Source organism: Grus americana, chromosome 7 (genome assembly GCF_028858705.1).
Source record: "Grus americana isolate bGruAme1 chromosome 7, bGruAme1.mat, whole genome shotgun sequence".
Classification (NCBI taxonomy): domain Eukaryota; kingdom Metazoa; phylum Chordata; class Aves; order Gruiformes; family Gruidae; genus Grus; species Grus americana.
In genome coordinates, this window is record NC_072858.1 from 34977700 (window position 1) to 35121878 (window position 144179).

General features: G+C 41.3%; 2 protein-coding genes across 6 annotated transcripts; both read left to right on the plus strand.

Moving 5' to 3' along the window:
- Window positions 1–693: 693 nt before the first annotated feature.
- REEP3 (receptor accessory protein 3) lies at window positions 694–42081 on the plus strand. The gene is made up of 8 exons (XM_054832477.1): window positions 694–799; window positions 20769–20841; window positions 25158–25234; window positions 25740–25860; window positions 27145–27258; window positions 34662–34809; window positions 37327–37478; window positions 38076–42081. The coding sequence occupies exons 1-8, from the start codon at window positions 768–770 to the stop codon at window positions 38130–38132; spliced, it is 774 nt and encodes a 257-aa protein (XP_054688452.1). The 5' UTR covers window positions 694–767; the 3' UTR covers window positions 38133–42081.
- Window positions 42082–44756: 2675 nt separating this feature from the next.
- LOC129208807 (solute carrier family 22 member 15-like) lies at window positions 44757–70035 on the plus strand. 5 transcript variants are annotated; one of them, XM_054832148.1, is made up of 13 exons: window positions 44757–44867; window positions 46845–46991; window positions 50767–50899; window positions 51552–51716; window positions 53327–53456; window positions 55152–55373; window positions 56414–56554; window positions 57054–57185; window positions 58457–58542; window positions 62690–62798; window positions 67078–67150; window positions 67646–67809; window positions 69111–70035. In XM_054832148.1, exons 1-13 carry the CDS (start codon window positions 44778–44780, stop codon window positions 69121–69123), a joined length of 1605 nt encoding a protein of 534 aa, XP_054688123.1. In that variant the 5' UTR covers window positions 44757–44777; the 3' UTR covers window positions 69124–70035. The 5 variants fall into 5 exon arrangements, with proteins under 5 accessions (XP_054688123.1, XP_054688124.1, XP_054688127.1 ...); XM_054832149.1 differs by lacking the exon at window positions 57054–57185; XM_054832152.1 differs by lacking the exon at window positions 55152–55373.
- The last annotated feature ends 74144 nt before the right edge of the window (window positions 70036–144179 follow it).

Sequence of the window (144179 nt, forward strand, 5' to 3'; positions counted from 1 at the left end):
GCCCGTGTGAGCCGGGGGAAGCGCCGTGCCCTTATCGGACCCCCCCAGCACGCACAGGTGGCTTGGCACCATGTCCCACAGCAAGCAAGCCACCGCCGGGTCAGCAAGGCGCGTTAGGTGACCTGGTTACGTGAAACAAATGTTTTGATAGGTCCTACCGCAAATAGGCACGTAGGGAACACAAGGAAAAGGCAAAGGCAAGGGGTGAGCGTCCCAGCCCGTCCTTCTCCCTGGAGTTGGTCACTGCGCTTCGAAGGGAAGAGATTAGAAGGGGAGGAAGCGTGCCTTATTGCATTCTTAATTAAATCTGTTCCTATCTCCGTGCACCGGCCCGACGGGTGCGGTGCAGAGACTGTCTCGACGCGTCAGTGTGAACTGGGCGGCCCTGCCGCAGCACGGCGGAGGACGGGGCAGCGCTGGGCCGGGCCGGGGGAACAGGAGGCAGCTGAGGGCAGGAGGCGCGGCCACCTCCTTACGGCGGGGCGGTGGCTGCAGCCCCCCCCCCCCAGCACACTGTCCCCGGGCCCGCCTGGCACAGAAGGGAGCCCCGAGGGAGCCCCGAGAGCGCCCGGCCGCGCCGCCGGGGTGAAGGACCGGGCCAGGTTCGCCTCTCCGCCCGCCGGGCACGGAGCCGCCTCCACACGCCCGCCGCCCCCCGCCCCAGCCGCGCCCGGCCCGCCAGGGCGCATGCGTGCAGCCGCCGAGCCAATGAGGGGGCGGGGCTGCGGCCATTCGGGCCTGTCTGGCTGAGGGGACGCGCCGCCGCGATGGTTTCCTGGATGATTTCGCGGGTCGTCGTGTGAGTGCTGGGCTGGGGGGAACAGGCAGAGCTGGCCCTCGGGGGCCGCGGAGCGGCTCGTCGCCCGCGGCGTGGGTGGTTCCGGGGCTTCCCTCGGCGGGGCTGGGCTGAGGGTAGTGGTGGGAGGGAGGCGCCCCCCCTCTCCTCCTTCCCCCTGTCCCTCTCAGCGGGTGCCCCGCGCGGCCGTTAAGCTGCCGTTGGGCCGCGTCCGGCCTCGCCGCTCCAGTACGGCACGGCACAGCCTGGCCTCGCCGCTCCCGGCCCAGGTGAGGCAGGGGCCGCGTCGTGCGGGTCCGGGCTGGGCTGCCGGGGCGGCGAGGGGGGCGGGTGTCTGGGCCAGAGCGCCGCCGTGCTTCATCATCCGACGGCTTAGAGGTGCCGTGTTAAAACAAGCCACTCCGCTTTTAGGAATTTAATCACCTCAAAGCGCTCCCCCCTTCCTCGAAAGGAGCGAGGTAGCGGAAGCTCCGGTTCTACCCGAGAGTGACACTTGCCTGGCAGCGGTTGAGCTGTCTGGTGCCTCAGAGGGTTGTTGTGCTCCCAGAAGCGCCCGCAAAACCAGCGCCGGGTTCCTGGTGAGCACAGGTGGGCTCTCCTGGTCGCACCGTGTGTCTCCTGCTGTAAGTGCGTGTTTCCCAGGGCTGTACAGCCAAGGAGCTCAGGCTTCCTGGTACCCGTCACGCATACATTGTGAGCATTGCTTGTAAATTGATCCAAATTAATCTATAAAATCTATTTGATAGCTGTTTTCCTTTTTAACTTGTGGCAGAGCTGAAAGGGCTAGGAGAACGCTTGGGAGTGTGAAATGGGGATCTGTGGTGAATATAGGTCATCAGCTGATGAAGAGAGAGACTGGCAGTGTTATTGCATACTGGTCTTTGTAAAATTGAGTTTTTGTCAACCAAAGGGGCGAACTTTCTCAGGTGAAAAGTATCGTCTTATGTGGTATCCAAGTTCTATTTGAGAAAGAGTAAACTCCAGTGCAACCTCTGGTCATTTCCTTAAGCATTTTACTGTCCCTTCATGAAACTGATGGGATATTTTGCTCATTTGAATAGTATTCCCTAATAAATATTAATATTTGAGCAACTGAGTCTTCCTCATGCTCCTTGCTGAGTATCTCTGTGTCTGTGGGGACCGCAGTGCTTATTGGGTTGCTCAAGCTGAGATTTGCTGTGTGTGGCTCTTTTGCCAGGCAAATGAAGTGAATCTGCTCACGAAGCAGTCCAACAAACATCTGAATTAGTGCAAAGTACGTAGCAGGAGTGTATGACACAAAGCAGGGTCTCATAGGATTTCCCTGTTTTATTGGTGACAAACATCCCCCTTAAGCTATCTGGTGTAATTTCATCTGAAAACTTTATTTGTTGTCAGGAAGCCTTCTCATACTGCCACGTACATTTTCCTGCTGCGATCTGGTCACCTAGATAAGTAGCAGTCCTTCTCCCTCTCCCTGCCGTCCCTGAGACTCGTCAGATAATTGAAACTTGTGAAGTAGGGCATCGTGTTCCAGGATTGGCAAAGGACGACATTGGTTTGGAAGAGAGAGGCTGTGGGAAGAGTTGCTGTTTGTGCCCTCTGTCAATGTGGTCTTCCCATGGGCAATGCACAGCGCTAGAGGGAAGAGGCATACACTTACTTTCTGTGCATCAAATATAGCTGCTGAACCTGTTTCTACTTTGTTGTGTAAAAGCACCAACCAGAGGATTTTTATTTTAACAACAGCTTAGACTGCATTGGTTGATATCAGCGATGCTGAGCACCTCAATTTCTAATGACCAGATTCTTGTGAAGTTAGCAATTCATTTCATGGAAAAAACAACTAAGGGTTGTATTTGCATTTTGAGGATTAAGTCCTCAATGGGCCTAACCAATAGCACAGGGAATGAAGAAAATAGCAACTATTATCCATAAATTCATTGCAAGAGGTAGTAAAGGACAATGTATTATGCAGTTCTATGTAGTTAGGTTTTCTGGTTGCAATTGGTCACTCGTTTGTGTGCCCTAATTTTTGCTAAAAAGGGAGACCTTAATATTATTTATAAATCTTTTCCACCTTCTTGTGTCCTTCTTCCCTAGCTATGGGACTTAACTAGTTTGCAAGTGTTCAGCTTCCCAGGAAGGGGAAAGTGTTCAATGAGAACTTGGACAGCTTCAAGACTATTGTTTAACTTTGCTTAATAAAGCAAAATTCACATGGAAAAAGAAGGTGGGAAGTAGCACAGAAGTCAATGTGGTGTGACATAAGAGGCCTTAATTTCAGTGATCTTGAGACTGTCCTCTGTGTCCTCTTTTCTCAGCGTACATTCTGCTATCTTTCTCTATTTGATCTGTTTTCCTTCCTGGTCTCTTTCCAGACATACCTGTTCCAGTGACTTTGTTTCTCTGAGTTGTGTGTCATGAGTTTGGAAGGCGTATGCTACCTTTTCCTTAAACCCTGTAAGAAAGATGGAAATATTTTTAACTACTATGTCGCTGCTAAGACCTGAGGTTCTCTTACTTAGGTAGTGTTTTAATTTTGGTGTGGTGACTTTCCGTTGTATATGAGAGCTATGGATATCCTGTGCTGTCTGTAGCAAGTCCAGAAAGCCCTGTTGTTGTGTTTGGGCAGCCATCAAGAATACCTGTTTTCTGGATTAGTGATTGGAAGGAGCAGCAGCTGTTTTGGCTGCAGCAGAATTGTCCTCTCCTGACTGACCTACTATTTCAGGGCCAAAAGAGCAGCAAAATGTTAATTTGTAGGTGTGTCACAGTGCCCTCTGCTGACTTGTGACGTGGATGATTTTGGATTTGTTTGGACATGCATGTCCCAAGCAAACTGACTTCTAATTCAGTTGAAGAGTCTGCAATTTGGGGTTAAAGCTTTAAGGAACTAGGGAATGGAGCTAGTGGAGAATTAGAATTCTTAATTGCATATGAATTGTCTTGAAGAGTCATGCACAGGAAACGGGGAGTGGTTCAAATTCAGCACTCCACATAATAATCTTTGGCAAAACTTTGTTTTAATGAAATCTTTTTCCTTTGCTCTAGCAATGCTATTATGCTTAGGCATTTAAACATGTGAACTACCTTGTACTAATTGCATGCCTTCTTTCAGTCAAGAAGCAGAAGTCTTGAAACACATAATTAGAACATCTTTTCATTTCAAAGTTTTGTGTCTGTGGGGTGCTGCTGTAGTAAGTATAGGTCATTATTAACTCAAAAATACACTGGCTATTGCAACAGTATCCAGAATGATTACTGCAGGTTTTTTTCCTTTTTTTCACTACCAAAACCAACAAGAAGGTAGTAATTTCTTTCAGAGTCTCAGAAAACTTCTCCAAGTGGCACACCTTGTCAAGTTCTCAGTCTTTAGTGGTGGGAATAGCTTTTTTAATTTGTGGCTGCCCATCTTGTTAACTTCTAATAGAGACTGTGCGTGACTTTTAGGCTGCTTTGATTGCTCGTTCTTCTCATTTGTAAGGTCTGAGCAATTGTGTACACATCAGTTGCTGAGACAGTGTATTTAATAGTAAACACACTGAGTACTTGTCAGTCACAGCCTGGTATGGATGAGATCAGACTATCCTCTTGTGCCAAGCAAAGATATGAAGCATCCTAAATACAAAGTAGATGGCCATTTTGTTCTTGCAATCTGTTAAAGCAGACTGTATGCTGTAATCTGTTAACTTTTTTTTCCCCTTCTCACTTAAAAATGAAAGTTCCCCCATCTGTGTTGCTTTCCAACACTCTCTCTACCCTCATGTTTAAGTATGTTTTGTTTCCAGTAAAGCTGGTTGGCAGTCATGACTGTTGGAAGGGAGAGTTGTAGCGATCCATAGGAGAATGTATTTCTCTTGGGTACTAGTACTTACTTTTCTGCCTGCTTGTACTTACAATGGCTACCTTCCCCATGCCCATTTTAGAGCCTTACAAGGAGCAAAAGATGTACAAGTAAAAGATGCAGCAAGCATTCCTTGGTTCTAATATTAGATTATAACTGTAACTACATTAAGCTGGACAAAGGCTGTTTGGGGCACACAGGAGGTGACCTGAAGGTAGGTAGTAGTCTTAGTCTCTTTCAGTTTTTGCTGCATTACAGATTGGAGCTGTTTCTTTCATGGTAGTTTCCAAGGCATTCTCTTACTCTACTTTTAATGCTTTTGTTGCTGCTGTTTGGCATTTCCAGGCATCTAGCTGCCCCTAGAATTACTAGACATCTGAGAACAGGTAGCTTAAGCCATAGCTTCTGTATTGATTGCGTTGTTGTCGGGAATATTTGGCTTAGTGTGGTGGTGATGTTTTATGTAACAGTGTATGCTTTGTTTATAAACCCTGATTGTGTCTTGCTCTTGGAATACAAATTTTTTAATTAAAAGCAGTAAGTACAAAAATATTTACCCTCCTCTTTGCTAATCAACATGCTGTCAAACATGTTATCTTGAAACAACTGTAATTCATCAGATGGAATTAAATAACAATACCACCACATGCTGTGTAGAAGGAATAGCTTTATACAGCCTAATCTTCAAGTCAGAAGGGCCATTTGTGGGAGAGTTTCTTCAAGGGTTTGTAGCCTGCTCTTTTCCCGGCAGTTCCAGCTGAAGTACAAAGGATGTTGAGTGCTGTTGGATGCTGAATGCCTTCCAGTATCCTTCCGGTTTAAAGGCCTATAAATCGCTGCTGCATCTGTGGGGAAAAAGGAGTTGCTGTCATAGTGTGAGTGACTGAGATGAAGAGATGTGCTGAAATGTCCGTCTCGCCACGGAACTGCAAAGAGTCAGTCACTGTGTATCAGTTATCCTTGGCACTTCATGCCATGCTTAACCAGATCTCACTGGCCTGTTGCTGGGAGGCGCCATCCTGCCCTTCACCCTCTCCTCGTTCTCCACTTTTCACAGGGTCCAAAAGTTGTGTGACCACGGGGTGAGTCTGGTTGCTTTGTCAGCCCAAATGAAAATCACCATGCTTGAAAGAGGTTAATCTTTCGTTAGTTGCAGCGAGCTGCACGAGCTCATGCTTCTGTTGTGTAGTTGCTAGGTGAGTGCCATGGTGAGAATGAAAAGTTGAAGGACAAAAACAGCGTTGTTTTTGGCATTAGCATATTACCAGACTGGTTAAAATGTACTCTGAAACAACATTCTTCGCTTGCGTGTTGCTGCTTATTCTTTCTTGTAGTGAAACTAGTTCCAGTAATAATGGTGCAGCTGTTCTAATCAAACCAGCTGTCAGATTTTTTTAAAAGATCTTCAATTTTATAGGTTGAAATCTGTAAGCATATGTAAGTTTAGGGATTAAGTGTATTGTCTGTGTGAAAGTTTAAAATAATTTACATAATTGAGCAATGAAATCATCAGAGCACTTCTCTCCAACAGTTCAGCTTCTCAGTTAGGCAATCCTAGTATGTACAGCAAAAAGTGTCTGCTGACTAGACTTGTAATACCTATTCTGTAAGTTCGTGCGATGCAAAATGACTAGCTCTGACAATTTGCTAGAAAGAAGTGTCCCCGCTGCCTACCTGGCACGCCTTTCCTTAAATCAAAGTTTGAAGTTTGCTATGCAGTCTAGCTGCTCTTTTCTCTCCCGTGTTTATGGGATTGTGTAGATGCAGAGCATGTGTGGTCAGTTTTCACAGCCTATATGGCAGGCGGGTGGACTAAAGCTTGCTCAAAACAGATGGAGCACAACTAGAGGCGTGCTGTGGAGGCTGACGTTCTTACTTAATGATCTTGGCATGTACGCTGTTACAAAACGTGCTGAAATCCACATCTGTCCTGTGCATTGTAGATAAAGGAATACCAAGAACTGCATGGTCTGGCACAAAAGGATGTTTCTAATTAAAACAAACAATCTTCGCTCTTGCGTGTTCCACAAATCAGTGTCTGCTTCGACCAAGCATATTTTAGGCTCTTGAGCATTTCTGCAACTTGATGGAATGGCTTGTCTTTCCTGGTTATTTTGTATGTATACCTGACTCCTGATATGCTCATATAAGGCTGAGCGAGAACCCAAGCCAAGTTCTGATTTAAAAAAAAAAAAAAAGTAAGTTGGTTTGGCTCAATATGTTCAATCCTTGATAAGAAATTATTCAAAAAATGTGTAAAAACATGTCTGGCAAAACCCCCTGGTTCTGCCACTTCATGTGTGAAGAGACTTTCTCTAAGCTTTTTGATTTTTTTTGTTCTGCTTTTGAAGTTTTGCAATTTCAAAATGTGTACTATTATGTGAAAGTATTAGGTTTTTAGAGAAGAAAATATTACAGCTGAAAACAATATGATTGTTGTTGTGAAACTTTCAAGTTTTAAAGACCTGCCAAACTAGATTATAACAGCTTACTACTGGACAAATGAGATGTATAGGAGTCTAGGTAGGAAAGATTATTGCAGGTTTTCTTGCTGACCGCTCTGACTTTAAGCATGACTGGCCTTGGTGGCACTGAGTAACCAATCTGATGAGATGCTTTCGGACACGGGGAATAAAACACCCCATAGTGCCTAACTCTGTATTGAGCCTTTTGTCAGCCATCACTGTTACTATCCAGTTCAGTTTATCACTGACAAAATAATAGGGCGTTACTTCTGTTTCTGTTCTGTTTTATAGCTAGTCTGCAAGCATTGACATGGAAGTAGGTTTAACTAGATGAATGTTTTCCCTGTGTTTATCATCTTTGAAATATTGATTTCATATCCTGAAGACAGTTGGAACTTGCATTTGATGTTGAAAACTAAGTGCAATTTCTTTCAAAAGCCTTTAACCCAGTATTCAAATGCAAGGGATTCACAAAGCAGAATTTTTCCTGAAGTGAGAAGTCTGACATAATGCTTTGCTTTCTTCTGCTAATAAAGCTGTTGGAACTTGCAGCGCTTGAAGGGGAAAATCAGAAAACAGTTCGTGCTTGTACCTTCCTACTACTGTCTGGTTTTGTTATTTCTTCCCCCCACCTCGTTTTGTAACTCGTTCATCAAAACCATGGAAAGAAGAGTGAGGAAAATGGTCACTAGCATAGAGATGGCTTGATTAGTTTAGTAACTTTTTTTATTTAACATTACAGTTTAAAGTAATAAGTTAATTCTTTGGCTTTGTGCTCTGACTATTCACTCTTGTCTGCTAATCTTTTTTTCCTAGACTAGGACTTTGTTCTAGAATGCATGGTTTCCCTTATGGCTAAAAGCATGTCTAGTGTTACTCAGTTGAAGTGTATTTACTATTAGACTGTTTCAGAAGCCGGAGAAGCAGCTGACCTAGTCACATTTTTCAGCAGCGAATGGCTTAAAGCTTACTTGGAAGACAATATATCCACGGAAACATAAAATACATGTTTTAAATGACTGCTTTGGCAGTCATTAGTTTGCCATACATGCAATACAAGCAGCGTTGGTTTTACTGTTCTACATATAGAACTTTGAGTGGTAGTTTTTCTTGAATAAAAGTTAATCTTGAATGCTTGAGACAAAACGGAATTTGCATTTGTATAAAGAGGATAATGTGAATAAAGCAAACTACCTTTCATTTGCATTTGGTAAATGACCTTTCTGAAAAGGCACACTTACATTCTCTCTGTATCTTCTGGTTTCTTAGCCTGTTTATACATTACCAATCAAGCACATTTGTGTTAATGTTAATTCTTCCCTCAAAAATGAACCTTTGGTCGATCATCATAGTGTGCGTTATCTGTTTTTAAGAACAAAGCCTACCCCTCAAACTGCTTCATTAATGCATGAGTCTCTAAAGAAAAACCAGTAAATTATTTGGGTTCAGAAGGGAGGAAATAAAGGTATCTTTTAGCATGGTATTTTTGACATGAAGTTTAAGTTACTAATACAACTACGTTAATAAGTTTTTGGTAGAGATTCTGCAAGCTGTCAATTCTTGACTTGGTGTCTAACAGCATATTCAGAGTTATCTAAGTACCAGTTATAACTGAGGAAACACGTATACTCTGGAATGACAAGTCCAGATGCTATCTCAACAGTATCTGCCAAATACAAATTTCATAGGAGAAGTCTCTTCCTGTGTACAATGGGGAAGTTGGGTTTTTGAATGCTCTAAAAGGCTTCAGAAATACTTTTCTGGGTCATAAGATAAACAGAATTTTTGGAAATCAGCGACCTTAAGGCAAAAATTGAGATCTAAATAACCTGATGATCAAAAGCAAAAATCCCAGCTGTCTGGGGAAGAGATAAGACAGGATAATTTTTACTTGAAGAGTTGGTGTTGTGTGGTTATACGTTTTTCTTTGCTCAAATTCTTGTCTTTGTAGCATTTTCTTGGGAGAAGCAGGACCTTGAGGCTGGTCTGTGACAACACCCTTAGGTTCTAGAATGTGTAATGATTAAGTAGGAACTTTCTGGGCCTTTAGATTACGAACTTCACTTTTCTCTCTAAAACCAGCCAGCCAGATTAATATTCCACATGTGCGGCCTGTAGCAGTGTTGGACACTTTTCATTTAAAAAAAATGCAACCCATATGATGAATGTATGGTTACATGCAATGTGGTTTGTCTTTCACTTACAAATGGCTCAAAAATAAAATGTGGTTTTGCTTGGAACAAGCAGAAGCAATTCTTAGTTGGGACCACTCCTATTTTAAATGTTAGTTTCCTATAGCCAAGTTATTTTGATGTTGATGGTGCTGCAAAAATGTTGAGAGAAGATATTCTCTTAGAGCAGCAAGCAATGGCTTGATTCTGAATTTTAACTTGTGAGATTCACCAAAGTCTCTGGCAGACCAAGGTAAGGTGAAAAAGCAAAGTTGATAAGGTAAGAATCCAAGTGGAAATCCATTTTTTGTTAACTATGTGGCAGTCCAAGGTATTAGAGGGAATGAGTCTAGACTGTAAGTGATGGCCGAGGCCAGGGTGGGGGAACTCCAGTGCAGTGGCTAGCTTTTAAAGCCACTTTCCAAAGTTGAAGAAAGCTTTAGATACCAAAAATGGTTGAGAATGAAGATGACTTTATAGTCTTCAGAGAACAAAAATAATATTAGAAGTACTAGATTACTGAACTTCCATAGTTAGTGTCGGATGTGTCAGGTAGCTTTTTCCTTATGCAGCTGCTGAGACAGAGAAAGTATGCTTGAACACTTTAATACAAAAAATTTCTCCCCATGTCATGCAGTTGAGACTTGGATGTCTATATTGTATAATTGTGCACAGGCTTCCCATCATGACTTCCATGCTTGATTGAAGGTAATGTAAGTTAGGGTAAGTATGTCCAAGTTAAGGCTAACAAAGAAAAAGCTGGCCTTGGATCCTTTCAGACAACCAAAAATTTATTTTTCCCATCACTGAAGGAGATCACTGCCACTTAAAATACTGAGTTATCTTGCTTTGGAATTTAGATACATTGAGTGATGCTATTTTAAACATTAAGTATAGTTGCTGTAATGAGAATGTATTTTGGGGGGGGGGGTTTGTTTGTTCTGGAGATGTGGTGTTCATGTATTTTTGACAGCATTTGTTTTAGTTTGTTTCTATCAACTGCAGAACTTTTGTCACTTAATTAGTATTGCTGTTCTTCAGCTATGCTATCTTAGTGCTTCTGTTCCAATTTTGTACTGGATAAAAGATCATCTTCATATGCAAATCTTACCTGGTCATTTTGCCAGGTTTGGGATCTTTGAGACCTGCAAGAGCTGAAGCTTTAGGACTGTTAAATGTGTTAAAAACGTGCAGGAGTTGGCAGTACTGAGATGATAGTATTTGCTTTATGTTAGCTTTGGCTCTCCAAACATCCATCTATCTTTGCTTGTTTCAAAATTTACTGTGGCACGGAGCAGACAAACCTTTGAAAAGAAGTTGCCGCTGCCTTTACATGAGTGAGTTGAAGTTATTGTAATGAACAATTTTTCAGTGTACCAGTTAGATTAAAATGGAACGTGTTTGCAAGGTCTCTTCTGGATTCTTCTGGAGTATCCTTGATACGAAGGGCATCATATTGTTGTACAGAAATTAAGACCTAATTAAAAAATTGTAGGAGCTTCTAAAATTATTTTGAAGGCACTAGACACAAAGCTAAGAGTAGTAAGTAGGTAAATAAGAGAACTGGTAATTTTTTACTTTGGTTTATCAAAGCCAAGAAACTAAGTATGAAATGCATATTTAACTTTCAACCTCATGACAAAATTGAACACCTCATTCTTGAATTTGTAATGTTCCTGTTAATCTTGTTCAGCATCTCATCTGCATCAAATTAGTGATGTCTTTTAGGAGCTCATCAGAAGTATTCTAAATTGAGAGGATTGCATTGCTCATGGAAACTGTGTAGGTTGTAGAACCTCTGAGAGTAGTAAGTGTAAAGAATTCTTTCAAAACACAAGGGAGCTCATAAATGTGTTTCTCTGTCAATCACCTTTATTATGTAAACTCTTTTAAAGCGTAATCACCTAAACCAGTTTATGCTATGTGACAGTTTCTTTGAACATCCATGTAGGTATCAGCTTTCATCTTTAAACTTAAAAAATAATTGTGGTCTTAATTGTGTTCTTGCTCACCTGCTCCATGGAGTAAGCTTATTCATGCATGTACTAATAAAAATAGAAAATAACTGCTGAAAACTATAGTTGATTTGATGTTTTTTAAAAAAAATGAAAAATAACAAATTAGTCAATTGGTCTCTTCTAACTGACATCTTTAATCCAGCTGTCAGTCCTTGGTGATCATTAAAAGAAAAGCACAGTTCAGTACAAGGATGTGTCTTTTTCTTTGAACAAAGTCATACCAGGTTCTCTTACGAGCTGTATGGGTAGATGCAGTCATTCCTAACTGGTGGCTAGTCCTCAGTGTTCGTTGTGCTCCTGCCTGATGACACAGGTGCCTGCTGTGAGGCTACTTTGCTTCCAGTGTTAAACAGTCATAGCAACAGGTGAAATCAGGAACTATTTAAGGTAGATTTGAAGAATGATAAGTTATATGAGATTTAAGTGAGTGTGAGCAGCTTTAGAAATTAATACTTCTCCAGCAGGGATGAAGCTCTTCTACTGAGGTGAGAGCTAGGTGAAAGATTTAAGTTCTCTAATAAGGGTTACTCTGTATTGAAGGCCTTCAGTATTTGCTCTTTATCATGTGGAGGTGTTACTGATGCATCGTTTCAGTTCCTCATTGTGGGTGCTTGGAAGTTATGAGCTCACCTGCTGACTGTTCTGCACACGTGGTGGAGCTTAGTAAGTGTAAACAGGAAATAGTACAGGGATAGTCAGGACGCTGTTACAGTAGTGGTCAAACATGTACATTAAAATAAAGCAATGAATCGGTAGGCATGCAGAGAAGTGACTAAGAGTTTTACAACAATTTTTATTCTTACTATGTTTTCTATCTTGCTTTCCAGTACTAGCTTTTTTGAATTTTCTGTACTACTGGGTTTGGGCCTTTTGACTGTATGTTTTGAAAAGGATTTGAGAGCTGGTGCAGTTTTCTTAGTGGTGTTGGTATCTCCAGGCTTATACCCTTCTGTTAAAATATGCCTAGGCTATGCAGCAGCACAAGAAAAGTTGGTGGGTCCTGGACACAAGTTTTGGACTCCGTCTCCAGACATAGGCATAGAATCTTCTAGTGAGATTGATATGCAATAGCTTCTCCCTAAGTACTTCTGCACTGTGTGATCTATACGTGTACAAGAGGCGAGGAGTTTCCCAGGGTTTATGTACCGGTAATGCCCTGTCACCTCTGAGAAGATAGCGACTGGGACAGCTGTGCAGGTTGTCCGTGTGGAAGACAGTCCCCAGGCTGACTCCTTAGAGAGAATAGCCTGGATTTTGCTTGGGGAGTTGCTCTTTAGCGGTACCTTGTTCCAGACTGCCACAGGCCCGGGAGAGAGGGCTGTTAGGACACACACACAGTAGGTTTGTGGCTGGGAGAGTGGGACTCAGACTTGTGTTAGGGCTGTATTGCTGGCTGAGTGAACTGGCCTAATAGGCTGCAAGCTGTATGTAGGCTGTGAGTTGGCAATTCAAGGTGAATTCTTGCTGAAGGAGGTAGCACATCTAATGTGTGTACAGGTATCAAGTTAATTGTTATTTAAGACTGCTCTCTGACCTTTATTGTCTTATGGAGGGTTTTGTAGTAGCAAGTAGAACGAGTAACAGGCAAGCTAGAAAATGCTATGAAAGTTTCCAGTGCTTTCAATGCTTTTTGAGCATGTGGAGAAAAAAAAATAGGAATTCTTAGGAGGATGCATTTATAGGTGAATTTTGCTTAAGGTAATGGCAGGAAAGGAAAATCGTCATTTTGGACTCAAAGAAATTTCTCTAGCTTTTTTGGTGTGTTCTTTTTAGACTTCTTTCAAGGTTCAGAGAGGGCTGTTTTTCAAGTTGAGAAAACTTGAAGAGTACCTGGCAACAGGTTCCCTATTTTGGGGTAAGTCAAGAAAGTAGTATTCCATAAACACAAATGGCAAGGATACACGTAATGAAGCCTGGAGCTCTGTATTGGAAGAAAGGCCTAATTGTCCCCTATCAGACTGCTTGCAGTTACTATACTTAGGACTTATTAAACAAACATTCCTGACATAGGAAAGTCCCACTTGCTAATGGGACTGGTAGGGAAGTCACTTTCCCCTTAAGACTTTAAGGTGATTTCTTGATTGCTTGAATTGTGTTACTTTTGGTTATGTTGTGCTTTGGAAGAATCTGGCAGGTGCTTTGGAGAATTCCATCTTCCTAAGCTGGAAGGTTAATAGCCGCCTCCTCTGCTCAAGAATGTACTTTAATCAGATCTGTTGGTTCTGGGTATATTCTTTAACTGTTAAGACTTTTTTCTATGGCTTTTGGGGATATTCTCTATATAAGACTGCTATGAAGATTTTGACAGATCTGTTTCTGATCGCATTCCTGCCTTTTGGTAACTGCGATCTGCTAGAGGAGTTGCTGAGTTTAAGGTTTGCTACTGTTAGCAGACGTGTTCTCTTAATAGGATTTATGTGACTTTCCCTGCTCCTTGCCCAAGGCTAGGGGTGAAGGAAAAAATAGGATACAATTTGGTGTGAGGTTCAGGAGCTTATCCTCATGCTCCTCTGTCCCTGTAGCAGCCCAGCATTTTGGTTAAAATGTAATTTAGACACATATTTGTAATTATTCAAATACATAGTCTTTTAATGTAGATTGTTATGGTTGGTGTTGTATATATGAATGTTATCCGGTAGCAAAATGGAACTAAATTCTGTCAGGTGCTGAAGAGACTGACTTTGTTTGGTGCAGTGCCTTTCAAAAATATTCAGGACAAAAATGCCAGGGTGAGCTTTTTTTTGTCTGGACATGTAAAAACCTAGGAGATAGCTGGCTTAGTCCAGAACTTACTACCCCACTGCAACCCTCAGGGGTGTTGGCAGGCATGACTGAGGGTCTTGTTTTTTCTGTTTAATTGCAGGTGTTTGGTTTTTTGTTTGTTTGTTTTTTCCCCTCAATAAGATTCTTAGAGATAGTCCTTATGCCTTATTTTGAGCTTGAGGGTACCACACAGATGCATAGCAGTTATAACTTAGTGCATACCTGATTAGACTTACTGCTTTATAGTGTCGTGTGTCCGTCCCCTCCCTCCCCCCCCCAAAAAAAATCCAAACTGCTTATCTTTTATGGGAGTGACTTACAAGTATGAGTAGCATACAGTCTAAGCAAAAATGCTTATGTTTTTCCAGTGTGTGCTGATTGAAACCTCAGTAGACACATTGTTAAGGAGTATGGCCATATCTTCCTTTTTAAAGCCAAGAACAGCCGAAGACTCAAGCATTGTTCTTCAGACTAGATTTCATTCTGCTATTTAGTTTCCATTAGCAAACTTCCCTTTCAAGAGAAATCTTGCTTACACTAAACCTGCTAACCATAACATGGAATAGTAATTATAGTTTGTATGGAAGCAAAGTAATACTAACAAATCAGACCTAGTTTCTGCATAGATACTGCACTACAGTTAAGGCTTTCATACCACACGCGGAGCTGGGAGACATCTGTGTTACTGTTGGTATTTCCGTGGTGTCTGACTAGCTCTTAGAAAAGCTTGTCTGTGTATATGACAGGAATGGAAGATGCTCCTATCATAACTTGCGGGTAAAGACTAGTATTGGGAAGGGGAACAGGGCATGGTTAGTGAAGTTAGGATGTATATCAAGTATTTATATTCACTTCCATGTTTTTGTGGAGATTGGGAGGATTCTTTTATTCTCTAACCTGCCAAATGCTGTCAAGTGATCCATCAGGATGTAGATGGGTATTTCCACTGTAGATGCACACTTTAACAAATGTCTGGCTCTGTATCAGTCTGTGCCAAGATAGTCAATCAGTGGGTGGACAAATCGGTGTCATCTCTGTTATCAAACTTGTTAAGGAAAGGGAGCTTAGCAAATGGCATTGTCTCCAAAGTATCTCATACTGAACGAGTTTCCTGAATGGCTTTGACTATCAGGGAACACTTGTGGCCCTTGTCTTTCTGCATTTCAGAGGAACAAAAGAATAAAGTGCCAACACTTTGTTTTGGGCAATTCTTTGGCAATGTGAACAGGCCCAAGTCTTAAATGCACTATTGGTTTAATGGCTTGATGTTTTAGGAGTCTGGATGAAAGTAGTCTTTTTGAGCGACTTGGTGGGTTTCATTTGTATTTTTTTTAAACATTACCTTTAGAGTTGTTTATCCAGGTTAAATATGCTCAGTGCCAGAGAAGTGTGTGTACAGGTGACTGGTTTTTTTTCTCCCCAGTTATCAGTTAAATGCAAACTCAGTTGCTGTGTTTCAGAAATGAATTTTTCAAATAGTTGTATCCTTTAAAGCTATTTAAACTGTAAGACTGTAGATTATGTGATAATACAGGCAGTAGGTTATGTTTGTTTTAACAGCTATATGGATACACAAATACATTATTCTATCTGGATTTCAAGGCTTTTTGATATTTTTTCTTTGTCTTTGGATCTTAATCTCCTAGTCTATTTGAGAAACATTTCTCTTTAAATGAGCAAAATGTCTGTAGAGGAAGGGGCCATACCGAAAACGGAATGCTACTTTAATTGCTGAGTACGGCTGAAAAATTGAAATAGGCATACAACTGGCAGTAAAAGTACATTGGATTATCCGTATATCTACTAGTAAAATAAAGAACATCACACTCAGCTGCAATCTGTTTCCATCTGTGGAAACTGGCTTTGGTTTTGTCCGCTACATTAGTGTAGTGTGGTGATATCCATTGTGAAATACAAGCTACACTTTTTAAAAATAACACTTAAGCTTTTAAGTTTGCAAAGCCTCAGAATAATTGGGAGCATCCTTGAAGTGTGTCATACAGTTACTGTAGAAGCATCAGAGGAGGGATGCGCTTACACGTAGGTGTTGCTAACAACTTTGAGACTTTTTGGGGGTATCGATGCAACAGGAAAACTATTAGAAAGTTCTCGGCTGTTGTAGCTATCTATGTCAGTGATACTCATGGTGCCTAGGCTCCCTGCTGCTCCTCTTCTATGTGTCTCTGTTCAGTCAGCTGCAGCAATCCCTCTTTTGCCTGTATACTAATCTATCATGTATAGATTGAGGGTAAAAGTGAATTTGCTGACCTTCAGCTACACTCACTGGTGACAAGTTGGCTTTTCTACTGTTAAATTGCCTGGTAGCTTTCACTATGATTAGATGCCTTTGCCTGCGTGAAGGAGGTAGTGATGCCAGAGTTGGCAGCAGCATCACACCGCACTTAAAATGTCAGCTCTGGCTGTAAGGAGATAAAAACTTCACAGTACTGGTTACTGTTACTACTAGCTAAATGTGCTGATGTTTTTCATTCTTGGTCCTATCTATCCACTTTTTGGGGACAAGTGGCAGTTTTTCTAACACTTCCATGTTAAAACAGTATTAAACACTAAAAAGTAATAATATATTGTGGTGTTAAATTTCTCAATCTTTGATTTTAAAAGTGAGTTCTGGAGGAATTCTTGAAAAGAAAAAAGTGAGTACTAAAATACAGATTTATCTTTTTTCCTGACTCTTAATTTGACCAGAATTGAGTAACAAAGATATGCTAGATGGGGAAAACTAGCTGTTTTTATTGTGTTTGTCTCATGCTAGTGTTCTTGTTTAACTTGCTGTCCTCTGAAACTTAGCTTTACGATTGTAAGCAATGCTCTCAAAAAAAAAAAATTCTGTTCTGTCCCAATTCTTGTTTCTACCAGATTTTAGAGGATGACACATTGAGGATAAATTGCTGTTTAAATTTAAAAATATGACTTTTTAAAAATAGAAGTGGAACTACTTGACAGTAAAGTGAGTGGAAAAGTATAGACCCAAAATCTGTTAAGTGAAATATTCGAACTGTTTCTCTTTCATATACTTCATAGCAAGAAACTTATCTGTGTGCACTATTAGTAGCTATTCAAATAACTTCAGACTATTTTTTGAGAATTTGGGAGAGGTGCATAGATGACCAGTAACTGCTGGCATATAATTATGGAGTCATCCGACAGTTGGTAGTAGTTACGATGTTCAGGAACCTCTTTTGTGTCTTTTCTTTCAACAAAGAAATTTCTGCCCTTTATAAAGCCTGTGTTATGTTACTAGGATTAACAAAGCTTTCCTTATCTCTGATACTTAATGGTTATAATTTCGTCCAGAAGAACAAGGAAAGGTGAGAGCCATTAGAGCTGATGGGTTACTGAACAGGATATTGACAGGGACAAAAATGAGAGGAAGAGCTGTTGTCTACAGAATTTCATTAAAAATGAAGGATGTTTGGTCTCATATTCCTTCTGTTCCCAGATCCCCTCTTATTTGGGTGAAGTGAGGTTTTTAACTTGTGTTGTCAGGCTTTTCTCCTAGTTGAGAATAAAACTGTTGAGGGTTTTTTGTTGCTTTTCTTGGCCTTAGGATGAAAGGTCTTTGGACAGTAGTAGAGCTGTATTTGGATAGGCTTCTACAGATTAGTATGCTGAACTGGAATTGACTCTTTCAAAAGGCATTTCAACATCTGAAATGTGTAGGTAAGCTCTGCTGCAGTGGAGTAGCAGCTTAGCCTATACATATTAAAGAGCTTCAGGATCCATCTTCTGTTAAGTCAAGTTTAGCATGAATTGTGAACTTCTGAGCATCCAGATCCAGGTTTTAAACTGCCGCTATTGTACACCATTTATGCTTTTTCATATCAATATTGTTTTAAGTGATCTGCAGTGCAGCATCCCTTCCCACTACAAAGGAATCTGATCTTGTGGAGACTTGCTTGGTGTCCTTTAGCTCCTCTGCTGCTATTGGCCATTAGCAATTCTAAGGCTCAATGTACACAAAGATTGAAAGCACGTGCTGGAAGATTTGTTCAGATCTAGTCTTGTGTTGTGGAAGTGAATGCATCCTAGAAAAGAGCTATATGTGATTAACTAGCTTTGACTCTAACTTATGATCAGCTAGTAATTCTTTTTGTTGTCCTTCGGTCAAAACCAATTCTTAGACCCTTCTTTGTTCTTTAAAGGTAAGAAAATAAATGCTTCAGTGTTTGAGGATTTTTCTTAAGTTGAGTTTAACATTTTAAATTTTTTAATTAAATTATTAAATTTTTAATTTTCAAATTAAATGATGAAGGAAATATCAGGAATATATATAACACATTCAGGAGAGGATGGGGATGTAGATGTGAGATTTATACATTTGACTGTGTCCGGCTTTGGGCTTCTTAGTGCAAGAAAGATGTTAATTTCTCTGAGAAAGTTCAGTGGAGGCCACTAAGATGTTGAGGAGAGTCTGAATGAACTGGGCTTGTTCAGCCAGAAAAGAGAAGGCTTTTGGGGGACTTATTAGCAATCTTGCATAACTATTTGGAGGTTATGAGAGCCAGACCCGTTCTCTTGCTGTGCTACTTGGCCAAGAGAGACAATGGTTATGAACTTCTGGTTCTGTCTGGATATAACTAAAACTTTGCGCTAGGAGGCTCATTAAGCACTGGAACAGGTTGCTCAGAGAGGAATGTGAAATATCTCTTTGGAAGTCTCCAAGACCTGACTGACTGAAGTATTAAATATCCTGGTCCAAATCTGATGTTGACCTTGGTTTGAGCAGGAGATTGGACTAGATGACTTCACAAGGCCCTTCAAAACATGAAGGGTTCTGCAATTATGCCTCCATAATTTTATCCTCCTCCTTCACTTGTGGCATTTATAGCTTAACATTAGTACCTCTGCCAATATCCCCCTGCCCCTGCAACAGGCTTTCTTCCATGGGTAACTCTGTGTTTGTCTTCCACTACGGATGGAGAAACCCTCTCTCTGTGCTATCTGTGGTGTTGAAGAAAGTAGTTCAACTTTGCTGCTAATAATTCCATATTTTTTTCCCCCACTTATTATAGCATGGTTTGGGTTGGAAGGTACTTTAAAGCCCATCTAGTTCCAACCCCCCTGCCATGGGCAGAGATACCCTCCACTAGACCAGGTTGCCCAAAGCCCCATCCAACCTGGCCTTGAACACTTCTAGGGAGGGGGCATCCACAACTGCTCTGGGCAACCTGTTCCAGAGCCTCACCACCCTCATAGTGAAGAGTTCCTTCCTAATATCTAATCTAAATCTACCCTCTTTCAACTTAGTCATTATCTCTTGTCCTATCACTATATGCCCTTGTGAACAGTCCCTTTCCAGATTTCTTGTAGACCCCCTTAAGTACTGGAAGGGTGCTCTTCAGGCTGACCAACCCCAACTCTCTCAGCCTGTCTTCATAGGAGAGGTACTCCAGCCCTCTGACCATCTTCATGGCCTCCTCTGGACTCAGTCCAACAGGTCTGTGTCTGTTTTGTACTGGGGACCCCGGAGCTGGATGCAGTACTCTAGATGGGGTCTCATGAAAGCAGAGTAGAGGGGGAGAATCACCTTCCTTGACCTGCTGGTCACGTTTCTCTTGACACAGCCCAGGATACAGTTGGCTTTCTGGGCTGCAAGTGCACATTGCCGGCTCATGTTGAGCTTCTCCTCAGGGCTGCTCTCAATCCATTCTCTGCCCAGCCTGTAGTTGTGCTTGGGATTGCCCCAACCCCTGTGCAGGACCTCACGCTTGGCCATGTTGAACTTCATAAGCTTTGCATGGGCCCACTGCTCAAGCCTGTCAAGATACCTCTGGATGGTATCCCTTCCCTCCAGCGCGTCGACAGCACCGCACAGTTTGGTGTTGTCGGCAAACTTGCTAAGGATGCACTTGATCCCACCACAGACTTTTATGTAATTGCTGCTCTAGGCCAGCTGGAACAAAGGGCAGGCAATTGCTTGACTTTGTAAAGTGTAACAAGCTGGTGAAATAAAAGTATGGTGCTCTTGCATTTGTCAAGGAGATGGCAACGACTGCTGTTCAATTTCTCATAAAGCACTGTTCTGCTAGTCTGTGGCCAAGACACTTACTAGAAAATGCTGTGTTATAACAAACTTGTGTTAGAGCAGATATTTTTTTTTCCTGATCCTGCTCTCAGCACGGACCCTGCTCTACACCTTACGTTTGATGAATTTTAGCAGAAATTGGCTGTCTGAGCACAACTGGATTAATTCCCACTTGCCTCTGTTTCCATGTGTTGCTGTTGCAGAGTTTTAGCAAAGGGAGCTGAAATTATGTAACTCAATCTTGTTGTCTTAAAAATGCTTTTGAAGAATCTTCTGGTAATCTGATAAAAGTAGATGATTCTGATTACCTACTGATAGTTGTTAGAGGCTTTTTAAGTGTTGATAGTACTGCCAATGCGGAAACAGTCTCTTGGTATGGACAGGCTGCAGGACTGGTTTTGCTTGTAGCTGAACTAGAAGAGCTACTAGTTCTACATATCTATTAGAGGCAGTCTTAGGAAACTGTTTGTTGTCTTCAGGGCATACAGCCTTTTCTGTTCATGTTGCTCTGTTTTTGTGTATTGCTAAACTTCTTCCAAGTAACCTATAACACTGATTTTTTTTTTCCCAAGCTAGAGAATGGCATTTTTTTTAAGTTGGCTGCATTACTCTAATGATGTGTTGTCACTGTTTTGTCTTATACAGTATAACAGATTCTGAAAGCTCTTTTTATTTTCCAATAGGCTGGTGTTTGGGATGCTGTATCCTGCATATTACTCGTACAAAGCTGTGAAGACAAAAAACGTGAAGGAATATGTAAGTCACGTTCCTTTTAATTGCTTAATTAAATGCCTCTGCTGATATACAACTGTGAAATTTTCATTATGCAGTGCAATAAATCATATGAAAGCTTAATTTGACTATATATTAGCACACCTGTGTGAATCTAGTGGTAATCCTGTGATTTTGTTTGGAGAGCTAAAGTTTAAGATTTCTCAGACTTTTCATAACTTTGCTGAAACATGTCCACACACTATGCTGGATACAAAATTTTTTTTTTAGGAGGATTTAAAAAAGTAAATCTTAAAGTGTTGGCCACACTTCAGTGAACTGCCCAAAATAATGCACTTTTGGGCTGGGGCTAGGAAAAAGGTTTCCTAATTCTGTGACACCTGTAGTATAAGCAATGACAAATTGATTCTCAGTGACCACTTGAACAGTAACAGCAGTTTAATTGTCATTGTATGGAGCTCAACTGGGGATTCAAAGTCTATCTGAGGAAAGGGTAGCTCTGGTTAATCTGTCGTTTCTCAAAGAACAGAAAACCTGTAACCAAGGAAGGAAAAGATTTGGTTAAGATGATGTGGAGGAAAGAAGCAGAACAGGCAGAAGAGTAAGATGGAGAAAAACACAGTTACTGTAGTTCAGAATTAATCTGTTAAATTATTTACTTTTCAGTATGAGCAATGATGATTACAACAAGAATGTTACCAAGTTGCAATCACAAGGAGCTTTGGTCACTGAGTTACTTCCCTGTTTTAAGAGGAAGTCTAACTTGATTTTGGCAACTAACCTATATTCTCTCCTGAACCTTGTTCTTAACTTGGCTGCCTGGCTTGGGATGGAGTCAGTGCCATCGGTTACTTTAACTCGGCAGCTGTAATTGTGACCTAATGCTGCTTGTCTGGATGTGTGATGTCTCTGCTTTGTACTTGGCTGTAGTAGTAGAATGCAGTAGCTATTGTTCTTCCCCTTGTATGTCTTACATTTAGCCTGATCACTCTCCATCAAGGCTCCAAAGTGGACATCATATTCATACTTCTAGTTTCTGTGTACAAGCTGATTGGAGCTATTCGTGCACGTAGAGCTAGAGCCTGCCAGAGCTAAGCTTCTGGAGGGGGGGGGGAATCATCCAAAGTAAGAGAAGAATTTCCTCTGTCTCATGCTTACTTTAGCCTGTCGGGAAGGTATATAATGCAAAGAATTTATAATCTGCTTTTCCTCCCAGCTCCCTCAAAAGGGATCCACAGGCGAAGTAGAAGATAGCAGTTTCAAACTCTAGTACAAGAAATCACTTTAAGAGGTTACCATTGCCTCTTGCAATATGTTTCATAGGAAAACAAAAGTAATGTTTGTAGAATGCTGAAATTTTAATTCATCGTAGTTGTCCAGTTAGCTATGACTTAGCTGTCTGTCTTAGGCATCCATTTTTAGAGATGCCTGTCATTTACATAAGACCTTTAGTAGAGCCTGGAACCATTTTTTTCCAACTGTGTATATAGTGTGAAAACACTGCTTTTTCGGTTACCTGTGGTCTTTAAGCAGTTCCTGAACTTCCAGTTGCATACAAAATGTTCATGGGGCTGAGATGAGAGATCCATCACAGTGACTTTTTCATGGGTGGCAAATAACATTGATTCATCAGCAAATTATCACTCCTTTGCTGGTTGGGTTGAGTGCCCAGATAGATCTTAGGGACGATCCATGGCTTTCATCTTCCCAAATGGGTCATTTTCTTTCACAGAGAGGGTGTAGGTTTAACTGCAGCCTTCCAAATGGCACAGCTCTGCTGCCAGTCACGCTATGGCCTGAGCACAGCTTCCTTTCCAGGGTTATGTGTGGCTCAGGAGCCATCTGTTTTTGTTTGCTGGATTGCAAGAGCTTTGTAACAGAGAAATTTTTTACTTAGCCACTGCTTCCACCAGTAAAAAATGAACAAACAGAAAGTGCAGACATCTTTTGACTTGCTGTGTAGGTCATGATGCAGCAAATTGTTCAAAGATTATTTCTGCAAAAAAAAGTGTTGCTGCTGGTTTTGGTGATTTAAAAGGCTTATGGACTTTAGTTCTAGAAATTAAGATCTATGCCTTTGAGGAGATTTATTTGTTCTTGTAATTACCCTGGTTTAATGGAGTCGACTGAGTTCTTTGAGGAGTTTTTTCACTGTGTTACACCAAAGTGCTTGTAAATGTGCATCTGAAATGTCTGAACGACCAGACCAGTCTTAAATCCTGGCTTCAGAATCCTGACTTGAAAGGATCTGTTTCAGCCAAAGCCAACAAAGATGAGCTAAACACTTGGATGGTAGAAAAAAGCTCAACAAAACAAATCTGTAATCACCCTTTTAACGTAAAAAGCAAAACTCAATCAAAGCTGCGGTAACTTCATCTCTGAAAGTTAAGTAGATGATGGTCTTCTGGGCAGTGTCAAATATGACCTTCTTTGTTTCCGTGGTTTTTTTTCTGGTATTAAACCCACTCTGTAAGTCACTCAGGTTCATTTGTCAAGAATACTTCTGGTACCTAATGCATTAATTGTACTAGAATATGATTTGACTTGTGTTTTTAAGAATCCTTGCCCAGACCTCAGCAGGATTCCTGGCAGATCTCATGTGCCCTTCTGCAGAGCATTTCTTACTGTTCCTAGCAGCCCAAGAGAAACTCCACTTCTACTGTTGTTCCTAATTGGATAAATAGATGTTGATTAAAGAATGAGTAGCCTGGATAAAATATATGGAGAAAAAAAAATTCAGTCCTGCATGGTATCTTAAAAATTGCATTGCATCATGCTTAGGTTGGATGTTAATTTTAGTATTATTCAGGTGTTGATTCTGGTTCATGGGATGTTCACCAGTCTAAATGTCACATGGCCTGTCAGAGATGACTTCAGCTGTTGTGTATGTTTGTCTTAGTTTATTCAAGCCTGAAATACCTAAATCCTCTGAGAGATTGAAGTGAAGAATGTCATCACATGACTGAGTTTCTTTTCAAAGTGAAATGCAGAGAAGCATTTAAGATAAATGAGTCTCAAGTTGTGACAAAGGAAGTGGTTTTAAAGCCTAATGCATAGCTACGAAATGGGCAGCAGGGTTAGGTTTTGAGTACGTAAGTCCACTTAAAAAAATTGTTATAAAAGTGAAGATTAAATCTCAGCCATGTCCTCTGTAGGAAAGTATATATATTCCTCCTTTTGAAAGAAGGTACCATGAATTGAGGCCTCAAACTAGTGTCTAACCAGTGCGGTGTTTAATGCTTTTTAGGTATACCAGAAGAGTTAGTAGTCTGTATATGGCAAATGAAATGAGGTTACCACATCTGGTTGTGGGTGATGCTTTTCTTATCTTTTCTTTCTTTTTTAAACTGTTTTGGTTTTTTCCTTGTTTAGATAGTCTTGCAATTTAAAGAACATGTGGGTGTTCAGTTAGTATGAATAACCAGCGGTGTTTTGCACTGACCTATTTTGGAAATACATTGCATTTGGCCATAGATACCTTAGAGAAGACAGATGCATGGAACTACTTCTATAATATTTATTCTGAAAGATGTAATCAGTTTAGTCAACCAAATTTGAACAAATGCTCAAGAAAAATGAGCGATTTAGTTAACTATTAGAAAACAGAATTAAAACCTGTATTTTAAGAGCATTGTCTGATTTCAAAACAGTGATGTATAATGTAAATCTTAAAACCAAAAAACAGTATATAGATACAACCTGAAGCATTAAGATGCTTACATCTGAGCTTTTTTATTAACAAGAATTTTGTGGTTCTTGGCATATGAATAGAATTAAATTTCCATTAAAATGCTTTTTCCTGCCTTGCCACAATGTTAATACCCTAATGCAAGGCACACATGTAGAACTTAAGTGCTAAGTATAGCTGAATAATGTATGTTGTGAAATGAAAGCCAGGGCTACCTGACTTAGCAATGCTGACTTTTGTGTGCGTGTAGTGTAAACATATGGATGAGTGTGGAAGAGAGTGAAATATCCTTTAGTGCTATAGTGGGAATTGCACTTCATACTTACAATAATCTGCTGACTCTTTGCAGTGTGTTTTCTCTTATTACTAAAGCTTTGTACAGGCAGAATCAGATCTAGAAGCCAGCCTAGGTGAGGTTGTGACCCTAGTGACCCAGCCATTCCACTTAGCTAGTTGCAGCTGCCACCAGTTCTACTTATGAACAGAAAACTTTAGGACCTTCATATAATGTCACTTGAAACCCGGTTGATGCAGACTGAGATACTGTTGAACGTCTTGCTTTGACAGCTCTGAACTAATTGTACAGTGTATAGTGTATTCTGTGTAAAGGTGAAATCAAAATTCTTACTGAAGATGGTGTTTTAATTTTCAGGTTCGCTGGATGATGTATTGGATTGTGTTTGCTCTTTATACGGTTACTGAAACAATAACTGACCTAACAGTCTCTTGGTAAGAGCCTGCTTTTTATGAACTCTGGATGAAACTATATTTGTTTCTGATGTTCTTTGGTTTGTAATGATTTAATTTTTATAAAGAAGTTGTGCTTGTTGATAGCCCTTTTTTTCAGGAAAAGATCTCGGTGTATGTGAAGAATAACATCTGTTTTCAAGCTTGCTGTACACTGTAACTTGAAGCAGGGACTAGAAAACTTCTACCTTTGCTGTAGAAACTGAATGGGGAATGGAACTCTTAAAAGGATGGGTTAGAAGTTCTCTGTGCAGGAATATATAATGCAAAGCAAGTATATTAACTGTTTCTATTTATTAAATGACAATACAGTAAATGAAAATTGAATCCATAGATCTATAACTCATTTAATTTGTCTAATACAACTCTTGTATGTGAAGAATCCTCATATGTAATTGTGGTTTTTGAAGAGATCTCTTCATGATTAATTACCGTGCATTTTCTTACTGCAGTTGTTGATTTCATGCAACCTTTAACTTGTCTGTAGGTTTCCACTGTACTATGAACTGAAGATAGCTTTTGTTATTTGGCTCCTTTCCCCGTATACTAGAGGGGCAAGTTTAATCTACAGAAAATTTCTCCACCCGCTGCTTTCTTCTAAAGAAAGGGTAAGAAATAACTTCTCATATTTTTAATGCCTAATACGGAAATACCACATGCTGAAATACTGACTTGCTAGATACATAATAAAGCAGATCAGTATGTTACTGGTTTGCCAGGCAGCATGAACCGGGCCTAGCAGGGGCAAGTGCATATGACTGTCCATGTACGTGCTTCTGTTTAATTTGCATGAGCAGACAACATACTACTTTCTATTGATATGAGACAGCTTGGTGTTCTCTGGCATTAGTGCACTTTGGGGAGCCCAGCTGAGTGGAAGTGATGCAATTTGACTTTCTACTGGAAGAACATGTGCAGTACTCTCTGTGCAGAAGCATGAATGCAGTTTTAACAACACCTTTTCATGTTACCATTTTCTTCCTAGCATAACCTAGTAATAAAACTTAGGATGAATGACGTTGACTTTTCTGGTGTGCAAACTGACAAGATAAGAGGAGAGACTTTCTGTTGAGGTTTAAGGGAAGACCAGTCTGCAACAGAAAATACGCAAATGGAAAATAGCTAAAGGATTATTTAGCTTTAGCCAAAGTATGACAGGGCCACAGATCTGCTTAGCTCTCTCAGTATTCTGTTTGGATGTGTAGAAAGAGCGATTAGCAAAGGTGCGAAGACTACCACTGAAAAACCTCACAGTACAGAAAAATAACATTCATAAAGGTCAGTGCTGGGCTTGGCCTTTATTAGGCAAAACAGGTAGCTGACATGATTGCTGCTGCTATGAACAGTAAGTCATCTTGACCTTCTGAAGGTTGCACTATAAACCGTTTGCAGCTTCGTAAGCTAAGGAGATTTTTCCCTGTAGTCTACTAGCTGTTGTGAACTACCTCAAAGCCATTCTCTCCAGCTCCAGGCATTTACCACAGCTGGGGATAAATGTCGTGATACTTAACTATGTCAAAGCTCTGGTTTCAGAAATTCTTTGTGAGCTGACTCTACCTTTCTAAGGAGCGCTCTCATTTCATCTGAAGCATGTTATTTCTTGAACATCTTTTGTCTGGCAAGTTAAGCTCACTGTAAGGAACTTGCTATGTAGCTGCTGTGTTTCTGGACAAAAGTGATCTATATGTTCATCATCTTTGACCAGACATAATCCTTTTTAAAATGAGTATAACTGGATGAAACATCAGTATACAAAGGCAAGAGTAATTGTCCCATTAAATATTTTCTTGAAGATTTCTTCTGTCTTCCTTTATTGATGGGAAAAATAATACTGTGGGGTAATGTGACACTTATGCACAGCCCTCTAAAATTTAACCATGTTTTGCTTTTAGGAGATTGACGAGTACATTGTGCAAGCCAAAGAAAGAGGCTATGAGACCATGGTGAATTTTGGAAGGCAAGGGTTGAATTTGGCTGCCACTGCTGCAGTGACAGCAGCTGTAAAGGTAACTTTCTGCTTGCATTAACTGCTTTTGTCCTTTATATAGAACACCGTAATTGTACTGAGGATTTGTCATTCTAAACAAAAAGATTAATTCTGCAAATGTATTGAAAACCCGGAACACAATGTAAGGGTTGCAGCCCTAGTCATCGTCGTCCTACTCTGTTTAAAATAGCTTGTAGTCATTTCTTGGATGATGGGAATCAGTTTACTGTAATTCAAAAGATACTATGCAGTTTTCTATGCAGGCTTTTGGTGAAGATGACCATTGTTTCTTTTCTGTCTTTGTTGTGCTTTCTTGTTGGTAAACAAACTATTTAAAGGATTTCTGGCTTTTCTGCTGTTTTTCTCCAATCAACTTGAGGTAACTCCACATTTGAAGTAAGGCATGAAAGATTACTACCACAGATAAAAGTTATCTTGACACAATTAACTTGTTTGCAACTTGTTGATTAAATTATTAAATTAATACACTAAGCATAAGCTTGCATATTGCTGTTTAGAGCATACTCTTGCTTTGTCATGTAATTTCCATTAAATCATGAAGTAACCTGTAGTTGTTCCTACAAAACTTGTGACCTTCAGTTGAATTTCAGAGGGTTCTAGGTCTAGGAGGACAAAATACAAGCTTATAAGTAAGATTCTAAGCAACTTGTAGCCCACCAAAGGGAGTATAACTTCAGGCAATGTGTATCCTCCCTAATAGTAATTTAAACCAAAACACAAAAAAAGCATGAAAAGATGTGTATGTCCTAGTTAAATGATAGTTTTAAGGCAATCGGGATTAATTTCTTCTTGGGAATAAATGAAACTGCTGTGTTCATAGTAACAGAACCGAAAACCTACACATTGTTAGTAGTTAACAGAAAACAATGTAGAGAACCCTGGCTGTCAAAGTCAAGTAGGTAGGTCTAGCATTTAACTTAAATTTCTGTGCTTGTATGTGAATTTCTTGCTATATAAATCAAAGACATTTCTAAAAACTACATTTTCAAATGCTGTCTCAAAAAAGTCTGGAAAAATAGTCATGCATATCTTGTTTGTTCGTTTTCTCTCTTTTTAAAGATGCATGTGGGTGGTAGTGTAAAAAAAAAAACAAAAACACCAAAAACAAAAAAACCCAAACCAAAACACTTTTTGGTTTAAAATAGGGACAAAATGAGCCTAAAATGCTGAGAATGTGGTTCAATTTGATCACTGGTTCTTTTGTTATTCAAATTCTTAGTATTGCCTTGAGGCATAAAATAATTTAAAATGAAATAGAGTACACCTCTAAAGGAATGAAAGTATCCAGAGTGAAAATAGGTTATTTAAACCCAACAAACAAAACCTCAAAGTACTCTACTGGGAAAAAGTTTAAGAACTATGATAAAAGCTAAAATGCAAATTCTCTGCAAAACAGTAAATAATAATTTATTACAATGTGCACCTGTAATGATGCTTCTGCTCTGTGTGTTTATTACAACGTGCACCTGTAATGATGTTCCTGCTCTGTGTGTTTTCCTTATGTTTGATATTCCTTTTTAATCCTTACAGTGTTACAGAAATATTGTAAAATAAATAACACAAATATCTCCTCCCCCTTTCTTCAGAAATAATGAGTAACTTTTTCCTAAATGTCTGTGTTTAGCTTTCAATGCTAATTCAGCTGTGACTGGCAAGATGCCTGCTCTATTTGTTAAAACTTGTTAAACATGCTCATGAATATTTGTACAGAATTAGTTCAGTGCAGATGAGATGCTGGGGCAAAACAACCACCGCAATACCAAAGACCTAAAATAGGCATGATTTTTAAACAGTATGAAAGAGGAGACTCTGAAAATCTTTATTTTGGCATGTTAAACCTCTTCAGTTTGTCATTCCAAAAAGCTGAGCATGACTGCTTCATGCAAGCAAATGGAGACAATGCATGTGTTCTTGATTTTGTTCCCTGTTTTTCAAGAGTTGACTGCTGCCTCCAGCAGGTGAAAAGATTATCCCTTCAGCATGAGCTGGCGGAGCATGCTATAGGATTTCAGGAATGGAATCCTATTAGTGGGATCAGTTTTGATGGGAAGGAGACACATTCTCATCACTTTTTTTTTTTTTTTGAAGGAGCAGGCATGCTTATTCTGACATCAGATCTCAAATTAGGAGTGGAGAATGTGGGAGGTTAAACACAAGAGGAGGTCCAAAGAAAGCTTCTGTTCACTAAAGTGTCCAAGCAAAAGACACTATGATGTCTGCTTATGCTGACTTTAGGAGGGTGGTAAAATCGCTTGGAAACTCTCTGGAATATTTTCAAGATCAAGTGTGGGAAAGAGCAGTTTTCTCCAAGGGTGGTCAAAGGAATAGGGGATTAATATTAAAAGGCTAGTTGTCTGTGTAGGGGAGGCTGGAGCAGCCAGCCAGGTCAGGCTACTGAAATTTGACATAAATTTAAATCTGCTATACTGTAATGAAGTTGAAATGTAATTGGCAGGAATCATGGCTTATAGCTTACACTCCTATACTGATTTTTTTTTTGCTGGTACTAGTTAGCCACTGTTCATATAAAATTTCGTGTTTCAAAACCTGCTAAATAGTGTACATTAGCAAAATAAATTCTGTTACTGTCTTGTTAAGAAAATAAATCTTTGTAAAATCCTGGTTTCGGGAGACTTAGAGATGAAATATGGCCTAGGCTGAATTTACTGTTTACTAATTAAACATTTTCCTTGGGATATAAAAGAATTAGCAACAAGATGCCTTTAATGATAGGGAAGTTGCTGGAGCTCAGCTCAATAGTATATGGATTTGTGGAAATTCTATCCACAACACTGTTCCACTCATACATCTTGTATTTTGATGCATCTGCTTTCCAGATCCTCTGAGATCCCAGTTACCTGTATGTTCCAATTTTTGCTGACACACAAATTCTGACTCTCAAGCTACTAGCAAAAACTGGTTTCTATATCACCACATGAGGGACGGCTGCTAATTAAGCTGTGAAATGCACTGTCCTTCTTTATGAGGTCACACAAATATTGGTCATTTGCAAAGTATTATTTGGTGGTGGTAATAATAAAAAAATACTTTGAGGGCTGTGTTCCTGCATGTCTTGCATCCCAAATCTGCTGTCTCTTTACCGGTTGAATATTATTCTAATGGCCTTGCTCAGACTTCCCCTTTGTCCCTCTCAGGGCATGGCAGAGGAAGGAGGTATCTTGCAGCCAGCTGTGGCGTACAGCCAGTATCACTGCGAGCAGCTCTGCTCACCAGCAATATCGCTTTCATCCCTGCTCCCTGCTGGGACTGCCTGGCATGCTGCAGAGGTCATTCACAGGACAGCAGTCCCTCTCCAGGTTGAGAGGGAACAGAAGTCATTCCCTGTCAGCCTGGATTGGATCAGGGGGAGAACAGCTGGGAATGTGGGTGCTGTGCACTGCAGCTCTGCGGCCACAAAGCTCCAAGCAGCTCTGTGGACACAGAGTCCATTGAGAACTTGTCCAAGCAAGGCAAGCTGCTTTATTCAGTGATCCTGACCACTGAGGGGGTGCAAGTCTGATTTAAACAACAACAGAAAAAAGTCCCTGAGGCAGACATACTGTGTGGTGTCTGTTTGCGGCAACTTCCCTGGGTTAAGTATATAGCCTATAAAAATACATGCTCAGTAACAAAATAGAGAATGGCATTTCATATATGAGGATCAGCTGATGAGACGGCATACTAATAGCTTACTAGAGTCTGAGTAGTCTCTAAAGGAGTCCCTTAAGTAGGCTATATTTATCAAAAACTGGATTCAGAAACCCATTATAACTTTAATGTTTCAGATTGGTCACCAGTAATAAATGTGGTCTCTGAAAAGGATTTAATATGCTTTAGGAAATGCTATTGAATAAATAAGCAAACTCATTCTTTAAGACTTGCATTTTGTTTAATACAACACACACTTCACAGTTCGTCTCTCTTCAATGTTCGTTTACATAGAAATTCGAGCACTGGAGTTCTGTGCTTTTTTTGCCTGCATTGTGATTGTGTGTGTGTCAGTCTCTTGTGGTGTAACTTAGTTGGCAGCCTCTGGGCTGGATGCAGCCCTCTGTATTTCTTCCTTACTGGTAGGAACTGTTGAAATGATGGGGTAGCAGTGCAGGTGTGGCAACTCCTCTGCCATCTTCTTGTGAGCAGCATCTTGGTGCTGTGGGTATGGCGGGAGAGGTGATGGCTGCTGCCGTACCCATGGCATGAGTGTAGAAGCAGGAGATCCCCCTTCAGCTTCATCTGCAGTTGGATTGCTGTGCCTTCTATTTTGTGGGCAAACATCTTGCTTTCAAGCTGTGGCTAGTTACTCTCTGAACTTCCAAACAAGATATCAAAGCTCTTAATACATTAGTATTCTAAATGTGAATGGTACTCTCACATTTCCTGCAGTAGGAGGGTATTTAATTTCACATTTCCTGCAGTTGGAGGGTATTTAGTATTTTTCTGCCAGACTTTCATTCTGAGCTGATAGTAATCCAGATCCTCATGGAATGCTTTGTTTCAGCAGAAAGCAATTATCTGCTGCTTTTGGGCATGGGAGGTAGAAGAGTCTTCCTAAATCCTAAGTGTTGTATGAGCACAGTGATGTAGGTTTGATTTTTTTTTTTAATTGAAACCCCCCCCCCCCAAAACACCTTGAAATTTGTCTTCCAGTTAGTTTGTGCAGTGGTGTGAAGTAGAAATCAGTCTTGATTTGGCTAGATTGGATTTTCCTAGGGGTGGGTTGGAGACTGCACTCAAGCAGAAGATGACAGGGGGGACTGTAGGGAGTACCCGCATAGAATTAGTGCAGTGTGTGACCATGGCTGTGCAGTACAGCAGTGGTTGTGCAGCCCCCGTTCCTGCTGTGACCCTCAGGCATGTGTGCTGCTTCTCTTATTTGTATATGTATACTTTCAAACTTCTTAATATTTGCTGTGTGTAACTTCAGCGAAACTTTCCATCTTGGAAAGTACTTATGGAATGAAGGGCCCATTGTATGAATCTGTTATGTCCTCACTGAATGAGGCAGTACTCCACAGGAGCTCTACCCTCATTGAGCATGCAGTTTGGTTAACGGCACAATGTTATTTTATGGCATATAGTTTGACTTTTTTTTCCCCTTTGAAAAACAAAATTCTGTATCCAAAAGCTGCACTGAAGACTAAGGCTGAACGTTCTCAGCTTGGATCTAATCCTCTATAACTACAGTGGAATGGGAAATTCAAGCTTGTAATGTGAACTCTTCTTAGCATGTTAGTTGTTATAATCTTAATTACAGTATCTTGCACAATTTCCAAATGTCTTTGTAGTACATCACATGATGAATGAACTTGATGTGCAACTGTTATGCAAGCGTGTCTTTCTATACTTTTGTTTCTGGCCAAATCCAGCTTCCGTCACTTCAATAGATCCTGTCCACACTTAGTGAGTGGAATTGTGATGAATTTATATGGATTCTGCTGAGAACCAAGTGGCTCCATTTTATGCATTCGTCAGTGCGTATATGCATTTATGCATTCTCAATCAGTGATTGAGATGTGAGTCCAGTTGCATCTCTTCAAGCAGTGGATGCAGACTGAGCAAGTCTTATGTGTTATAGCAGATACTGTAAGCTGTTATTTGTCAAAAAAAACAGTCCTGTCTCCAGTTCTCTCTCTTCTTTAGTGTCCTAACAGCTGACTGTTAGTTCTGAGGCATAGCTGGTTTCTGATTTGGTTTACTGTGCAAATGCTTTTCAAAGCAAGAAAGAACTGGAGTAGTGGAAGGGCAGGATTCCTGCCTTAAGGCAGGACAGATCTGCCTTAAATAAGCCATTTTAGGGAATGAAATGAACTTCAGAATTTCAACGGTAGTTTAGACACAGACTGTACAGTGTCAGTAGTGCATTTTAACTCAGAGGTAAGCTGTAGTTGTGTTCTTGAGAATGGTCAGTCTTCTTACATCTGTGTGGAAGAACTAGAAAAGTAAAGGCTTCTCCTTCTCTTATAAGAAACCCTTTCTTTGTTCTTACTGTTAGTGCCAATGTATGAATGGTGGTGTAAGAATTAAAATAGATTCTTCTTGCCTGTGTAGCACACTGTCTTAGTTTTATATGCTGTACTAATGACTAGTCATTAGAAAATGAATATTAGGTTTCAGCCACTCCACCCCCCCCAGCCTTTGGTGTCCATGCAAGCTTAAGGAGTATCACTCTACTGTCTCTTCACTTTACATGGCTATTTTTAACATGGAATAATTTAGTGGGCTGGTCTACCATCCCCAACCACTTGTTGCCAAGGGAGTGGGAACAAATGTCTGTGGCCAGTGGTGCAAGAACTGCCTTAACGCTGGTGCTGTTGCAGAAAAAGGCGTGTGGAATTGTACCCAGATTTCTGCTACTGCTAGCTAACATAATGCTCAAATGAAGAATTTTACTTAAAAGCTTCACTTGTAAGAATGAAACAAAATATGGAACACTTGCTCAAAGTGGGATTCATGCACAGGCTTGTCACCCTTCCTCTGAAATGGTTATTTTTTGCCTCATATGCCAGAGAAGGAAGAATTAAATGTTATTTTAACATGACATCGAGTAATGTGCTTGTCCTTTTAGCTGCTTATACAATAAATTAAGCTTCAGTGCTTTAATAATAACATCATCTGGTGTAAGATGGAAGAGCTCTTTTGACAACCCTCCTTTCCAAAGGGGAACTTTCTATGTCACATGTGGAAAAGATGTAGAGACAATCAGAGAAGGAATACTAATGTTCAAATATGATTGACTATCCTTACATGTAGCATTAGATTTTTGGGTTGGTATTATGTCAGAAAAGCTACATGAGGAAGAGAACCTGCCAGCCTGTAGTCCAGGCAGGACCTCTTTGGTTTGTGGTTTCAAGTTTTTGTCAGCTAGAGCTTTTGTAGTGCTACCAGTTTCTTGGTAACTTGAGTTAATGTTAGAGTGTATTTTTAACACTTTTTTCCCCTTTCTTATGCATATTCAAATTTGTAGAGGGTAAAATATAAAATAGTGGAAATCTTTATTTGTCTTCAACCACACTTTTTAAAATGAAGTGTTAAAGCCACTGTCACGCTACCTAGCACTGCTAGAGAAATACCATGTTTGAAGTGAATTGAGCATTTCTGATGTGTTTTTTCTTTTAAACACTGCCCCTCACCAAAAAGCCTTTATTTGTTCAGATTAAAGGAGTGAAATGAGACATTTGTAACGAAATTGTTAGCTTATCCATAACTTTTTTTGTCTCGGAGCAATTTACAGTTAAGCTTGGGTAAAAGCAATACTTAAAGCAAACGTAAATCTACTGCATGCTTATGTTCAATGAATTTTGTAGTGCAACAAGGAAGCATGGGCTTAAACATCTTAACCCAACTTGAACAGCAAAATTAAACCTCTGCTTCATTTTCAAAGATACTGTTGTTGTATTTCAGAGTCAAGGTGCGATAACTGAGAAGCTGAGAAGTTTCAGTATGCATGATTTGACTACTATCCAAGGAGATGAGCCAGTAGGACAGAGACCCTATCAGACATTACCAGAAGCAAAAAAGAAAACCAGAGCCTCTGCAAGTGAATCTTCAGGTAGGTATCTATCTACTTCTTCCAGCTGAAAGATCAATTCACCAAAGACAAAAGTGGGAAAGCAGAAATACATCTACCCCATTTAGAAATGCAAAAGACCTCAAAGAATTCCAGTGCACTTGATCAGGGTTAACTTGAGCAAGATACATTCTGACAGTTGAGAAATGCTCCCTGAATTATTTTCTTTTCACAGCCACTAGCAGTGTAGTCATATGTACTCATTACTCCTACCTTTGCCAGTTAGCGATGAGAATTTCTTGCCAAACTAAAGCTTAATTGGGAGTAAAAAAAACCCCACGTGATTAAGTGGTGTTTCTGTGACAAGTGTACAAAAAGTTAAACATGAAAATTTATGGAAGCTCAACAAATAGGAAGAGAAAATTAATGGAAATTGAGTAGATCTGTAACGATAATTCAAAGTGTAAAATTGCTTGTGGTGATAGGAATAATGAAGGCATTAACTTTTCATAATATACAGACACACATCAACGCTCAAAAGGTGGTGTACGGTGACCAATATATGTTTTTGTAGAGGTACTTTATTAGATATAATATTTAATATACAATATTATATGTAATATTATTTTAATACATACAACATTATTAGCAGCATCACTTTGCTTTTGTGCCTGTGATGCTTGACAGAAGGTTTCAGTGGAAGGCTGTCAATTGTACTTTAAGTGGGTTAGGCTATAGTGCAAAGTGGTTGGTATTTCATGCAAAAGAAATAGCTCTGGTCTATTTTTTGTCTTTCCACTTAAGTCTGTTGTTTCTTCTCATCCCTCCATTTCAGGGAGGGGTGGTCCTTGTGGAGTACAAGGAATTCCAGAAATTGCATTGTAGCCCATGGTGTTTCTGAGGAATAAATGGCCACCTGAGTGGCCCGAAGCTGAATTGCTCATTGAGCCCAGAAGGTATCCTGTGCAGATCAGGGTAAAGACGGGGGGGCTGGCCAGAGAGAAAGCCCATAAATTCACCAAGAGTTGCATGAGGGATGTTGTCACTGCAGTTGTGGAGGGGTTGTTCCTCAGTAAGACAGCATTAGTTGTCTATTTGAAATAGCTTGAAAATGCTCAAAATTCCATTTAAAAAAAAAAAACCAAAACCAACCAAAACCCAAACCAAACTCAGGTATAGATTACATATATATAGATTATATAAATAACCCCTGATTGAGATTCAGTCTCCCATGTCAAAATGTTCTCTTAGAGCTAGTTCAACTTAATTATTTCTATTCCTGGACCCAAATCTGGTGTACACCTCTTCTGGTTTCTTTGAAGTTTCTTCAGTATTAGAGATTTTAAGAAAGGATAAATGACTGATAGAGTTAGGAACACTATGACAGTAATATTTTATTGCACTTAGTAAATTTTTTTTTTTTATGATCTGAGCTGGGAGTCCTGGGCAAATTGGTTGAAAAGACCTAGTTGTAGAAGGACGTTGATCATAGGATGACTGAGCTGCCTGTATGCTTGCTGTGAAAAAGGCAAACGTGGTTTTGATGTGTCAGAAGAGGTGTTACAAGTGGAGATGAGGAAGTGTTGGTGTCACTGCAAACATCCCTAGTCAGAAAAGATGCGAGTAACAGATTGTGATTCATATTTTCCATATTGAAAAAGATGAATTGAAACTGTATTAGAGGCAGAAACGTGTTGCCTCTAGAATGGCTGAAGAGGCAAGTCTGCCTTAAGTAGCTGTTGAGTAGGTGAGTGTGATTCTAGTTTCAGAGAGAAAAAAATGAAATTATCAAAAGTAAAGAATCTACTTAAGCCTAAATAAAACATTGGCTTAAGATGAAGCGTACATTGATCATGAATAAAGTTGGGTTTGGAGTCTAAAAGATGTATCCAAGTGGTACAGCTTGTAGGTTCTGGAGTGGCCTTATAAAAGGAGAGCTTAGTGGGGGTGGAAGAACCAGACTACATTAGGGGGCTGTAGGATACATCTGTGCCGGGGATTCGGGGCTGTCGGGCCCCAAGGATCGCCTCAGCACGTGTTTTTAAGCAGTTTGCGCCCTCTAGTGAGAATCTTTGGTAATAATCTTGGTCCTATTTTTGCAGGATGTAAACAACCCTTAATAATACTTTGATATTGTATCTGTCTGAAATGATCTTTGGTATTAAATATGCAGAGAGGTATGTAAGTATGAAGAAAGATCCTGTGAATCATTGAATGGTTGGGGTTGGAAGGAACCTTTAAAGATCATCTAGTCCATGTTTTTTGCAGTTCAGCATAAAGCAGAAGATGGTAGTAGATTGATTTAACTTTTGACAATTAAGGGACCACTGCATTACATATCTACGGAATGAAATGGATTATTAGTTAAAAATGGCAGAATTATAAGTAACAAGCTCCTGGCAGACTAGATGTTTTGCTGTTTTGAAACAGCTGGCAGATTGACTGTATCCTTGAAAAGCATAAAGGATATATGCTAAAGGTGAAACTCATGGCTTTCTTAGAAATCTAAAAGTTACAGCTACTTCTTAATAAACATTTTTATAAAACTGTTTTTTAAAGGTTACAAAACTCCACTGGAAAAAAACCCTGGGGATGATAAAACAGATGAAGAGATGGAGGGGACACATTCAGAGGATGAAATGTTTGCTCAGAGAGGCCTTCGAAGAACTCAGAGCATGAAATCTGTGAAAACTATTAAAGGCCGTAAAGAGGCAAGTATAACCTTAAAGTATTGAGTTTGTTTTTAATAATGCACCCTGACATTTTTAATAGTGCAGAATTTTTTTCTTAGAGTGGTTATCAACTGTAACTGGGTTGTAGAATGCTAAATGGAGAAGGAAGTACATGATAATATGTCTAAGCTCAAAGCTTTTGTAGTCTGGGGTGTTTAAGGAAAATACATGAATGAAATGAACTAAGCAAGGAAAAAAAGAGAAGCAGATGAAATAGACTCTCTGCTTGTAATGTTAATTCTGGCACCACCAAGCCCAAATTCCAGGAACTGCTCACCTGGAAAGGAGCGTAGATAGCAGTATTGTCATCTGCACTTGTGTGCCTTGGTTGTGAACACTTAAACGTTTATCTGCTGTTTAATGGATGAAAGAAGATTAGAAATTTTTTAGTTCCCATAGACATACGGCCTGCTTTGACTTGTTCAGTCATATGTAGATTCTCTTACTGAATCTGTGGAGTGTCCAAAGCACATTTAAAGATGCTGACTAGATAGGATGAGGGGAAAGGTAAATAATACTTCTGCCTGAAGTGATCTCAACTCTTTAAGTTATGTTTTTTTTTTTCCCCCCCCTCAGATACGGTATGGATCACTGAAGTATAGAGTAAAGAAGAGACCTGTTGTATACTTCTAAGTGCATTGCACAATGCCTGCGAGACAAACTGCTGTATTATAATAACTTGAATTCAGTGTGTCAAGTGTTAAAGATCTGTGTATGATTCATATAATGAGTGTGTATGAATAGATACGGTAGGACTTGGTTTTATGAACTTAAATGGCTGGATAAAGTATTACTCTGCTTTTCTTTAATTGCTTATTGTTTAGACTTAAATCTGGACAAGTTATAGTATAAATTTCAGCATTCCTTTAATGGGAGTTAAATGAGTAACAGGAAACAGTCTTTTTCCAGAGGTACCGAACAGATCGAAATAATTACAACTCCACTTGAATTAGCAGAAGTTGTAAGTATTTGGAACTTGTGAATATTGAACCTATTGTGTCCCCAAGTTTACATGGAAAGATAGGTATACTTGAAATATTTTTCTGAACTGCGATTCCTGAAAAGGCCTTTGTGTAATTTAAAAATGTACAGTTTAAAGGATATTGGATGATGGTGGGGAAGGAGAAGGAAAGACGAGGTAGATATGGTACATCCTTAAGATCATTTTCTTGCATCATGTTGCCAAGCTTAAACTTATATAATACTAATAGGTGCAAACTGGGGGTACGTTTAGCACTTTATGCAGAACTGTATAGTTTTGCACACTCTTACTGATTTACAGCTGCACATTGTAGAATCTTAGGTAGATTAGACTTAACTTTTGAATGCCAGCAATTCTTGGTTTTCATGGTCTTTTTGAATTTATCGTGATTGCTTAAGTACGCTTAGGATGCCGTAGATATCTGCTACTAATACTTAACAATATTATCAGGTGCCTTTCTACGTATTCCAAGGCTGTGTGGTTTTTTGTCTGTGTGTAGGTTTTTTGTTGTTTTGTTTGTCTGTCTTCCTCCTTCACCTAGAGAGATGTAACATGTTTTAAGTCTGTTTTTCGGTTAAAATTGTGGTAAGTAAAACTTGTAGCAATTCCAGTGATAGACCTCAGGGATCTGATCAGCCCATCAGCTGTGTATGAGAAGTCATGCTGACATGATGGCATATGTGATAGATTCAGGCCCTGATTTGGTTTTGCTCTGCATTGCTTTAAGAGTGTGTGTGTGTATATATATGAACATATGAGTGCATATTTCATATCATATGTGGATTCTAAAATTGGCTGTGTCGTACTTGCTTATATTGCTAAAGTTATTACTAAAATATTTACATAAATAGCTTTTTCTAAAAGTCTAGCTGATTTAGTCAGCCATTTTATAACATAGTGTCCCATGGCATAACTGTTTGCACAGAGATTAATTTTGGAATGTCATTCAAGGCACGGACTTGTCAAAATGACTTTTGAGGTCCCCTTTGCTTCTATTTTCTGCAATTCTAAAAACTAGACTGACTTTAGTTTTCTGTGTGACTATATTTCTACCGTGGATTCAGGGAGAAAACACCCACTTTTTGTAGATAGTATTTCATTACTTGGCACAGGGAGAGATAGCATTACTTTTCTTGAAGAGAAAATGGCATGTGATCCCTCTTATCCTTGGATCTTGGACTCCAGTCCTTAGACCTTTCCCCAGGCAGGACAGTCACCTGCAAGTCTGCTGCAGTGCTTTTAAACATATTCTTAAGGCTTGGGCCTGATGCAGTTCTTTTTCTGTGTTACAGCTATAGCGGGTTCGCTGCTGGTAGGCACTTAATGGCCCGTTACTGTGTACTGGCATTTGAAGTAGTCTTCTCTAGACTTTGGGCCAGGGTTTGAATTTTATGGATAAAAATGCAGCTGGTCTGTATCAGCATTGCGTTACTCGCTTGCTGTTGCAGGCATTTGTAAGCCAAGTGCAAAGCCTTTGACAAATATAGCAATACTGATGGCGCAGTTCTTGTAGCATCTCCAAGGAAGTTAAATGCTTTAATAAGAAGTTGCAACAGTCCACAAGTGATTAAAAGGCCAAAGCTTGTATCACTTTACTCGAAGACGCTGTTTCATACCAGAAAACAGGACTCTTGTTCTCTCCCAGATGAGTACAGTGCAAAAATTCCATCCTCTAACCAAAACCACAACTTGTGATCTAGCTTTTTATAAGGAGCTGTTGTCTGTGGAGGAGGCAGTGATCAGAAAGGCAGCCTCCCCGGGGCCTGGTTCATCACTTGTGCCCCAGGGATGTTTGTGCTTCTCATCTGCTTCCCTGATGTAGGGAAAGGCTGTCTGTGTGTTAAGGTATGTAAGGCGTTAGAGGAAACTGCAGCTTTTGTATTTGTATCTTGCTCCTCTTTGAAAATTAGACTAACCTGGGCCTTGGGTGGAATCTCTAACCCTTACTCTCCGATTGAACATCCTCCTTGAGCACTTGCTCCCACATCTTGCTTTAACTCATCATGTTTGTTTTATCGGCAAGCATGGCAATAAAACTGTCATCTTTCTACAAATCAGAATCCTGTGTGAAGGAGCAGGGTGAGCCCTTCTTTCAGAATTACACTTCTTGTTACAGGTTCACAGAGATCCTGTTTCAGGAGTTGTGTTCTTTTCACGTTTCCAGGGCTAGAGATCATTTGAGTAGTTTAGGCTCTACTGCACTCATGGTCAGTCAGTTGCTCTGCGTGCTGTTACGTACTTGAGGCTGTTACTTCTGGCAGACTTAACTTGCTAATTAAGAAGTAACAAAGGCTAAATACACTCCTTCTGAACTATGCATGGGACTAGGAATGCAGGTGGTATTATTTATATTCCTTACTCTTTGCATATAAATGTACTTGTGTTCTGTCAGACTGTCTTAAGTGATAAGACTTCCAGTGTTTTCCTAGCTTTTTTTTTCAGTCTGATATCCTACTGTAAAAGTCTTTTCTTCACAGCTTGATTTTGCTCTTTGAATTTATCCTGAAACTGGTTCACTGTATTATCTTAATTTTTTTTCCCCTTGCTGTTCATTGTCAGCTGATGCTTGGCAGGGCACAATGGCATGATTAGCTTTCATCCCAATGATATGTATTTCTCTCTGCTTGTTGAGTTTAGTTTGGTTTTGAAATATTATGCAATTTTTTAAACTTTGTGTACAGGGAATTTTCAAACTTCTTTGCCTTAGTAACTGCAAAAGTGATCTGTCTAGCTCTTGCCAGTAAACTTCTTGGAAAAATGTTAAACAAAAATCCAAATTAAACCTCACATTCATTTTGGTTTTGGAATGTATATAATTTGACATTAGCTACATTTTAATCTTATGAATAAAGCATTTCTTGAGAATTGCCTGACTGCCACCAACTGAACTGCTAATGTAGTTAAAGTACCTTTAACCTCTATGTAAGTTTAAAAGAGAATAAGTATTTCTTAAATCATATAAAGGTTTCAAACCTTTCCAAAATACATCCGAGCTGACTCAGATTTCTCAGCAAGAGCCTACTGTACATGTTAAAATACACAGTTTGAAATGAGGATTAAATTGATGGCCTCAGTTGCAAATAAACTTAGGCCAGACTCTGATTACAAGGTAATTGTCAATATTAGCTACTTAATGCTAATTGCTTTGCAATGTGAAAGTAACTGAATATTATCCAACTTTTTGCAAACTGTAACAAATTTTAAAATGAACAGAAGATAATTTGGTTAAACAGAATGGTAGAGTAAATGCTAGATGCATTTAAAGCGCTGTTCATGACAAAATATGTGTTTTGTTTTTGGTGTTGCTTTTATTAATGGGAAGTTGGTATTTTAAAGTATTTTTCTACAAAAATGTGTATGTGCAAAGGCAATACTCTAACATTTTTCAAGAACTCGTATTTTTAAATGCTACAGACCAGGGACTGTCTACATTGAGACTGCAGTTAGTAGCTTTAAAAAAAAAAATGCAATGTAAGCTTTAATTTTTATATTGTAATAATAACTTGCTGTCAACTTGTTTACATATTTGTAGGAGGGAAAGCTTTATTATGCATTGACTTATCTTGATACTATCTTTAATAAATGCTGCTTTGAGCAGGGCGCAGTGGATATTTTATTACCTGAATTATGATTTACAAACTAGACACTCTGTAATCTGTGTTCTGTTTATTATAATGATTCCTGTACTGAAACAACCTATCTGAATTTTGAAGAGGTTTCTGAAGTTGTTCAAAGTATGACTAAACTGTCATTGAGGTTATTGCCTTAGACCCTAATGCTGACTTAGGCTTAAAATGAAACTTACCCTGCTAAAGGCAACTTGAAAATGCTATAGTGTTACCTATTTTGATTAGATGTTCAGCTTGGAGTCAAGTCAAAATAAGATGCGTAATCACCAAAAAAAGTATGGCTTCCTGGGGAACTCTTAGATTTTTTTTTTTTAATTAATTAAACCTCTTCTAATGCTAGCCTTTTTTATTGATGCAGCTTTACTGTTGTTTGTGCCAACAAACAGATCTTGTTTGGTGTTTTCTAGTCAGAGTTGTACTGGTAAGCCAGAGGAGGAGACACATAGATAAACTTGGGTCTTTCCTTTTTCCAACCTCCCTTCAAGTAAGCTGTTAACATCCCTAGCAAAAACCAAGAAAAAAACCTCAGTAACCTAGTTTTCTAGACCTCTTTTGCAAGGCTTCCTGACTTACTGCCTCAAAGAAAAGAATTTCTTGATATAGCTAATAGAGGAGAAAGACTTAAAGTTATTATTTATTGCTACTGTATCATAAGCATTATGAAAATACATCCCAGAAGCACAAACTGACTGTAAGGGACCTTGCAATGATTCAACTCCTAATGCCAGAATAGCTCATACAGTACAAACCCGCTAGCTACTGAAGAAATTGTGGATGTCAGAAAACAATGCTGATTTTTTGTTTTTCCTCCCTTTATTTGTTCAGCTAATGTTTAGCAGGTAGCAGGAACCTTGGTGAATGGCTAAGAGCTGTCTTCCTGCTATTTAATGTGATGCTGCTGAGACCTGCTCAGGCAATGATTATCTGGTGATTCTAAAATAGCACTGGTACGTATGTCCTAGGCTAAAATGTTGAAGATTAAGCAGATGCAGCAGTGGTGAGAGGTTTTTTTGGTCTCTTTCTTTTAAGACACCTGAAGTGTTATTTTCCATACTGAGGTGGGAAAGCAGATGATTGAGCGTTAGGAGGGAGCCTAATAGGTCTTGTAAAATCAGGAGACTTCCAAAATTATTCTCATGCTTTCTGTAGATTTATTCAGGAACAAAATGGGAGCATGTCATCTTTATGTCTGCCTGCCTTTGCCAAGGTTCAGCAACAGATTGCTCTGTTTGAATTAGGGTAGGCATCATGAAAGCAGCTGGAGCAGAGACTAGAAGTACTTCACGTGAAACCTAGGATTTCACTCCTGTCTGCTAACGTATGATGACTGCATGGATGAGGAAGCTCAGATATTTATTTAGAAAGTCCCTTGTATCCACACTGTCACAGTTCCAAGGTAAGCAGCACTTTGACCTTCACTTAGCTCTTCCTGGGCAACGTAGCAGCTATGTTGCGTGGCACTTGCTGCTTCCTCAGTGAGCTGCACCGTCCCATCCAATCTTCCCATTAATTTTAGTTCTCCTGGACTAAGAATACTAAGGGGAGGTCGGTCATCCTAGCTTACTGTCTCAAAGGGATGAATTTCTTGATATGGCTAACTGGGGAGAAAGATGTAAAAAAAACCCTAAAGTAAAACAAAAACCTGTATAAAGCTAGTGTAATAGTAAAGCGGCATCTTCAGACTTAATGCTAGGAAAAATATAAGCATAGCTACTTGTATTACAGTCTTGAAGGAGTTGCACCAAAGAAGGCCACTCACCATGCTTGTGTCAAACCCTTTCCCTAGCTCTAGATAACAGCTAATGTCTCTAAATGCTAGAATTACCAACCTAACTGGAGTTCCTGCTGTTGTCCGTAGGATGCGGAGCTTTTAGGTGCCACTCTGCAAACTGGATGAAAGCCACAGGGTGAGCCGAGCATTTATTGTAGTTTAATTTGTTTTATTGAATCAGCAAGCAGAACTGACTTGTTCTGTAGGTGCCCAATTACCAGATCTGGCCAGAGACAGCAGCCTGGGGAGAAAGCTACAGAGCAAAATTAACCTTTGGTAGCAGCCTGCAATTATCTAGGCTAGATTAAATCCTGATGAAATATCCTGCTTCTCTTAAATTGGAGGTCATGGAAGAGGGAGAGCTGCTCCCATTTTAAAACAGCTCTGGAGCAACCGCTGAGCTGTTCTGCTCTTCCCTGGGGCATCTCCTGCAGCTCCACTTTGAGTGCTGTTTTGCTGGAGAGGAGATTTGTCATATCCCTTGTTTCCTACCTGAGCAACCTCGTACCTCGGGCAGCCTTTTCTTCCTGGAGTAGTGGTGAGGTTGTTCCCCACCACCACCTGCTGAAGAATAATTCACCCTGTGAAGCAGCTGCCTTGCTACTTCTGTCTAGAGCATTGATGCTCTAGAAATGACTGGGGTTTTTTTGTTTGGTTGGGTTTTTTTAACCAGGTCTCAGCCCTCAGCTATGGGGCGGGGGCGGCACTGCTCAGGGGGCAGTCGGCGAGCAGTTTGCCCCAGCCCGGGCTGAGCGCTCCCCGGCGGGCGCTGCTGCCCCCCGCGGCGGGGCCGCAGGTGAGAGCGGGGCGGGGGGGGGGGGGGGGAGCGGCGGGGCCGGCGGGCGGGGCGGGGCGAGGCGGGGGCGCCAGCTCAGCGCGGCGGCGGCGGGCGGGCCATGGCGGTGGGGCTGGAGGAAGCCTTCGGGGCGGCGGGGGAGTTCGGCGGCGGGCAGCGGCGCCTCACCGCCTTCCTGGTGCTGCTGCAGGTGAGGCGGGGCGGCGGCGGGAGGCGCTGCGGGCCGGGGCAGGGGCAGCGGGGCAGGGCGCGCCCGCGGGTCCCCGTGCGAGCCGCTCCGGGCGGCGGTCTCGCTCTTCCGTGTTTTCTGGTTTTTGTTTGGTGTTGGGTTGCGTTAGTTTAGTTTCTTTTTCCCGACCCGCGGGAGCCCGGGCAGCATCCCGGGGAGGGCGGACAGGGCGGCAGCGGGCCGGGCTGAGAGTGGAGGGCGGGCCGGCGGGGCTGCGTGTGTCCGTCTGTCTGTCTGACGGCGCGGGGCTGCGTGTGTCTGACGGCGCGGGGCTGCTCCTGGGCGCGCGCTCCTGCGTGCGCCGCCGCTTTCCCGCGTTTGCCAGGGTGCCCGTGCCCGTTCGGGACCCGCTTCCCGACCTGCCCGGCAGCGGGACGAGGGGGCGAGGCTCTGCCCTCCCTCTGCACCCCCCCGCCCCGCCGGAGGGCTGCAGGTGGCTCGGGCATCCTTCTAGGAAACGGTGCCACAGCGAGAGCCGGCCTGCCCCGCGCTCCAGGCCGGGGTCCTGCCCCCAGCTCCTCCGCCTCTCAGCACCTTCCCCTCGCGGGTCCTGGCCCCTCCGTCTTCTCCGTGTGCTCCTCTGTCTTGTCCATGTGCTCCTCTGGCGCTCTAGGTAGGAGCTCTTGCGGAGGATGGCGAAGCAACCCTCTCCTAGCAGTTCTGTGGCAGATACCCTCTCGGTTTCACGTCCGTTTCAGAAGGGTTTGGTGGGGTCTGTTCCTTTTGCAAGTTGGGTTTTTTTCCAAACCTTTTTTCGGCTTCAGTGCAGCCTTACGTGCTTAACTTTTCAAAGTTTAAGATCTGTTTTCCTTATTTCTATGCACATCTACTTTTTGAAGAGTGCCTTTTAAGCTTCCGCTGAGTGGAAGGAAATGGAGTCTAACCACAGCAACTGGTTCTGCGTTCAGTGGGTTTTTTTAATCTCTTGTGAAAAATGGTATGCAGGGTGCTGTCTTTAAATAGTGTCCACACCCCCACATGCAAACATTTATTTGTTTCGCTTGCTTAGTTTCTTCCTAACAAGCTTCCTCCTGTTGATGCAGTTTTGCATTTTGAATTAAAACACTGTTGTGAGGGAGGGAGATTGTGCTGATTGCAGGTTTTTGTTTATAACTTCTTTCAGCAAGAACATCCAAGGTAAGCACGGGATAAAATGGCACGTTAAACCAACGTCCAGCCAAATGCACCACCCAAAGACTTGTGGCCCAATGAAGGGAGTTATTCTAGATTCAAAACTTTTCCATCAATGGTAACATGCTAACAATCACTGATGCGTGGTTATGCTTCAGGATGTTATTTTAAGCTAGGAAAAAAAATCTCACGTGCAAAGCCTAGAAGACATTCAAAACAGCTTGAAGCCCGTATTGATGAATAAATATTCTCCTAAGGGTTTCTTTATTAAAATCTTTTTTTATTCCTGCACATTCTAGTTTTCCTAATGATCAGGTTAAGGTTTCAGTCTCTGCAATGGAAAGAACTAGCAGAGATTTTTAAAAATACAATCTTGGATTTGTTTCTTTTGACTTGTCACTGCAGGTTGTATTCTTTGAGTATAGCAAGTGAAACGTTTTTTAAAAAATAATCTTGGCCTAAGGGTTAGATCTTAGCTATGAAACTATGATGAAGTTCTTAATATCTTCCTTTCCTGTGCCTGGCTACACACCAGCAAGAACAAACTGAAGAACTTTTGCAACAGAAAGGAGGGTGGCAAGATGAAGCTTTCGGTGAAAGTGCACTGGTATCTCTGGAGCGGTACCCACAGCTCCCAGCTGCCCTGATGATCGCATCTGGGGATTTAAATGTGGTAGACTGATTGCATTTGGTTTGTGATGCTGAGTAAAGGGGAACCTGTTAATTGTTAATTTAATGAAAAGTCTACAGTATTCTATCAGCTCTCGTGGGGATTGTTTAGGGTAAATGATTGTGTCTTATTTTAAGGTATACGTGGCTTGTCAGTCGATGCTTATTGTGCTTGTGGGAGCTGTGCCCGAGTATCACATAGACCAAGAAGGAATTCCGGTGAGCAGAGCTGAGCTTGCCAAGCATATCCATTTTGTGGACAACTTCACATCTATAGTAACTGAGGCAAGTACTTCCGTTGTGCCTGACAGTTTCCTCTCTTCTCGGGATTCGCGCCACTAGGGCAGGATGTGGCGCTTGTAAAAGCTGAGCAGGGCTTAGTGTAATGTTTTGCTTATGCTATTAAAAGTTATTGGAATCCACCCATCTGGCTCTTTTATTTTATTATTATTTTTAAATTTGAAAGTATAGGACTAAATTATTAGTTTAGCTTTCCTAGTGTAAATCTATACTTACTAATTTAGTTTAAACTTTCTTTACACTATTTATTTTGTTTTCAATTTTCTTTACCTTCAGATGTCTTAAAGTCATTTCTAATGAAGGATGATCGTTTAACTACAGTTTATTACTCTGGAATCTAGGATGAGCTCCTAATGTCTGTTTTCTACCAAGAAAAGGTTCAATTTGTCATGTCTGCGTAATCTGCTGTGCATGTAAGCTTTACCATGCATTAGTTTCTCACAGAAGATACATCTTTAAGATTAAAACTAGTATGAAAATGAAACTCATGCACCACATGTCTGGGTGTTTTAATGTGTGGCGAGAGTGGGAGATGGAACAGATTGAAGTTTGCTGAGTGGGACAGAAGTTTGACCCTTCGTCCTTACGCCTTGTGAATTCCACGCAAGAGACTGCGTTTGCTTTTTGCTAGTCCGTGGGCTATAATTGCTCCGACGAGCACGGGTGACCTAAGCATCGCTGCCAGTGCCAGAAAAAAGACTGTGTGGGTGGCTTGGCTTGTAGCGTGAACTGTCAGAGTTCTGCTGATTGAATTCTTGGAGCGATTGTCAGTAAATACGTGTAAGGCAGGTTAGTGCTTGGTGTGGCTGGTGCCAAACTTTTGCTTCCTTCTCGTTATCCCAAATGTGACTGTGTAATGTTTATCTGGGGGGGGTAAAAGTAGTGACTAGACATAAGAAGGAATGATGTGATATTGGATCTTATCCTCTGTCAGAAACAGATTTTTTTCTGATTAGCCTCTTTTCCAAGATAACCCTTCAGTTTCAGACTCGAGCAGGATGTATGATATGGGGTAGTGCTTAATTTATAATCAGAAATCAGCACGTTTTAACTAATGCTGTGGTTTTAAATGTAGAAGTCAGTGTCCCTATTTCCAAAATATGTAGTAATTCTCAAGACTCATCAAAACAGATTTCTGTTCCCATTCATTTCAGTAACTCTGTTGTAAGACTTTTTTTTTAAAAAAAAAAAAACTATATTGTTAATAGTCTTTTCATGGAACCTTTTGATGCTAGCCAATGTTTTGCTGTAGGCTAGCAGTCTAGTAACTAAATCAAACTGAAGAGCTGAGAGGATGTCTGGTTTGGTGATAGCAAAATTGGCAATGTTTTTGTTGGCAAGCTACAGTTAATTTTGACAAATATTTAACAAGTTCCTTTTATGCAAATAAAGTAGATAGATGCGTTCTTTTAAAAGTTATATTCTTCACAGATTATTATATCGGACTTGTTAAAATATGAGCATCTTCCAGTGGCATGCTAAGCAGCACAAGTCACAGTTTGCAAAAGCAATCTTTTCTCTTGTTCTATCCTGAGAGAGGAAGCTGCTTTTGTAAACTTTATTTTCTTTATTTTGGTGATGGAGCTTAAACTGTAAATATTTTCAGTTCTGTTCTGGTTTGGCAAGGGCACTGTTCTGCTCTGGAGCCCAACAAGACTTCAGTTCTGCTTCAAGAGTTAATTTTGGTGTAACTAAGACTTTGTAAATCATAGCTCAGGCTTGGTTCATGGAAAATACAGTTAGAATTGCTTCTTGGTCTGGCATCAGCTCAGTCCCCTGTTTTAACAAGTCACAATGCTTAGGAAGGTGAGTTCAGGAATGTCTTACATCTGGTGTAGAAATGGTCCTTTACCTCTAAGAAGTTGATTTTTATAACCATATCCAGGAGCATAAAGTTGTTTTGTATCAGCCTGAAATGCTCTGAAGATGACAACTGGGAGTTTGAAATTTGTGTGCTGCGGAGTGCTAGCATGGACAAGAAGGACTTATGCCAGCAGTGCTCTGTGCCTTGGGGAGCACATGCTGTGATATTTTCATATTTGAAGTTTCCTGAGGATTCGTGCCCAGGAGTATTTCATTGTCGAAGTCTGCTCAGAAAGTTAAGAAACCATAAGTTTTGGGGCTACGTCCTTATCCAATGTGATAGGGTAGAATCTACTACCCAGTAGGGTATAGTAGAAACCAGCTGCAAATGCTGCTGCACAGAAGTTTTACCTTCCCGCAGTATCCAAAAGTCCCCCACAACTCTGAAGTGCTGGAACACTGGGTACCTTGGACTAAAGAAAGTGTCCTGCGAACGTGTTAAATTTTGTCCTGCCCCCGCAGCCTGCATCTTGCGGGCTGCTGGATGGGTAGAGCACAGGTAACTGGTGGGTTACTGGGTGGATGGAGCCATGTCTTCTCTGTGCTTTGCTGCTATGGGAGTTCTGATTGAGTAAAAGCACGGGTTTCTTGAGATTGCTATAACTAAAAGTTTCAGTAAATTCCTAATGCTTTTTGGGGATCTGTATTAATTCAAGGCAGACACTTCAGGGCTGAGGTCCTGCTATGCTGTATTGCATTTTGGTCATGGACCTTTTCCCTTTAGACTTTTTTTTTTTTTAAGCCTACTACTTCATAAAAAAGCAAATGGGTTTAGGATCCTTCGTTCTTTCCCCAAGGGACGTACTGCATGTGTGGTTCAAAAAGTCAGCGTGATACTCATCCACTGTTTCAAAAGTAAATTTTCCAGTAAATACACTGGGAATTATCTGAAATAGTCAAATAATGGTTAAATATTTCTTTGGGTAAAGCTTTGCATTGAATTAGTTAAATTCTTTTCCTAGAAAATCACTTAAGATTCTCTGATTGCCATTCTTTCTCAAGTTCATGATGTCAGCAATGTTTGTGATCTCAGCGGTATGTTTCTGAGTGGTCGTTCTCCTTGTTTGTAGCAGAGGTGCTGCACAAGCTGCGTGCTTTGCTCCGTCAGTATAACTTTCATTCCAATTTCAATCCACTGTCAGTTCATTTTCTTATCTTCTGACAATTTTTGATTATGCTGCCTCAGTTTAGCTTTCGGATGAAGTAGAAAGTACATTTTATAAAGAAACCCATCATTTGTTTCTAACTTTTGTTTGATTATAAATGCATGTGCACAATAAGATACTAAAATATCATTCAGTAGTCAAATAAATAGTTCTTAGGGTTTTTATAAAACAAAGACATCTTTCCATAATCCCTTCCTGCTTCTCTTCAACAATTCAACATGTGTGTGATGAGGAAGGGCACCAGGGATTACTGATGGTTCAGGAAGCGGAGCTGCGCAGCGTTATCTCTCTAAGTACCGCAATACTGAAGAGGCGTTATTCTGGCTAATGAGTAATTTTTATTACCTGTTCATTGAAATAGCTTAGCTTGTTCAATGTTGAAATGGCTAAGCTGTTAACAACTCAGACTTTCCTTATTTTAGGAACTCAAGTTGCCTTGCCAAGGCTTGGTAATTGGAGTGCAACTGATTATACTTATCAAGCTGAAAGCTTATAATATATTGAAATTTCTTAGGGGAGAGAAAGTAGAGAGAGATGTGAGAGTCTGTTAAGGAGGAAAAAATACGACTACTGTTGGCTTACCTATGAAACTTTGAACAAAACTTTAATTGGATAAAAAGGAAGAAGTGGGAATGGCAAAAGAAGGATTTTGATAGGTTTTTATTATTTTTGAGAAAGCCATCAATTTGGTGTTAATACTTTTAACAATAAGGAGATTCTTTTTTTGACAGTGGTACCTAATTGAACAAGAAGCCTACAAAGTAAGCCTTGCATCATCCCTATTTTTTGCCGGATTGCTTATTGGAAATATCACGTTTGGTCCTTTGTCAGATAAACTGGGCAGGAAACCAGTGTATATTTCAGGTAAGATTGTTAAAAGGTTTTTCTTAAGCATTTTGTGTGGATAACACCATCTGTCTCTTTCTGCCTGTGGGCCACCCTACCCGGAGGCTGCCCGTGGGTCAGCAACTCCGTCCACGATCTGGATAAGCATTTCACTCAGAGTAGAGCAGCACTAAAATTGGGTAGTGTGAGTGTGCTGAGCAGCATAGCAGTCACTGGAATATCAATGGGAGATGAGAAATAACCTGGTTTTGCTATGACTGTCACTATTGGAGCACAGTATACCACGCATTGTCTAACCATATTGTTCCCAATAAAAATAATTCGCTCTTTTGGAGGGGGTGGGGGAGAAAGATTTACTTAAACATCTTTACAGTGGGTTACTTACATCCTGGTGTCTTGTTTTCCAGCTGTATTTACAGCCAAAGGATCTTTTTGTTTAATGATAACATCATCTCAAGGAAACATCATCTTTGGCATTGCAGAGCTCAAGTGTGTGACTTGAAAATGATTGTAATTTTCATATGGTGTGATTTCAGAAAGCCAAATGTGAGAGATTTAGAGACAAGAGCGCTATAGGCTGCTCATTACAGTCAGTAACTGACTGTAGTCCCTGCCTTCTGAGTTCAAGCTGTGTAGGATAAGTACTAATTACATTTTATTCTCTCTACAGGTCTGTTTTTTGATGTCGTTTTTGGGTATGTCACAGCATTAGCTCCGAATTATGACATATTTGCAGTTTCACGGTTTTTTGTTGGAATTGTGAATGGTGGAATGGCTCTTGTGTCTTTTGTCCTAACCCAGGAATATGTAGGAAAATCATTTTGGTCATTTACAGGTGGGATTTGGGAATATTTAATCATTATTACTGTGCCATCTATTGTTCTGACTATCAATACCTTAAATTTTACGTTTGTACCAAGTAAAGTCAGTTTGTAGCATAAGTCAAATGAGCGTGATGTGATTCGTCCATGTTCTAATTTCTGTGGGAAAGGTGCCTGAGTAAGGAAGATGGGATTGAGTTTGATAAATAGCAAAGCTGAGGTTTTAAACTTGGTACATCGATTCCTAAAATTTCTCAGTGGGTACACTGCATTATATTAAGAAAATAATGTATGTGTTGGCAGATTCTGCCAACTTCTGAACGATGCTGATGGTATCTTGGGAAGGTGTTCTTGGAAGTGTTCTCTGAAGCTTCCTTGCACCACGAGATGACTTAGTGCCTGTATAGTGTTTTTTTTTCCACTGCTGAATGTGCTGACCATCCAGTATTTTTAAATGTCCTTTTTCGTATGCCACTGCCAAGACTTAAAATAAATTTAACGCTTGCATGTCAGACTGTTGTAAAGCTGGAGTAGCTCAGACTGTAACGCTTTTTTGGCTAGCACAACGTGGGGAAAAACTTGGTCCAAATGCTGACTTGCTATGGCTGTAAGCATATTTCTCTCTCTCACTTCTTCAGTTACCTCATTCTACTATTTTTCTTATTTTTTTCCTCTGGACTCCTGGAGATATGAGACAGTTGTGGTTTAGTTTTAACTTTCCACTTTTAAAAAAAGTATTGAATTTTCTTCTTCTCCCAGGTTTACTTTTTTGACTCATGCCCCCTCTTTCCCTCGCCCTGTTGCGTGTGTCTCTGCTCTTCCCAGCCTTTCTCCCTGCAGGGCCAGCATCCTGACGGACCGAAGAGATGGTCCATTTCCTGCTGCTTGTTGCTCTAGGTGCTTTATTGTAGTTCTGCTCAGCTGTTGGGAAAGAGGTGCTGAACAACTGCTCAGGGGCTGAAGAAGAGGGAGCTGCTGGAGGCAGCTCAGCAGTGTTAACGAAGCTCTCCTAGGTGTTGGCTGCGAGCTAGGCTTTGTGGGCAATAGCTGAGAGTTGCTGGGCTAGTACAAGAGCTCCCGTGTTAGTCTGCAGAGGGGTGGTTGTCAGGCTTTTGGAGTTCAAGTTGACGCCGTATTTCTAACGTTTTTATTTATGCTTGTTCATCAGAAGTCTGCTGTAGTAAACCTCTGGCTTGCAGCTGGTTTTGTACTGAACTCAGTCCTTGTACTTTTAAAACTTCCAATTTCTGTTCCAGGCTGTCACCTCTATTCAAGGTTACCTTAACAGACCTAAATAAATCGCTCTCAACACTTCCCCTTCCTGTCCTCAGGTTTTCTCTTTAGTCTGTAGGTTCCTGTTCATTTCTTGCTCTCTCCTGTGTACCACCCCTTAATTTTGAAAGGGAGGGGAAAAACCCAACCCCCATATATTATACGGAGCTCTTCTTCATTGGGATTGCATAAGCCAGCTGGTTCCCAAGTGCCATAAAGATACCTCATAAAATTGCTATTTTATTTAGGTATGTCATGGGCTAGGAATTTCAGGGTTCTGCTTAAGAATATTTCTTTTTTTTTTCTTTTGCCAATGATTTCTGTAGTCACCATTTTGGTCTTGTGTTTTCAGGTTCATTAACTAATTTGACGTTTGCAGTTGGCATTGCTGTTTATGCTTTGCTGGGTTACTGTGTACGAGAGTGGCGCTACCTTGCCTTGGTGTCGAATACTCCAGGAGTCATCTTCCTCCTTCTTTCTTTGTAAGTGGTTCATGAGCATAATAATGATAAGAAAAAATACACAGCAATTTAACAGTTCCTTTTTCTTGTCATTGTTCAAGAGAGTGGTATAAACAGGGATGACATTTTTCTGTGTGGTTTTGTGACCATAAAATTCAGACTGTGAAGGAAGAAATGGTTTTAAATGAAGCAGAAAGTCAGGGTCACCCAGCAGACAAGCGTGTGTTTCTGCATGCTGTTACAGTTGTGGTGGCCAGCGTTGCAGAGAGCAGCTGTGTGCCAGCTGTTCAATAAAACTCAATTACAAATCTGCTTGGGGAAGGCAAGGCCTGCCAGAGGCTGCGAGCCGGAGCGTCAGCCAGGAACACTGCCTTCTGCCAAGGAAGGGCTTCAGCGCTTAAGAAGTTTTGGAAGCGATCCTAGAGGGATTTTAGAGTTTCTTTTCGTGAGACGCATGCGAAGGGAAGTAAGTGAGAACACTTGGAATTGCCTTTTTAGCGTGATATGCTATGTATTGGCTTGCTTTTGAGGTCCTTTGTGTCTGTTCCTAGCACTCCTGGGCTTGGGTGCTCCTGTTTAGAATTCCTACATGGACGTTATCATAAAAACGATTATGAAATACATCGGTATTTAAGGAATGGGGTACTAGCTTTGTCTGACCTGTGTTACTTCATACACTAAAAGAATATTTTGTAATACACCTTTTATGCTTCTGATCCGTAGTTTCAGCTGTAGAAGAAATAAAAGAGTTAGCGTAGTAGGTTGTCTACACAGGGAATGTCCAGCGTACAGCATAAAAATAATTCTGATTTTTATTTCAATTATTTTTTAGATAGATCTGCTCTTGAAATAAGTTCTGTTAAAGAACACACACACACACACAGAGCCTCTTCCTGTAGTCAAGGAAAACAAAGCCTCTGGGCTAAGGAAAGAAGTCCTGCATAATGTATTTTCCTAGATGGTGTTCTCTTTCTGATGGAAATATAATTACTTCTCCCAAATACTAAAAATACTGGGATCCTCAGAAGTAGTGAAAGATTAGTTTGGTTGTAGGATGTATATCTCTGTTAAGAGTATCAGAGAAAATAAAGGTCCAGTTAAAAATATTACATTCTTTATTTTATGGCTTGTATAAAAGCAGCAGCGCACTCTACAACCTGAAAAAAACAGGAATCATGAACTGAAGTTGTGGTAAGCAAGGATATTCTGATTATACTTGGGAATACGAGATTTAAAACTTAGGCAGGCAGCGATGAGCTGGTACTGGAGCCTGACAAGTAATTCCCCAGTAAGGTTTTTTTCTTCTTCTCTCCACTCCAACTGAGAGCCCTTCCCATAATGGAGAAGCTTGAAATAAACTTTGTGACAACAAAGTTTTGTCCAGGCTGTTTTGATAATTGGGAGTTGAGATGCTTCCTGGATAATGCTAGTGTAGCATTTCCTAAGAAGTCAGTTCTGCACAAGTCAAGATTTAAACTCCTCTAACGTGGCTGAGTGCGTTGTCAAGCACCTCCAACAATGCTTCTGTAAGGTTAACCGTATTATTATCGGAGTATGTGGAATTTAATATGCAGAACAGTGCAAATAGGATGTTTTCCTCTGAATTTTGTATTGGTACTTTTTTAAGTATTGATTTGCAAAATTGAAAGATTGACTTTAGTCCAGTGTTCCTAGGAATGAACTTGTCGTGGTTGATTTTCTGTTCTTTCCTGTTAGTATGCTCCCAGAATCACCACGATGGCTGTATTCCCAAGGGAAAACGGCAGAAGCTGAAGATGTGTTGCAATATATTGCCCTCGGTAATGGAAAAGAGAGATTAAATCTAAAATTAAAACCAAGTGCAGGAACTTTGAGAAAGGATGAATCGGCACCTGGTATCCTAAACTTAGCAAAACACCCAGTCCTTCGGTGGCGAACCATCATACTGATGTACATCTGGTATGTAATAACAAGATGCTGAGATGCTGCGAATGAGTCAGATGTGAGGAAACAATTAAGACTTTCATCCTTTTCTTTTAAAAAATTGTCCTCAGAAACTAAATCGTAAAATTGTCAATTGATTGTTTTATTTTCAGTGTGTTACTTAAAAACTGCTTGAAAACCTACTGAGAAGTAATCTGGTGAGAACATAGTATTTACATCGAGTGAAATGAGAAGCTGAAGCAGAAATTATTGAGAGGATGTGTATTTGAACCAGTCTTAGGAAGAAAAGGACTACATGGATTAGACAACAGTAGAGAACTGGCGTAAGAATAAGCGTTGAGACCCCAAAAGCACATTACACAGGTTCAGTGGAAGAAAACTGCAGGCAAGATAAAATACGGATCACATAGATTTATATTAAGTGCTGTCTTGAAGTGTGGTAGAACTTGGAGAAAAAAAAATAAATCACCCCGAAGTGCCAGGAGGATGCAGTAAATGGCAGTGCAGAGGGAACGCCTGGGGTGCGGAGGGTGTTGGGTTGGTTGCTGCAGCTGTTGTAAATTGGCTTGAGCTAAAACCTGTTGGAGGAAGAGCTCTTTTCCAAAATGCCAAGAACAAATTGTCCCTTTAAAATTCAGCGTTGTTTGAGACAATTGTCAGGATGTAGATGAAAAAAATCGGTAGTTTGATGTGCGGGGTAAGCAGAGATGTGCAGGACGTGGGAGAAGCGGCAGGAATGTCTTTGTTAGTAGGACCTTTCCAGAAGCATCTTAAATTGCTGGTAGATAAATATAAGTAATTATGGCGATGAGAAATGACACAAAGGCATTCTTACCTTCTGAAAGAAGATGTCGCAGTACTGTTTTTCTGTCTCAAACCCTGTTAAGATACAGAGCATGGAGCTGTTGGAGTGGTGTCACTGACAGAGGGCACACTTCTCCCTGTATCAGGCAAAAGTTTCCTTTTCTACATCACTTGGACGGTAAGGGAGCGACTAGGGAATCAGCAAAATAATATTATTATGTTTGTAATATAACTTTTATGGTTATTTTTAGGTATGTCTGCAGCTTTGTGTACTATGGACTAACTTTAAATGCTGGTGAATTAAGAGGAAATCTGTATTTAAATGTGGCTCTTTCTGGTCTTGTAGAAGTTCCAGCCTTTCCTCTCTGCATGTTTTTTATTGAGAAATCCTGGTAAGCAAAACTTATGGCCTAGTTTTCTGCATATATTTGTAAGTAGCCTAGAAAAATATTAACATTTTTCTCAGTAAGACACTTCATCGTTTTTCTAAACGTGTTGATTCTTTGGGGATTTACTCTGCTGCTGGGGTTTCTGCAGTTGATATGGAAATGGGACTCGGATTTTCTACCATTTTTTTTTTTTTTTAGTTTTGCTCATCTTTTGAATTACTTGAGATGAGCTTTTCAGTGATTAATGTTATTAAAAAAAATTTGGTCTTTATGGAAAAAATGTGAGTAGCCTAGTTATTTAAGTATCCATAGCTTATCTATATTTCTGACATATTTTATTTGGAATGACTTGGTTTTATACTGCCTACCACCCGCAGTTGAAAGCAGTTTTCAGCATTGTTCATTTTTACTTAAACTTTTCAAAGAGAACTTTGAAGTAAGAACCATTCAGTTTTTGTGAAGGCATGAATGATCGATATCCATCTATTTTCATCTTTTTCAGTGTATTTGCAAGCCACCCTTTATGTGGGTACTTACTTCCAAAGGCCGAACAATCTGGCAATCCAGAGCTACTCAGGGTTTCGTGTAACCTTCAGTTTGAGTATTTTGGTAACGATACTTTGGTCTCACTGAGGTCAGTGAGATATCCTTTATCAATAAAACCCATTTTCTTCAGTCAGGTGACGATGTCACCTTTTGGGTTTTTTTGGGCAGTAAAAAGCTGTCAGCTGGATGAAGTTACAAGGTAAAGATGACCAGCCAACCTCCACCTCAGACCCAAGAATCCTGAGTCAAGGACATGCATTTAAACCACAAACTGCACAAGTTCTTCTCTACACTTTTTTTTTTCCCTATTGTAATTTGTCAATCTAATTGTAAATTTCAAGCTTTTGCTTTCCTGAAGTAAGGATGTGTGTAGTTTTAGGTGCTTAACGCAAAACAGAATGCGACAAGCCAGCTGCTCTGTTTTCATTTTGGTTTAGTGAGCAGTGTCACAGAATCACAGACTGGTTTGGATTGGAAGGGACCTCAAAGATCATCTAGTTCCAGCCCCCCTGCCACGGGGTTATCCTTATAGTATAGCTTTTTTGTTGCAAAAATATTTTTAAAACATTTTTAAAATTTTTAATATGATTTTGAAAACTAGTATTGTATGTTTTTTATAGATAAACTGTAGTTCTACTAGTATGGGGTAGAAGTTAGAAATAGCTGTGAGAGTTCATGAAGTAACAAGCGTGTATAGTATTTCTACATGCTTGCACACTGTTACTAAGAATATCTTTATTTGTGATCCTTTGCAAATAATTACAAAATATTTTAGTATGGCAGATGTAGCAGTGGGCTGGTGATTTTCTGTCCTGTTGTCTTCTCTTTTATTTTAAAACAGCAGGCAGTAGAAATAACCTTTCCTTATTTCTGTGTGTATCCTATTAGGCAGAAAAGCATACAAAATAGTTCTGTGTTACAACTACATATATTTATGCAAAGTGGTAAAAGAAATACAGATTAGGGAGCATTAGAATTCTGTCGTCTTGACCAATATTAATTTGATCATTGCGTGTATGCGCTGTAGTACCCTTTTGGTGGCAGGGCCCATTGCCTTGCTCAGGACAGAGCAGAAAAAAGTCTGAGTTCTTGTTGCTGAAGTGGATGGGTTCTTCTCAAGGCTACAAATTCAATAGGTTAAACCTCAAAACTTGGCTAGAAATAGGAGAACTCTTGTGGGAGGACTTCAGCACACAGAACCGGGAAAATAATGCAAGATTTGAAGCAGTTGAGAAGGTACAGTGGGTTTATAACTGTTACTGATGCTGCTGTGCGCTTTAATTGGTATTTTGCAGACAAATTCAAAAAATACTAAAGGACTTTGTTTCCATCTTTATCTCGGTGCTCTTTTCCTTCTAGGTCTGGAAGACGTAAAACTATGACATGTTTTCTGATGTTTGCAGGATTTGCCTGTATATTTACCATGTTTTTACCAACAAATGCTGGTAAGTATGTGCTGCTGCTAAAGTAGATGTTTCCGAACTCGGATAAAAGCTGACAAAACAACTTAATGAGTATTTTGTGACTGAGTATATTGGGGCCTAAAGCCCTACCCTTTTATACCTTTCTCTTTCTCTGTCTCTTCCTTCCAGGGCTGGTCAGGGAGCCCAGGGTCTTACCTGTATTGCTTTTAACTTCTTGCAGGCATAATTTGACCCTGTTAATTGACTAAGATTGTCTGACTGCAAGCCCATGGCTCTTTTGAAGGTCAGACCAAGCTATCACATTCTGTCTCAAATACTGACACTGTATTAATTTATCACTATTAAGCAGTTTACCTTAAAATACTGGATTTAATAGCTAGACTGCAGTGTGCTGTCATGTTAGTTTGACTGGATCTTGACAGTGTGAGATGCCAAGCTTAATTTTACATTTGTTTTGGTGGCATATAATATTTATAGAAAGAGGAACTGAGGTTTTCCTGAATTAAAAGCTTAATTCATCATTAAAAAACCAAGCTGCTAAAAAGTTTTGTTTTTTTTTTTAAAAGTATTTTGTACTTGAAAATGAGAAGTGGCAGTCAGAATTGCAGTACGGAAGCCACAGGGATGGCAAGAAGCTTGCTGCCTTTCTCAATCTCATGCTATGTGTTGCTGCACGATGCAGTTGTGAGGACAGTTCATGGTAACAGTGGAGTATCATCAAGTATATTTCTCACCTCAAAAGATGTGGGTTTTTCTAACATTCAGTGACATTCATATATGTTTGGGTTTGTATTTTCACTTTTCTTTCCATTTCAAGTACAGTTTTTCTGTACTACTATTTATTGTAGCTACTGAACACTTATACCTATGTATGACTCTAACAAAAGAAGTGACTGCTCTCCGCTTGTGTTTTTCTTAATACAGCTTGAGTAGAAATGCTTTAGCCTTAAGTGTTTTGACTGAGCAGCACCAGCGATGTGATTACAAGGTAGCCTTCTACAGATTGTGTTTAGCCTTAACAGTTATAAATGCTGTCTGGCATCCATTTCAAATTGATCTCAGAAAAGTCTCAGGAAGAAAAACAGAGAGAAAATATCCCGTAATCCTATTTGCCATGCTTGTGTTAATTCAAGTTCTCGGACATTTTGTTGCTCCTTTTATTGAGAGAGTTTCTCCCTTTGTTGCAACAAGTTTGCTCTTTGTGCTTCTTTTTATATATTTTAAAATAAAAGAAAAGCAGTAGTGACTAATCAGGATAGGGTAATTCCTGAAGAGCTGCTAAATTTCAGGAAATCTTCTGCTTTTTCCAGTTGACTTGACTTTAACCCCATTAAAACATCTTACTTTGCACTGTGGTAAGAGTAAAGCTGGTTCTTGGCCCGGAGTGATCTGTGTTAGTTAAGTAGAAAGAAATTCAGCTCCAAGCGTGATGCAGATGAGTCACTTTGCATGAAATGAGGATTGTTGCATCTCTGGTCTGACCCTCCTATTGCTGTTCTTACCTTTGTGTAAGTCTGCATTCTTCTGAGTGGTTGATGAGATCCTTGATTTTTTTTTTTTTTTTACAAGGGATTGAAGATTTTAATGAGATTTTGGTCACTTGCCTCTCATGTCTGTAACCTTTACTCAATTTCTAAATAACTCTGCTAACTTGTGAGTGCGACTCTAATCCAAGTAATTTCCCTTGTGGAATAAGCCAAGAACATTTTCATTATTAAAGATGTGTACTGAATGTGAGACTAAAAATCTCTCAATGGTTAAGTGAAAACTGATATATCCCTTAGCTCCCTCTTTCCTTATCGCTTAGAACTCATCAATTAATTTGTGTATCAGCTCGGAAGATGGTGAGGGGGAATGGAGCTGTACCATTCTTTTCTTTCAAAGGCTGCTGTAAAGCACGAAGGCGTCTTCTGCATTTTGTGTCTGCTTTATGCTAGAGCAAGCAAAGGAGACTTCTAGTCTAGGGGCAACTAGATTTTAACTTTCATTTAGATTTATCTGCTTGTGCTGAACACATAATAACTTTTTGTGACTTTCATTGATATGCTTTCCACTGAAGAAAGAAAATTTGTGGTTCTTTAACAAAAGCTGAGACAAAAGTTAATGTTGGGTATTTCCTTTTGTGTTGAGAACTACCCCTTCGTGGTGGATATTTTTTCTGAAATAAATTTAAAGACTCCTTTAGTTTCAAAAGTCCTGCTCAAGTGAACGTTTACTCATGAAGATGACAGCTGGAGAGTGAATCTACCTAATGGCACTGCAAATGAGAGTGCTGTTGGCACTGGCGGCATCAAAACTTAATCGCAGAGTAACTCCTGTTCGAGAAGGTCTTAAACATCAGCACCATTTGTTACCATTTCCCCCCATTTTACTTCTTTAAATTCCAAAGATTGGTTAATGGAACATTATCCTTTACCAATAAAACTCAAACGCATGAATTCAGTGAGAGCGTACAGCTTTGCCTTTGACCAAAGATTGAAACTGTTGCTGGCAGAATTGTGCACGTGCCGCTGCTACTGGATGTGCAGGTGAAAGGCCGTTAGACAAAAGGTGACGCAAGCGTTGAAGATCCTGCGTGGACGTGCGTGGCTGGACCTAGCGAATGACTGTAAATGGTGACCAGACTCCCCGCAGGGGAAAGGGCGTTCCTGCTTAATGGCGTTACGTTTGATAGATGTAAAGAAAATAATGGACTGTTCTGCAAGAATTGTTAAAAATACATTCCCAGATTCCAACAAAAATGTACTGAGTGTGTCTGGGCTTACTTACACAAGGAAGCTGATGTGCGGTGAATTTCCCATACGCTTCTAATGCCACAGTAGTTCCCCGTGTGGCCAGCCTTCAGCCTCCCCTGAGAAGAGGGAACCTGGCGAAGACAGTGCGCTTCAGATTCACTCCTGAGCTTCCCAGTGCTGATTTCTCTGTCTAGACAGACTTTCTTCTGTTCTGATACTAAGACCAAAACTTCCCAAGTACCCTAATGCTACATTTCTAATACATGGACATGTAGTGTTCAATTGAAGTCTCCCTGGGAGAGAAACAGCAAGTTTTAGAACCTATTTGAGAATTAGAGATCTCTTCCTCATTGCTTCGTGTTTGGTTGATGGAGGAAAAGGGATGTCCCAGCTTTCTGACGTTGCCCAGCAGGGCTCTGAGGACCAGGTTTGCACGTTCGCATCTGGCAACTGTATGTAATATTCTAGTTCTTACTGAGCAAAAGGAGAACTTGGATGAAAATGTTGCATCTGTTTTGCATGAATTACACAAATAACTGCAAAAATACATCACACTTAAAGAAATTAAATCAAGTTTCTGGATTTCAGTTTATGTACAAATGAATTTCTGCTTCAGTTGAAATAGGATCAGACTTGATCGGATGAATAGAACTAAAAATATTCAAGGGCAAAATTAAAAGAAAAGCAATTGAGAAGCAATTGGACTTTACCATTAATTAATCAACATCATTTGATCCAAACTGAAACATGCTGAACTCAGTGCTGAGGAAGAGAACCTGAAGTACAGCTAATCAGAGCATTTGTTTTTTCCTGCTTAAAAAAAATAAATTTTTATTAAAATGGATGGTGCAAACATGACCACTACCAAAATTAGGATATTGAAAGCCAGGTTTCTTTTGGACTTGAAAAGATGGACACTTCAGTTTAACCAACTAAACTATTAGTAACCTGGGCTGCATTAGCATTTATTCTTTCCAGTTACAAAGCTGTTGCAAGTCCCAGCAGGATGTCCTTGGGGAGCAAATAAATTGTTGAGGTTGTGATTTTAAAGTAATAAATTGGTCAAAAAAGGCTATGTTGTCTGTTTGTGCTCATCAAAAGACGCAGTTACCTGGTAAGTTCTTGTGACTGCAGAGCTGGAAGCGTTAGCATTTCAGTTTAGAGCTGTGATAATTTTATACTTCCCCCCCCCCCCAATGGGTCAGATTTTCTTGGTCCTAAATATAATTATATGTATCCGTTCTTATGCTAGCCTCTCAAATGGTTGGGAAGAATTGAGGACACTGCTTTTGTGCTTGTAGTTGACAAACATATGGATGAAACATTTTTGTGTGACAGCCTTTTAAAGAGGACTGGATGTTTTCAACATTGTATAAAAAAGGGTAAGAAAACAGACAATTTATGCTTACGGCTTGTTTTCTCTTTCCTGAAAGGTCTGCCCCTCAGTCCCACTTTGTTAGCTTTGTGTGGAAAAATGATGGTCAGCGCCGCTTTCAACATCGTGTATATTTATACATCTGAACTATACCCAACAGTACTGAGGTAATTTAACAGAGCTTCTGGGTAAATGAAAATACTTTTCACGTACAGCGATACTGATTGCTGGCGTGCTTTAACATTTATCTGTAATTATTTTTACCTGAAATATCACTATGAGTTCTCTCTGTAATTAAGGCAGCTTGCCGGGGCTTCTCTTAGTCACACGTTTTGCACCAGTGCACTTTCCCAGGCTGTTTGTGGCAACTTCCTCTAGGTCCGAATCCAGAATAAAAATACGAAAACCAACTTCTAGCACTGCAGTGCTAGGTGCTGTATTTATTTTTCATTTCTGCTATTGATTACAGGGTGCAAAACCAAACCTAATGATGTAAGTGTATGCTAACTTAATCATAAATAGACACTATGCATTAAGGACTATTTACAGTCCTTCCGTATACTTATATCTCCCATACGATTACGTTTGGTTGCCTGCTGAAAAACAAGTGCTTTTCTATATCTTTATTTCATTACGTATTCATAATGCAACTCATTTTAATAGTTTCTATATGACAGTAATTTGCTTTACAGCGTTTAATTCACGAACAAGTGGGCTAGTACCTTAGTTTATTTTTCATAGTTCTCATCAACTCTTTGTGAGGTTAGCCTGTCTTCTGTTGTCCCAAGATAAACCTGAGATAGGAGGACGTGATACCACGCAGTCTTGTTCTCACCTCCTTCTTGGTTCCGTGTGATTTTCTGAACAGTACTTCAAATACATGTTCAGAATTTGAGCCATATAGCACTAGTTGCTCAAGAACAGCAACTACAAAACTACTTGAGCCCTCTTTAGAGAGAGCAGGGAAGTTGAAAGCTGATGTGGAGTAGGAAAGTGTCCTGGCTGGTAGATGTGTCCTGGAGCACCGTGGAGGTGGTGAGGATGGTGACGTAAATCACTTGGTTCCAGGGCACTGAGGGCTTTGGTGGGGGGAAGGAGAGGGGGGGAATTACCCTGTGCTATGGAAGCATAAAACCTAGACTGTGAATGCAGTTTGCAATACAACTTGTGAGGTCGGAGGTGGATTGACTGTTTCTAGATACTGAGCTTTTGCGAAGGTTTAGGTTTAATACGCAAGTCCCAAGCACGCTGACTGAAATTGGATGTGGGGGTTTGTTTTCATTCTTCCTGTCCAAACTTTTGTATTCTTTAAGGGCTCTTTTTTTTAAGTGCATGGGTTTTGACTTTTTGTTTTCTTATCCCCTCTGCTTTTCTAGAATTGAGAATCAAGAGAATTTAATCTGAAAATGTTTTCTTAGCTTTTGCTTGTTTCACTGTGTTTTCCTGTTATGTCTTCCTAAGTCCCATTGATGTTCAGTGCCAATATGTGACAGCTCATACCTAGCAGGAATTACAGCAGTGTCTCTGTTTGAAACTGTAATTAGGAAGATTTTTTAAAAAAAAAGTACATTGCTGCTTCATTTGAAAATCTGCACTAATATTCTGGCAAAAAAGTAACTCTATGTGTCAAAGATATAGACAGCCAGTGGAGAATATGCAAGAATAAAGGTAGTTTAAAAAACTAGCAACTCTATTAGATCGCTTGTGTTTAATGATATAGTAAACTGTTACATGAAACCATATGAAAATTCCTCACATGTGACAATTTATACATTTTAAAAATGTTTGATATCGCTCTGGTACTTTAATTGCAAATATTACAGTGTATGCAAGCAAAGCAGTGATGGGTTTAATTTAAAGCAAAACATCAGCACCATCTGGTGGTCTTTGCAAAGCTTTGTAGTGATCCTGGCATGGCTCTGCCAGCCGAGCTTAGGCTGCCAGCTGGTGAGACATGTACCATTCAAAGGCAGTGGAGAGGAGGTGCAATTAACTCCTTTTTCTTTTCTTTTTTTTCCAGTTGGATCTTTTGCAGAAAAATTAAATGCCTTCAGTATTACTGCTCCTTATTTAAACCTGCTTATTATGTTCCTAACAGGCCTCATGCTTATTTTTTAAGCTAACTGGTACATGGGCGAATGACAAATACACCTCATGCTAGAAACGGAGAGGTGCTGCAAGCTGGAGAGTGCGTACCTGCTTGGGGCTTTTTTCCTTTTTGATGTGTCTTTAAAATATCTGCTGTGGAACAAAAAAGTTAAAAATAGAAAACTTCACTACTGTTACATTTTGGACAAAAAGGAAGGTTGTCTTTGGAAACAAAATGTGATCCTAGCTCTAGTAATATAGATGTGAAAACAAACTCATGGGGTTTTTTTCATGAGAAAATGATTGGAAAATGATGGCATCCTTGTATGTGCTGGGTGCAATCAGAGTGGGGCCACTGGACTGGCTAGGATAGCATTGGAAAGCTTATTTGCTTATTTTCACATTGGGAAAACTATTGTATTTTCACTCATGTCACTGGTGGTAGATAAGTTTGTGCTTTTAAAATACTTGCTGTTTTAATCTGTGGCTTTCTTTGCAAGGAACTCTTCGTAATTCTTTCTGTTCAACAACAATCCTTGGTGAGCATTAGTGCAATTTGAGAGCTGCCAGTGCCAGCAGCAGGGAAGCTTTTGCATTTGTGCAGGGCTGTACCCCGCTCACCGAGCAGCGCAGCCTGGAGTGCCACCCAGCCTGGGGCACTTGCCGTGCAGCTGCGGCGGGACCGATTGGCCGGAGCAAAGCCCTGGGCTGATGCGATTACCCTGGTTGTTGTAGAGCTATTTTGGCTGGCGCTAGCTCTGTGCTCTGCTCCCTGGGATGGTAGGAGCCAGTCAGGTTTCGTAGGTCTTGAGTGAATATGGTAAAACGGGGGCAGTAAGGTAAGACAGGCCGTGGGTGGTCAGCTGTCGGCGGTGCAGCACCTCGAGAATACTTACCGATAGTTCTTGGGCAATAATGTGTTTTTTCCCTTGGATACTATGATGTTGTTCTGCATAACCCAAATTCTGGTGAATTCTGGATTAATTATATCCTAAAGACTTTTGAAAATTGCTTTCATTTTGCATTGGAATTGAAGTTAAGTAATTTGCATTTAGGATCGCCTTTTTGCCCTACTCCCTCTTGGCAGAAGAAAAGAAGCCAGCAAACCTCTGGATGTTGACAGGCTTTGGGTCTGTGGGAAGGATGCTTCTAAATGAGTGGTTCACACATGGACTGGTATCTAGCATCTGTTTAGGGATTTTGTTGACAGGGTGCTTGGCTTATGGGGTTTGGGTCAGTGTTCCGTCAATGTGAGGAAGCGTGGGTTGCTGTTTTCCTTTTCCCACGACCACGTGCTGAGAGAATAGGTTGCTTTGTTTATTTTCACACCAAAGTCGCTTGCTTCTCATCAGCTCTTTCCATCATTTGTTTCCCTTAACCTGTGCAAGGGGCCACAAGGAAGGGACGTGGAGGTGGGTGGTTTTGGGCTGCTAGCGACCCATGTCGCCTCTCTGCTTGTCATCTGTCTTCCTGTCTTTGGAAGAGGAAAAGGAAACGATGAACAGGAGCAGCTCAGCTCAGTGGTGTGGCTGATGATGAATGAGAGGAAGCAACTGAAAGATGTAGGGAGAAGATCAGCCACCATGAGCCAGTTTGTGCCGTCTCAGTGATGACTGGTGCCAGTGTCAGTCTCTGAAGGGGCTGTGAAATACCGTATTTAGGAGTGATACAGAGAGAAGATTTTTGCATTTGATCAGGAAATGGAGGACTTTGAGGGGTTTTGTAACTTTCTTTGAAGAGGATCTTGCTGTTCTAACCCATGCTTTGATTATCACAGTCTAGATGAGATTGTTTTGATCTTGTCTGAAAATTGAAGGGAGTGCAGAATTCAGCAGCCTCTCTAGTGACACATCTGGCCAGATGTTTTCAAGCTTCACACTGGCACAGTTATTTTCTGTTTGGAGGTAAGCACTGACTTTTTATCTGTGCAACCTGAGGTGGCAGAAGAGAGGCTGCTGGTGATGGCCTGAGCTGGAGATAGCATTCAAGATCTTCTGCCTGAAGATCCTGCCACATTTTGAAATCATTCCCCATCCAGCACAGGGATGTCCAGTTAAAGTGCCCAATGGGGCAGGTCGGAAAACCTCTCTGTTCCAACTTTTGCGAAGGATTGCATGACAGGGTGTTTGCTAGGGTTTGCAAGGGCGTGATGTGCCTTGCTACTTAGCAGCTAGTTGTAGAAAGTCTTTGGAGTAACTGCTGGAGGTCTTTAAAAACTTTTTTTTTTTAATAAAGACTATTGATAACTTCAAAAGATAAAAAAAGTCTAAGTTGGTTCTGACAGTGGCACCACACGTTTATGCCTGATTCAGTTACGTATTCTGAACCTACAAATCTTTCATCCTTTGTTTGAAACAGAAATGCTGGCTTGGGTGTCTGTTCCATGTCTTGCAGATTTGGGGGCATTTTGGCTCCGTTTGTGCCGTCCATGGTAAGATTATTTTCTACTTTTTATGTAACTCAGATTTATTAAATTATCTCAAAAGCATTTTGCTGATTTTGGTACCACGTATGCCCATATTCCTTGAAAAACAGTTGTTTTTATGAAAAAAATAAATAATATTCAATTTTAAGAATTAATGAACAAGATGTTTAAAAATACCTAGTATTCTTTTTTGGAAATAATCTAATGTTCTGTGTTACTGTTTCATGTGTTAGTGACTTGATTGTCATATAATGCATTCGGTTCTGCTAAGGCTTACTCAGTATCTGAGTTCTTCTAGGCATGTAAACAAAGTTTTCATATGAAGCTGTTTCTGTGAAATGACATTTACTGGGTTTCTTTGTTCTACTGGTATATGGATAATTGCACAAATTGCTAGAGTGAAAAGTTGTAGTCTTTTGGTTTCGACTGCAGTTGATATGGATCATATATTTTAAGAGCAGGAAACAATGCTTCATTTTTACTATGGATTTTTAATTTTAGAAATCTCTTAGTCCTTCTGTACCGTTTGTGGTGTTTGGAATCAGTGGACTGTCAGCAGGATTCCTGACTCTCCTTCTGCCAGAAACACTAAATAAGCCAATTGCTGAGACCATTGAAGATCTCCAGAGTCCCAAATACCAAGTGCTTAAGAACGAAGAGGCAGAGTAATTGATTTCTTTTTCTTACTGTAGCTTTGCATTATTTTTTTTCCCCTCTATCTTATGCAAGTGATGATTTAGTGCATATTGCTTAGATTGTGCATGAATGAATGTGTGTGTGAAGTTTTTAAAGCCATCTTCCTTTCCCATTCAGTGGAGATTAAATTTATTCTTTGTTTGGCTCTTAAAGATGAAAAGGCTAACATCTTTCACCTCTATGTATTACATTATGTGTAAATGAGTACTATTTTGTTTCCTTACAGGAAAACAAATTTTAGAAAGGCAGTCTAAAATAATCAGGAACAATACATTCAGCAACATTGCCGTGCTTTTACAGTAAAACAGCTAGGCATATTTTTCACAGATTGGATTGCGCCTTTCTGCCGTGTCTTGTAGCGGAACATAGACTGATGTTAGATTATATCTGAGGAAGTGTTTTATCTTTCATTAGTCTCCTGGGTTAGAGCCATTTGAAATATTTTCCTGTTGTAGATATGCACTAAATACAACTTTTGAAGTTGGAAATGAATGTTTTGTTTGTTTCAACAGGTAATAGAATAGAAAATGGAAAGTATATCCCCTAAGTTTGGGAAGAATTAGTTTTAAATGGGGGTGGTGGTGGAGGTAATTCCTAGAAGAAAGGAATTGTTAGCATAGAACTAAGCAGGTTTAGTGTAGATAGAAAAATACTTGTTTTTCTGATGTTTTTCTTGATATGCTAGTTTGTTAATTATCTAGTAATTATTGTACTTAATCAGTTTAATCATAGAATCATAGACTGGTTTGGGTTGGAAGGGACCTCAAAGCCCATCTAGTTCCAACCCCCCTGCTGCGGGCAGGGACACCCTCCACTAGACCAGGTTGCCCAGAGCCCCATCCAGCCTGGCCTTGAGCACTTCCAGGGAGGGGGCCTCCACAGTGTCTCTGGGCATCCTGTGCCGGTTCCTCACCACCCTCACAGTCAAGAATTTGTTCTTAGCTTAACCTCATTACCCCTTGACCTGTCACTGCGCTCCCTGATGAACAGTCCCTCCCCATCTTTCCTGTAGGCCAGGCCCCCTCCAGGTACTACGCGTCATACTACGCACACTATTATGCTTTCTTTTTATGCCTAATACATAGTAATACTGCATTCAGTTGAAATGAAAAAAACTAATTTTCGAGCTTTTCAAATATCATTTCACTTCTAACTTTAAAAAATCAATAAATTTTGGTTTTCACATTTAATCTTAGCCTATAAAATAGGATGAGAAAAATAAGACATGTGAACTGTTTTTTCCAATAATTATTTTTCTTCTGTCTGACAGGCAAACGAGTTAGAAGAAACAGTTAAGTTTCAGAAGGCCTGTCTGTGGTGGGAAATGAAGCCTCCATCGAGAAGGTGCTATTGAAGGGCAGAGTCTTGCTCTGTCTGACAGGAAATATTGGAGGACTCGTGTAATGCTGTTTGTAGCATGGTGAACTGTTTTACGTGGAGGCAAATTGAAAACATGGAAGTTGATCCAAAGCTTATGAGAAAAGAGGTGACACATCTGCATTAATTTAATGACTTAACGAAAGCATATTTGGGATGTTTGGACTTCTCTACGGCTTCTTAAACTGAAGTATTAATTTATTTTACAAAACATAATTGCTAGCTTCAGATTAAGCAATAATGTTGTAATTGAAGCGATGTGTATAATTTAAAATTTAGATGGCCTTATGTATTCAGGCAAGCCGTAATCGTGAAAAGTAACAGCATCCTATATATGCTAATTTTCTCTACAGGCTTTTTTGCCTCTAAATTACAGTATACTTCACAGTGTGAAGAGACCAAAGATTTTTATGGGTTGTTGGCCTTAGTATGTCTAGCATAAGAAACCTGAACATGAGATCTGAAAGGAGAATAAATGGATTTTATTGTGGAAATAATTTTTTAATACAGTCGTACATGAAGATATGTACAGATAAAAGTAATACTATATTGGAAAAATGTTGGGCCTTTTAGAGGTAAATTTAAAGGAGAGAATGAATAACCTTTTAGACAAAGGTTGTTAAGTTCTAGCTGTACATGTGGAACTCGAAATTATTGAATATGAGTCATATATTGTATAATATATGTAATAATGTGTAATCCAGTACACTTCACATATGGGAAATTCTTCCTGCGAGGGTGTGTGTGTATGGGTTTGGTTAACAGATAATATGTTACATTGGAATAGATGTATTACAAATGTTACAGTTTTTTTGATGGGCAACACAATTTTGTTATTAAAAAGAAAATTATTTAACATCTGTATTATGAGTGCTGCTTTTTCCAGGATGTTTACTCAGGCTTTTTGAAGAATACTTGTATCATTTGATTTTTGGCTCTTTATCTAATGCATCTGATAGGAAAAGGTTACTGAAAGGTCTCTGTATTTTGAGCAAGTTTCATAGTTAAATAATAGTTCTGCAAATGAATACACACCCGTGCAAGTGGGTGCGCAGTTAGAGACGCACATGCACACATGAACACACGCAGGTTGCTCTGCCTGGATGCCTCACTGAAATCTGCGCTGTGTGTGGGTGTATGGGTCCGTGCACGCTTTACAGATAGCCTGATTGGGTCCCAAGAGGTGAAAATCAGTTGGCAAACAGAACAACATTTAGATAATGTTGACATAAAGGTGGACTGCATGTGTGTTTACTTAACTTCTGGGGCTGAAGCTTGATGACAAACAGCATGTAGAATATGCTGCAAACTTTTATCTTCTCATCATTTATTTATTCATCACTTTTGTCATGTTTTACTCTTGTGAGGATTAGAATTAAGTTTGTGAATTTTTTTCCCTTAATAACATTAATGCCTTCTATTGCCTTAACGTTTATAACCACAGTGACTGATGATACCTCTTCAAAGGATAATTGGGTCAGAAGGAATATCATAGAATCATAGAATGGTTTGGGTTGGAAGGGACCTTAAAGATCATTTAGTTCCAACCCCCCTGCTGCGGGCAGGGACACCCTCCACTAGACCAGGTTGCCCAGAGACCAAGGTTTGTTACTGTTGACTTCAATTTTTTTGTTACAAGAAATAAAATTTTATAAGAAATGGAATGATGGAAAGTTGTACTCCCAAAGCAGAGAGGAGACTCTGGAACAGTAGGATTGTGAAAGTAACATTATGTGGTGGGAGTCTCTTTCTCCCTCCTGCCACATGTATGATGCTGTATCAGTGCATTTTTCCTGTGCCTTTTATTCCACATTATGTGAGAAACAGGAAACAAAGATCACTTACATCTTGAACATGTTTATTTCTGCTTTATTGGACCTGGAATTAATTAATTCTTTGCCTGGGGTGACTTCTTTGAATTTGGTGGATTGATGATCAGGAAGCTGTGCATCCCAGAAAGAAGTTAAAAGTTCTTTTCAGCAGCCTTGGCATGACTTATGGTGCCTGCAGCTCTTTTTATGAGCATGGGTCAGTGTGGAAGCTGGTTTGGTACTTCATCTCCAAGATCCAAAAGAGAATATGGACAAAAACATCGACTTGCACTTTTGCTTATCTTTTCAATTCAACTTAACACCTTGTTTGACTTTTTATATATCCTTGCTGCATTTTACTATTGCTGGATAAGATGCTCTTTGGAAAACAGAAGTGTTTTTCCAGTTACATGGTTAGAAATAAGGAAATTATTTGCAGATTTATTAGAAATATTTTCAGTTGGACTAATGTGATCAGTGTGTTAATCTTACAAGGTCCTAAAGTTAAGAAACTGTGTCATTCATTACTGTATATGTCATGGCAAATCAGGAAAGGCAGCATTTTTGTCAAGTAATTGCTTTTTTGGGGAGTAGATCTCTTCCCTTAAAGCTTTTGATTTTGTAGAATTAGAAATTCTTCACTTAGAGCAACTCTTTTCTCATTCTTTTTACTGAAGACAAAGCAGTTTTGGGGAGGAATGCCCTAATAAATTCTTTACTCAGTGTGGGACTGTTATCTATTGTTTTTCTTTTCTCTGTAAAAAGAACAAAGGGAGCTGAGTTAATTTAAGTGGCTTAATTATACACATTAGGTCACAATCCCAATCCTTAAGTATCACTTTTAGCTCTTCCCCTGTGCTTTATTTGTGTGTAGAAATTTGATTATAATGTTGCATCTGTACTGTTCATCTGTTTCTGTTAGAACAATGTCTTCAGTGCTTTAGCACTTAGTTGTGAAATTGCCTTTATTTCTTTATCTGTTTTTAAACTGGTCTGAAGTCTTCTTACTTCAGCATTTGAAAAAATTCTGCTGCTTTCTGGATTTTATCATGTTTCAGCTGCAAAACTCCAGGCTTAAAAAAAAAAAAGAGAAGAGTTGTTCTTGTTGCACTGTCCTTAAATACAGCCTGTATTAGGATACAAATACAACCTGTGATATAGGTTGTCCAGAAAGGAAGTCTGAATGGATTTCATATTTTTTTTCCCACTCCTTTCTGTGTTTTACCTTTAATCTTGCTGTATTTTTCCCTAAAGAGTGCTGGGGTGTTTTTTCTGTCTTAAGTGCTAAGAGTGCTGAGCAGAGGCAAAGCTTGAACATTCATTTATGCCACCTACGTTTTAATACCATTTCCCTATCATTAGGCAATATTTATCCTTTAATTCTTGGTTTGGTTTGCTTAAGCTCCAGTTTTCCCCTTGTCCAAGGAAGAATATCAGTTGTAAATATTTAATAACTTTTCAATTGTTCCTCCAGTTCATGCTGTGTCTTGTATTTTGTTGTTCCCCACCCTCCTGGTGAACGACTCAGCATGGAGAAGCAATGGGAGTTTGGCTGAATCTGTTTTCCTGGCTGGCAAATACCCTCTGCTTATTTTGTCATCAGCCAGTGACAGACACCCACACACCATGTTTAAAAACCAGGTCAGGTATAAAGGCAGGGCTTGAGCTCCTTTTTCCGGAAAGTAAACTTCGCCCAATATTCATGTCAAGCTCATCTCAGTGATCTTTTTCATTATCCCATTTGATGTTTCATCAAAGCTGTTTCCTCCTTTGTGGAGCACTGTATGTTATTGCTTGAAGTGAAGGCTATGGATTCATTTTTAGAATTTATCCTTTTTAATCTGAGCAGAGTGAAGTACAAATAATCCTTTGCTTTGTTGACTAATACTCTTGCAGCTAAGCAGCAGAGAAAGGAGGAGGTGAACTTTTCACACTACCATCTGTAACCAGCTGGTTCTGCCATTCAATTTTTAGTTTGCTCGAGGCATATAACTGTATTGTGTATTACAGCATGCAAGAGATCTAATTTTTTCCATGCAGTGAATTATTACTAGTTCATCGGAAAGGTCACCTTTCTTTGTATCACTTGCTACAGGAGATGCAAAATTTCCTAGAGATGATTTTTGATTGATGCAATCCTTCCATTAGAGTTAAATCTGTGAAAGTAGTGGACAGATGTACAGCTACAGGCAAACTATATGTAAATCTGGGATGATCTTTTCTTGTAGTAGCAGAATTTCTTTGTACCAAGACTTCTGAATCTGCGAAGAAATGTGTGGGCTGTAATGTGCAGTGGGAGTACTGTTTGTGCCCACCTCAGGAGGGTGGTAGACCACAATAGCAGGAAATGTTTGTGAGGGAAAGGGAACGTGGCAGAAAAGTAGATGAGGTTTGGCAATCAAATGGTTTCCAACTCCTGCACACTTGTGGCATGACCCTGAATTATGCCAGGCTCCTTTTAACTTGATATTAAATAGTTACAATGCTTTCTATACTAGGTGCACTCCTGTTCCTCTGGATAGTCTCCTGGTTTAGGACACAAGCTGATAGTGGCATGAATAAATCAGAAAGCAGACGTGTTGCTGCAATTTTGCTTATGAAAGCACTATGGCTCTGCCTGGACTGGCTTGACACTGTGGGTTCCTACAACGGTCCAAAGAGATTGGAAGCTGTGCAGGCTGATGGCTTTTCTTGGCGCTTTGCCTAAGAAAGGGGGGTGAAATGTCACTGTTGTGAATGACATCTCATGATCTAATAGCAACCCAGTCATGTTAATGACAGGTAAGACTGAGTAGATTGGCTGACTAGTGACTTCTTCAACAACTTCAATCACTTGGGCTGAAAATTGCTATATTGGGCTTTTGTCTGCCAGGTTGCAGTACTATGGATGTTCAGTTGGCTATATTTATATGTCTTTGTCATGAAAGGCTTCAGGGAAATACTGGTGATTACATGTTTCTTTTTAAAACTCTTTTCCAAAGAGACTCTGCATGTGCAACACCTCATTTCTTGTTTGCCACAGCCTCACTTGTGTCACTTTCTGCCTTCTGCACTTTTTCCTCTACTATCCCATCCACAGTGGGATCACAGGCCTGATAGAATTCTCATCTCTGTACTGATACAAGAAGAAACACAGCAGTGTATTGCTAGTACACCTAAGGAAACTAAAATCTGTAGAATCTGTGAATGGAGTTACTCCAGATGTGTCCAGGTTGAAAGAGGATGGTGAAAAGAAATAGCAATGTCTATCTCATGGTTGGTCAGGTTTACAAATAGTGTCAATATTTGGTGACAGCTGTCTATGAGCATTGCTGCAAGAAGCCTGGCAGCGGCAATGTTAACACCCAGCTCCCTCCACCAGGTTTCTGCTGCAGCTCTGGAGGTGGTACTTCTGTTTCAAACCATTATTAAATCCTTATGATGGTATATGCTATTGCTCATACAAATGTCCAATCGTTTTTTAAGGCCTCCTGATCTCTTGGTTTCAATGCTATGATATGACAATTCAGCAGTCTGTCATTGCATTATGTTTGCTTCCTTTCAGTGTTTTAGATTTGCTGCCTCTCTGTTCCACTGGCCATACCAATGATGGGGAATAATGATGTTGAATAGGAATGCTTGACTTAGATATACACCCTGCAGTTTAATACTATGTATTTTGTATTGCTTGGTTTCCCTTCTTTTGAAAATATTCTAGTTATTTCTATGAATGGACACTTTTCCAGGACCCTTCATTTTTATATCAGTGTGCCTTGAAATGGGTAAGCAAATGGCTCAAAGTGCTTGTGTAAAGAAACTCTCTCAGCATGTGCCCAGTTAAACTTGTGCCAAGACCTGTGCAAGTAGGTGCAGGGCTGGCTCAAAACAATCAACATGCCCCCACACACCGCCCCCAAAACCAAACAAAACCCAACACAGGGAACAATTTGTTTTGGAAATGAAAAAGCAAGGAAAACTAATGACTTACGCAGCAGTTAGTCATCTCTGCTGAAGAATGCATCACAGAGAAGTAAAATTGGCAGCAGGAGGGCTCCTGCAGTCATGGAGCAGTCTTAACAAATCACTATGGATCTGAATTGGCTGTTTATTATCTTTAATCCTAGTGGTCTACCAGGAAGGAAGGAAAATAATTACTAATGACAGATTTTAGTTAAAGTTAATTTATTGGTGGTGGAACAAATTGCGTGTTCCAGGTGTTCATCAGTTTAGCAAAACAACATTTAACTATCAAATGTTCCAATTACAATGTGGTTAATTAAACATGATTAAACTGTTGGCTTTACAAACATGCAACTAATATATAATTACACTTGTAGTGGGTTTATGGTATGCATCATGTAAGACATATGTGATTTTTTTTTTAAATCGTTTTTTTGCAGGAGACTACCTTAACCTTGTACATAAGGCGGTGGCTTTGCTGGGGAGGGGAGAGGGTTCTGTCTGCTGAGGAGAAGAGAGGCGGGTGTGAAGCGTGGGGCCTGTGATGGTTATCGCGGGCAGGACGTGGGCAGAAAGCTCATCCCCTCCACATGTAGCGTTTATCAGGGCACGTACCAATGCCGTGCTTGATGCCAGTGCTCTAAAGCAAAGCGAAGTTGCCGAACTGAAGAGCGGCCTCGAGACTCCCTTCGTTGTGCTGGCCGAGCCTCAGAGGAACCGCCTCGGCACCGCCCCTGCCGCTGCGTGTGCTACGCATCCCGGCCCCGCCCCTCGGGTCACGGCGCTTGGCCCCTGCGGGGGCAGGGGGAGGGTACGTGACCCGCAAGATGGCTGCCTGCCCGCAAGATGGCCGCCTGCCCGCAAGATGGCGCTCTGGGGCGAGGTAGGGGCTGCGTCACGGGGGAGGGGGAGGGTGCCTTAGCTACACTTTTGTCACCCATCATGGCTCCCACCGCTTTCCGCTGATTAAGTGTTGTGTCCCAGGGTAGTCTGCATACTTCTGTCTTCTTCATAACTTAAACATGGGATGGATTAAGTCTTTGATGCTTGGGTTTTGGTTTTGCTGTCAGTTATGGTCCTTTTGATTAGTGCCTGGTAGCTTTGTCATGGGTGAAGTCTCTCTGATAGCCTTTTAGGTTTAATTCCTGTCCTGATGGACACACGCATCATTTAATTATTGGCAATACTTTTGTGAGGAAAGCTGTGCACTGCACTATGCTTGTAGTAAGGACTCTTCTAGTTTCTGACTTGTGTTAAGACTCAATTTAATTTAAGCCATTAAGGCACCAAGGAGAAGGAGTGTTAGTGTGGGAGGGGGTTTTGATGGCGTGAAGTATGAAGCAGCCACCTCTCCTGGTGCCCGGGGGCCTTGGGCAGGGCTGGCGGGAGGCCGCCATGTCCCTGTGACATCGAATGGCGCCTCGCCCTGAGCACCAGCGCTCTCCTTTGCTTTGGCACTGGTGTAACGATGGGTGGCTTCAGTTTTGCAGGACTTCCCATAACGTTACCTATTTAATGAATAAAATGGTCTTATTTTCTGTGCTCCAGAGTAGGAAGCGTTCAAGCAAATGCTGACCGTAGGTGAACATTACAGAGATAGCTACCTCAGGGCTGCTTCCTAATATGGCGTGACCGGGTGGTTTGCATATTGGAGAAAGGAGATCTTTCCTGCTTAAACACCTGTATTTGCAGTGATAATGCACACACCGTGATCATCAGTTCTGTCCTAATGAATTTGCTCATCACTGTCTGAGATTTTCAGAGTACAGATTTTCTAGTAAACTTTTTTGAGTTTTCTTGTGTATCTGAGTGTTCATGGGAATATAATGCTTGCTTACCAGAGGATGTGTTTTGTATGTGCCGCTGGTACCCATGTGAATATACTGGAGTATGTTCAGTCCTTCTTCCCTTCGCATACAATTTCACAGCCATGCAATTGGAAATCTATAATTAGTATCGGGTGGCAATTGGAAATCCGCAGTAATATCAGGCAACTCAGGTAAGAAATCCTACCCTTTCCTTCCTAGTCATCAGTGAGTGTTAACCTAATCAATTAGTAATGCAACCAAACGAACGCCAAGAAGTACTTCTAAATAATTTTAAATGGTGCTTTTTTTATTCCGAGTCTATTTTATACTGACACAGGCGTCTTCTCTTGTTCTCTCTTTTTGTGTGCGCAAGTCTATACCAGAAAGGGACAACAGTTCCTCCTCTAACTGAAATTTGTCTTTGTGCAGACATCTAGTACCAGTAGGATATACTGGAAAGACTGCAGTGGATTTATAACTGTCCTGGGTTTTCCTAAACCAGGAGAGCACTGTGTGAAGTGAGCTTGCCTTAATTTTCTTGTCCTGCACTGAAATTGAATTTTGCATTGAATTTTCCTGACCTGCTCAAAACAATCACTTGGCCTGTCAAACACAGCGTTGAGGAGCAGCGTGGCTGTGCTGGGTGAGCATCCAGCCTGGCAAGGCCTCTCATTTGGGGAGAAAAGACCTTTCCTCCCGGGTTGTGGACAGTCCAGAGCTGGCCCTTGGGTGGATCACGCTTTGTTCTTGCCCCCTGGCCTTGCTGGGCTCATGCCTATTTCCCTACCAGTTGCTAGAGAAATAGTTTATCTTTAAATAACTTATTCCAGGGACAGTTGGTTGCTCAAAGAAGCTAATGGTGCATGTGGCAATGGCTGGGAGGTCAAAGTGTCAGGATGGGTACTGTGCCACCCCTGAATTGGTGCTGTTAAGGGAGAAAACAGGAAGAGAATTGTTAGTGCTCCCCTAGCAACTTTATATTACTGTTAGCAAAAAAACCCCTAAAGAAACAAACAAACAAAGATTACAGCCCTGGGGACAGCCATATACTCAGATTTCCCTGCAGCCTGTTCCCGAATGTCTGTCCGTTTTCAGGCTGGCGACCCTGAGATGAGCTTGGGTTCGTGCCAGCAGGCTCTGTCAGCCTGGGCGCAGGGCGACTGTGGGTGAGTGGGTATCTGCGACGGTGCCCACGGGAGCGCGCTGTGCACGAAGCACAGGGACCTCTCTGGCACTGGCTGATATGCTCCTGGACCAATACGCTGCCCTTCAGGGCTCGTGTTTGTTGCTGTACTAGCTGTGGAGGTCTGGAAATGGCATTAAGAAGTTTAATCTCTTTTTCTTTGTCTTTTCATGAGTAGCAAATTACAATGAAATAAGAGGATGAAAATAAAATTTTATACTGTGCCTTTTAGGCAGTTTTATACTTTCCTCTGACAAGAAGGCTAAAAGAGCAAAATAATATTGACTAAGTGTCTGGTCTTTACTTAAGTGCTCTTGAAAGGTAATCAATCCACTTGTGCCCTAAACAATGTTAGCTTTTCAGTTCAGAGGGGCTGGGGAAAAATTCACCTGTTTTTTCTGGCTTGAAGAGGATGGCAGGGCTGGAAGCAAGCAATGATGAGCTTTTTTGCCTGTGCCTTGATGGGATTAAGATGGGATGCTGTACTGTCACTCAGATGATGTTTTCTGTATATTTAATTGACCATTGTAGCTTGCAAACAGCCCATTAGCTAATGTATTTATGCTTCGGGAGGCTAATGCTGAGTGGTGATAGTCTCTTCTTGCATTTGTAACATAAAAACTTTAAGGTAATTTGAATGAGTTTGGGGAAAGAACAGCAAAAAGGCAGAAAGGTGGATTTTCTTTGTGCTTATTAATACGGATCTGTAATTTGAAGGCTTTGCTGAAGAGCATTAAAATGCATAGACTTTTAATGGAACTGCAAGGGAAAACAAAGTTAATCCCTATGACTTAATCTATCACTGAAACTTTGTTCTTGAAAAATGAAAAGGGATGTAAAAGTCCTTCTGACCCTCAGACCACCCCTGGTCCTGTAGCCCACCTCTGGCCACATCAAAGCAGGACTAGGCAGGGAGAAGAAGGGTGGCCTCTGGCTTTGGGACAGCTGTGGGGAAATTTGGCTGTCTTTGGAAAAAGAGCCTGGTGATTTCTGCTTCTCTGGTAGTAATATGGATGAGGGCACTCATCCTGAATGTGAGCTGTCACCCTTTATATTACCACACTGAGGTGTAAGGATGGTTGTTTTCATTTAGGTAGTTTATTACCTGTAGATATTAGCAATATTAAGGTTTTCTATTTATGTCAACACACATACATTGGTGTATGGTAGCAGGTTTAGATGGTTTTCATTTGGAGGGGTTTTCTGTGCTAAAAACCCCACAGACAAACACACTCCCCCAGACAGCCACATTTTTCTGCATGAATTGTTAAAATCCATCCAGGGAGACTGTTTATCCAGTCTGGAATAAATCGCCCACTCCGGTTGGAGGGGACCTTCCTGTCTGGCCTCTGCGATTCCCCTGAGCTGGTCCCATCCCGTTGGGGCGGCAGCCCAGCTGTGCCGGCGGCAAAGCCTCACCTCTGCTCCGGAGGGGACACGGCTGCCACCTTCACAGGCGGGCTGCAGGTTTTTTGGGTTATAACTAATAAATCTCCCTGGTGGTTTTGGTCTCTGCTTTCCACTATACCATAATTGCATTATATGCAATGAAACTATGAAACAACCGTGTGATGGGATGGGGAGGGAAGGAAGGTCTCAGTGCAGCTTTTGAAGACTCCTGTTGACACAGGCTTGATCTTTGAGCTTTGTTTTACTGCTTTCAAAATTAAATCCCTACTCTTGCCTCACTCAGGTTTCCTTCCTGTTCCTGGCTTCGTCTGTGGTGGTAACTTGCAGATGCCTTTGTATGTGACAGCTGGATTAGTGTTTTCGATCTTGCTCACCTACAGTGTGCAATCCCCTTCCCCTCCCCCCTCCCCGGGAAGCTGCCTCCTCATTTCGGTGAGCTTTGGTGGTGAGGTGCGGATGCTGGTGCTCGCTGCTGTCTTCAGGGCGAGATCTTTGCCTTCACATTTCTGGGACCAGCTTAGCAATGGGGCAAATACAAGGTTACGCTTGCTCAAAGCCTGCTAAGATGGTGGGGAAAAAATAGTACAATAAAATGCATGAACATCTTGAAGAAACTGCAGTGAAGCCACTTAATGACTGAGGAAAGGGCTAAGTAAAAGATGAAAGAAAATGACTTGAGAACACAAAGTAAATTGCCATAAAATGGGTGTTTATGCACGAGCAGGTTTGTGAAGCCTTGCTCTCTGCTTTGAGTACGTGGTTAATGAACAAAACCTTGAGATAGCTTTTGTTCAGTTGTGATTATTGCCAGATTTCTCTGTGCAGAGAGAGGAGAGATGAAGAAAAAACAATAAAGGCAGCTGTAGCAGGCGACGAAGGTGAGCAGGAGTGGGTGTGTGGCAGTTTGGCCTTACCCTCTTCTGCACTAAGCCAGAAGGTGGTTTTGCCCTTGATGTCTGAAAGGAGATCGTGCCGCCTTTGCACGCAAGCAACACTGCTTCATAATTACTCCTGAAGTAACAAGACGTGTGATCGTGTGCCCAAGAGAGCATCTGAAGGCTGTAGGCGTGTGCTTTACACCTTCTTTTTGCCTTTGGGAATACGTGAGGCGCCTGTGCCCAGGCGCAGCAGCGGGGCTGAGGTGTGAGGAGAGGTCGGGGCTGCCCTGGCTGGGCATGGCCGGTCCCGTTGGCCCCGCGGCTGGGCCCTGCTGAGCCCCTCAGCCCCGCGAGTGGCACTGAGGAGATGGAGGTGAGAGAGGGGGAAAACGCTGCGGGGAGTGGGGAGAGGCAGAGGAGTTGGGAGCAAAGGAGGGTGAGGTGGGGAAAAAGGAGCAAGGGAGAGTAATTTATCTTTGTTTCTCACCATCCAAACCTAGTTTAATTGGTAAGAAATTAAATTATTTTTCCCCAAGTTGAATCTGTTTGACCTGTGGTGGTAATAGGTAAGGGATCTCCCTGTCTGTATCTATCTTTGTCTGTATCTTGACCCATGAGCTTTTCCACTGTGTTTTCTCCCCTGCCTTGCTGAGTAGGGGAAGTGAGAGCAGCCGTGCGGGCATCTGGCAGCCGGCCATGGTCAACCTGTCACAGAGAAATACTTAATTGACCTCCAAAACATAACTGTCATCGGGTTTAGAAGAGGTTCTGGTACTGACTGCTGCTGGGACCTCTTATGCTCTCCAGCATGTGTGTGGTCATGGGAAGCTGCCTGCTGAGGCACTGTTCCCTAGGTGTGTCGGGAATCAAAATGCAAATTATATCATACAGGAGCCCATGTACAGACTTAGATATTAAATTGTCTCCCCTGAAGCAATGACCTGATGACTTATATACTACTTTTTAAGAAGTGGTGAGGTACTGGAACGGGTTGCCCAGAGAGGTTGTGGATGCCCCATCCCTGGAAGTGTTCAAGGCCAGGTTGGATGGGGCTTTGGGCAATGTGGTCTAGTGGAGGGTGTCCCTGCCCACAGCAGGGGGTTGGAACTAGATGATCTTTAAGGTCCCTTCCAACCCAAACCATTCTATGATCCTAAGTATCTTTTGGTTCTTTTCAATTTTATTTATTTATTTGCAACAGGTGGTTTTGGGCCAGCATTGTGTTGGCTCTGGCAAGGGAGAGCGGCAAGGAACACTTCCCAGGGGTGCAGCAGAAGAGATGATGGCCCTGCCAAAATTCGTGCCAGACTGGTAAGGCCAGAGAAAGAAATCGAGACACGCACAGATGCTGCTTGCTATCAGGGTTTGCATATTTGAATATGCACAATTCACTTAACCACAAGGAACAGCAAACACTGCAAGGCCAGAGCTTTAACCTGGCAGGTCTCTAGGCTGCATCCCCGCTGAGTTTGGTGGCACTTTCGTAAGTTTTGGGTGTGTGTGAGAGTGAGAGCAGGATGCAGCCTGCTCTCATATAACAGGAACAGAGCAATTAAATATTAATTGTGGAAAGTTCGATCCTTACTGTTGCCTGGTTTGAGACAGCACCCCAGTTTTGTACCCAGGGGTGTGCAGCAGCTTCTGCTTGGAAATGGAAGTGCTTAATCACAGAGTGCATTTTATGGGAACTGCAGGTGGCAGTAGGGGCTAAGTTTTACTAAAAAAAAAGTATTAAATTTCCTTTCTCCACAGTAGCTTGGCATATGGCAAAAATTTGAATCTCTGCAAGAAGCCTTCTCTTAAAGCCAACGCTCCATATTTTTAAGGACTCGTCAGTTCCTTTTAGGTGGAATGTTTTCAATAACTGTAGTGACACTTCCTGCTCCCTTTGGGATGCCCTGCACTGCTTTCCCCCAGGGTGGGTTTCTGGTAGTTGGTTTGCAGCATTGGCACTGTTCTATAAATGCTCATTGAATTCTACTTTTTATTTACTGTGTTCCAACAGGGTAAGTAACTGAAGAGGTATATTACTTACCTTTACCACAATCAAAATTATGTCCATTTGAATTTAAGAAATGGGCAAATTGCTCTACGTTATCTGTAGAACTTTGAAGTCCTGTGTGTTACACAGAAAAATCTTGAACAGATCTGAATGAACTTAAATACAGGAGATTTTTATCTATCTCAGTTTGGCTTCTAGTCACTGAGAAAATCTTAATTCAAGGTTTAGCAAAGAAATAATGAGCAGACTGTAGTCCCTCATGCTCTGTGTATTTTTGGCTTAGGAGTTATCTGTCATCTAGTGCTTTCTCATTTTGGATACACACATTTATTTGTCTGGTTCAGTGAGAATAAAGAATGTACTTAGGTGTATTGCATGTCATGGGGAACTTGAGACAGACAATGTGCTGAAATAAAGGTAGACTTCTGTGGTTCAGACAACTTATTGTATAAACAGATGCACGCCCATGTGCTGTATAAGTGCTGGGATCAGCCGGCAGTGTGTGGGGTTTTTTTTTTCCTTTTTTAAGTTACACTGCACTAGATGATGATTAGGCTAGTAAAACTTTCCAGAACACCTAAGGCTGCTATTTCTGAGCCCTGAGGTGAGGCTGAGTACAGAAGAATCGGTTTCTAAAAATACTGATTGTTTTTAATGATAAAGTTGTACCATAGTAAGTGAAAATCCCGGAGGGACTCATTCTGATACTGGCGGGGTCAGTTCAAAAGCTGCAGTAAACGTTCTTGGTAGCATGTTTTCCAATTAAAAAGCAATAGCGAAGTACTTGAATGTATTGCTGGGAATTAAATACTTCTCTAGAGCTAATTGCTTTTGTTGGTAGTTTTTCAGATGTGCACTAGAAAGATGACAGATAGTTTGGACTGTGAAGGACTCATCCGTGTTTTAAAAGCCTTCCCTGGCACGAAGCACTCCGATGATGTTTTCCCCCTTGTGCTTCTTCCTTGGCGCTAAGTGCAGATTACAAGCCATATATCTGCGCGCTTGCTCCTGGTCGGAGCAGGAGCGTCGGTGAATCTCTGTACAGGAGCCAGCGCTGTTAGAGAGCACGTCCCAGCCTCCCGATGGGAAATACTAACATACAGTATGATGTAGAACTGTATTAGCTATTAAAAAGCAATTATTTAGGGCATGTAGAAAAGAGAGCATATTATAAATTAAACAAAGAACAAGATGCATTTTAATAACGGTTCCTGAGTAATGGGAAATCTCAGACTGTGCATATAGGGCTCTACTGTCATGCTGCTGTGGGGGAGGATCCTGGGGTGGGGGCTCAGGAGGGAGAGAGGTGTTCTGTGCACGTATTCAATCAAAATTTAAAGAGAATTAGCTCAAGCTGTACTTGTGGACCCTTCCTATTCCCTTATCGCAAACATTTGTCTGAATTTATTTGGCTGAACGTCTGATGAAAGCAAATGTCAAGGTTGTGTTGCCTGCCCTGAGTACCAAATTTGGCTTCCGTGTAGGAGTGCGCCTGTACTTGTCCAATCCAGGGAGAGCTGGAGGCGCCCTGTGATTTACCTTAACAATTATAATCAAAGCCACGGAGCTCAAATTATGAATGTTTGATCTTCAGAGCTTATAATCAACCCAGAGAAGAAACACCCCAGAAGCTATTTTATTGAATAAATTTAAATAATACATTAATTTTAGAAAATAATCACATATGAGCAAATGGCTAAGTTAATCAAAGTATTAATTTGTTCAGCTCTTAGGGATATGTAAAAACTTAAATAATGTGTAAATATCACATTTGGCATGTGCATACTTACCACAAAATATGTGAGATGTAGTGCACACATAGCTGAATAAAAACTATGTAAATGTGTGTTAATGATGCTTAATGGGGGACTGATATACATCAGGTTTAGAAATGGTATAGAAAGCTGCACAATTCCAGTTTTGGTGCACAGATTAATGCTTATTTCCCTCGTGACCAAGCTCTTGGTGGAGGATCTCAGTCAACTTCATGCATGGAGACATGCTGGTAACACACAGCCTTTTGGCAAAACTTCTTGCATATAGTAAACTAAATGCAAAGTGTGTCCGTATTTATGAAATATCCCAAACTGTGCAACTCGGCTGAAAAAAGAAAGAAATGGGAGAGCTGCCATCGTCATGTGAAATGCCACTGGGGCTGGTGCCTCTGGTGGTGTGAGAGGTGGGTGAGGCACACAACGGGTCACGGTTTGCTCCTCCTTAAGGTTCCCTTAAGAGTTGCAGTCTTCTTTTTGAAAGTGATCTAGGAAGTTATGAACCTAACTTGTGGTGCCTCCATAGCATGTATAGGTCTGTTGGCAGACACTGAAGGCTGGCAGCAAGCTCAGGTAGCCTTCTCTGTAGCTTGGTCACCCCTTATAGCCCATCAGGGTTTGCACCGTTTCTGCAAATGTACTGAGCAGGGGAAATGGTGATATCATGCCAACGCAAATGATAGCACAGAAAGCGGATATTTAAAGTTGAAGTTAATGCACCTCTGGTCCTACTGTGCCTGCTTTGTGTATGTGATATATTCATGGGGAAAAGTACTGTGTTCTTTCCTAGACTGACAGGAGATTTTCATTTCTTACAACGTACCAGTCTTGATCTGATTTAGCTATTTCTATCCTGGCGTGTGGCAGTGGTGCGGTATATTAACAGTCTAACAGCAGTCTTCAGTGGGCTCAGTAAAATTAATGTGAGTATTAGTCAAATACTGGATGACAATTTTTTTTAGGCTGGGCTCTGACAAGAGTTGTGGTTGGGAAATTATGATTTTCTTTTGTTATTTCATTTCACTTAATATTGATGTGTGGGACGGTATATATGGTGGTTATTTTTTTAAATAGGCTCTTTATCCTGACTCAGTCAGGGACCAGAGTCTGGTATTTGTGTTAAATATTGTATCAAGTGATTTGCAGTAGCTGTGGGGTTTAGTGGGATAAGAGCTATTTGTTTTTTTACACAGAAACCTGTGGTTCCTTTTGTTAGAGCTTTGGATTGCTTTTGGCTCGATTCTCACAGGAGAAATGCAAATGCTACTGAAAAATTATATTTTGATTACAGACATAGATAGTGAAGAAGCATTACAGCAGAAGCTAGGTTTGTCTGCTTTTTGCCTGATTTTTTTAAGTATGGAAATTGCCCTCCTGCTGAGAAAATAGCATAGAGAAGCTTGGGTGAGAAATGCAACATTGAAGCTGCTGTCAGCCTGGGCTTTAGTGGTCCAGCCCTGTACGAAGCTACAGGGGAAGGCACCCCAGGGACAGCAGGCCCTTACCGGGATTTTGAGGATGATGTGGGAATAACAGACTGCGAACGGGCTGAATGTGGAGAAGCCAACGCGTGATTTTGGAACCAGACTAGCAGAGATGCTGCGGCAGCTCGCTCAACAGGAGGGCCATGTCTGAGCAGGATGAGGAGGAAAGCGGCTGAGACACTCGTTAGGGGCTGCTTTTCCCATAAGCAGAAGTCATCAGGGGCTTTTTGTGCTGGCAGCCTCCAAACTGGAGTTCCCTGCGGCTTTCCCTTCGTTTTGGTGATGGCTCTCACTTCCTGCCCGGCCCGACACTGGTGCTGGGGAAACTCCCTGTGGCCTCCTCATCATCTTCCCTGCACACATGCTCTTCTGTTCCTCCTTGGTTTATTTATCTTAACTCGTTGAAGTAAATTTATGGATTTATTGCTGTTCCCCCCCTAGGAGGGGGTGACCCTGTCCTTGGGCAAGGCTGTGCTCTCTGGTGGCATGTAACGCTGTCTGGATGTGATGCCGGTTATTTCACCAGCTTGTCTGGCTTTCTTTGTCCATGGAGGCTTCTGAAATATGCATCCTTTGGATTTTACTGTCACCAGGTAATCTGATCAATATAACGGATGGCTGCCAAAATTCAAGTGGGCCCTTGAAGGTGATACGCGAGGTATATTACATTATGAGCCGACCTGTTGCACCTTAGGTTATTTCCTTGCTTGTGCAGGAAATATTTTATTCTGTCCTCCTGCAGCTCCTGAGGAAGAGCATGGAGGAGTAATCAGAGCGTTTTGTGGAGGGAAAAGGGCCGTTCCAGCCAGTTGACACACACAAATTCCATCTCATCTTGACCAATAAATCAGCACCAGAAAAGTGCTATAGTTCTGCTTTTCTTATCTAGTACATTAGGAACAGAAAGCAGTCATTTAATGTTTTATACTTAAATGTGTCGGTGTTTATCTATTCAGCCATGTTTACTAGAGTAATTACAAGTCAGATTAGGTGAGATGCTTCCTGACCTTTAAGGAATGGACCAAAACAAAAGGCAAAACAAGTTTTGCAAATGTTAGGCAGAACAAAACACTCAATTACTTGCCAGGATCTCAGTATATATTCGCATAAGGAAAGTAAAAGTCTTGATGCGAACAACAGATATTCTGATAGGTCCCAGTAAAAATTTCAGATAAAGTGACTTTAAAAGAAAAAAATAAATATGCAATTTTCTTTGAGATAGCTAGGGGGAAAAAGGTTGCAATCCTCCAATTACAATTTTTGAAAATGTAGAATAATCAGTGCTAGCAGCAAAAATAGGATTCTCCTGATATTTTTCAATTGTGCCCCAACTGTTAAACCTTGATTAGCTTAAATACAAGTTTGTTATTTAAATGTGAAAATAATTTATGGTAGCACAAAATAGAAATTGGAACTCAAAATAGTAATGTTGGTTTTTTATCTACTGGTTGCCTTCCATGCAAGCAATTAATTTGAGCACTCAGGTATTTTCATGCATTCTGTGGGATGCTTTTATGCAATTTACATGGAGAAATTGCTTATTTCCAAATTACATCTCTCACACTGAAGAAATTTCCCCAAAGTGGAACTGCTGGCGGTGCCTGTTGAAGTTGCCCACAGAGAGCCTGTGTTCATTCACCTCCTGCCTGGTGGCTGCCCCAGCCCCTTCCTGCCGTGAGCAGAAATCATCTTTCCATCACACGGTCGTGCAAAGCGTAAGGAAAGCAGCCGGGGGCTCCTTCGGTCCCAGTTTGGGGCAGCTTGTGCTCCAGAGGCGATACACTTTGCCCACAAGTGAGTGTGAAACCTGGACAATTCGGGCAGCTGGAGAAACCGCTGCTGCTTTTCAGTGGGGCTGAGGCCAGGTGCTGCCGCAGTGGGGTGGAAATGCCCCTCTGAGGATGGATATCTGCAAACTTTTGTGGCTTCAGGATGACTCCTCCATCAAACGCAGAGTCCTCTCAGTATAGACCCTGTGCCTGCGTGTCCCCATTTGAATAGCTTTAATAACACAGTGGCAAAAGCAAAAATTTTGTGTGGGTGACAGAACTATCATATAGATTTTAACCTTAATATTACTTTTAGAATATTTTTCCCCACACCAGCTGTGGTGGGCTGTAGCTGCTGCTGCTTTTTTTTACCAGGAGCACCTGGAACTGTTCTGTTACTAATTTCACTGGTGTCATTTCTCTCCCAAAGGAGAAACTTCTTTGGCCGATTCTCCTTTAGATGAGAGTTGACTTGTGTCACATCCCTGGCCATGCAAAGCTATGTAGGCTCACCCTGGGATTTTGCAGGCTCTCATCTGTGACCGGTTGCATTTCCATGACGCTATCAGTTATCTTCCCAGACCACTGCCTGTTTTGTTTTTCCAGGGGACAAAACAACTGCTCACCCCCTGATGTTCCTGTTGAGGCTTAGTCAAGGAAGGACAGTGAGCTGCAGGATAGCATGCTGACCGGCAGTAGCCCAATATCCGCCTTACAGGTCTTAAGGTCTCCTGTCCTCTTTGTCAAGTAGGTTCCTCTAGTTTCTCAAAAATACTTAATAATAAAAAATTACTTTGGATTGCATGAGCATTACACTTTCTGACATACCATTTGACAACAAAGCGGGTTCAGCGATGCCCACTGTTAGTAGTTTACAATACATTTTGAAAACCAGCTCTATAATATACCTCTTGCTTGGTGTTTTTATTTTGTTGCTTATTCTGGGTACGCTGATTTGTCCGAACACCCACAGCTGAAGATTATGGCCATTGCAGTAGCAAAGCCTAGAAATTATATCCCCTTTGCTGTGCCAGCCTGGAGGCTAATCCCCGTGTCCCTTTGTTTCTCTTCCTTTGTTCCCTGGTAGAAAGGAAAATGCCCCTGGCCTGTCACCTTGGCTTTACGTTTTAAGTTTTGCATGTTTTTCCAAAGATGGACAGAATTTTCCATAGGGGACAGGCACCACATCATGTCTGCAGGACCTCTGTCCTGAGGCAGATGCTGAATTAATGTATTTCACATGAATGAGAGGCACATACAGAGAGGGAGAGCAGATCAATGTTTAATTATGCAAATAGTCGTCTAGGCTTTAATATTCAACTGGAATAAACCTGTCATCACAGCTACGCTGGGGACGGGCAGTGAGTGAGCTGCTGTGCCCAGGTGCTGCGGGTGCAGGGGGTCGGGGTCTGGCTGGTGGCTCCCGGCATCACTGCTGAGCTGCACCTGGGGGCTGACCTGTGCCCAGCTCCTGCTTGCAAAGGGGGAGATGAAGTTTCTGGGTGAAAACTCAGTATAGCTGCCTCTGGCTAGAGTACAGCTTTGTACAGCGCTGTTATTTAAAGCGCTCTCAGTATTAATTCAGGCTGTGCTTGACTCACTTGATGTGGACGTACGAAGACACTTGTCTCTAATGCTCTTCTGCCAGCTGTGGCTGCAGTGGTTTGCATGGTGAAGACTGTGAAGTGAGAGGTGCTGCCCTCGGTTCATTAGGGCTTTTGTAATGAGGAGGCCATTTAATTGTGCTGGACTTGATGAGCTTGTGTGGGAATCCAAATACAAAATTTCCTCTTGGTGAGTGCTTCTCCAGGAGGGTGGGAGTTAGCTCCCTTCCTTGGGGGGCTTCCCTGTGGTTTGTGAGCAGCGTCCACGGAGCCACGAAGCCTTCTGGAGGATTCAGATGTGGGTGCACAAGGGTTTTGATGATGGAAGAAAATGGCACCCATTTGCAAAGCATGACATGCTTTAAAACATTGTTTCTCTTCACTTTTTAATATAGCACCTTTTCAGTTTAATTCAAACTTACATAGTGACATTCGCACTTCTCACTGTATCCACCCGCTTCAGCATCCCTGTGTCTCACCAAGTTGCCCGTGAGCCCCAGGAGGAAGGAGACGCAGCATGCAGGCAGTGTGTGCCTCCTGGCAGGGATCAGGCTATTTGACCATTTGAGTGTGTTCACATCTGAGGGAAAAGTAAAAGCTGCACACTGCATAGAAGCTTTAAGGGAACATATATTTTTTTTTGTCTTTAATCTCTTTTCCTGTTTTCCCAACAGGGAGTACCCCCACCCCTAGGTGCTTGTGTCCAGTGCAGTGGCAAGGTGTGCAATTAATATTGCTGGTGCATTTCTCTTAATGAGAGTGGTGTTGAAGCTGTGTGGGTCTCCCTTTCCTGTGCTGATTTTTGGGATCTCTTCTGCTTTTGTTGTTTTCCCTGTTTCTTTTTTATGCTCTGCTGGATCCTCACGTGGATGAGCAGAAGTGCTCACCTATGAGATGCTCCAGAGGACATGGTAGGGAGGGCACATTTCTTCTGATACCCTGCTTGCCTGGTAGTTGTGTTCAGCATGACTCTTACCTTGCGTAGTTAAGATAATGGAAGAGGAAGAGGAATATTGCCTGCTGTTGTGTTAGATTAGGTAATGATTTTCTAGCTCTCACAAGCTATATCAGGTTTGTTTCGGTGCCCACAGAGTGCCTTGATTTGCTATCAAAAGGAAGTCTTGAATTATGCAGAGAGTAAGGTATAAGCAGCAGAGCTACTGCTGAGCATGGTTTTACATTGTCTCTGTTGAATATTCATGGTAAATAAAGATCACACAGCTTTGTTTTCTAGAGTTAAAATATTTTTTGGTAGCCTGGATAGTTCCAACCTGCACGGTAGGTATTGATACAAATATCAAATAGCTCTGTTACCTCCTCTAAAGCAACATTTTTTTTTATACAGTGGACAGAGGGACTGCAAATGAGTCATGATAATATTTTGGATTTATCTGACAAAAACAAGCACTTCAAAGTGTTAATTTTTATTCTTTGCTGATTCTTAATTCAAAAGTTTTTGCTCTAATGCAATTCAAAGCCAGCAGATGAGCATAGGCATTCCCATCCGCAAACTGAGATAACAGAGTTTAATTGCCATCTACCATGTTTCTGAGTTATATGTTATGAGAAAAGCTGTCATGAGGTGCGTGGTATAGTGGGGAGGCAGAAAATGAGAATATTTGTCGCTGCAGGTTTGTAGAACTGTTTCACGCTTGAACACTTGCTCAGGGAGGGGGAGGCTCGTTGCATAACGAACACACAGAAAATGCATCCGGTTGTGAAGGAAGATGGTTAGAAGTGAAATAGGAATTTGTCTGTTTGTTTTTATGATATACTACAGGACCCACTTTTCCCTTTGGGATCTGCATGTTTCATTAGTAGGGTTTTGTGGTAGGGAGAGAAGGTAATTGAATATATTTTGGGCTGTGACAATGAGCTCCTCCCTCTAGCAGAACCATATTTTGAAGTTTTCCCTCTCAGCTTGCTGACAAGATGATAAAAGGTAGCATGGTGTGTGTGCCTTGTTAAATAGGCACTTTACTTCCAAAGGTAGGTAGATAATTTAAAAAACGCTCTGCTTGAGAAAGGCAATGAGAGGACAGAGCTCTGCAATTTTAATGTGCTGATACAGGGAGAGGGATTGATCTTTAATCAGGGAGTAGTTTAGGGGGTAGGCAGGATGTGAGAGCTGGATTTCTGGGTGTCCCTTCCTGTTTGGCCTCAGGTGTGGGACAGTCTCAGAGGCTTTTGAGACTGCCATTCACTGCCCCTTGAAATCACTGCTCCTGACTCCGGACTGGGCTCCCAACACTAGGGAGCAGCTGCAAATGATGGGGCTTGAAGTGGGCTCTAAACATTGAGGACAGGAGGGAATCTCCTGTTAATTTAGGGGTTTTTGATCTTTTCTGGGTGGTTTTGTGCTAAATAGTAGTATCCTGATGAAGTACAGAGAGGGCAGCATTGGAGGCCAGTTTCCTTCATGCCATTGAGGGTGGGTAAGAGCTAAAGGAAGGATGAGGGATTACATTTCTTTCTGATGCTTGGTGGTAGCTGAAAGCTTAGACTGTGACTCCATCGTATCAGCAGGCGGACATATGTGAAGGTGAGGAAGAATATAGATGTTAGCGGTGCAAGCATATGGAGAAAGCAGAGAGGCCAGGAAGGGGGAAGGGATGAACAGATGGGAGGTAGAAAAATAGCGAGCAAGGTGGAAGGGGGAGGAAAAGCCTTTCTGCCAGACGCATCCCCATTTCCACGCCCGGGAGAGGCTGTTCCCCAGTGAGGAGCTCAGGTACCTGCAGATGGCAGCTGCAACACAGGAGATGGAGTTTGCCAGGTCTCCGGCAGCAAAATAAAGACTGGTATGAATCAAAGGGGAGAAGACAGCCACATTTCTCAGTCTGCAGTCTGTGTCTGTCTGCTGGTGGCTCCTAGTTGGAAAAAGGCTTCCAGACAGCAGAGATGACAGGCAAACTGGGGGCCATGTGGCTGTGGGGACTTTGTGATGCCCCTCTGTCAGGGTTTAATAGGGGCCAGGAGGGAACCACCACCACATCTTCATAATCCACTTAGTTAAAACAGCTGAGAAAGCAGAGGGGGAGTATCGGGCACTGCTTCCCAGTGGGCTGATGGATGTAGCGTGGAGAATGAGACCCTGAGAACTACAAGTGCTTCAAGGAAAGCCCCTGCAGAGTTTTGCTGTTCAAACCTAACTCCTTCCAGCCTGCCACTGCGTGCAACGTAGCCCTCTTGGTGGTGGTGCAATGCTGGGCCCAGGCAATGAAACCTCCATGGTTGCTTGAAAAAGCCAAAGGAAAAAAAAAAAGGTTAGAAACTTGAATAAGACAGTGGCAAGAGCCATTAACTGAAAAATCAGCAAATGGTACCATGAGTGAAGCATCACCTGGCAAACCCTCTCTCATCCCACCAGCATCTATCTCTGTTCCTCTTTGCTGCTCTGCTTTTGTGTTCCCTTTGGGATCATGCAGACAACGGGCAATCAGTCATGGATTTGCAGGGAAGATTAGGAATAAGTGTGTTACATTTTGTTGTTGGGTTGGTTTTTTTTTTTCCACTTCTTGTAGCATAATAGAACAACGCAATGCTTTTTTTTTTCTTCTAAAGAACTTCAATCCTTGTTGCTCTTTTTGTGAATCACTGAGGGCACAAGTGGTCTGATTGCTGCACTTTATATATGGTGCATCCAAATATATTTAAACACATTCTGATGTTGCAAACTCTTGAAAAAGCTAGGAAATACTAAGAGAAGGCTGTCTGGGGAAACATTTTGGATCTTGCAGGCTCTTCATGGGTAAAGCAAGGTGCCTGGTTAGCCATCCAAAATTGTCAGCAAGTCAGAATCATCAGGTTTGCTAAAACTGTGCACTAACACAGACTTGATAGCATGGAGGGGAGGATCATATAACTTGCTCTGCTCTCCTCACATGAGTGTCTATGCTCCTGGCTAGTGGTGGAGGGGCTGTGGTGTTTCCTCGATTTCTGTGATAGTCTGGTGTCACTGCTTAGGTCTAAGCAGCCCGCCCTCCGCGTGGCTACTCTTCCCCCATGCTGTGTGTGATGTGTGTGTTCAGCACTGGCATCACGGGAGGGTTTTGAGTAACACATGAGGCATCTGCACCAACCACAAACTCCTCTGTCCATCCAGATTAAGTTTGAACTCAAGTGCTTGTTATAGGCAATTTTAAGGCCACTTCATGGCCTAGATTCAGTATTAGTGAACTGAATCTGTAATAGATGAACAGATTCCTGTGTCATCTCTACCCCATAGGGCTGAGTGCTTGTAAATCCAGCTGCTGTATGTTATGTTGCTCACATAACAACTTTGTTTAAAACACAGGTAAGGGCAAACACTGCTCTCCAGTCATACCTTCCATTTCAAAGAGCAATAAGGCAGGCAACCATTACTCTTGCAACTTCTGATGATTAGAAGCACCACGTGCATTTTTGTATCATGAGGAAGTTAACAGTGAAAGTTGCTCTGGTGTTTCCTGGTTTGGTTATGGTACCTGAGCAAAGTGAGTTTGGGAAGACCCGCAGTAAGCTGGCTTACATATTCCTGTATTGCTCTTAAGAGTGAACGTCAGAGAGGAGCAGAGCTCAGCTTTGCTACTTGAAAGCTTTAAGTGTCTTACAATAACCTGAATTTATAGCTATTTGGAAAGGATGCAGCAGAGCAAGTTGGGGAACCCCTGCTGGAGACAGAAATTTGACTTCACGTAGTAGGCACAGCTCTTGCCGCGGTTGCTAGCAAGGAGCTCACAGCCTCTATTATTTGATGGCTAAAAGCATCTTACAGCTGTTTAAACTTACAGCAGTTTGAGAAGAATGCAACAGAGCAGAACAAATTGTTTGTACGGGTGGTATAGCCCATGCGAACCTGGGCTATGCGTCCTGGATGAGCAGGTGTGCCCCTGTGGGGTTTGTCATCTCCACGGCCACCCACCAGCAGCTGGGCTCGTCCCAGAAATCCTGAGCTGCAGGATTGGGATTTGGGCGGGGAACAACATGATCATAAAAATAACAGCTTTAAGCAGAGGACATTAGCATTCGGAAAATGAGGAAGCAGAAACCCAACCAAAAATGCTTTTCTCTGGAGGAAAGACATGCCAACGAACTGTTCGTGCCCGACATACCAGCCCTGAGGAGCTCTTACCTAGGCCTGAAGATGTAGCTGTCAAGTTAAATGAATGTGGTGGGTCTGAGACAGTCCCCTCCGCGCAGGTGTGTGTGCAAGTCCCTTACGAGTCAGGACATATCCATCGTGCCCGATGGATAACAGGCAACAGCTTATGTAAGTATGAGTGGTGCCTAGGATGAGCTTAGCTAGGACATCTTGGAAGAAAAAGCATGCTGTAAAAACAGATCTTAACTGAAATTTTAATTCCCTGGACTCACCGTGGTGGAAGTGACTTTAGAGGTAGGATGTAGGGATTGATTTTTCTGTTGGGAAGACAGTTTTCTGCCAGCACACCCAGCAAAATGCAGGGTCTTGGCTTTCCCTCCTGTTCTTTACGCTGGTCTGCTGCTTCAGAATGAAATTGAGGTGCTTTGTACGGTACTTTGGCCTTAAACCTTTGCAAACACACAGCAATGCTTTAACTGCCCCCACCCCCCAACGATAAAAAAACCACACAGTAAATACATAGTTTTTCCAATGATCCATCATGTACTTTGAGAACTGGCAAGCACATATTTCCAGTGTTTTCAAACTCTTCATGGATCAGAGGTTCCAGAGATATCCAGTTTTAAATGAGGCTGAGATTATCTTTTACACATGTAGCCAAAGAAACCGGAATTTAAAGCAAATACAGCACTGCAGCACCACAGTGAATTTGTGAGACCTGGAAACACCTCCAGGGAGCATCGTTCTCCCACCACTCCCCTGTACAACACAGCTCCTATTATTAGGAGAGAAATGTGAAAGCTTCTGCAGTAACCTTGGTTCCTTCTCTGTGTGGAAAGGGAGTTCAGGGTGCTAGGAAAAGCTAATTTAAGGGACCTCCACTGCTTATCGGTTCTGCCAACTCTCATGACTTTACTGTCATCGTGGCATTTGGTGCTAATGCCACAGCTCCTGGGGAAGTCTGAGTGTGTCAGAGTATTGGCACCTCTTAGGCTTGTGATCCTGTGGTAAAGGGGAAAGCTAAAAATGAGACACAACTTTAAGTTAAATAAACAATATTCGGAGGAGGGGGGGGAAAAATATCCCCAAAACATTTTTGAGGTTTAGGGACTTGGTTTGAGAACTCTATTTTGATGACACACTTGCTTATAAGTCCAAAAAGAGATTTATCTTTGTTTTCACTGAGATTTTGATGTGGGTGCAGCTAGTGATCTGCTCTAACCCTAAATCAATACTGTCACCTGGCCAGTTATTCTCTGTTTTGTCTCTACTACCAAGCTTGTTTTTTCTCAAGTGTGGTATAAAATTTGTATGTACTTCCTGAAAATTGAAAGATTTAACAGTGCTTTGTGGAGTGCTGTTCAGTTGATGTGCTCATGGCACACAGGAATTTAGGGGTAAAAGTTCTTTTAGAGATGCTGAGGGTTATGGTGCTGCTGAAAGATTAGTGAGAAATTCAACTGCATGTTTGTCAGAACCCATAAAACTTGCCAAGACTGCAAATATGTGATGTCTGGGCTTTGGTGTTGCCTAAGCACAGTGCAAATACAGGTGGGTACAAAAGCTGGAAACAAGAGGTTAGGTATAAAAAAAACCAAACCAAAACCCGAGATGATGGAACAGAGAAAAATGTCCTGCCAAAAATACTCCTTTAATTATTCACTGGCAGAAGAGACAACATCCAGAAGAGATTGTCTTCCTAGACAACTGTAAGAAGAAACCTAATTACGAACCAAAATTGTACACGTATTGTAGGCTGATAATAATGTATTAAGTATAACATATGCAAAAAGTCAGAAGCCATGTTGTTTTTCCTTCACATTGTGGATTGCCTCTCTTCCAAAGAAACTGGATGTTTACCTGCCCCATACTAACAGCACTTGAATGTATTTGCTGTTTGTAAATGAATTATTTGAATTGGAGGTAAAGGCTCAGGATTATGAAGCTTTTCACTGCCAACAAAATGTCTAGGTGCTGAAGGAGCCGACTGCTTGCTGGTCCTAGGGTGCAGGTAAAGCTACTTTCTAATTATCAGAGGTGATTCAGATTCTCAGACATTGCCTGACTCTTCATCATCTCGGCATCGTGCTGAATATCAGTAGCAGGCAGAGAAGGGGGTTCTTGTGTCCCTGAGGTGCAAAATTGTGATTTCCTGCTCTCTGTCCCAGATATGTGCCTGTGCAGGTGGCTAGATGGGAGCCTTCCCTCTGCAGAGCGTGATGCTCTGGGGTTTGCAGAGAATAATGTTTCCACAGCCTTGTTTTCAGCTTTAGGCAGGTCTGGCTTCATTTTTTGTGGGAGGTGAGAAGGTTTTCCTGCTGGCAGTGTTTCACTGCTGTCCCGTTTTGCTGATGTCCTGAGGTGTGTTGAGCGTCCCTCGTTGTGAGTAAAGGACCCTTGGTGGGACTGTGGGCTGGAGATGTGCTGCTTTTTGCCCCTTCTGCCCCTCCTCTGAAGATCTGATAGAAGAAATGCCTTTGAGAAAGGGTTTTTAACCTGCTTCGATGCAGTAATGGATTACTGAGCAGCAGCAGTACCAGGGAGTATGAATGCAATTTTCTCTTGCATGATTTGGCTGAAGATCAGAAGTGTGCTTCACTGAATAGGAACATCGTTGATTAAAATGGCATGACTGTTGATGCCATATTACAGCGGTATCTTGCAGTGTCGGTAGCTCAAATCTATCTTGCCTTGTTAACTTAAAGTTTAAACTCTGAGAAGACTGTAGGAATTTAAAAATCACCCCCTGCAACCTATGCAGACCTTGAGGTATCAGCCAGACTGAGAGATAAGCTAAGAAAATGCATATTTGCTTTTCATTCACGTGTTCTTATCCAGCTGAAAGAGCTCTATGCAGCTTTAAATGCTGTTGCGTCTCACTTTAAGTTGAATATAAGCTGATGGTAGTAGATTAGGTGTCAGATTTTGTGAGGACAACTACCTGGCAATGACATATTATTAACAGTAGTTTAAATGATTGTACTTGCTTCAGAACAAAAAGTGGAGTTCTATCTATTTTTAACCTGAGTTTCTGAACTCTCTGATTGGAACTTAATACTAGGGAGGCCTTAAAATAAAAAAAATCTTCATGGATGTGATCATTAGGGTATGATGGTTGTGGGTTATTTTTAGGTGCTATTGTCAAATCAGGGGAGTCGAAATCTCACCCCTTGGCTAACTGTTTGAAGTGGGGGGGGTTTTATTGTTTTCGTGTTTATTTCTTTTGGAAAAGCTGAAGATTAAAATCTCTCTGTATATACCTATGCACCCCTTCTCCATGGTTGATGGTATTTACATAAATGCTTAGGCCATTTTCTAGGCTGTTTCCTTCATTCACGACTGGCTGGAATCACCTTAAAACACACTTTTCTGACCCTTGTTGTTGACTGAGCAGCTTCGTTTGTGTTTGAGACAAAATTGGTTGCAAAGTAGTTAGTTTGGAATGAGCAGGAATTCTGAAATTTTAGCAACTCATGTAAAATTTTCTAATTAAATTTGGTAGATTATGCTTTCTCCTCTGCCAATATGTCGAAGGAGGTGCTGGATGAGTAGGTTTGGGAGCAGAATGTGCCTGCAGCCTTTGCTTTCATTGTGACTTACTGAGAAGGACCCTGCTGCTGTTTTGGTTTATTTGCCTGGTGTTAGGTTCTACTGGTACTGCTGTTAACCACTTAGGAAGTTAAAGCTGAGTGAAATCCCAGAAAAATAATGGATTTTGAGATCACAAGTGCCATTGGTTAGTATCTGTGACCTTAATTCTGAGAACAAGGTGGCACGTGGAGCCACAGGGAACCTATGTGGCATGAGGTCCTGCATAGCAAAGCAAAATTTAGGGAATAAAAACTTGAGGGAGAAAAACCTAACCTGCAACTAAGGGAATGGGCAAGAGAAGTCAGAACTATGAGACTGCTTCAGACAAGGGTCCGTCTCTGCCTTTTACCCAGCCCCCAAGAGGCAGCCCCACTGCCACTGGGGACTCAAGTGGCCCCAGTGCCTGAGGAAGGCATGTGCACACACACACACACACACACACACACGTTTATTTGGGGTGTTCCCACAACTCCAGGACAGGGTTTGTGAGCCTTGTTGCCTGATGATTTCCTGGGACCACAGCACCCACAAGACCAGTAGCAGGGGGATGGGGAGGAGATGCATTTAGCAATATTTAGTGGTGGTTTTCACCAAACCAGACTGATCCACTCCCCGGCTTCTCTGTTAACCTGGTGGGGATCTGCTAACACAGAAGTCTCTGGTGTTTGCCGTATCAGGAGGATTGTCAGTGGGCCACACTGGGAGCAGGTTATGGGAAATAAGAGCCTGTTATGATCAGACTGCAACGCTATGAGATTTTTACAGTAATGCTCGTGCTGCAAGAATCCAAAGGTCAGAGAGGGAAATTGCGATACCAACTTCAATTAGTAACTGAGAAAGGGAATTACTGTCAGTACGTGTCAGACTGTCCCTCCAAGCCCTACAAGAGGCTGCTGCCCTTCTCTGATGACAGGTAGCAGTGCAGCAGCCACTACTGCTGGGCCAGGAGCAGTAGGAGGATGCTGCACAATAAAATGAGAGCAGAGAGCAGGCAGCCTTTGTCTGTGAAGGATCTGTCATCCCATAATTCATTCCCTGCTGTTACTCACCAGAGGCTGAATGCGAGGATCTTTCTTCACTGGGGTTTTTTTGCTTTTTTTTTTTTCCGTTTTGTTTTCTTTTGTTTCACTTTTGCTTGTTTTTTAGGGTAGTGTAGGAAAACTAAGGGAGGTAGAGAAGATCTGGTGATTCAAAAGATCTTTTTTCAGTTGTTCATGCTGGAAAGTTCTTGGGTTTGTTTTTGTTTTTCTGTTTTGTTTGTTTGCTTCCTCCCACCCACACTCCACACCTCTGGGATCCATTACGTTTTATGGGGATTATTGCTTTGGAAGGTGGCAGGAGGTCTTGTGGCACTTTCTGCCAGCCAGCCCTGCAAGAGCTGGGGAGCTCGGCTGGGAGGAGGCCAAGGAAGGGTGTAAACAGCTGCTGTAGAAATCCAGATGAGCAGTTCAGGTACATAGGAGGGATCAGGGGTACAGTTTAAAGCATCCACAGAGGGATATGCTTGAGTGATGACTGTTCCCTGCCACCCCAGTGCTATGAAGGACATTTGTGCTCAGGGCTTGTACCAAGGAACTGCCATCCCCTCATGTATGGGAACCCCTTGTACACGCGCTCTTGCACAATTAACTTTGCGCGGTCTTGACCCCCTTCCCTGTCTTCAGGGGGACTCCCAAATAGTAAAATGTTTGGGCTTGTTTTTCTTCCTTACGTGGTGGGGATGGGCCATGGCAGCATGATGTCCTTGCAGTGTCTCTTTGGCGTGGAGACTTGGACTTGTCCTCTATGGGTGCTGTCAAATGACTTCCTAGAGCTGGCTGCAGCAAAGAAATGCAGTGTCACGCTAAGGAGGAAATGACAGAGCTACAGCTGGATGTCTCCCTCCCAGAAGCTGTAGCAAAAGAAGAGAATGAGAAATGAGGGATAATTACAGACTGGTTTGCAGTTATGACAGGGAGTTTAAATTGCCTGTTATAAAAGGAGTGATTAGACAATATTAATTGCTTCTGACAGTGGTGCCTTTTAAAATCAAAATAGAGATTTTTATTTTTTTATTCTTCAAAATTTTTCAGGAAGTTTTTGGTGATGTTGGACTCTCCAGTGCAGTGTAATCTGAACACTGCTGCAGTGTCGCGATTACAGGACTTTTTCAAGCACTCATCTTTAGAAATAGTCTATGGAAAGACATCCATGTCTTGGGCACCAAGAAGGAAAAATAAAAATTTTTTAAAAAAATTGATGTGAAAGTCATCCTTCCTCCCCAGAGTAATGATTCTTTATGGCACTTGGAATCATGCTCAAAAATCTTGAATCTCTTTCCTGTAAGTTTGAAAGATGGAAGAAAGATCTGAAAATAAACATGGAAGAACACCTGGCTTGCAGGAAACTTTTCATGGGGAAAAATATTATCAGAAGCAACTTGGTGATGCAATTTTTTTTTGGTATTTTTTGTATTAGTCAGAGGAACCAATTTGTATGATTTTCTTAAAAATGTTTTCATGTGTAAAATCTAGATCTTGTAAATGAAGATTCAAACAGGACAATATTAAGGATGGAAATGTCTTATTTACTGGTATACTAGGGATGGACTTTTTAGTAGGGCCTGTTGCAACAGGATACGGGGTAATGGTTTTAAACTAAAAGAGGGTAGATTCAGACTAGATATAAGGAAGATGTTTTTTACAATGATGGAGGTGAAACACTGGAACAGGTTGCCCAGAGAGGTAGTAGATGAAAGCATTCAAGGTCAGGTTGGACGGGGCTCTGAGCAATGTGATTTAGTTGAAGATGTCCCTGCTCATTGCAGGGAAGTTGGACTAAATGACCTTTAAAGGTCCCTTCCAACCCAAACCATTCTATGATAACAAGTTTGGAACAATGTCATCCAGTTCTGGGCTCGGCAGAGAGGAGTGAAACATCACTGGAGCCAGGGTGCTACTTGTTTCCATTAAACATTTTGTTAGAACATTCATTCAAGTCTATCTTTTCTTACTGTAGTTTTGTACAGACATTCGTCTGCCTCTTCCAGTGCTTAATATTCACATGCTGGAAGAGTAATTTAAATAGGTAATAGATACAGAGTGTAACCATTAAATCTTGTTCATAACAATGCAAACTATTGGATGGCAACAACTGCAAATATATGCCTAGCTTTGCAGGATGCCAGCTCGCTGGCTTGGGACACAGAGCTCACCTTAAGTGACAATAAACATTTTATATTTAGATGTTCATTGCTGAGCCAGATGAACACAAAGAGCTGCAGCATTTCATTTTTTTTCTTTTTGTTTTATGTAGAGGCCTTATGCGGACTGACGGCAGTCCTGGAGAGAGATCCAGCCTCGCTCAACTGGGATACACATGCAGCTTTTAATCAGAAACGACAGCTATAAAGCAGCGCTATGTGCAATACCTCTGAGACCTGTACCCTTGCTGGTGCTCACACTTGCATGGAGGAGGAGGTGAGCCGGATGCCTAGCAATAAGAGAATGATAACATTTCAAATTTCTGGAAGGAGTGCAGGCATTTGTTTTTAAAAAGAGTTATTTCTGCCTATGTTTTTCTTCATTTCTGCCTTTTCTGCTCTTTCTGATAAGCAGTGTGGCTATGTTGTCAGAAGGATAAGCTGTGAAGTGGGTTAAATGAGGTGGCTTTCCTCTGAGGTGGGGAAAAAATCTGGAAGTGGCTTGGACCCATATTTTGTAGTTAAATGAATTATAGCTGTAAAAACATGCTGTAGCTAGACAATGAGTAAGGCTGGGTCACAAACTGGAGAAGCTGTGGGTGACTGAGGAAATCTGGAGGGGGTTTTGTGCTTGTGGTGTACCTGGTTTTTTTAAGAGCTTCTGGAGATCTGGCTAGCTTCAAGTTGTTTTGGAGTCAAAAAAAGGAAATGCTGAATTGCTGCAGGAGGAGTGTGTGGGGTCTGCTGTGTTGGAAATAGTTTGTGGGCACCCCTGGAGGCACAGGGTTGTGGGGACACCCTCAGAGGTGCAGTACTATGGGACAATGGAGTGAGGGTGTACTCGCCTGGCTGTCACCCCAGCCTGTTTGTGTGTGTAATTCTGTGCTTTTGTGGGAGCTGCCTGTGTCTAGGTGAACAGGACCTCAGTCACACCATCATTCTCATATTCTTTTAACGTTACCATATTTTAGTTTATCATCTCCCATTATTTATTAATGGCTTGACTCTCCTTCAAAACAGGTCACTGCTTTTTCCAAGTACTGAACTGAAAATCTTGACCAAGTCCTGTATACAATAAGATTTTGTGCTGTAAAGTCACTGGAATGATTCAGGCACCCACTTTAGTGCTCATCCATTAGGGGAGGACTTTATGCATTCTGTACTTTGGGAAATGAGTGTGCATTTATTTCCCTGTTTAATTGGATTTTTGTGTGAGTGAGATTTGTTGATATCATTGCATAACAAACTTCACTGGCTTGTCATAGAAATCTTCCCCAAAGGAGTTAACAGCTATTTCTAAACAAGATCCTCTAGACCAGACACATCCTGAACAGTTGAGATGACCTGGAAAGTGGCCGTAGCCTCAGATGTAGGTGCCGTTACAATCACAGTAACTCAGCTATCGTATTATCAAATTCTCCAGCTCCCTGAATTGCTGATCTCACTTCTAAGATTTCTGTAAGTGGAACTTCTGAGTCCCTGATGTACAAAAAGCCTCAGCAGCTTTTAGTTATCTTTTTGGCAATTTCCATCAAAATTTCTGACTAAACTTCGCAGCTTCCAGCTGCCTGCTTTAGCACTAGCTTTAGGGAGCTGAGCCAGCACTAGTGCCAGCCCCATCGGGGTCTGCGCCTGCCCTCGGGCTGTGATGGCTGGTGTGATGCTGGTGGTGCTTTTGGTGCAGAAAAGGAGCCTTCCCACAACACAAAAATAAGGCACGAGTCAGCTGGTACACTCAGCTCGTGCTGCTGTAAATAAGCTCAGGTTTTCTGAAGGCTGGCCCCAAAGTGACAGCCTTTCCATTGTCATGGGAACGTGAAAGTCAATAGTAGAGACTGTAAAGTAACAAAACTCCATAGTAAAGATTTTATCCTTGTGAAGCCCCCAAACAGTGACCCGTGTGAGGAGTACTTGCTCTAGCCTGAAGTTATTGAAGAGAGAAAATCTGTTAGTTAGCATTTAGAGGGTAACAACTTTCTGATTTATATTGATTGCATGAGCTAAAACCACTAAGTACTGAATGCTTATCTGGGAAGTACAGCAGAAAATTGAACTTAAAGGGAATTTGGAGAATGCCTGTTGGAAGAAAAGAGTTCTGTTTTATCTATGCAATTTTCTGAAAATAAATGCATCCACACTTCATATTCCTTAATCTTTTATTCCTCTTTTCATTTCTATTAGTTGTGAAAACTGTAAAACAGAAACTAATTTGTTGTTATTGTTTAGCCAAAAGGACTTCCTAGAGCAAAGAAATGTTAAGAAATGTCTAATGTGCAAAACCAGCAGGATTTCTTGCAAACTAGGATGGGGTTTATCAGGCATAGCATAGGCCTGGCCATTTCACCCTCCCAGGGTTTGACAGAGGGCTGGGATTTACCTGAACTTGAAGCTGAATCAGGAGAACTGGATTTGCCTCAAACCAGGAAACAAGAGTTGTAGTTACCTCAGTAGGTACAGTGTGATATAGCACAAGGGAGACGGAAAACACAGCAATGGTTTGTGCTAATGTTATATGGAAGGAAGAAGAAAAGCAAGCTGAGAGAAAACCTATCAGATAATGGAAATATCCAGTCATGATCTTACTGTTTGCAGTAGGGTAAACTGCAGCTACTCAGAACAAACACAAATGTCAGAAACCTACGGGAGGGATGAGATCACCCAAAGGTTAGGTACAAAAACAAAGCAGCTTCAGCGTATTGAAATAAACAGTTCTCAGTGAATGTTAAAACATTTCTCTTCTATCAGGTCAGTGCTAAATGGAAACTGTAAGACCAAATGATGAAGTGAATCAAATAGAGCAATGTATGTTTGGCTGCTTATTGCTGACAACTGGCCCTGGCAAAAGCCGAAATGGTTTCGTGGGTATCAGCAGGCTGCTGCTTTCCTACAGTATCTGCAGTTAATGAGATTATTGGATTGTTGCGTGATGTATAAAAAAAGCTGATATTATATCTACAATACCAAGATGTCTGGGCAAGTCAGAGATGTGGAAAGATAAGATCAGAGCGAAGGTATGGGACTCATATATGGGGATGTATATTTCAGAGATTTTGTCCGTTTACTGCTTGCAGAGAATAGAGATGATTTATTATGGAGTCCAAAAATGCCATTAGTATGCTACATTTGAAATGCATACCCTAATCTTATTTACCATTGTCCTGTGCGAGGAATTTTAATTATTCTCTAAGGTTTAAAGGAAAAATACCACCTGGGGAAAAAAAAAAGGGAATAATGCTGCAGTAAACTGGCTTTCTAAGATGTAAGCTTTCGGCAGTAACAAAAGAGAAGATGAGGAAATGTGTGAGTAGCATTTATTTTTTGCTACATTACCTTGTGGAAGCAGTGTACAAGAGCTAGTAATATTTTATTACAGAGATCTGTAACTGTTTGCAGTTGACTGATCTGACTGTATGATAAGAATTAAGTTGACAAACAGGCATTTCTCAAGTACAGTCCTAGCTTTTTTGTTTTGTTTGTTTGTTTTCACGGCCGATTGTTAAGCTGTATCAACCAAGCCACAGAGCTTTCCTTTTCACACCGTGCATTTTTATGCACACATTGCACATGGTAAGGTGCTTGGAACAGAGACACCTGCAGCCAAACACAGATGATGACCTGCTCTCCTGGCGCCCCTCTCAGAAGCGATGGCATATAGATGCAGCACTCTCACTGAATACATAGCGGCTTGGTTGGTGTAGGGTTTGTTTGTTTGTTTTTCCCCATTGGTTGCTTGGCTTTTTTGCAGTAATACTTTGTACACTTGATCCAGCTGGAAGCTCCCCACAACAAAACCCTTTGCTTTTTATCATAATTTTACAGAAGATGAGCTGAAAGCAAAAGATACTGAACTCCGGTCCTGTTCAATACTTGCTCAAGGCTGGCACGCTGCCACAGAACACAGCAAGGCTGGGAAGCGGAGCTGGCTCTGGGGCAGCCGGGGGGGAGAGGGGGGCATGGGGCAGCGATGCTTTGCTGTGTGGGACACCCTTTGGCTCTGGTCTGGCTCTGTCATCCTGCAGACAGAGGGTGGGTTTCTGTGTTTGGTTTGCTTGTTTTTCCAAAATTGTTTGATCTTAGGATAGATAAACAGATAAATTCATGTGAATAGCCGCATTCAAGTCAGCGGGAGCAAGAAGAGCTTTTTGGTGAGACTAGAGCTGATATTTGCTAAAAGCAATATGGTGGTGTAATTATGAAATTTCTTTGTTAGCTGAGTGCACCATATACACATTTTCACTTTTATTATGTTAATAATTTTCATTGTTTTGAGCTATCTTCTCTTCCATTGTCTGGTTGCACAAAGTTGCAAAATTTTTCCCAAAGCAGGCTTTAATAACTTGCACTGCTGCCTTCTTAAATCTTTATATAGAACCACCACACTATTGTTTGGGTTTTTAGCATTCAATCCCAAGCCCTTTTGATACAGTTAATTTCTCTGGCTCTGTATCTCTGCTTTTCCAAGGATGAGAGTACTGGATGGCTTGTTTGAAAAACAGCAGCTGACAACAGCACTTAGTTTCAGATGGCGTTAAACTTCTGGTCCTCGTTTACTTGACTCTGTCGAAGGTCTTCCATATCGAATGCATCTAATTCTGGTACAATCCTGTTCTCATAAGGTTTAGACTGTGCTGACGCAGAGGCTTTGTCACATACATAACAAGTTATTCTGATAATAGAAGAAAATTACTTTGAAAGACATGCCACCTGTATATGCTTAGAAATACTTGTATTAAATTGAGTGCAATTGTAAGTTTCGAATGTCAAAGAAAATATCACAAGCTCAGCAAAGTGAGAGATATGCATATTTTCCACAGGGCTGAATAAGACCATCAACTTTGAAACAGTTTTGTGTTTGGACATCATTCTATTGTAGTGCCTCCTCTCTGTCAATGTTGGGTCACTCTTCTCTCATAGCTGAGGTTCCCTGAGATAAGAAGGTTGAGAGCACTCTGCTCTTCTATAGCCCCTTTTTTTTCCTCGGTGTGTGTAATGTCCCTAGAATGAATCCTAGTCATGTGATAATATTGCTCTGAGGTCAGAGGTGAATTTTGGTCGTAAGTCAGATTCATCTAGCTGTCTTTGAATACTCAGGATGTGCAGACAAATGCATATCACAAGGTAAGAAATAACAGGTTAAGGGACCTTGATCCTGCACTTAGTAGCCAGATAAATTCCTTTTACTTGGTCCAGCTGAGAGGAGAGTGAGCCCCTTGTACAAAGGAGGGTGTCAGAAGGTCTCTGATTTGCCTTAAAACCTGCTTCCTTGCCTATAGGCTCATAGAGGAAAGAACAGTTAGGGTCTGAGAAAAGACAGCAGCAACCCATCAGGCCCGATGAGACCTTATAAAGCAATGTAGGCCCAAATACGCAAAGAATTTAAACAGTGACTAGACACACATAGATGCATTGGGGCTACAGTAGTCCTGTGCCTCACTTTTCCATCTCTAAAATGGAGAAAGCAGTACTTCCTTACCTGTATTTCCACCCTGTCTGGGTGCAGAGAGGTTAAAAACATTAGAGGTTTTGAAGTGCTTGAATGCTAGAAAATGCGGCTTCTCCACATACCGCTGATGTATTTCTAACACCATAGTTGCTGTTAGTAGGAATTTCTTCTTGTCGTATACCTTTTGCTTCTTGGGCTCTTCACAGAAGCCAGTACTTACCATTGGTTAAGGTTACTGTGATCTGATGTAAAACAGCAAAGCACCACTACTATTCTGAGACAGAATGAAGGCAACTGCTGGTGACACACGCTTCAAGGACACCAAATGCATCTTGTCATTGAAATGTAATCTAATGCTGTGACATTGCTTTCCTTCAGGCTGTATTAAATGACGGGGGACAACAGCCTTTGGCTGTCCACTTTTTCACCATTAGAGAAATGCTATTTTCTTTTATTTCATCTTCACATTTTGCTTTGTATGCTCCACTGTTCACTACAGAAAATTATCAAAGGCGTTTACAAGAGAATCTGTATTGATATCTGGGCAGGAGATGGGTTTTTGTGGGCTTTTGGACCTATCTAGGAGTAACTTGGAGCATCCAGGGCAGGTAGGGACATGGGTTTATATTTTCAGTGAGCACTTCTAATTTGCATGGGTTCCCTGGGTGCAATTTTGGTGCTGAGTAGAGGCTGTGGGAGCCAAGGGCCTGTCCTGGGAGCTGGACTTCTCCTAGGACCAGCCCTGGGCTGCAGCCAGCTATAGTTTAGGCATTGGAGAGGTGAGTAGCAGGCACCTGAGCTAGGCTGTGGGCATGCAGAGTCTTAGCAGTGTCCCCTTGGTTTTGTGCTGGCGAGAAGGATGGCACCTCCCTGTGTTGCCGCAATTGGGGTTGCACGTGGAGGAGCCTGGGAGCATGCTGCCAGCCATACCATAGGGGTGTCAGCCTGCTGCTGGTGCAGGATGGGGCGCCCCAGCTCGCTTGCTGCATCCTCCATCAGGATGAACCCTGTGTGATGTGTGGTTCTGTTTACATGAGGTTAAAACCGTGGTGCGTGCAGTACTCTGGCATTGCTTCTTTTTTGCACATTGCAGCAGTATGTTGTGCAAGTGAGTTACCAAACTATCCTGGAGTCCACCCACAACTTCAGCTGAGAATGGATTGTTTTCATCATTTTTTTTTTTTCTCCATCCACCAAGTCTACTCCCCCACAATTTAGTGAATGAAAGGGATGTACCTTCCTCCCATGACATAATGAAGCATGGCTCAGGAATATAGAACCAATTTGTCTGCATGACAATATGAAAACTCAATAGAATTATAAAAATAGATTTTTTTTTTCCCATGCAAGTGTGTATTATACTCTTCTTTTCTGAAAAAAGACACACAACTCGCAAAAATGACCCTCAACATAAAATGAAAGTGAGAGTTGATTCCTTTAGGCATGGAATTATTAATTTTTAACTTGATAGTGGTGCATCAAATTGCATACAGTTTGAAGGTTGATAAGGTATTTATGTTTTTCCTTTAGACTGTAAATGAAACAGAGTTTTCAGACACTATTAACTCCTTTGAAAAACAATTCTCTGTGAATTTAGTGCTTTTGAAGCATGCCAGAAAATTTCTTCTCAAAACAGACACCACATAATTCTTGCTTATAAAAATCAAATTACATGTTGGAAAGTTATAATAACAATTGCAACACACAAAGGCAGGACTTAATATTTTTCTAGTCTCTCCTTACCTACCTACCAGTGATGATGACAACCCTTCTTCTTCCCCTTGGAGTACAATCCATGGTGACCTTTTGACACCATTTTTTTTCCTGGACTGCAACAGAGAAAGAAATTGTGTTACCTGATGGAGGTGCTTCAGAACTTCTCCAAATCCAAATACTGTCCAGACACAGTTTTTGTTCTGTTATCTCCCTTTCTCCTTGGCCACCTGCAATCTATGTTGTACTCATGCATAAATTATGAGTACTTCTGTTTGCAAAAATATTGACCACTGCAGAATAGCCCTAGTTAGTAAGCAGAACCACCAGGCCAGAGAGAACTGAGATTTTTCCCCTTCTTCTCTGTAGTGTTGATAACTTATCGATTCCAATTCCAGCTGTATAAGGTGATTTTCTGTGGATGTTTTTCATGCATCAGTCTGAGCTCAGATCCTGAGGCCAATAATTTTCTGCTTTTCCATCTGTCAGTGTCAGTAGCCATAAAGATACAGGTTTTGGGGCAGCTATCCAGGGGGGTCATGGCGGCAGATGTGGGGGGCCGTGCTGCATCCCCTGGGGTGGTTCCTTCCCTCTGCTTGAATGGTTACAGCTGCAGAGGCTGTTCCTCCCTGCTGCCTGCAAATGCCATTGACCTTGCCTGCAGGATGTCTGCAAATAGTTTGGGTTTGAGTCTTTTTAAATGGTCCTTTGATTTGCCCAGTATGTCGTTTCCTTTATTGGCAGGCTACTGCATTCCCCTGTACTGCTCCTAGCATGGTGACTTCTCAGGATTTGACCCAGAGCATGTGTATTTATTCTTCTCCCAGCATCTCCTGTTCAAATTTGACAAAGCAAAGCTTGGTGCTTGTTGTCAGAGCAGCACAGGGAAAGACTTGCCACAGAAAGCCCTTGGCACAAAGCTAGCAGAATTGAGTGTCCTTTCCTGCCGTGTCCCAGCTTGCCACCGCTTCTGGCTTTGCAAAAGTGCAAATCCCCTTTGTGCTCCCACAGGTTTATGACCTATGGTCCATGCCGTGGAGAACCTACAAAGAAGTAACCTGGGTGCTGAGCTGCTTCCCAAGAGTCAGCTCCTCTCCTGAGAGGTTTCCACAGCCTTCCACTTGCCTCGCTGCTCTGAACAGTACATTTGCTGCAGGTAAAAGCCCTTTTGCCATTTTGCAGTTGTGGAGTCCACCTGAAAGACCTAGATTCAGGAGGACCTTGTATGTAGCAGTATTAGCATGCGAAGGCAGGACAGACCTTCTTCCTATGTCCTCCTAAAGATGCAACAAAAAAAATACCCCAAGCAGCAGAGATGCACTTTTGCATCACCTGTTGGGAAAGCTGTTACCTGCAAAGGTTGTAACTGTAAGGCACAGTAGGGCTGTGAGTTCTCCTATAGTGTGTAATGATGCCTGGCAGGTATCACTGCGATGAATATGAAAGTGCAGTGTAGTCCTTGGCCTCTCAGCTGAGCTGCTGAATTTTTAGTCCCACAGTTGGCAGCGATAGTAAAAATGGTGGGGTTGTGTCATTGACAGTGGCAGTGATTTCTTGTACCTTGGATTCAATAAAAACCTGATACTTCCTTCGCTGATGTAGTTAATATTTTCTCAATTGCACGTCAGCATGCATGTGATCAGAATCTGGCTCCTCTGAATTAGAAACCGGACTGTTTCAGCAGCAAATTTTGTGAGGCAGCCATCCAGTTGACCTAAACCACTTTTAACATGGTAATTTAGAGGCAAAAGGCACACTTCTATATACTTTGCTATATCCTGAATCATCACTGCTTGTTCTCTTCATAGTTGCACTATGTCATTTTAGTAGAAGTAGTATAGCTGAAGCGTTTACACTCAGCTCCAAAGGCTCTTTGAATATTCTTATAAGAAAAGGTTGCTTTATAGGAAAATAGAGCACAAATTATTACCATTCTGGAGCTGACGTGGAGATTTGGCACTCCAGCTGGAGTGCTTCCTTTCAAGAGGTATTTCTATAAATTCTGCCCTGTTCCTGATGAACAGACAGTCTCTGTTGTCAGTCTCAAACCGTACGCTTGTCAGACGTGATAAAGGCAAAGGAATATATACAGTGTGTGTTGGCTGATTGCACATTGTCTGGAGCTGTAGAATTTTCCTACACTGTTATTGCTTTCAGGTGATTTATTTGTGCAATTTCTTGGGGAAAGTCATATGCAGGTTTCAAAATGCGTAGTGTTATGATCTTAGGGATTTATTCTTACTGTCTAAATGGGGACTGTCAGTGTCATCTGTGAAACTACACTAAGATAGTATGGAAAAATAATTAAAGACCACTTTTAGAACATGGACCTCAGCAGAATGACTGCAGGTTTATATTAACATGCCTGGCGTATAATAAAGTGACTGGAGAGCAGTTGACAGTCTATCTAAGAAGTACTACTTTTGGATAAAAATTATTGAACATTAGGGGCAATGAACAGAAGCTTTTAAAGGTGTAGTGTGTAGAATTTCCCATATCTCTTGAAAATAAATGTCTTATTTTCATGCTAAGTACTGTCTTTTTCATCCTCTACAGGAAATACTTCAACTCTCATGAAAATAAGCAGGGAAGATAATTATAGTTTCTTACTCATTTTTGCCCCAAGAGGAAGGAGACCAACTTTTCTTTTAAGACTATTCTTACTGTAATTGAACCAGGATAATTACTATGCAAACAAAACCTACCTTTCTCATAACTTCAGGAAATTTGTGATCTCATTATTTGTTTGCTTGTTTGTTTTCCACTGCCTGCAAATCACTGGCTAGATAAAGTAAAGATTAGCCTGGTGAACCCTTTGATAGTTCGGACAATACATTCCGTATGTGGAGTAGTGAGGTCCTGGCTGCAGGAAAGGCTGGGCAGTTTGACGCCAGCTTGTTGCTCTCTGGTAATTTGTTATTCCTTGGCTGTGAGAAATAAGCACCTTTCTGGCTGATGTGGTGGAACAGGTCATGTGGCTCAAGGTCTCTCTTCTGTTGGCTGGAAGAAACCATAAGGGATTTGCTGTATTAATATGGTTTTTTTTTTTTCTTTATGCTGAAATTGCATGCGCTGGTGTTGAAATCTTTCCTTAAACAAAGCGGATAGTGACTTCTTGTCCAGCTTTTGTATAATGGTGAAACTCTCTAAAATCAGTTGACTTATCTCCAGGCTGTGGGATGGAAAGCATTTCTAGACATAAAACAACAGTGCTTAGTGCGGGGAAAAAAATAATCCTTCCATTTGCAGGGCATGTGCAGAGGAGGTAAAGACAATGAAATCACCAGGGTAACATGGGTACATTAGAAAATTAATTCTTTTCTTTTTCAGTCCATAGCTTAGAAATATGGTGCTGTGATATGAGGAAGCAGCTTCCTGTAGCTTTCTGAAATAGTGGTTTGAATTTTGTTTCTCTCAAGTCCAGCTGCAAGCTCTGCCGTTGAGCTGCTGGCAAGGCTGCTGTGGGGAGCAGTTCCTGTGGCTAGCCGGACCCTGACTGTCTCAGTACCGACTCCTTCTGAGGAACAAATTTCACATTAAACATGCTGCAGCTGTGGCAGATGACCTTCTCTCACCGCTACCTTTCTTTTAAGATGGACAGCATTGCTGGAGTGCTTTTTTTCCAGCTGACACAGCATATTTTATTTACTGCAGGAAGCAGAAATATCTGTGTCACTTTTGGTCTGACTACCTCAAATCACATTCCCCCCCTTTTGTTATATTGGCCTGTTGGTCGTGGAAGTGCAACCTCCTACTGTTTTGTCTTTGTTGCTCTATAAATTACTGAATATCGCCACGTTTCACCAGTTCAGAGCGAGGCAGTTGCGGTTGCAGCAAGCAGGTGTTCTGCACTTTTATATCCTTTACTTTGAATGTAGAGATTGTATTTTCTGCTGATCGTAAAAAATGACAGGGGCACATGGGATTCTTTGGATTCTCAATACGTGACTCTTTTGACCCAGGTAGGGAATTCAAATGGAAATATTCTATTTATAAAGGAATCAACTGCCAAGGTACAGCACTGGAGCCCAGTTTGGGGTGATGGTAAAACTGCAGAAATGGAGCCCCCAGGAGAGCTCTGTCACTTACTGTCAAGTACCTGAAACTAAACAAAATCTAAATAACTAGTATTTAGGGTTACTTAATATTTCCTTTCATCAGACCTGGCAGTATCTTTTTCAGTCTCACAGGTTTCTGAAATGCTATAAAGATATTAAGTGAGCAGAAGAAATAGCTTTACTTTGTAAAAACTGAACATGTGAATATCCTGTAGTTTTGTACTACTGTATGCGCAACATCTTTCTGCTCCTTAGTGTCTCCACAGATGCTTGCTCAGCGGAGGCCTTCTCGTTAACCCCCTAGGAAAGGATGAGGCCTTGAGCTCCTACTTCACTGACTACAGCAACCAGAAGCCCTTCAAATAATGGGGAAAATGTGTCCTCCATAAGTATCTGCTAGAGTTGAGGATGTGCTTGTGAGCTCAGCTTGGATATGAGGTGTCCTTCAGCTCTGTACCTCTGTGTGTTCACTGCCACTGTATGTTTTCTGCACCCAGTATCCCCCCCCGCCCCGATTCCCCAAGGCGAGAAATTGTTTTTGCTTACACATTCCCAAGTGTGCTGATCCCCAGCTCAGCTTGTCTGTTGTGAATCAATATTTGTGAGAGACAAAGCAAATGCCATCCTATATTACGTGTGTGCTACAGACAGAGGGAAGGAGAAAGAAGCAGTATTTCCATGTCTGTATTTCTCTATATTAACTCAAACCACTGCCTTCTCAGCCAGTTCAAGTCCCATCTCAAATGAGGAATGGACAGCTTATAAACTGTATGCATCAAACATATTGCTGGTGACTTGGTCCTTCCACAGGGACCTAGTTTGGTCCTTCCTGACAACAGAGTTGCAGAGAACTCAGCATTTCTCTTGACTGAGTTGCTAAGTTTCAGTCTACTTGTACCATCAGAAAAGTCCGTCCTCTTTACTTAGCAACTCTAAGCTTTTTGAGTGACTAAAAAACCCACTTTAGCACACTTTATATGCTCCCCAGTCCCTCGGGCTTCTCAGTTAGCAATTCCTTCCATTCCCTTTTTCTTAACCAGTATAATTTTGCAGGCTCCTCCACAGAAAATGGGATCTCACTGTAATCTCCTATACCTTAAAATAAACCAGCCACTCTTCAGTCCATTTTCCTCTCTCCATTCTATCTTATTTCACCCTCAAGCTTAATGAACTGTTTTCTGGTGTCTTATTGTAGATACTTCCCAGTTTATCCTTATTTCTGAACTGAAATGCCTTCAGCAGTGACAGACCTTTGCTGGAGATCTAACTACATTTTCCTTTTCTGTGCATCTCTGGAAGTCTCATATATGGACTTAGATTCAGGGATCTATGCACACTTAGCAAATGCAAGCTAAGGTTGTAGCATTTTGGACAACTCTTTGTGGAAATTCAGTTAACAAAATTCAGTCTTTTGCCCTTTCCTTGCTAAAGGTCACTTTCTCACGTTTTTCTTTTCCAGGCACTGAAGAGAAGACCCCCCACACACACTGTCTTTGTCATGGCCCAGGCTGCATCGTGAGTGTTGTTTCAGTGTGTCCCTTGTCCTCACATCCTACTTTCACGGTGTCTGTACTTTGCTGTTCCGTTCTGTGCAGCAGCATCTCTGTGCCTGCACAACTAAAATTCTGATTCAGGTTTCATCACCTAATGTTTGGAGCTACGTAGGAGAACACTCACACTCCATTTATATTTATTTAAAATACTGCTACTGAGATTAATTTCTTTCCTTGTTAATTTAAGCACTTCACTGCTCTTCTTGCATCTCTCCAGCGCTTACTTTCCTCCCCTCTAAAAGCTGTCATTCTTCACTTTTTAAGACCCTTGCAGGCCTGCCCCACGAGGGTATGACCTGTTAACTCTTGTTTCTGCCCTGAAGATGGTGCCAGTCTCTCACCCTCCTCCTTCACTACTTCTTATGTTTCTTGCCAGGGGTAGGCAAAGTTCCTTGTAACTCCTGGAGGGCGGCTCTGTTGGGTGCCTGCTAGGCTAGCCTTGAAATTCCCCTTAGCAGTAATGCCTGCGTGGCAGCAGATGCCCCAGTGTGCCCTGGTTCTGGCTTGTGTCTATGCCCCGGTGCTGCTGTCTTCTAGGAAGTGGCATTTGAGGGGACAGAGCCCGTCTTGCTTTTATCACCCAAAAATGAAGCCTCGGTAGCAATGCACTGCTGTAATATGAACAATGCAGCTTAGTCCTTATGAAGATTCTGGGTTATCTTTATGCATAGGCTCCTCCTATACAAATTGTTTAGACTGAAAGTATCTACATTTTATAAATGTAATTCAATAAATCAAATTGTTTTCACAGATCACACTTTCCTTTTATTGCTCTTTGTTATTTGAGGGCATATGGTAGCTTTCTGTAAAATGTCGCCTTAATTGCCTTCTGGATATACCCTATAAATCCTGACAAATGCTTTTAAAAGCGAAAACAAAGGCATATTTTTCTTCTATCAGAGCTTGCTCAACAAACCGCCTGTACCTTTTCCGTGGGGCCTTGCAAAATGGTGTTATGTCAAGAAGAATAATGCTATCTAATTTATGAACCATTAATATTTATTGCACATGCAATCACTGGCATTTTGTGTGTGAGAGCTGGGCAGCAGCTAATAAAATTGAGAAGAGGTTATATATTTACCAGGGCTACCCAGATAACTCATACGGGATAATTTTTGATGAATTTATTTCTTTGTGTTGACAAATTTCCTTGTAGTGGCCAATGAGGTGGAGTTTTTTAAAACTTATTTGCTAGCTCATAATGAATTGTTCATAATTACTACAAATAATTCAACTCCTCTATTATTGGGGATTTATAAGTGTGTTGGGGAAGGCTTGCTTATACCACTATACAATTAAGCAATTGGATCTCAGTCTTATTTCTGAGTTGAGATCTGCTTATTTCTCTCAAAGACCAGGACTAGAGACTTGTTACACTGTATTTTGTATAAGCGCATCCAGAGACCCCAGTGTATAATGCTGCTGCCCCAAACCACACATCTGATTTCCCAATGTGAGGAATTGGTATTGCAAAACCTTGAACTAGTGCTTAGCTTTACAGTGAGTCCCTCTGCAAACTGTGTGTGGATTACTGGCCTGAGAGAGGGCTCTGGTGCCACAATATCATCTTTTGAAAACAATAGGATTAATTTCAGGGCATAAATTAGATATATCTGCAAGTCTTTGTAGAACAGGTTGCCTGAAAATAACCCGTAACAAGGTTTTAAAATTCAGATTGTGTTTGTTTCTACTGATATGTCTGCTCTTTTCAGTGTCTGATGGGGAATAATATTATTTTCTTGAATCAGGTTCTGGTTGCAATGTAAGTTTTATTTCCCTAAGTATTATATGTGGTTTACTTTAGAATTAGCTGCTTTTAAGAAGGTTCCAACCAATAAATTACTCTGGGAGATGCTCACAGAAACACATGAGTATGGGTGATAGCCATCTACATAGAATGGGTGGGAATTCCGATTAGTTTTGATTAATGTTTAGGTTTTGGTTGTGGGGTGTTTTTAGTGTGTGTGGTTTTTTTGGGTTTTTTTATAAATATTGTGCTACTTGCTTCTGTAACAGAGGGGAATGACTGTATCACTAAGGTGATTGCTAGAGGAATATTATGCCTAACGCTCTGATACAAATACAAATTTGATTCCCATACAAATTGGAAACCTGGCAAGCAGCAATATTGCAGTCAATTAAGAGTCACAGTTAGCAGTGAGCTAGTCAGAACTGAAGTGCTGCAGCGATACAATTCTGGCTGATATTGATGTAAGAACACAGAGATAATGGAAGCTTTCACTATGTGCCTGTGTTATACAAAGGGAATAATTGTGATTGGATCTGGGATATTATTTTGATTAATTATTCCCAGTAAGATAGTCACAGAACAAGAGGGACTTCAAGATCGGTGAAGCACAACAGAATGTTTTTCCTATTAGCTGGTTTGAGAAAATCTGATTTAGCTTTGTCTTCTCAATTCGGTCATTGGAGTCGAGGAGGGTTGAACTGGCTGCTGAGGCCAGGGCCCAGATGACAAGGTAGCAAGCAGTCCTGTGAGGAAGAGGGTAGGCTACATGAAGTACTACTCCCGTACAGTCCTCTGGCTCCTGAGTGCCGGTGTCACCTTAGACTAAGCTCTTGCACGTTGGGAACCAGGCGCAAACATCTGAATGCGTATACAGGAAACTAGTAGGTATGAGTGAAGGAGCAGATTTTAACCATTTTTCAGACTCCAAATACACCATCTTGCAGAAAAGTCTTCTTAAATGCATTGGGAATTTTGCCTGAATAAGGGCAGCCAGGAAAAGTCGCTTGCAGTTTTTCTTTTGGCACACTGGGGTTGGAAAAGATTCAGGGAAAAACCTTCATTGCTAGCAACAGCAAACCTCCAGCACATGTGGCAGACCAGGGTCCCTCAGTTGCATTTTGAACTTGCACAGAAATGACAGTGGTTACAGACTCTTGCATGGTGTCCCTATCTATGACAGAAGTCAGAGCTTTTTAAATAGAAATGAAGAAAAACTAGAAATATGTCGTCTTTTAACTCCTGGAAGACATGTCAGTTCTTTCATGGAGCTGGTAGAGATTTGTTAGTTGAGTTTGAATAGGGAAAGCAAACAAATGTAGTTATTGGCAACTTCCGCACTAACGTTTTACTGAGCTGATTTTTTTCTGATGCGGACAAGCAGGAGCAGCAGCAGCATAATTTTATTTGTTTCCATAAGGGTGCATCAGAAGCACAAAGCTGCGCTTTTGAGTTATGAGGAAAGATGAACATTAATAAACAGGCAGGTCAAGAAACCCCACAATACAAAGGATTTTGTTATTCCTTCAACATTTGTCACCAGATGCTAGCCCTCCAATAAATCTTGCTTTGAGAATTAGTTTTTAAGTCTTGCTTAGCTCTGACAGCAGAAAAAGTCCCTTGTGAACTCTGAAAAGGCAATCTCAATCCAGCTGCTGGTGGTTAGGGCTACACAAGATGAAAAGTGCTGTAAATGACAGAATCTATCTTCTAATAGATTTGACAAACGTGGGGGCTGAACCTGTGAACAATGGGAGCTTTTTTTATTGACTTGCCAAAAGCAATGGCTTTTGTAACTTGCACAGCTGAAATAAACAGTAAAAACATGCAGTGATGCAAGTTGCTGAGTAATCATATATCCTTCCAGTGAGCAGTAAAATACCTTTTTGCTAACTAAAGGCTATGTTCAAGAAGAGCAAAACCTAGAGAAGACACAAACTTCAGAGCACCAGGCTGCAGTTACTGTGTGACTGTGGGTAGGCTGCCTAGCTTAGGCTCCTCAGCTTCTTCATCTAAATAACATGGTTCGTAAGATCCTTGCTTTCCCAAAATAAATAGCCCTTTTAATTAGTGCTTTCAGAACAGTGTTATCCAGATAATAAAATCTACCACTATAGTCACCAGCCAGTCAGCTTCTTGGAGAAACAATCCTCACTGGGTTTATCAGTGTGAGATCTGTTGTAAACAGGGAAATCCGAACACCAGCTGAATTTCGTGAGGAACCCCTGATGCCAGAGAGGAATGTTGCAGGGCTGCAGCGCACACCACAGCTCCCAGACAGGTTGCATTGCTCAGCGGCAGCTGGATGAGCGCGATCTGGATGGAGACTGGGATCCTGCGCAACTGCTGGGAGTGTGGGGGCACCAGCTCTACTACATGCCGAGTGCCCGAGGCCTCGAGCGGACCGTGGCAAGTGAACTTCAGAAGCAGTGGTGTGACAGCAAAGCCTCCAGCTGAGGAACATAAAAATTCCTCGGGCAAACATTAATCTTTCAAGGGCACAGGCTCTATTGGTAGCTAACCGTAGAAATCGCCCTTCCTCTAGCAAAATAAATCCACTTTGAATAACTAAAATCTGCACTTAACACCACGATCTGTGGTATTTTTTGAAAAACCTAGTTGCTCCCACACGTGCCTTTCTAGCTAGAACTGGGGCACTGAAAAGATTAAATCTCATCATTCTGCAAATCTCTAAATATATTAACTGTCTGCAATACATTGATGTTAGGTCAATGTACCGAAAACAACACAACAAACACAAACTGCAGTGTCTCTCTTCGGCAGACACCCATGGCTGCTTATCGGACAAAATGATCTGAATCACTGATGGGCACATTTAACTGCAGTTGAAGTCCAAACTGCCTATCACATTCCGCCCCCCCCCCCCCCAAAGGTCCCAGTGACATGCAATCTTAGTAATGAGTCTTTGCGTTCCATGCAGTGCAATTTTCTTTTTTGCGCTAAAAGCTTGGGTGTAAAATGCTAGCTACACAAGTTTAACTCTTGTTCATTTCTCCCCCACTTTTTATCTTAATTGTCCCTGCCTTTTTAAAAATTCCTCTTTGTTCTTTCTCCCTGCTAGTTTAGGATTTTGTAGCAGCAGAGAACATTTTGTGGTAGTGATTGTGAAGAGTATTTTCCATACAGGTATCACTGAACATAATGGCACTGTACAAGTGGCACTTTGTTTTTTCCATGATGTAGATACTTTCTGCTTCATTTGGGACCCTGCAGCCCTGCACGCGGTGGCTTGGGCTGCAGTCTGTCAGGTATGTCCTGCACGTCTTGTGCTCCTTATCCTGTGGGGGAAGGAAAGAATTGCTGCTGCTGAGCATGGAAAGAGGAGCATGTGCGGAGAAGTGTCTGGATCTTGGTCCCACCCACAAAGGCCATGCCACTCTGTAGCAGCCTTGTGCTCTGCCTTCTCTTTCTCAGGTTGCAACCCACGTAGCCTGGAGGTGCACGCATGCAAAGGAAAAGGTGAGAGAAAGAGAGGGCGTGGGTTGTGTGGTGTTCTTTCCGTGGTTCTTGTAAGACACTAAGTAAAAAAGTGGAAAACATGATTATTTATTAATTCTGCTGTACTATAGGCATATGTGACCACAGACTTAGAAAGGACATTAAATTTGCAAAGTCGGGCTCTCAGAATACTTGTGCAACCTTGATGCAGTTCTCTGTGTGCATGTGGTTAGGAAATGGCCTTTAATTACACAACCGCAAACTGGAGGGATGCACCAGAGCGGGAAGGATGAATAATGGACGTGAGTTGCAAGCTGTTTCTTGGGGCAGATAATGAAAAAAAAAAAGAGGAATGAGGGTGCAGTGAAAAGAATGAAGCAAGGGCATGCTAAGTGGACCAGCGGTCTGGGTTGCGTATAACCGGAGATTGGAGGGCAATGAGACACTGCCTTCCCAATGAAGGCTCACCTGAATGGTGCACTGGAGAGCTGGGTTTGCTCGGAGCCTTTGTCAGTGTATTTTTATGGAACAAGTTGTGTGAACTAAGCACTTTCCTTGTGATTGCACGTGCGATCATCATTATGGACCCTGGGGTCTGATTTGCAGAAGCGCTGACTTGTAGCTGCAGATAAAGTCAGTGGTAGATGTGCTTTGAACCAATAACCACAATATTGCGTTAGCTGGTTCAAAAAGTCAGGTGTGAGGCATCTCATTTGGGTACACAAATTCGCGTGCAATGTTGGCATTATTTTCTTTGCCTCAATTCTTTGCCTAGAAGTGTCTGTGGGAAGTCCCCCCTCCTCAAACAAATGGCATTTATTTTACAACTCCTCTAACATTTATGAAGTGCTAATATTATCCCGACAGGTGTTGTAAAAAGCCCTAAGGAAATTAATAATTCTGTCTTCAGAGCAAACTTTGAACAGTGTGCAGTAAATTCGACTTGGTGGGTAAGGAGTATAGGGCTAAAGTGGGAATACAAATAAAAGTTGGGCCGAGGTGGACTTTGCAAAGATATTAAAACAAAAGGCTGTAAAGTTGTTTAGGTTTAATCATATGAAAACGTGGGCTGCTATGGAGAAAGAGGGAGGTGAGCAGTATGGTAGTTTGATGTGTGGTCCCAGGCTAAATGGGTCCTTCACCTCAGTTTTTCAGTGAAGAGGATGATTTTGGAGGAGGAGAAGAGGCCAAGCGAGTTGTGGAAGTGAATGCACGAAAATGTGAGTAACAGACCAGATGCAGAAACTGTAAGCAGGGGAAAATTTGGCAAGTTTTAACCACAGTGCTCTGCAGGGGCCGGTCACGTCACTTAAAATTCTGGTCCTGGGGCAAGTACTTACTGCAGAGTGATTGAGGCTGATCAGGTGTTACGTGGCTGCAAAATGGTAGAGAAACTATTGGAAAGCAGGGGGGGAGGGGAAGAAGAATGCAGCCAGCTATCATTGGCAGAAGCACAAGTGTGGGAACGTGCTGGGAGAGCAAGCTGGTGGTGGACATGATCAGCACGTGGGTACCAAGAGCAGTGCTGAGACCCTGGAGTTAATCGCTGTAGCAATTCCCTGTGGCCGTGCTCTTGGTTTAGGTTCAAGAAGGCAAACTGGTGCTTTGCAGATTCTCTGTGGAGGGGGTGGCATTTGCTTCTGGCTCTTATCTACTGAAATGTCTAATCCTCTCTGCTAGGCATTTTCCCTCACTATTTACTGTTGGCAACACTTTACAGGAGTCCATACGCTGTCCTTTTAAAACGAGAAGAACGTGGGGGTTTTTTACCATTTAAAAGTGTGCCTTTCAGTTTTGTTGCTCGCTTGCTTGTTTTGCATCACTGGAGGATTAACTGGAGCATTTGGCTTAACTTCTTTATGCTGTGCGCTCATTTGTATCCTTCCAGCATGTCCCCTCTGATTCATATTCTTACTAAAATAAGCAGTCCCAGTTGTTCCTGCTTTCTGGCAATTTCACCAGATGAGTTGTGGTCCTTTGTGAAACTCCTGGGATTGTTCAGATAAATAGTATTTTTCTTTATATGCAGATCACTTTCTGGGACATTAGTTATGTTTATCTTTTTTTGTGGAGTAAGTTTTATTAATAGGTCGAGTTTCACAAAGTTATCACTTAAAAATTTTGGGTGGAAAAAAGGAGGAAAAATGGACTGATCTAGAGAAATTCAGGAGCACTTAGCCCAGAAAGGGTTTTGGGACAAATTATTAAACAGGCAATTTATCAGCTGCAGAAGATGATGAAGTGATTAAAAAAAACCCTATGGGTTTGTGAAGAACAAATCATGTCAAACTAATCCAATTTCTTTCTTGGGCAGGATAATAGACACAGTACATAGGGAAGATATATAATTTGACTTCTGTTAAGCTTTTGATTTTTTTCTCATGATATCTTTATATACTACACAGGGAAATATGTCCAACATGAAAATACTGCAGACAATGGAGTGGAAACCATTCAAAACTAGTTGTAGTTAACTGCCAGAGTGAGAGGGCATTTAAAGTGGGGCTAACCCAGCTCATTTCTATTCAGTATTTTCATTAAGGACTCAGGTAATGAAATGGTGGTTCCATTGGCCAAATGCACAGAGGACATCAAACTGTTACACTGTAAGGACAATGGAAGACAAACCTGGAATTCAAAAGGGCCTTGTTAATTTGAAAGAAAGTACTAAATTAACAAGACCAGGTTCAGCTTTTCAAAGTCCTGTACCTAGGGAAGATAAGGGGCAAGTGGGAGTCAAAAATGGAGAATAGTAACTGCCCAGGCAGCAGGAACGGCAGGAAAAGACCTTGGAGCAGGCAACAGCTGAATATAGGTCAGCAATGTGGTGCTCTTGCAAAAACACATATTTCGTTGTTTAATAAAGATGTGGAAAAATTGGAGGTAACTCAAGGGAGAGTTTAGAAAGCATAGAATGCAAGCTGAAAGAAGTGATTATCTTTAATATAAAGAAGAGGAAATAGACAGTATAACAGTATCCCAATTTGCAACAGGTTTTGTGCAGAGGGTGGCAGCTAATTGTTCTTTTATACTTGGGTCAGAACAGCAAAACATCAGGTTAACGCGGGAGAAATTCAGGTTGGAGGTTAGGAAAATGTACTGTAAAATGGGAACAGATCCCTCAGAAGGGCTCTGGACTCTTTCTCTGGAGGTGTTAAAGAGAAGGCTGGCCAGATATTTGTTAGGGAGGTGAGATATACCCAACCCCTCCATTAGTACATTAGTACCCAGGACTGAAAAGGAGGGTGTCTTGAGTACCAGTTTGACTGTGCTTTTCTGTGACTGTTCTTCCCCCACTAATAGCGTGTTTTGTGGGGTTTTTTTGTTTGGATTTGTTGGGGTTTTGGTGGTTGTTGTTGTTGGGGGGGGGTTTACCCTTTTCAATAAAACCACTTAACAGACTGAACTTCCTATCTGGATTTGTTAACTCTGTTAGTGTCTTCCTTTCCTGAACTGTTACTCTGGTGGTGCTCTGATAGCTTTTTCTATATTGTCTGAAATCTTGCTCACTTGAGGTGTTTTATCTGGGGGATGGCTGTTCCAGCTAGAACACTGAAAACATGCTCTTGGAGATGATTTGAACTTTTTGATCCCAGATAATCTCCGTTATAATTTTAAACTTACGAGCTCAGAAAAGCTGGAGTGAGCAACTGGTGTAAAATACAGGCATGGGAGACTTCACTCAAAATGAAAGCATGTGCAGTCCAAAGGAGCTTTGGTTTTCATGTTAGCAAGTTTAAGAGGAAGGGAGGGGTTGTATTGAAATAATGTGTGAGAAAAGCAAGGTACATCACAGAACTGGAGAGTGATAGGGAGCAAAAAGTAGAGGGACCTGTCATTGGGTTTGTGCCAGTGGAGAGAAAGTCTGCTTTGTTTGTGGGCTGGGCAAGGCTTCAAGCTGTGAGTAATGACAGGCTGTAGTGTTTGATCCTCTGATCAGGGAAACAGAACTTCATATATCCTATGTAAGTAAACATGATTTCATCCAAAAATTACTTGGCTCCATCGTGATCTCCTCTTCCTAATCAAAACAACTGTCAGGATCCTGAATTTTGGTAAATTGTTTGAGTTAAAAATGAGTGAGTGTTACAAAACTTCAATTCAAAAGAAATACTGCTCACAGAAACACAAAGTTAGCTGATGTCATTATTTCTCCCTCACGGTGATGACAGATAACTGCCTCTTTCTTAAACAGCATGCTCCAAACAAATAAGCAACCCACTGCCCTTTTCTCACTCTAATTTCCATGATGTTATACAAGTAAGGCAGAGGAGAAACACAAACTTTTGCTTGAGGATCTAAATGCTGCTTCTATTTCACTTCTACTCCCAACCAACAAAGAACTAGAAAACTGAACTTCTTGCAGTCTTATAATGGGCTGTAATGGAGGAGCACAAACTTCAGGCAATACCAAGTTATTTAAATCTTGGAGATCCATTGGAAGGCATTTGCTTTCAAGCTGTTCTTTTCTTTTTTTCCCCTTCCCCCCCCTTCTAATGGAAAGAAACATGTTCTTATAGTGGAAGAAACATATTTCTCTCACTGCTCAGGGTTCATATTCACTGTCTCAATACCACAGTTAGCATAATTTTAGTTATGTTTAGTTAGAGCTCCAGTTCTACTGCTCAGTTTTTTACAACTGCTTCCTTGCAGGCAGATCAGTTTGTAACATGAACCAACACCTTTTCTTCTACCGTGAACTGTAATGGTTTTGTTCGGTGAGCAAACAGATGTTGTCAAATTTTCTAACTCTGGATATATCTTTTGTACATTGCATGACAGAATCAAAGCTGATACGGTGTTTTGAGAAGGTGATTTTAGAACTGCTGTTATGTTTGAAGGACCACAGAGCCATCTGAAGACTGTCCGTGCCTCATGTAATCTTCTGAGCATTTCCTGATTGAGGGGTGAAACATTTTTATTTGTAGCAACGGGTAGAAGAAATGTTTTCTATCATAGTAACACCTAGATGTAGAACATGTCCTGACATTAGTAAAATGGTTGTTCTGCTCTTTCAGAAATAGCATAGGAAATAAAAAGAAGAAAAAGCTGACCTTTTGCCAATGATAATGCATTCCTGGGTCTGTATAGCTTGCCCTTATGAAATCCTTTCATATGAGTGACACATGTCAGATGAAGCTCTTAAGGGAAATCTGGCATCATATATACAACACTTACGTGTTTGATTGCTCAGAATATAGTATCAAACGATGCCAGCAGCTCCTGTTAATGTCAAAACTTAAATCAAGCCCAACTCCCAAGCATATTTTACAGACTTTCTAGAGCTGTCCTTTTGTGGTATCCCCAGTCTTCATCTTTGGTTCCTTTTCCCTCTAACATAAATGTTTCTTCTAGCTTCAGTCCTTGGATGTGTATTTTCAAGTTGTATAGTCAATGTAGTATTAAGTCGTAAAGCTCTGTGTATGGGTCCCATATGGCCAGTAAAATCTCAGGCTGCAGCATGTGACCTACAGGCACATTCAGAGCTGACTTTTGGGTTTCCGTTACAGCTGCCAATCGCAGGCAACAGGTACCTGGAGTGGCGTAGGGGTGCTATTGGGGTGGTAGTATTGTGTTCTCATCTGTGCCAAAAGCAGATATCAGCACCTGCATTCGTGCTATCTGTAGGCAACTTCTCTGTGATGAAATGTTTTACTTTTCAGTAAAGAATCCATAAATTTGCTTAAAAATATTGGAAGGGCCAGACTGATTTACTGCTATGTCACGTAATGACAATTATTGGTGTGTGAGAAACTGTCTTGGAACTAGAATCAAATCAAAGAACACATGCTTTCAAAAATACAATAGGGACTTACTGCTTCTTGATATTTGGGGTAAAGATATGTTCATGTATTTATGCATCCATATGTCAGAAGATAAACAAACCTCTATAGAGAGTTGCTTATATTTGCTTTTTATTTTGTGTCATCAGCATTTGTTAATTATTTGCATGTTACACAACTGCAGAAGCATTTGTTACGTTCTGGTGTGTGAAATACAACCAATCTCTGCCAGTCAAGGAGGAGATAGAGCATTGTTGCTGGTTTGAAGAGGTGTCAAGCCCTTGGACTGGAAAAATCTAGGAAGGACAGGATATCCAGGTAGTACATTTGAGAAATCAGATCCAACAGTGTGTTTTCTATTACTGATTTTTAACCTCATGATTTGGTATCAGAGTCTAGCCTAGTGATGGCTCGTTTCTTCTTTCCAATGCTTAGAGAATTTGATGTGCCCCAGCCTTGAAGGAAAGCTTTCGAAATCAACTCTGTTACCCCACAAAGTGGTTTTTTTGGATCTCTGTTGCTTTTTCCAACAGTAAAGTTCTGTTCAGTCCTCATTCATGGCAAGCACCCAGACAGCCTGTCTTCTGTCCTTTTTGTTTTGTAGCAGTCTGACAGCAGTATCCGCCTCCAAGACTTCAGTTAGATTGACATTCATGAGCAGAAGGTATGCATTTCACCTTCATGATGCCCTCTGCAAAACCAGCATGATGATGTGCCATATACATAATTTATCACTTATCCCGTGACAGTAAAACTACACAAGGATGTCTTTAACATTATCCTGGGTGACAAGAGAATGAATTTTTTTTCTGTCTCACTATTTCCATCACACTGCTTATCACCATGCAGACACTTTGTCCATGAAAATCGCCTGACCTGTTTGATAACCTTTGTCAGAACATTGACCAAACACCAAAATCTCTGCCATCCCTCACTGCTACTTGCTAATAACTTCAGTGTACCAAATGGCAGACAGCCATGTAAACAAAGATGTAGAGATGGCGTTGCTTGCTGGTAGCACGTTGATTTTTAAAAGCTGAGCAGGGGACCTTAGTTGTTGTGCCTGTTCATTCATTCATTAACACCTCTGCTGTGAGTGCCAACAGGGCTGAATACGTTCTTCATTTTTAATCCCAGAACCTGATTGTGAGAAGCAGGGCATGATCCTCTTTCCTCTGAGGTCAGAGGGAAAATATTTCATTGGCCATTTGGAGGCTGGTCTTCTCCCAAAAGCAGAAATGGGGTGAACTTGTACACTCATACATGGCGTGATTTTTGGTATCTGTGTTTCCTTTCTGCCACACCACAGCACCTATGTAGGGTTTTGCAATTCAGTTTTTCAGAGAAGGGGAAATCAGCGATGCAAGTTTGGTGGGCAAGGGTAATTTGTTTTATTTAAACATATATACCAGTCCTGGGAGAGATAGGGATGTAAACAGCAGTTCTGTCTCCCATGCTTGCTTAATCGGAGCTCACAACCAATTCCTGTTTCCCAGGAAACTACTGGGTGACAATAATTACTTAATTATTTCTAGATAGAGATAGTAGATAGGAGTGTGAAACTCCTGAGCTCTGTCTCAGTCCTTTCAAAGAGCTGTCATATGAAAAGCAAAAAAAAGTATTAAGGTTTTCTTTAAAGATGAAAAACATGTATTTTTTAAACACAGCTTTTGAATAAGATTGGATTTTATATCAGGTAACAAACCACCTGAAAAAGGTTCAATCTGAAATAGCTTCTTTTGAGTTTTCTAAGATTGTAGAAAATATATAATTTTTGGATATTTTTTGTTTCGGCTTTGTAGTAGTTATGAAAACATACCCACATAAGTTTATGTAAAACAAAAATTGAAATAGATGTTTCTGAAATTACTGTTTCTGAAATTATTATTAATAGTTTTGGGTTTTTTCCTACATTCCCTTTTTCCTCCATTTTTTTTCCTACAGTGAGAGAAATAGTTTGACAAACTCGTGTTCTTTTGTATGACTGAAATATGTAATTTTAATTGAAAGACAGTGTATATTTTTTTCTGTGTGTTGCTCTTTACATGATTGAATATAACATTGCTTTTTCAATGGCAGTTGTTTGAAGAAAATTTTAAATACTACTTTCTCTTGACAGTGCCTCACATTTGGATGCCAATTAGATTTCTTTATTATGTCACATTGGAAATTGCTATGTTTCACTGCAAGAGAAAGAAAAGCTAACGTGTTGTTTTTGTAACTGACAAAGGTGATCATTTCTAAGTTCAAGTAGACCCATTCAGAGATAAGAAATTTGCACTTAACTGCAAAGTAATTGAAAAAATGATAATACAGTGATTATTGAGAATGCTTTGCTCAGATTATGAGTCAATTATTATTAGCCAATTGCCAGAGAGGGTTTTGCAAATTGAACTACATTAAATGATTGTGCTATGATTTTGTAAACCATAGTCGTAGCACCAATCACAGTGTAGCAAATTACACCGCTGGGAAAGTAAATATGTAGTTATGCCTACTTTTACAGTGTCTCTGTGCTCTGAGACAGTCCCATTTAAGAGCAACAATCTTCATATTTTGGAGTACAGGTAGTTTGCCTGTATTGTCTGTGATGGACAGGAGAAAATGTCCCTGAGGTCACTTTAATTTTATTGCATTAAGGTAAAGGCCTGTGAAAATGGATTAAGAATGGTCCTTAAATCACAAAGACATCAGTGTAAAGTGTATTGGAAGTGAAAATGGCTTTTTGTTCATATTCCAGTTATTGTGCCCATTAGACACGATATTGGGTTAAAAAAAAAAAAAAAAGCCTATCAGTGAATTGTGGTGGATACATATGAATCACTTCTTATTGTCTTTCCTATTGCATTATGTATCATTCTACTTGGAGCATAGCATTAGCATTATTTTCTTGAAAATAACATTTTCTTCAATTCTATAACACTTCAATCAAGAAATGAAAAAATATTATTTGTACTTATGCTGAAAAATATAGGTTTATTCCTTCATATTAACTTCTATAACCTTATTTAAGTACAAATACTTTTTGCAAAATTCACCAACAGCAATATCAAATGTGTACAAAGCCAAAATAACGATTTATGGGGAAGATTTTCAGTGGCATCTGTCGGTTAGCATTTCCTTTTCCTTTTGGAAATCTCTTCTACTTTATTGTGGTAGAATGACCCATTTTAAGTTAATTCATAGTTATTGTATTAAGTAGAGCACTCTGAACATTACTAGCTGAGCACTGGCAAACTGGAGAACCAGAGTGGTTTTTTTCACTGATGTATCCAACACTTTTAACTACATTTCAGCTATTCTGTAAGCATAAATTACGAGCTATTTGCTGTGGCATACAATGATGCGCTCATGGTGTGGGGTTTGTCTCGCAGCGGTAGTGGGACCCATTCGAATGCAGCTTGAACCCAGAGGGCTGCTCTGCAGGGGAGCCGGCAAGGTCCCCCCCCCTTTGCGGGAACCAGGGCCGTTTGGGGACACGACCCGAGAGAGGATGTTGCTAGAAGAAAGAAGCTTCCAGGGGTTGGTTCCTGGGGCTTGGAGAGGCAGAGGAGGGTTATTAATTGTGGATTTCCATGGCAACAGGCTCGGGGGAGCTGCCAAGGTAACAGGGGAAGGTGAAGGACAGAAAAGCCTGGGAGAGGCAGCAGGAGCAGCTGATGAAAGCTGTCCCAAGGGCCGGTGCAGGGTCTTGGAGGAGCACGTGGCCTTGGGCTGCTGACTGGACTCCTACTGGGGGCATGCAGAAAGCTGGGAGAGGGGCTTGCTGGTGGTGCCTGAGAAGAGGGAGATGACTGGAGGCCTGGGTGAATATGTAGAGCTGCAAAAGGTGTGAAAGTGAGTGGCCGAAGCCTTAGGAGCCAGCTATGTCCCAGACCAGAGGGCTGAGGGCAGTCTGTGATGCCCACATCTCTCCATGAGCCAGTCCCCAGGTTAGCAAGTCTCTTGCAAGCGTGCTCGGGTGGAAATTTTCACTCGTACCCAAGGGAAAAGAATTGCCCTTTGGCTCAAATCTTACATGCAAAGGATAAATCAGCACCATGCATCACTTGGTCCTAAGTGCTGGACATCAGATGGAGTTGCTCTTTTAACATTAGTATGAATCGTATTAATGTGAAAGATCGTTTTTACTTGTTATTAATTATTTAATAAGGACTGATGGAATGAACAAAAAAGATTGAGTGCAGTAAGTACAGAACTTACAGATTTCCCTGGAAATGCTTTAATATTTGATGCAGAGATTGTTTTTACAAGCAAACGTATGGTCGGAGCAGGTATTAACTAAAATGGCCTGAGAAATGAATGCGATTTCCCCCTTCTCCCCCCATCCTCCAGCCCAGCGGATGTGCTGCTCATGGTGAGTTATACTGAGGGGCTGTGCAAATCCGCAGCGCAGCTCCCCCTCTCCTCCTCCTCCTCCTCTCAGATGTGGGTTGCATTTCTCTGTGATGGCTGCGGCAATGGGTGTAGCCTCTGGGAGCAGAGTTTACCTCCACAATTTATTTCTCTATTTCCAATTTCACACTGCAAACTTCCTGAGCATGGTGCCTGGACAAGGGTGGCTTGCTGTGAGCTCACTGGTGATGGACACCTCGGGGTGGTGGGGAGGAAAGGTGCTGTGCTCCTACAGCTGAGAATGTGATGGAGAGCCCATGCATGGGGGAGCCCTGTCACTCTTTTGCCCCAAATAAACCCCAGCCCTCAAACCAGCTGTGGAGAGCTCACGCTAGTCACTTGTGACTGCCATGTCTGTGGAGCAGAGGCTGGGGAGTGAGCCTGGAGCTGGCCTGGTGATCATGGCGGCTCTGTGGTGGGGGAGAGGTGGCCGGCAGATCCCTTGGTACAGCTGCAGGGACTCTGAGCCTGCTTTGGGGGTGTGAAAGGTGCAAAAGGAAAACACCTCTCTTTTGAGCTGGCTGATTTCAGTGTGTCCTGCAGGCCTCAGCACTGCAGGGCACGTAGGCAAAGGTAGGAGTGTGTGCAGCTGTCATTTGTCTGAGGTGGCCATTTGCCAGCGGTGCCCCACATGTGGTGGCCATTTGCCCGAGACAGCCATTTGCTTGCAGAGCCCCATGTGTGGTGGCCATTTACCTCAGGCAGGTATTTGCCTGAGGCTCTCCGCATGTGATGGCTATTTGGCCCTGGCGGCCATTTGCCTGAGGCACCCCACATGCAGCGGCCATTTTCCTTAGGTGGCTGGTGTGCTGGTTTTAATCTCTGAGGGGACAAATGTGCCCTGTAGGCTGGGACTTGGGAGTAGCGAGAGGGGAACAGTGTTACTAATGTCTGAGAGCAGGAATTGGTGACAAGAGATGAGTGGGCCAACAAGGGGCAGCTCCATGCTACTCTCTGTCCCATCGTACATGTAAGCACAAGGCAGCCCTCAGGGAATGGCTGTTGAGAAGCGCTGGCCTGGAGTGACTGATCTTGTATCCTCCTGGGGAAAGCATGAAGCTTCATGAAGGAGGGCTGGGTTGGTGACTTATTGGACCTCAAGGTCTGTCTCTGCAAAAAGCCCAATGTTGTGTTCTTCCAGTCCAGTCCATCACAAACAGGAGTCATCCGAGCTACTGACTGCTGAGCAGAGAAGTAATGCTGTTTGCCGAGTAATACCTATTACTATCTATCTATATATTACTATAGGGCTATCAGAAAAGAGAGTTTCTCCCCAGGGACTTCCTGGCCAGGCTGTCTTGTTGTAAAAAGACTAGCACAGTTCTGCTCAATTACTGAGGCGCAGGACTGCAGTGTGGAGATATGGAAGTCCAGAGAGGTGGCTGCTAAAGCCTGTCTGGCAGAGACAAATAATGCACGGGGGAACTTGCAGGAAAAAATATTTTCCTATAAAATATACTTTTTTTTTATTTCACGGCATGATTTAGCTAAGCACTCAAAAAACAGAGAAAGTGACAAACTTTTTTTCTTTCCCTGTAAGAGAAAGAAATGAACTACCTTAAAGCAATTTTGTGTTTTTTCCTAACAGGCTTGTGCTTAATTTGACAAGTTAGACTTGAACCAAGATGATTCCCAGTGTGAGAAAGGAGTGAGGACTACCCCATAATAGTAAAATAATGACAACATTTAAAAAGGAAAGTAAAGTAAAGCAATTTAGAGTAAAAGACATCAAATTAAACACAACTTAAGAAAAGGCAATGAACTATGCTTTGGAAACACTGCTTTTTACAAATAAATCTGGTGTTTCTTGGTATATGAAGATAAACGGGCATTTTGTTGAATGGAGATGCTGTTACTTGTAATTTTCCTGTGGTTTAATCTAAATTTCAATCACACACACATGAAAAGTTGTAAATAAGTAACTATGCATCCTTATTTTTTATCTTTTTAAGAACTCTGATCAGGCAGTGTGAAAATCCTGTGAATGCACGAGGAGGGAAGAAATCACCAAGGAGAGCAGAGAGAATAAAGTATGAGGCTTCAGTAAATAAGACAGCAGAGAGGAAGAGGAAAGACACATGTCCAGAAGGCAAGTGTCGAAACTGGTGATCAAGAAGAAGATGGGAGTGGATAACAGTGTAAGAAGAGAGACAACGACCAGAAAAGAAATTAATGAAGAAAAGGCCAGGTGAGGAATGGTGCTGAGCATAGCAGTGTCACAGCAGAGTCTGACTCTCTCATGGCACGTGGGAGAGGTGAATGTGGGTGCACCATGCTTGTGGCTCCCTGAATACTCCCAAAAAGCCAAGCATAATGTCAACCACAATGCCTTCACTTCTTTGCTTGGCAAGGTGTTTATAATTGATTTGTTGTAGGGTTTCTGTCTGTTCTCCAAGATTGCTTTCCCCTGTGACTGGTCTGTTCTGGATTTGCTTGTATGTGGGACTGCCCTTGAAGTCTTCTCCCAAGCTGGTGCAAAACACATTGGTGATTGGCTTGATTATCCTGCATCACTGCTATGGAGAGTACCAGCTTTCCAGGCTGTGTGCTTTAGCTATACTTACTACTGTGAGCAACATGAAAGAATAACCGATCTGTTTGGACAATGTAACGTTCTTATCCTTGTCTGGCATAAAGTTTGGTTTGTAAACATCAGTGAAATCCAAGAGCTCTTTGCAGTGCAAGGGCTGCCTTGCTACCATTTTCCAAGAGAGACAGCAAGGCTCCTACTTCGGTGGGGGAAGATGGTGCCTCACCACTCTCTGGGGAATACTTTAATTCTTTGCTGGCAGTGTGCTTTGACTTGCTGTGTGTGGGACCTGACTCCTCCGGCTCCCAGGGAGAAGTCTGAAACGTAGCCACCGCATGCAGAATGTCAATAAATAACATGAGCTGAAAAACAGGCAGGAAATAAACTCATCTTTACTCTTTCAGACACATGGCCTTGTCTAATACCTGGGCAGTTAAATTGGAATTTGGGTGAGATTTTTGGAAAACTCCTTAATCAGCCACTGTTTCTGTGTATCTGGGCAATTTCTCTCTCTGGATTTACTTAACTTTGTGGATGCCTCCAGGATGGAAAAGAAATCTTTTAAAATCATGATAGCCATAATCATACAATTTAACTTCCTTTTATACAGTAGTTTTTGCAAATGCTGTGTTGAAAAGAGGCATTTCTTTCACTACAATAAGCTCTCAAGTCAAGTTCTGTTATCCAAGTTTATAACAGTATTAGTTCTGTTTTATTTATGTGCGTTTGTGGGAAAAAATAAGGTAGAACAGTAAGGATTCTATGATGATTGACTGGTTTGAGACAGCTTTGGTCTTGGCCATCATGAAAGGGAATATTCAGAGTAGGAATATGCAAAACTTGACATTTGTTTGTGATTAAAGAAAATTGAGGGTAAGGAAACATATTTGCAATATAAGCCAGAGTATATTGTAATAGTGTGGTTTTTTTTTTTTTTAAAAAAAAGCTCTTAGACTTCACCTGTGATGCACATTTTGAAGAAGCTTAATGTGAACTTAGTGTCTCAGAATAGGAGACGAGTTTTCTGAGCAAAGCTGTGGGGAGTAGATCTAGCTGTGGATTGGTAGTTTGGAGAGTGCACTGATAAACTCTGTGGCAGTGGAGTTATGGAGAGAAGGGGGGAAAGAAGATTTTTTACTTAGTCCAAACCCCAATTTCAGGTGGCAGTGTTTTCCTACTGCCCACAGGATCAATTGTAGAGATGATGTAAACAAGGAAGTTCATGTCACTGGCTGTAAACTGCTGAAATCACCTCTTGTCAGGGTCCATAGTTAGATCCATTTTCCAACCCCATGGGAATACAGGCCACAGTTTCACCCAGTGATCCTTCATCATGTTTGAGAAAAGCATTGTTAGCAGAAAGACATCCAATCGTTTGAGGATATTAGGAACAGGGAACCTGCCATTTCTTTTCTTATTTCAGTAGTTTATCATTCTTACTATTAAAAGTTTATCTAATTTCAGTTTGCCTTACTTTCTTTTTTTCTGTCATTGGGTCTTGTTAGATTTATTCTGCAGGATTTAAGAACCATGATAACAGGTATTTTCTCCTTTTAAAAAAAAGTATAATCAAGGCAGCTTTATTTTTTATTCTTTGTCCGTTGGTTTGATTCTGAAAACCTCTTCTGTGCATCCTTCTCAGTTTTTCAGCGTTCTTTAAACATAAGAAGTCCATGGGTCTCAACAGTGCTTCAGAGATGAGCAGAACCACTTCCTGATCTCGTTACTCCTGTTTTGTGCAACCAAGGATCACACTGGGACTTGGCACTTATTTGAGAGTTGCTGCTGTGCAAGGCAGGGTCCCCCACTCTGTAGGTGTGGATGACAATCTTTATTCATAGGTTTGTAACTTTAAATTGGGGTGCACTACAACTTTGGGGTTTTTTTGTGTAGACTCAGCTTAACAAGCATCTGGGTCCATTCTGAATGAATAACCTCTCCTCATCGTTGTTTATCATTCTGATTGTGTTTGCTGTTAGTTGTATTTGCAGGGATGTAGTATTTACCTCCAGACAGTAAATACTGTATTGTCAATGGGACTGACTTCCCTTAGGTAATGATCACCTCTAACAAATGTTTTTTCCTATTTAATTTCTTCTTGTTTTCAACACTTACGTCATGTAGTCAGTTTTTAATCCATTAACTATATACTTTAGGGCTTTAAAAACTTCACAGAATTCTGAGTATATTGCATTTTTGCTCTTTACCAGCCAAACTTGTCATCCCATCAAAGAATGAGGCGTCTTTGACTCTGTAGGAACTGCTCTTGGAAAACAGGCTACAAAGACATTTGGAACAGCTGTTTTACTTGAGAATTAAAAAGTTGTGGAATAATGTAAGTAAAAAAGGCTTTAAACTTCTTCAGTCCTTTAGTATTTTCAGATATCCATGCAGATTAATGTTGACATCTTTTCTAAGTGTGCTGTGCATGTAGTTTATAGAAATTGGCATCTCGTTGCCAACTTCACAGGTCTGGGCCTTTTCATTGAATTTATATAAACCTTGGACATGAGAGCAATGTGTGGCACCAGCTTGACCTGCTTTCATTAAATTCGTTCCCCCTGCAAAATGTGACAAGTGTGCATTTTTAACAATATGGGCACTGTTTGACTGCATTGCTGTTTCATTCCTCGTGATGCTGAAAACTTAGAATGTAGAGTAAATTTGTTTTTCTCTGCAAATATCTTTTAAGAATCCAAAGACTCAAATTGACCTGAATTTGTATTTTACTTTCTTTTTTCATTCTCCTAAGCATTTTCTTTACAGGTATTGAAAAAATTGAGAACCTTTTTTATGAAATAAGTTAACTAGTTGCAGGTTTGTTTTAAGTTCACACATATAAAAAATCCAACCAAACAACCTCCCCCCCGGCCCCCCACTGTATTCTGCAACACAAAGGAATTCAAGTATGGGAGGCTGATAGCACGGTCATAAGGTAGCTTTTTTCTTGCCCTGCATAATTATTTGATGTTAAGGTAAAATAACATGAATTCTTTCCAAGTCTCCTGTCCCCTTTGTTCCCTCAACTATTAGTGGAGACTTTAGACTTCAGAAAAAAAATTGTGTATGAAAAGTGAGTAAGTACAGACAATACAAGGGCAATGTCAGAGTAGTAATGACTTTTATTATTTCCTTTGCATGTCTTTGTTCATGTGATTTATTAACTGTGATTTGTTTATCACTTGTGGCTTTTTCCCCTGCTTTTATTTTGCTTATTTTTCTCTGTGCAGTGGTAAGGAAGTAGAATGCTGCCATTGGTAGTTCTGTTGCCTACTGAATTCTTTCTTCTGAGATGAAAGCGTGCTTCAGCTGTGTAGCTATCAAAGAACCATGTGATCCCATCCTCATTGTGCAGAGGAAAACATCTATTTCATTTCTTTTTACAAGTCTATCTTGGCACAGCTAACTTCTATGGAAATTAGATTGTTCATGGGCACACTACAGCTTCAGCATCAGTATAGCGCTAACAAAATAAAAGTGGGGAAAGGAATTAGCATGCAACTTGATCATCTCTAATGTTTAGAAATGGAATAGTTTTTACTCCTCCTTTGTAAGTCTTCTGGTAGAAAACCAAAATCATACAGAGAATGTGCACTAATTCTGTCAGTGACAAAAAGTTTTCAACTTAAAATACTAGAAATAAGATCAAGAAATGAGCACTTCCAAGCCCTATAAAAGCCTCTTTCTCCTTTATCATGAAGTCTCTTATTGTGATACGTAGGAGCAAATATTTAGTCTTAAATATAACGATATGCATTTCTGATGTATCAGAAATGAATGAGAGAAGAATAAGACATTCAGGTAAACACTAGCATTTACTTTAGCACAAAATCAACCACAGAAGATTTAAATGCAATCCTTGATTCTGCAGAGCTCAAACTACTACGTTTCTTACCCAGCACAGCACTTAAGCACATACTTACCTCTAAACATTTACATAGTTCTGCTGAGATCTGAGAGGAATATTCATGAACTTAGACAGAGCAAGGACAGAAATGCTTTGTTAATTCAAGGATAGAATGCTTTTAACTTTGCAGGATCAAGCCTGTCTTTTTGTGCCTTTTTTAAATTACTTTTTTTTATTTAGCTATTATAATGTAGACTTTGCTGATCTCTCATGGGATTCTATATTTATGTGTATGTTTTATTGGATTAAAAAAAAAATGATTTTCCTTTCTACAGAAAAAGTAATACTTTCCCATGTGTATTGTTACACTGACTTTCCAGGCAGAGAAGCACCAGGCGAATTGTTAGTGTGCACGTTAACTCTAAAACCTGCCTGCAACCACTGAATTTTTTAATGCATTTTAGTTTAATCCTGCTGTGCACTTTTTGACACCAGTGTAGGTACAGTTGTGTCTCAGCGACTGCCTGACATTGCAGGTTCAAGCCTCTTTCGCACACACCAGCCAAACTGTATTTTCCTTTTGGTGTTGATGTAGCAATTGCAGACATATTGCACTAGATGTGATAGGACTATCATTTGTACTAAACATGGTGGGTGGCAGACTGATGGTGTGCCAAATGATACCTCAGTATGGCAAAATATGGTATGAGCCAGAAGTATCTTAGCTTTGCACGCCATATTAACACACTTATGTTGCTTCTGGTGGCCAAGCAAGCTCACTCAGAGCCCTCTTGACTTGACACTGCTGCATGCATATACACCAAGATTAAAGGGAGTTGTAGGGAGTGTAACATGTTAGCCAGAAGCTGTGTATCATTACCTCAGTGAGATATTTCTTTCTGTAGTGTTTTTTTCCACCTGTGCAGTGTCAGAATGCAAAGAGGCGAGTGGAAGGTGGGGGAAGGAAGGGCTGGTCTTCCCATTTCACAGAATGAGGTATGTGAAAAATTAGCCCAAGGATACAAATAATGTCTGTTATAGATCTGAGTCACAAGCTGTCATCTTGGCCACTGCCTTGACTGTTGTGTTGGAGAGTATGTGCCTCTTCTGTCACACAGCTGAAAGTTTAACTGAAACCACTTGTGTGCACAGGTCTGCATCTTCCTTAGCTCTAATGAGACACTGCACTTAAGTGGTACTTTGTGGAGACCTGCTGGGTCAGACTATGGAAGAATTGCACCTGACAAGGGTAAGTGGTGTAGAAATGACTCGTAGTCTACACAATGGCACAGAAGGCGAATGTTTTCCACAAAGCAGTTCAGAATTTCTATGGTAAGGTTGGTAAAAGAATGCAACTTAGTGTACTGTTTTGGAATAGTCCAAAAATCTGCAAAATACAGCACTTGCTTTTAATCCCTGTGGCTTTTTCCATAAAGACTTAATTTCGTGACTGCTTTAGAGGTATTAGTGGACAATCTAAAAATCAGAGATCAGGCAGATGTGAGAATATATTGTCTTAAACAATTGATAGCTATTGAAATCTATGGGGAAAAAATCTCAGAGGAGACTGTATCTCAGAATGGACAGGGAAGTAAATTCACCATTTTCACTAGTTTAGAGTCCAGTGCTGACTATGGAGATGATCTGATCCTCCTACTTTCAGTCCTTTTGAGTATCAAGTGGGCATAACGAAAAGCTGGTGACGTAAGACAAACGTCTATGTTTATAGTATGCCATTGAGTTTGACAAATGTACTCAGGAAGCAAAGCAATAAAAGATTTCAAGGTTTGGACCAAGCAATTACTTTGGGACTTGCAGAATGGACTTCAGACTGGTTGTCTTTGTATGCTATATCTGTTTCAGAGATTACAGTGTCAATGTATGATTCTTATCCATGTAAGAGAGACCTGTAAGTGTAGGTGATCCTTGTATTGCTTTATGCAAGGGATTTTAGAAGGGTTGTGAAGTGTTATAGGCTGAAATTGGGAAAATGTTTTGAGTTAAAAGTTCAAAGGCTTGTTTTGACCCCTGTAATAAACACATGTTATTTCAGGTAGGATGAATTAAGGTGGAGAAAAGGGAGCAACGAGATCAGAACACACTGCGAGCTGTTTTATATTAGTGCTTGTTCAGTGTAACTTTGTTTCAGTCAATGCAGGTATATCAGGCACAGACCACTGGAACTAGCACAAGAATACAGACCCCTGTGGATCCAGGCTTGTACTTGGAAACGGGGAACTTACTCTTTAGGATCAGTTGTTTTCCCTTTCAACTTCTTTAAAATTCAAGATGTTTTATGATTATCTGACATGAATATTTTAAAGCAATTCTGAGAAGAAACACAAAGTCAAGACTAATGTCCCAGCATGTGCTTAACTTAGCATATGGTTTATGTTTCCTTGAGGTTTCTTTATTAGCTCATGAAGGAAGGTAGTGGTACTTCTGTGCATAGACAATTCAGAAGGTTTAAATTCTGTCTTTTTTGAAGTCAAAGTATAGAATAGTGTGTTTAGTAGTCTCTTCCTGTATAGCTGGCAGGCCTGTTCTTTCTGGTTTTTGGTTTTTTCTTCAGCAAGTCAGTGAAAATTGAAGTAGGCTGTAGTGAGCCAAACAATAAAACATGTATATAGACATTTATTGATAGCAGTCCCTGTGCTCTACTCAGTCACAAAGATAATAGAAATGCTTCACAACATAACCTGAAGATTTTTTTCTGACCCTTTGCCATTTAGGAATTGCCCAGCCTCTGTGGTAGATGTTCATTTATCTTTCCCATTTCTCTGTAGGTTTTATATTACTTTTTTTTTTTTTTTGGTACATAACATAGTACCCTTTATGTGTATAATGGAGATTTTTGACAGTTTCATATATATTGAAATCTTTCTGTGGGGAAATGATTTAGTATAATAGGTTTTATGTTGTTAGGATCAAAATTGAGCATATACTTTTGATCTACTTTGTAACCAGCCCCATGAAAAGAATTCTCCCCAAAATGTCAAAAACCTATGTTGTAAGCACTATATTTTCTTCTTTTATTTTCACCACAGATTTTTCACTGGAAGGGGGAGTGTGGTGGGTTGAGCCTGGCTGGGGGCCAGGTGCCCACCAAAGCCGCTCTCTCACTCCCCTCATTCACTAAACAGGGGAGAAAAGGCATAACGAAATGCTTGCAGGTCGAGATAAGGACAGGGAGAGATCACCCACTAATTATCGTCACGAGCGAAACAGACCAAACTTAGAGAGGGAATTCATCTAATTTATTACTAGGCAAAACAGAGTAGAGGAATGAGAAAATAAAATCAACTCTTAAAACACCTCCCCCCACCCCTCCCATCTTCCCGGGCTCAACTTCACTCCCGGCTTCAACCTTCCCCCCCCTCAGCGGCACAGGGGGACGGGGAGTGGGGGTTACGGTCAGTTCATCTCACGGTGTTTCTGCCGCTTCTTCATCCTCAGGGGGAGGACTCCTCTCATCGTTCCCCTGCTCCAGCATGGAGTCCCTCTCACAGGGTGCAGACCTTCAGGAGCAAACTGTTCCAGCGTGGGGTCCCCCACGGGGTCACAAGTCCTGCCAGCAAACCTGCCCTGGTGTGGGCTCCCCTCTTTGCGGGTGCACCGGTCCGGCCAGGAACTTGCTCCAGCGTGGGCTTCCCACAGGGCCACAGCCTCCTTCAGGTGCCTCCACCTGCTCCGGCATGGGGTCCTCCACGGGCTGCAGGTGGAATCTCTACACCCCCTCATCCTTCCTCCATGGGCTGCAGGGGGACAGCCTGCTTCACCATGGTCTTCACCACGGGCTGCAGGGGGATCTCTGCTCCGGCGCCTGGAGCTCCTCCTCCCCCTCCTTCTGCACTGACCTTGGTGTCTGCAGAGTTTCTTACATCTTCTCACTCCTCTCTCTGGCTGCAAAAGCTCGCTCCCTCTAAGTGTTTTTTCTTCTTCTTAAATATGTTATCACAGAGGCGCTGATTGGCTTGGCCTTGGCCAGCGGCGGGCCTGTCTTAGAGCCGGCTGGCATTGGCTCTATCAGACACAGGGGGAGCTTCTAGCAGCTTCTCACAGAAGCCACCCCTGTAGCCCCCCCGCTACCAAAACCTTGCCACGCAAACCCAACACAGGGAGCTAAAGAATTCTATTACTTACAGCATCTTTGCAGTGGATGACGTTTAGCTTTGTCTAAAGGAGTTGTGCAAGATGTACCAAAAAGGAAGAGTAAATAGAGGAAGGAAACTCTGGGCGGGTGACTGTGTTGCTACCCAAAGCTGTGCTGGCGTGGGCTGAATGTACAACTGTAGTGGTCTGGGTTGTGCAGTGAGAACACCATGAGCGTAGCATTGTGTCTGTGCAGGTTCAGACTGACCTCACTGGGGCCACGTGTAGCTTATAAGGTCTTGCTGCTCTTCAGGCAAGATTAGAGCATAGTGTCAAAAAAAGCTCATTTTTTCTGTGAACTACTATCACAAGTGCTTTCGCTTTGTGCTCTTACTTTCTGCTATATTGCCTGCAATCTGGAAAGGATCCAGAAGGAAAAGAAAGATGAGGATGTCTCCAGGGTAGTACAAAGTACCACTCTAGAGGAAGAAAAAGGCTTGGGTTTTGCTACTGTGGTTTTACTGCCTGCTGGGTTTGAAGTCTGCAAAAGGTCTAATGTGTCTGACTATTTGGCCCTTTGTTGTGTATCACTTGAATAAATGAAAGTTCTTATTGTACTTCACACAGCAACTCTGAAAGGATCAGGAAGAAGGGACCAATTTCAGCAAGTAAATGACAGAACAAATTGGATGAAAAATCAGGCTCTGTTTTCTTTTTGTCAATTTTTTTCCAGTGATCTTCAGGGAGTGAAGCAGTTGCTGAGGAGGAGTGGCCTGTGATGCAAGGGGGTGTTTTGATTGTTTTTTTTTCCCCGCCTCTCTCTCTCTGCCTCTGAAAATGTAGGTGTTACTTCTCCATTTGAGGTCTTTCAGCTTCCTTTTAGCAATGGGTAGTGCTTGTTATTTTTACCACTTAGCTGCTTTATTTCAGGTAAAAAAAAAGTGAAGAGCTTATTTAGTCCTTTCCAGGCAGCTACTGCTGAAGAAGCAGAGTCATTTATCATTTATGCTGGAGCACAGAGAAGAGGAGAATTACACCAGAATTTGTGCATCAGAGATCAGTGAAGGGACAGGGCCTTGAGGAACCTGGGCACAGTCATGCCTTGTGACCTAATGGAGAGTTAGCTCTGTGCTTGTACTTGGGACTAACAGTGAGATAGCTGAAGCATGTTCTTAGTGGCAGCACGAAACAAATGCCGCAGTGAAATAAACTTGGAACAGAAACAAATAGGCTGACAGCAGTGTGCAAGTCTGCTGTGATTTTTTTAAACGTGCATATAACGCTTGAAAGCAGTTGATTGTAAATGCAGGAATATACTTTGGGGTTTAAATTGTGATGTGTCTCCCCCTCCCCAGCATGCCAATTTTGGTTCTGCAGCCACGCACCTCCACTGAGCCCTGCACTGGCAGCAGTGTCCCCCTCTGCCAGCTGAGGACTGGGGGCTAACAGGGGAGTGGGGCGCTGGGTAGCAGTGATTCAGCAAAGGGACATAAGCCCCTGGCAGTACAGTCCATGCCTATAAGCATCATCAAGGTTTTTATAACAGAGGTGGGTTTAAAACTGGGTCGTCTCCCTCCATCTGACTCTCTTCTTTGTCTTTTAAACTATATTCACAGTGTCTGACACTTGTCACTGTGTGACTAGTCAAAACATAGTCATTAGAGGTGAGTGATTTTAACTGGGAGAAAGAACCAGTTATTTTAGAATCATTTGAGACACAAATTCTGCCATTTAAATTTAGCAGCCCTAAGAACTGATAAATAGCTTCTTTAGAAGAGTGGTGAATTTTGGAAACTAAAACAACTAATCCTTATGGATAAAGGCACATTAACTCTAGTATCAATGGTGTTGATGTAAACACCTTGAACCTAGGAGCCGATTTGAGCAAACAGACACATGAGGAAACCCCACCAAATCCCAAACAAAAAAGCCATAGCATGAACAAGCTGGGTGATGGAGTAGTATGGTTCAAAGTTATTCTTGGGCCCTGAGATGTCCTAAAAATTTTACTTGTTTTAATGCTTCGTGGTTAGCAAGGTGGATGTGGCAGAGAAATATTTCTAAGGCATGCTATATTGCCATGTTGGTTTTTTTGTACTTTGCACTTGTATGTATTTTTTTTTTTTACCCCAGGCTGAGATAGCTGTACTCCCCAATCTTGTCAGTGCTTAAATATATATTTAATTCTGTGCAAAGATCTAATCACATTGCTGTTTGCAGTACCAGAGCTTTAATACCTGTTGACTTTCTCAGGTACTGACTCTACCCCCAGTGCTTCACACAGTTAAAGGCATCCTGTGGTGAGTTAATCTTTTTCTGCCTTGGCTCTTACTAGAAATATAGATACTAGAAATAAAAGGCAAAAGAGATTTGTTCAACTGAGATTAAAAGAGAGAAGGACAGCATGAGAGAGAGAAAAGAAGAACAAGAAAGATATTTCGGGCAGTAGAAACACTGTACATAGGGTCACACTTGCCATCATAAAAAGGATGCCTGTGAAAGATTCAGTATTTTGTGGTCAGGCAGAGAAATGGGAGGGGTGAGACAGTGTGACAGAGGAAGAAAAGAAACAAACATCCAGCACTGGAGATATGGGGGAGAATTATGAAATACTAATCCACTGACTGTGTGATGTGTGAATCTGATCTAATTTTTTGTCCTTAGAATAAAAGTGATTTTGGTGCTGCTTATTTTGGTAGTCAGATTAAAAGAGAGCTTTCCTTTCCCACTTTTTCTCCTGAAATACTGATACATCAATATGATCTCAGTATGCTTTTGGGTTTTCCTTGGGGCCCTTTGCTTTATATACTATAACCTAAGAAATAGCTTACTTGCCATGTATGGTATATAGTAAAATGTGATGCTGTGTAAACATTTAGATCTTGAATTTTATTGCAATACTTTAACAACTTAGAAATTATACAGTGAAAAACAGTGGGTGGGGTTGGGCTTAGAGTTATTGCCAAAGAATTCCTAACCATCATGTTGGTTGTTTCTGCTAGGGAACGTGGTTGAAGATGAGGGATACCCTTTCTTTCTCAGTGACAAGGATTTGGGGTTCTGTCTCTGAAAGTCGGTCTAGATCAGAGGATGTGACCCAAAAACTTGTCAGACTTGCTTGTAATGGTAAAAGAATTCCATTTCACATTGTCAGCTTTTCATTACTCTGTGTCACAAAAATTGTTCACTTCGAATCTCCCATGTTCCTGAGATGAATTAAATCAGCTGAGTTCCGGTTTGATGTAGTATTTGCTCTCTGTTTGCTGGATGGACACAAAATGTCGTCTTTTATCCTCTGGAGGAAGTTAAAGATGAAAAACAAGTGAATGTGGTTTTTGAGGAAAGTGTACATCACATGACAACAGAAAGTGATTGCAGGAAAGAGCAATTTCTCCTCACTTCATGAAAGAAACCTCAAAAAAATGAGAGGAATGTTTTCATTAAAGGGAGAGTCATCTCTAATCTTACTTCGTCTGTCATCTTCCACTGCAGAGCTTTCATCAGTAGCTTTCCTCATCTTATTTTAAAAATAAGAATTAACATATAAATTAATAAGATATTATTATATGTTGAAATGAATTGTTGGGTCAGCCACTCAGATGTAAATATTGTCTGGCTTTGAGGAAAATGTTGTTCAGTTGCTTCTCTTGGAAGATCAATGGCCAAAGAAGCAACCTGTTGATCAGTGTGTTCATGACATCTCAGTAGGATAGTCTCACTTCACTAAGGCTGACAAATTGATCTTGACATATTGAGAGATGGTTCAAATGCAATGACAGCTGGGAAGTGATAAGTTTAGAGAACATAACCTGTGAAGGAAGGCTGAAGGAATGGCGTTTGTTTCTGCTAAAGACGACTGGCAGATGAGGAGGATTGAGGGGGCAGGGGTTACATTTATCGATGTGTTAGCGGTTGTTGGAAATGCAATAATAATTGCTGTGTTACTGCTGGGTTAAGGAGCAATGTAGTGAACTTGTGATGCTATTTAGTTTCAGTTACCAAATAGGCAAAATGCCCTAATGTTAATGGTAGATGTGAAAGGGTAAAAGATATCTGGGGGAGTTGTATGAGCCCTTAGGGGTTTTTAGGAGCATGTCAGATGAGCATCTGGTGATGTCAACTTATCTGATCCTGCATCAGTGATGGAGTCTCCAGAAGTTATTTTCAACCCAGATTTCTATGATTCAGATTATATGTACAACACAAAGGGTGGAAAAGTATGAATTGTGTGCAAAACAATTCTGACTCTCGGGAGGGCTGTGATTTAATGCCCTCCTACTTTCCCTCCATTGTATGCGTGTCCATGCCTATCTTTAATGGGAGCCTTTCTACTAATATTATAGAAGAAGTCCACCTGATTCAAAGTTGCAGTTGAGGACATTCTGTTTCCCCCTTCCTTTAGCCCTTCATGTGCTTAGGCAGGGAACTCTTTAAATATAAAGAGATTTTAAGTATCTCAAGCCTCACCTCTTCTCAGTTCAAGGTGACAAAGGAGCAAAAGAAGACCTTATGCAGGTGCCACATCCAAACAATATTTGCTGTGCTTTGGCTGACAAGTACGTCCCAAAACTGTCTTTTTATTCTCTTCATTCAGAAACTGTTTGTCCCTTAGTGGTTCAGTGACTAGCCATGAAAAGTCATGAAAATATTTTTTTCTGATTTAAAAAAAAAAAGGACAATTTCACCAAGCTGTCCCCTGAAGGCTTGTGGAAAGCTAAAGTCTAAGGGGGTAGCTGAGAAATCCATATAAGTGTGTTGAGACATAAGAAGTTCCCTGCTTCTCTGAGAAGTTAGACTTCTCTGACTTCAAATATTTAAGTCCACCTT

Bases quoted from the DNA above. Each gene is read 5' to 3' on its own strand.
- REEP3 (XM_054832477.1), top strand. From the start codon at position 768: ATGGTTTCCTGGATGATTTCGCGGGTCGTCGT. The intron at 25,861-27,144 runs GTAAGAAATAAC...TTTTGCTTTTAG, and splicing joins TGCTTTCTTCTAAAGAAAGG to GAGATTGACGAGTACATTGT. The intron at 34,810-37,326 runs GTAGGTATCTAT...TGTTTTTTAAAG, and splicing joins CTCTGCAAGTGAATCTTCAG to GTTACAAAACTCCACTGGAA.
- LOC129208807 (XM_054832148.1), top strand. From the start codon at position 44,778: ATGGCGGTGGGGCTGGAGGAAGCCTTCGGGGCGGCGGGGGAGTTCGGC. The intron at 44,868-46,844 runs GTGAGGCGGGGC...TCTTATTTTAAG, and splicing joins CCTTCCTGGTGCTGCTGCAG to GTATACGTGGCTTGTCAGTC. The intron at 67,151-67,645 runs GTAAGATTATTT...TTTTAATTTTAG, and splicing joins CTCCGTTTGTGCCGTCCATG to AAATCTCTTAGTCCTTCTGT.